General features: G+C 40.2%; 10 protein-coding genes and 1 long non-coding RNA gene across 17 annotated transcripts; 6 read left to right on the top strand and 5 right to left on the bottom strand.

The window, feature by feature from the left end:
* Nucleotides 1–1,227: 1,227 nt before the first annotated feature.
* htr2cl2 (5-hydroxytryptamine (serotonin) receptor 2C, G protein-coupled-like 2) lies at nucleotides 1,228–5,872 on the bottom strand. The gene is made up of 4 exons (XM_027018014.2): nucleotides 5,861–5,872; nucleotides 5,202–5,517; nucleotides 2,956–3,156; nucleotides 1,228–2,120 (listed from the first exon to the last, which is right to left on the bottom strand). The coding sequence occupies exons 1-4, from the start codon at nucleotides 5,870–5,872 to the stop codon at nucleotides 1,228–1,230; spliced, it is 1,422 nt and encodes a 473-aa protein (XP_026873815.1).
* An 8,379-nt stretch (nucleotides 5,873–14,251) lies between these two features.
* On the bottom strand, nucleotides 14,252–19,494 carry LOC113582857 (G2/mitotic-specific cyclin-B3-like). 2 transcript variants are annotated; one of them, XM_027018875.2, is made up of 11 exons: nucleotides 19,044–19,494; nucleotides 18,743–18,811; nucleotides 18,469–18,566; nucleotides 18,205–18,349; nucleotides 17,097–17,195; nucleotides 16,788–16,880; nucleotides 16,542–16,679; nucleotides 15,913–16,068; nucleotides 15,052–15,201; nucleotides 14,831–14,961; nucleotides 14,252–14,739 (listed from the first exon to the last, which is right to left on the bottom strand). In XM_027018875.2, exons 1-11 carry the CDS (start codon nucleotides 19,113–19,115, stop codon nucleotides 14,655–14,657), a joined length of 1,236 nt encoding a protein of 411 aa, XP_026874676.2. In that variant the 5' UTR covers nucleotides 19,116–19,494; the 3' UTR covers nucleotides 14,252–14,654. The 2 variants fall into 2 exon arrangements, with proteins under 2 accessions (XP_026874676.2, XP_081575648.1); XM_081719522.1 differs by having other exon boundaries at nucleotides 14,831–15,201.
* Nucleotides 19,495–23,954: 4,460 nt separating this feature from the next.
* rnf121 (ring finger protein 121) lies at nucleotides 23,955–35,273 on the top strand. The gene is made up of 9 exons (XM_027018812.3): nucleotides 23,955–24,083; nucleotides 24,765–24,802; nucleotides 24,939–25,080; nucleotides 27,111–27,265; nucleotides 27,578–27,685; nucleotides 28,938–29,058; nucleotides 29,202–29,335; nucleotides 32,801–32,902; nucleotides 34,353–35,273. Exons 1-9 carry the CDS (start codon nucleotides 24,006–24,008, stop codon nucleotides 34,471–34,473), a joined length of 999 nt encoding a protein of 332 aa, XP_026874613.2. The 5' UTR covers nucleotides 23,955–24,005; the 3' UTR covers nucleotides 34,474–35,273.
* Nucleotides 35,274–35,404: 131 nt separating this feature from the next.
* Nucleotides 35,405–38,153, top strand: LOC145658984 (uncharacterized). The gene is made up of 5 exons (XM_081719310.1): nucleotides 35,405–35,774; nucleotides 35,968–36,045; nucleotides 36,587–36,640; nucleotides 36,958–37,081; nucleotides 37,413–38,153. The coding sequence occupies exons 1-5, from the start codon at nucleotides 35,750–35,752 to the stop codon at nucleotides 37,678–37,680; spliced, it is 549 nt and encodes a 182-aa protein (XP_081575436.1). The 5' UTR covers nucleotides 35,405–35,749; the 3' UTR covers nucleotides 37,681–38,153.
* kif4 (kinesin family member 4) lies at nucleotides 37,421–58,546 on the top strand. The gene is made up of 32 exons (XM_035527395.2): nucleotides 37,421–37,554; nucleotides 42,469–42,565; nucleotides 42,996–43,119; nucleotides 43,221–43,335; nucleotides 43,460–43,650; nucleotides 43,777–43,866; nucleotides 44,059–44,225; nucleotides 44,596–44,690; nucleotides 44,782–44,901; nucleotides 45,076–45,251; nucleotides 45,419–45,480; nucleotides 45,640–45,772; nucleotides 46,273–46,331; nucleotides 46,500–46,605; nucleotides 46,720–46,848; nucleotides 46,946–47,131; nucleotides 47,656–47,759; nucleotides 47,854–47,998; nucleotides 48,317–48,427; nucleotides 48,594–48,677; nucleotides 49,275–49,388; nucleotides 49,557–49,712; nucleotides 50,304–50,401; nucleotides 50,554–50,683; nucleotides 52,800–52,970; nucleotides 53,433–53,546; nucleotides 53,689–53,766; nucleotides 53,863–53,955; nucleotides 54,542–54,706; nucleotides 55,215–55,337; nucleotides 55,426–55,548; nucleotides 55,789–58,546. Exons 3-32 carry the CDS (start codon nucleotides 42,997–42,999, stop codon nucleotides 55,981–55,983), a joined length of 3,756 nt encoding a protein of 1,251 aa, XP_035383288.1. The 5' UTR covers nucleotides 37,421–37,554; nucleotides 42,469–42,565; nucleotide 42,996; the 3' UTR covers nucleotides 55,984–58,546.
* LOC145658985 (uncharacterized) lies at nucleotides 58,546–59,485 on the bottom strand. The gene is made up of 3 exons (XR_014124906.1): nucleotides 59,400–59,485; nucleotides 59,189–59,323; nucleotides 58,546–58,827 (listed from the first exon to the last, which is right to left on the bottom strand). It is a non-coding gene; the product is annotated as an uncharacterized LOC145658985 (long non-coding RNA).
* Nucleotides 59,308–98,668, top strand: ammecr1 (AMMECR nuclear protein 1). Of its 2 annotated transcripts, XM_035527396.2 has the most exons (7): nucleotides 59,308–59,505; nucleotides 62,921–64,586; nucleotides 74,565–74,675; nucleotides 87,639–87,753; nucleotides 90,156–90,246; nucleotides 90,762–90,858; nucleotides 92,962–98,668. In XM_035527396.2, exons 2-7 carry the CDS (start codon nucleotides 64,144–64,146, stop codon nucleotides 93,074–93,076), a joined length of 972 nt encoding a protein of 323 aa, XP_035383289.1. In that variant the 5' UTR covers nucleotides 59,308–59,505; nucleotides 62,921–64,143; the 3' UTR covers nucleotides 93,077–98,668. The 2 variants fall into 2 exon arrangements, with proteins under 2 accessions (XP_035383289.1, XP_081575434.1); XM_081719308.1 differs by lacking the exon at nucleotides 59,308–59,505 and having other exon boundaries at nucleotides 62,804–64,586.
* Nucleotides 98,669–98,898: 230 nt separating this feature from the next.
* On the bottom strand, nucleotides 98,899–119,966 carry tmem164 (transmembrane protein 164). 2 transcript variants are annotated; one of them, XR_014124905.1, is made up of 7 exons: nucleotides 118,244–119,966; nucleotides 111,373–111,422; nucleotides 107,751–107,817; nucleotides 102,624–102,702; nucleotides 101,133–101,233; nucleotides 100,175–100,608; nucleotides 98,899–100,064 (listed from the first exon to the last, which is right to left on the bottom strand). XR_014124905.1 is itself a non-coding variant. In XM_027018516.3 (6 exons), exons 1-6 carry the CDS (start codon nucleotides 118,679–118,681, stop codon nucleotides 100,402–100,404), a joined length of 942 nt encoding a protein of 313 aa, XP_026874317.2. In that variant the 5' UTR covers nucleotides 118,682–119,966; the 3' UTR covers nucleotides 98,899–100,401. The 2 variants fall into 2 exon arrangements, 1 of the variants encoding a protein (XP_026874317.2); XM_027018516.3 differs by having other exon boundaries at nucleotides 98,899–100,608.
* An 8,325-nt stretch (nucleotides 119,967–128,291) lies between these two features.
* fundc2 (fun14 domain containing 2) lies at nucleotides 128,292–132,989 on the top strand. Of its 4 annotated transcripts, none has more exons than XM_027019372.3 (6): nucleotides 128,292–128,449; nucleotides 128,795–128,869; nucleotides 131,521–131,662; nucleotides 131,765–131,840; nucleotides 131,951–132,079; nucleotides 132,434–132,989. In XM_027019372.3, the coding sequence occupies exons 3-6, from the start codon at nucleotides 131,538–131,540 to the stop codon at nucleotides 132,509–132,511; spliced, it is 408 nt and encodes a 135-aa protein (XP_026875173.1). In that variant the 5' UTR covers nucleotides 128,292–128,449; nucleotides 128,795–128,869; nucleotides 131,521–131,537; the 3' UTR covers nucleotides 132,512–132,989. The 4 variants fall into 4 exon arrangements, with proteins under 4 accessions (XP_026875173.1, XP_081575931.1, XP_026875164.1 ...); XM_081719805.1 differs by having other exon boundaries at nucleotides 128,304–128,474; XM_027019363.3 differs by lacking the exons at nucleotides 128,292–128,449; nucleotides 128,795–128,869 and adding an exon at nucleotides 130,000–130,152.
* A 459-nt stretch (nucleotides 132,990–133,448) lies between these two features.
* On the bottom strand, nucleotides 133,449–134,167 carry cmc4 (C-x(9)-C motif containing 4 homolog (S. cerevisiae)). The gene is made up of 2 exons (XM_027019386.3): nucleotides 133,975–134,167; nucleotides 133,449–133,888 (listed from the first exon to the last, which is right to left on the bottom strand). The coding sequence occupies exons 1-2, from the start codon at nucleotides 134,030–134,032 to the stop codon at nucleotides 133,752–133,754; spliced, it is 195 nt and encodes a 64-aa protein (XP_026875187.1). The 5' UTR covers nucleotides 134,033–134,167; the 3' UTR covers nucleotides 133,449–133,751.
* A 182-nt stretch (nucleotides 134,168–134,349) lies between these two features.
* brcc3 (BRCA1/BRCA2-containing complex, subunit 3) lies at nucleotides 134,350–137,654 on the top strand. Its single transcript, XM_081719803.1, has 8 exons — nucleotides 134,350–134,550; nucleotides 134,685–134,805; nucleotides 134,969–135,055; nucleotides 135,565–135,653; nucleotides 135,838–135,893; nucleotides 136,146–136,277; nucleotides 136,480–136,523; nucleotides 136,694–137,654. The coding sequence occupies exons 1-8, from the start codon at nucleotides 134,446–134,448 to the stop codon at nucleotides 136,840–136,842; spliced, it is 783 nt and encodes a 260-aa protein (XP_081575929.1). The 5' UTR covers nucleotides 134,350–134,445; the 3' UTR covers nucleotides 136,843–137,654.
* The last annotated feature ends 3,995 nt before the right edge of the window (nucleotides 137,655–141,649 follow it).

The following is a 141,649-nucleotide window of genomic DNA, read 5'->3' as shown; positions in this document are numbered from 1 at the left end:
GGTTCACCACAGAAACCCATTCAAGTGGAAAAACAGCTCTGTTCACAGTTTTAGGAGACAGGATCATACAGAAGCTTCTCACACTCCTCTTCACTGCTTCCTCTCACTGTACTGATATGTTTACCAAATAAATTCGCCATTTAAAAAGGTCTGTCTGTCCAAATAACCCCCCCCCCACACACACACACCAGATTACATATATGTAAGTCCAAGAATAGTGTGTAGTTTGTTTCCTTCAATGAAAAAAGTCCCATTTGCCCATTTTGTGATTCATTTTCCATGGGAATGCAGCACATGTGCATGAGAAGGACTAAAGTTTTCTGCTATGTTTTTCCTCATTTTTACTTTTTACGTCACCTCGGGTCCATCTTGTTGAAATAGTACATTATATCAGGATTGTGCACATGCATGCCATGTTCACGTTAACATAACCAGATAAGAAAGCAAAAGGATGTCCTTCCCACCCACATTTAGAATTGTTAATAAACAAATTAACAAAAATACTGCATACCAGTAAATATTTCAAAATACACGTGCAAAGGTTTGAAATACCAAAACAAGAACATAAATAAGAATCAAGATCATGACAAAACAGGTTGAAACAAGACATGTGTCACAACTACAAAAATTGAAATACTGAAAATTCAAGAGTACAGTTTCCCATGTTAGCCCAAAGATTCTGATGAACAGATCATTTTGGATAAGAGCAGTGCCAAATGCTGAAAATATAATGTAAATATAGTCTTATGTCCACTTGGTGGTACTGTGACTTTGCTCTTTACTGTTGAGTTTCAGGATTCAAATTTTCCCACAAAGCCATAAAAGTGCCAGGCTGCGCAAGCTGACTCAGGTGTATGAAATGTTTGAAAATATGGAGGGTTGTCATATTTCTTGTTCCTGAACACTGTCAAGTTCTGAAAACCTTTACAATTGGTTGCCTGTTATTGTCATGTGTTTCACATTCAAATAATATATGAAGCAAGTTAATGGAGTATTACCTAGTTTAAAACATTACTGACATTAAATACTGAGGTTTATAAACAGTAATGCTATGTGAACATAGTCATCATTAGCACCTCTAATTCTGCTAATAAGATTCTGCTAATAAGATCCGCTGGCAAATGGAACTATCTTTAGTTCCTGAAACTTATTAAAGAAACCTCATGCACCTGAACAAAGACTAAGAATTAGACTAGTAAAAGAAGCCTTCTCCTTGGTCTTCTACAGTCAGACACAGCTGACATGCTCTGTGGGGCCAGCAAAGTTATTCATACCCTCTTTGGGCATCTGATCTGGTTGTTTATGTATCAGGTGTGAGCTGTGTAAGCCCCTGTTCCCATTGGTGTCGGTGTAGCTTCGCCCCCCCAGGACAGGGGTGGGTGTGACAGAGTAAACCTGGCAGGGTGAGCTGCTTGGCAAAGCCTTCGTCTGCCTGTGGTACCTGCAGCGCAGGTAGCGGGCAAAGGCGTGGCGGTAGGTCTTGTTGAAAAGAGTGTAGACCAGTGGGTTGACCCCTGAGGAGATGTAGCCCACCCACACAAAGAGGTTCATCATTTCAGACAGGTGCTCACCACAGTCGCTCTGGCACACGGCGAGCAGCACGTTGGTGATGAAGAATGGACACCACATAACCAGGAAGAGGAAGAAAACAGCGCCAAGGACCTTGGAGGCCCGCCGCTCATTCTTGACGGCCTGTACCATGCCCCGCCTCCTCAGGCCTTGAGGAGTCCCACCCTCGGGACCCCTCGATGGGGCAGCTAGGTACCCAGTGACTGCTCTGCTGCGCGGCGTCATGTGCCCACCGTCAGAGGGTGCCTCGTCATTCAGGAGGCTGGCGTCACTTATGCTGAGCTGCGGCGAGGGTTGCCGAGGTGAGGGTTGCCGGGACGAGGGTCGCTGGGGATCGGTGTGCAGGGCATGACTGCGCGATATGGTCTCGGCGTGCTGCTGGAGGACCCGCGTGGTCAGGCAGTAGCAGACCACCATGATGAGGAGGGGCATGAAGAAGGCCACGAAGGAACCCGCCAGCACGAAGCGTGGCTCGTTGAGTGCACAGCTGCAGTTCAGGAACACCTTCCCCTCATCCTGAAGGCCAATAGCCGGGATTGGGGAGGAGACCACTGGAATAAAAAAATCACAGAGAAGTAGGGAGGAAAAGGGTGCAGGAGAGAATCAAAAATGTTACACAGAGTGTTACACAGCAGGCTTCACTGAGGTGATCTCAGTCTGGATGAATGAGGAAGCTATGGCAAAAGATCACTGGCACATTACTACAAATGTCCTTCATTTCAGGCAGAGATTCACATTGATCCTCCTCTTACTCTAAATACCTACAAAACTACAACAAAAGCAATATGTCAGAAAAGTCCCAGCATGCACTGAGCTCCTTATTTCTTGTCATCTTCCTATTAGCTAAAATGCTGACTACAAAGCTGCCTTACCCCATTAGCTAAAACACTGACATTTTACAAAAATGACAAAACCATGGTAGCCATATTGTGTGTGAGAATGTGAGGGATACAAGAATAGTGGTCTGAGGTTATTTCAAACATGTAGTGAATGATTGCCTATTTTGAGAACAGGTTATGTGTCAGCTTGTACAAATCAAACATTTCCTTAAAGGTGTTCAGAAAATAGTTTTGTTTGGGATTTTTTTTGTTTCTTATTTTTGGGGGCTTTCAAATTGATGTTGCCATAATGGGCTGAAAGCACTCTTTGGTTTGTTCCAAAAGGAACATGGATTATACATTCAAACACTTATTTTAAATGAATTATTTTGAACACAAAGACTGGTTCATTTAATATTTAGCTCCAAAAATGTCTTCACTGTACTTTTAACTCTCAATCACTTTAAGGAGAAGCTAACTGAAATTTTTCAAGCCTGCCCTGAGTCAAGGTTAAACAACTCCTCAATAGTTCCACTGCACAAGATTCTGTTATATGTATCTTACTGACCCACAGAAATGGTCCAGACTACTACAATCTTGCCCATGGCCCTGCAGGGGGAGTTGTTGAGACTGTATTGGATGGGACTGCGGATTCCAATGTAGCGGTCCAGCGAGATGGCACACAGGTGCATGATGGAGGCAGTGGAGAAAAGCACATCAAGGAAGAGCCACATGGGGCACAGAACCCGGGGCAGAGGCCATGTGTAATCTGGGGACAGGTACATTAAAATATGAGTGAAATCTCCACAGTTTCCTGATCTAGGATTCATTTTTAAGACCTTTTAGGCTTAGAAGGTTACAGTCACATGTGTTGGCAGGAGGTGCACATTTGTAGAAAAGAAACAAACAAAAACAGTTAGTCTGTGTTCTGTGGGCTTAGTTTCTTAGCAACCTTCTTGGTTTTTGGTTTTGATGTAGATGAGGGTTCTGGTGGAACTAATCAAAGTATAGTAGAGTAGTATATTATAAAGCATTTAGTACAGAACATTACAAATGTTGGATATGATTGCCAACAGTCAACAATGTTTGCACACCAACTAAGGCATGACAGGAGTTGGGAATAAGCATGTTTGGACCTGGCACTATAGGAAATCTGCATACATTAAAAAGAATGTGGATGAAAGATTGTAAAGGATATTGACATAATTAGCAGCACCACAAACTGTAAAGCACACTATGTAAAGAAAAGACTGTAGATGGTAGGAATAGGTAAACATCAAAATGATAATAGCCCAGAACTCCTATAGAGAGAGCTGTCTGATAGAGCAGTAAGAAGTACACAAAAGGGTATTGATAGGCTTTCTAATATTTCATGTTTTCAGTGTGTATGAATAGAGAAGTGCTGGACAGTGCCTACAGTAAAAACAGATTCATATCAGTATGTTCAATTAGTGTCCATGGAGATTAAACGTGCAGTGGCGTCCACCACGTGCCACTATCGACAGTTGATTTTTACCTGTAGCCCACAGCTGAGCCACCGTGGCAACGGTGGAATCTTGCTGAGAAGGGAGAGCCTCAAAACGCAGATTGAGTTCATTGCTGAGAGTCAGATACATTTCCTGTTCAAATATGGCAGGAATGGCCAAAAGGGGCACTTTACTCTCAAGACTGGCCCAACACTGAAATGACCACTTTCCCTACTGACCTATTGTTTAAAGAACATGTACCATGCTGAGTGGACCCACAAATCTTATCCTGGGGTACACATGATCTCATATTTAAAAAGAAAAATTCAACATAGCTGCACAGGTAAAAACACTAAGTCACATTATTCTGTTTGTACTTAGTGACATATAACGTTTAGCTACATGTTTCTGATGCATTACTGGCCTTCAAGTACAGGCTCAGGAACTACCAAAACTCAGACAGGTTATTATGAAATGTAGGCCACTGGATGCCAAATTTATAGAATATTAACTTAGCAAATTAGTGAGGTGTCCTAGGGCCACATTTTTGTCCCTTATGGAATTTCATGCAATTCTGACAACACTATTGGAGCATGAGGTTTGTGTTTTGTGAGGTTTTCTCATATACATTAGGTAAGGATGGCTCTAGTTATAGCTCACTGCATGTAGCCTACAGCTAAATAGGTTGTTTACCTGTAAAATAATATAACTGTTAGTAGTTACAACAGCCATACTGTACCATAACTGATATTAAATGCATTGTTCCACAAACCCCTGTAATCTCTTTCTATTCCCAATATGCTGGTGGAGTCAGGCGAGGATCAGGCGCTGAGCTAAAATGTTATCTTCAAGGTTCTTACCTGAATTACATTTACAAAAAATACCAACACTTGTGTTACCTCATGTAAATGGATCCCCCATTCTGCTGCACCAATCCTGCTACTCTTACACAATGTAAGGTGTGCAGGGTATGGAATTTCAAGTTTCAGGATATACATTTCAAGGTCAGGTCTGGAATGACTTCTCAAATCCTTCCCTTAGAGTAGGAATAATTGAATGTAATATCATTGTTTTAAAACTGAAAAACAAGCATTCAAAAATTCATCTGAAAAAGTGTTAAAATATTTCCGTTAAAATTGACTTTAAGTATCCAATGTAAAGATAAAATTTATATATATAAAATCTAAATTGCTTGGCAGAAACAGTGTAATCTGGTTGGTTGGTTTATCAACTGCATTTCATTGTATTAAATTATTTTAATGACTGGTGGTTTTCTTTAAATTCACTCTGATTTAAACTACAAGTTGCATAAGGTTACTGATTATTGAAGTGTATAGGCAGTACTCACTATACAGGATACTGATTAGTGAAGCTGGCATGACCAGGATGCCCACGAGCAGGTCCGCCACAGCCAGAGAGCGCAGGAAGAAGTTGGTGGCGTTGTGTAGCTTCTTCTCCAGGGAGACTGCCAGGATGACCAAGATATTCCCGCCAACAGTGAAGAAGATTATGACCAGAATGATCAAGGCAGGCCAGTTCTTCCCATTCTCTGTACAGTTGTTCGTCAGTTTGGATTCAGAAGAGTTGGATCCAAAATGGCTCTGCATTGTACATTGCAGTGAAGCCATAGCAAAACCAAAATGGAGCTTGCCAGGGTCGACCAGCTTAGTTTAACTAATAGATTTCAGCAATTGCCAGTGCTTTGGGACTCCATGTGTGAGTTCGTCTGGCTGTTCTCTCTGCCCCAGCTGCTTGCTTGAGTGTGTACGAGTCATATCTAAACAAAGAGCAATAGAGACTGGGTTAGGGATCACTGTAAAAGACCCAATCACAAATACATATGCACACATAGGGGATTATAGAGCAGTCAGGAGAAATGGCCCAAAGAATTAAAACCTGCAGGGAATCATGACATGTAACTCATGAACAACCAAGTGGGGAATGACCAAATGGGAAATCAGGCATTCTTGCACACATTTGCTGACTCAGTTTGTCTGTGTCACATACTGGTTTCTCCATAAAGACACATATCAGCACTTGACATAATATAGAAATGAGTAGTATACAAAGCATGATGTAGGTAGATTTTTAAATTAAAATAAAGTGAAATGATGTTTTAATCTTAATAAATTTACACCCAGTGCATATGATAAAGGCTCTTTGCCTTTCATAACTGAACAAAATTAGCAGAATCTGCTTATTTAAGGCTAAAATGTAGTACAGGGAGATAACAGATGTTGGTTTTAATAATTGATTCACAAAGTAACTTATGAAGTGAGTCAAGCTTTAGTTTTTGCATCAGTGGGGGTAAAGTCAGGCACAACTACTCACATTGAAATATAATATACTACTTTAATGTGATGCAGTGAAATGGAAACCTCTAAACCACAGAAGAGGCCCAAAATATTTGTGGGATGAGGTAGATTTAGTCTCCCAATCACAGAATGTCTTACTGTCACGTCTTCAGCCTCCAGTGCGCCTCCGTAGGACTACATTCCCCATAATCCTCCTTTGCGTTCCCAATCCCCAGTCTATTGATTTCACCTGTGTCTTGTTGTCCTTAATGTATCTGAGTATTTATCCCCTCAGTCTTGCTCTGCCCAACAGCTAATAAGGAATAGATGTTAAGGGAGAATGCCTTAATATGACTTTAACATCCTTGCTGGGCTAACAACCTTTCTGTATTATTAGCTATGCCAGCATGTTTATTTGTATTCTGATCCTATTTACAACACCTTTGTGATTTAGAATTACGAATCCTTAGAGAGTATTTTCAACAGCTTATATACTTGTGAGCTGGTCAAAGTGCAAAGAAACAAAAAAGTGTAGCTTTATAGTAAAATGAGTTGGCTCTTGCACTAAAGGCCCTGAAAGGTATGCCATTTTGTTTTTTCATGGTCCTTTCTTCAGACATGCATGCTAAAAGGCCTTCAGTCCTGCTAAACCTCTCCTGAAACAAGCACTGCAGCAGTGTACAGAAATACGCCTGTGATCCAGAAGAACATTTAAAAAATCCCAAGGAATAAAGCTGTGGAGAGTTGAAAGTTCGCTTCTAATTTATGATGTGCCTAAAACACTCCCGTTCATACTTATCACATCATGGACAGATTACTAATCTGAGATCAGGCCAATGTTGGCCACATAATTGTTTTTACTAGGATACATCAGGCAAAAACTGAGTCTAGATTGGTCTATAAATATCACAAAAAACTGAAATTCTCCATGGTCTCAGGAACTCTTACAGTGCAATATGAGCTGTGTGGGTTTTCTACATGACAGAAACATTCATCTTTGAGAGAAATTTCAACATACCCTACTACAATTATTCACTTCGACAGGGCCATTTGGAACATGCACCTTCTGAACCCCAGCTCAGTTCTGTTACTGTCTGAAAATGTCAGCAGGTGTCAAAAAGATGGAACTGACTGTGGCAGGGCCCCAGGAAAGAGGACACACCAGGAGAGATTGTGTATCTACATACCCTAGAGAGAATGAAGGAAAGCCCCAGGGAATGTGACCTTTAATAACAACAGACACGTGTAGCAACCTTGACAGGTGAGTCCAATATACTTGACTTACTATGACCAACTGACCGTTAAAGAAGCTGACATCATCAGCTGGAAAGTGGCTGACTGTGATACCTGGAGACAGACAATGTTACAATTAGTCTGCTGTTTGGGGTAGGCTTCTGCCTAGTGCACATGAATACCATTGATTGTTAAACATATAGGTGACTGCTCATTATATTAATTAGGCAAGACACAATTATTCCCTCCATTTCATAATCTGTCTTTGGATGTCATTAACATTCTCTCTGCATTTATTGCAATATACAGTAAATGTCCTCTGATACAGTACAAGAACAACACATGAAACCAAGAACTGAAAATAGGTAGACAGTTGTAATGTCCTCGACTGAAGAATATTTTGCTTAGGATCTTTCTGACAAAAAATATCTCTTCACGTAATAACTGTGCTTATTCGCTGTGACAAATCCTGACACATCCAAGTGTCAATTCTTTTTCCTGCAGCAGACCGTCTAACACTTTCTCTCTGAAAAGAGCGAACAAAAGAATTTTAATGACGGCAAGTTGAATAGCTCACCACTGAGCTTAGCTTCAAGTGCCTTAGGCAAATAAGAATGCCGCGGTCATTGTGTGCTGCATGGTGACAAGAAGTGGTCTAAGTCACCAATTAGATGCACTCGACTCATTTCAACAAGGTAATATTGCACAGAGTTGGCTGTTGCATTGAACGCCCTGAAAGATGTAGCCTTTCTTCTACTGAATGTTTCTTACTTTAGATGTAACATGTTTAGATGAGTCATGTTTAGATGTGTCATGTTTAGATATGTCATGTTGACATGTGTCAAGGTTAGATGTCTCTGTGTCAAGGTTAGATGTCTCTGTGGCATGGCCCTGATGGAAAGGACACTTTTGTGCAGAGGGACACTTGGACAGTGTCACGCACAGGGGCACTCCCTGGAAGTGAAGGCAGTATGACGAAGACCTTCAACCTCCGAAGGAGATGATGGTGTGACGGAGACCGTCACTTCGGAAGGTTAAATGGGTGCTCTGGCTGCTAACTCAGAGAGCTGGCTCTTTGGTCCAGTGGTCAGAGTTCACGTTTATCTCCTGTCAGACCTGAGTTTGAGCTCAAGAGCTCACACGTGTTTAGATGTCTCTTGTTTACATGTATCATATTTAGATGTATTATGCTTAAATGTTTCAGATATTTACAGCTTAGATGTCTTAGATATTTACAGCAAGCCTCCTCCACATATAATTAAACACACACAGATATGCAGGAAAATATAGGCTTGCTATATATTGGTATTTTTCAGAATAAAATAGCCAATACAATCAGGTTGACCAAAACAACAAAAAGCACTGGTGCTTGCTGGTATGCAATCAGAGGATGTCTGACATTTAGGCCGACATTCATTTTCTTTTGACATTCAAAATTATCATAAACATTGGAACAGTGGTACAGATATGGACTAAGTTGTGCATTTAACTGAGATGCTGATTGAGAGCTATTGCCATTCATACTTGACAGCCTGCTGCTCATGTTGTGCTATAGGTTGTCTGTGCTACCAAGTGCTATTCTGTGCTTAGTCCTGGGGAGGAGTATGGCCTCACAAGACCATGATCCATCCCTCTTTCATTTTTTGGATATTTCATGTTTAGAAATGTCATGATTAGATATGGCATGTTTAGATGTGTCATATTTAGATATTTCATGCTTTGATGTGTCATGTTTAGATATTTCATGTTTAAATGTGTCATGTTTACATATGTCATGTTTACATATGTCATGTCATGGGTTTTCTGACATCACCTTCATCTCAGCATTACCTTCATATGAATTTAACTCACCTCAACACAGTGAAATTCTAATCAATGTTATCTGCTGAAGTATCAAGCATAGTTGTCTCAAGCAAATGTTTTCCCCTCAGGAAGCATCTAGCAAAGCCTAAAAAAAAAGGGATCAGTGTCATAAGTGTGTTGAAACACATGATACTAGCATCCATGGGTACCATTTGATGAAAGAACAACTTTATTTAATAATTGATATCCAAACATGTACCATCAAGCCCGATAACAATCAAAATGTGAAAATTAGAACTAGTCTGTAAATTAACGTTCAGTACAAGCAATGATTTTTTAAATTAAAAAACTTAATTTTGTAATCATATCAGATAAAATCTGTAAAATAATTTCTAAAAAAAAAAAAAAGCCTTTTATGGTGCCTATTTTTCTCTCTGCAATTGTCATTAGAATACAACTAATTTGTGTACTAGAAGCAGCAACACAATGAGCAGACTGAACATTAATGAACCCACTAGCCATCCTCCACAGTAACTTGAACTGTACCTTGAATTTCATATAAGTTGTTATTTTTACTCTCACTAAAACACTTCTGTGTCTTATAGATAAAAATCACGTTAAAGCTCATTATAGTATGCGCTGGTCTACATATCTCTCGAAACTAACAACAGATGGATTTCACCATTTCTGGACTTGTCAAATTATTATTCATGACCATCCCGTGAAATCTAACAGCTACTGATGATGATGCTCACATATTCAAAACAATGAGTTGAATAGCGCATTTATGATTCGACGACTTTCACTGTGTTGTGCTCAGCACCTGCAATCCTTTCTTACAGATCCCACGAGCCCCGCACGCACTAAACATATGTTTATTCAGCACTACTTTTGCACCACTCTGTTCTCACAGTTCAGCTCCCCCCGCTGTACGGTAACAGCAGCATCGGCTGTGCAACTACCATTTTTACGTTTCGCTTGTCAACATTCACAGGTTTTGCTTGTCACCGGTGATGTCAGATTACATCGTGGACATACAAGTCTGAACCCAAAGGGGACGGAATGTATAGTAAAACACTGATAGAAGCCCTGCTCACAGTCATTTCACTCGGAAAGACAAAAAAGTGATGCACCGTAAACATGTCTTTATAACAAGACAGTAAATATATACTACTGTCTATAGCACAGTGTGCTCTTGTTTTAGACAATAGCGTTTGGTTCCAGTGAGATGACTAGTGCCAGGAGTGAATGTAACTGGCAGATGCGGATTTAAATACAGCAGCCAGACGCGCGCATTCACACACTCGTTTGGTTTTGAGAATTTCCCGGTAATGTGGTCAAATATCTGTTATATGCACTTAACTAATAATGTAACTACAATGTATAAATACATATTTATTTTCAGCTTTAAACAATTCAATTTAGCTTTTTATAGTACATTATCTTGCTAGGTCCTTTCTGTTGGTCCTACCAAGATAGGTAACCAATATTTTACAATCGTCCTACACAGTCAGGACATCCTGAAAATTCACAAACACGCACACACAAACTACATGTTGGTTTTTGTGACTTTTCAGGACATGAGGAAATACATATGTCAAATACAACTCACCACAAAGGAACAGAAACAATGTTTGCTATTTGGGAACGTAATAATCAGTTACTGGGGAAATGATTACAGCCGCTTCCCACAATTAACTCGCTGTTGCACCGGATATTACACATCCAATCGCTTATATACGGTTTACATTTCCATAGTTTTATGTATCCGAATTACTTTAGATAAAATAAACAAGGAGGCAACGAGTCTTATGATTAATAAGTGAGACAAATTATGTAACTGATTCTTTAATGCAATAGTTATCGTACCTAATTCAAAGACAGTGGAAGACTTTAAGATATATGCGCTCCCAAAAGAAATATCAAACAAATCCATTCTTACTAAATGTATCTGTAAAATAAAATGGTAGCCTCACACTTACTCGTTTAGTGGTCGATCGTAATCTGGTTTTATATCGTGCTATTTCTTCAAAGTCTGCTAAAGAAGTTCTGCTGCTAAACCGAAGTCAGTCGTGCCAGATGCGTTAAACAACGACTTGATTTGCACCTCAGCTCTGCGCGAACGCTGGTGCTGCTTGGTCACTCGTATCACTAAAAATGTCGTAGGTTAGCGCCGCTTCTACGGTAGGAAGTCAGTGATGATCACCTTTATTCAAAAAGGTCATGAACGAAATAATCTGTTAAAAGATGGTGCTGAAGTATTAGCTGTCCGACAGACACCCGTCCTTCGTTCATCAAACGTTATGAGGTTGCCTACATAATGTGTGAGCGTGAAGTGAAGAAAGGACACGAGTGGGTGAGAGAACATTCAACGCTGAATCTTTGAAAACTCCTTCACCGAGTGCAGAATTGTTAGCAAAATATATAAACCTCCCACGTAATGATAGCTGGTTGACAAAGATGAAATGGGCCCGTTGGATCAAAACTGTAAAAAAATCAAATAAATAAAATAGAAAAATAAATAAATAAATAACTGAATCATTTAAGGTCATTGTTCAGGAAAGGTTTGCTTGAATAGGACTAACCTGAGATGTGAGTAGTGGAGGCCTGTTACAAAGAGGTTATATTTTTGAAGCATCAGGCCCCCCCATCTAATTTATGATGCCCAGCTTCACTCACACACACACACACACACACACACACACACACACACACACACACACACACACATTGTAGATGCAGAGTTATACATATTCATATTCAGTGAGAGTCAAAATATCCTGACCATAGCATTCATGACTAAGTCACTCTCTGCAGCACTTCACTGCTCCTATTTCATACATCCACATAAGCACCATGTCACAGCACTTCAGATTTTTTAAGGAACTCCTCTGTGATCAAAATGTTTCAGAAAATGGCATTTAGTTCAGACAGCTTTCTGAAAGACGCATTAATTGGACGCATTAATATGTCATAACATATAAAGATCTTGATGGCGCTGTTCCTCAGCACATCACCAATTTATCACATGACCTCACCCCTGCCTGTACACGCAAGACTTATATAGCTCATCTACTGTTAAAGTTAAACTCAAAATCAAATTTATTTATATAGTGTTTTTTACAACACACGTTGTCACAAAGGAGCTTTATGAATGTGTGGGTCCAAATCCCTAATAACAAGTCAGAGGTGACAGTGGTAAGGAAAACCCCCCTGGCAGAATTAAGGAAGAAACCTTGGAAAGACAAAGACTCAAGGAAGGACCATCCTCCATTGGGCAGCCCAGCTAGTAACCAGTCCATGATTTGTTATGTTGTGTTCAGTCCAAGTAGTTGAGTATAGATGTGGAAGCCTCAGTTACTGCAGTGGGCCTAGGGTGGGCACACTGTTCCTGGCACATGGCCGTATTTCATCTACTGGCAGCATCAGTTCATTTACAGGCAGGACTGCGACATGTTTTAGATGCGTTGTCACTGAAGAACAGGTCTAGACAAGTGTTGGCATCATTTCCACAGTAATATGCCAATAAAACAGAAAGATGTAGGTTAGATTTGTAAAGATGAACAACCCATGAATGCAGCATGTAGTACAGCAGGTTCATCTGTAGCAACATGAGTAAAAGGAAGTGCCGAAGACTGACCACCATCCTGGGGGCTCTCTAAGACACTGTATTCCACCCCCCCTCAGGTTTCATTGTCACAAATATGAGTGAAAGCACAAAGTGGCAAGATGACAGTGTCAACATCTCAGATTATCAGAAAACGCTACAATCAGGGACCCCAGGCTCTGCACCTTTATATACAGGAGGATAACCAAGCACTTGAGTAAATAAATAAGTCTTTAGCCTAGATTTAAAAATTGCAAGTGTGTCTTGAGTTTTTAATAGGAGAGAGCTCTACCTCTGGCTGTAATCTTAACTAAATCTAGGAACCAAGAGAAACCCTATATTTTGAGAGTAATTAGGTATTTATAGTATACAATGTAGGTAATGTAGTATATAATATATAGTATATAGTATATACTGTAGGTAATTATAGTATAGAATGTATACAAAGTGGATTATAGTATACAATAAGATCATTCAGATACTGTGGGGCTGGAATATTTAGTGCATTAAAACATGGACCAATTTCTCTGCATCTGATGAGGAAAGTATATGTCTCAGTTTAGCAATATTACGCAAATTTAAAAAAAAGGCAATTTTAGTAACATTACATATGTGTCACTTTAGAGATTAGAGCCAATAGTAACACCTATGTTCTTCTTACAGCAGTTTTGGGTGTTACTGAAAAGCCATCAAGATTTAGTAGAATATTAAACAATTTGCCCCTAGCATCTTTGAGTCCAAGCAATAGCACCTCAGTCTTACCAGCATTTAGAAGGTTAGATGCTATGCAATTTTTTTTATTTCCTTTATACAGTGCTCAATTTTGTTAATTGTATTGTACTATCAGTGCTCCAGATAAGGCTCTTGTTCCTAGTGCCAGGTTGTACAGTGTGATGGCCCCAAAACTCTGGATCTAACTTCCCCAACTCACTTTTCCTAGTTTCATCCATCTATTAGTGTCTTACTCAGCCAGTGTATTTACAGAATTCACTTATGAATTTGTTCTGTGCCTTCTGTAAAGCAAAATTAGCTATACATCCAAAGATTAAGATGAGAATTGCTCCACACAGACAACCTATTTAGCACATTATTATAATTTGTCAAACAATTCTTGCACTGGTTCCTTAATGAGAATGAGACACTCACTGTCATTTAGATTGCACTCTGCTACAAAATATATCAGATTTATGCACTTTTTCAGAATTTAGTGATCACTTGACTTTTTTCCATATTGCTTTTTTTGCTTGCTTCTAACAATATGCTCAAAATGGTAATTTATGAATCTCTCAACATTAGTTTGAGACAAGAAACTAATGCAGTCTATGCATGCTGCCCACTTGTGGCGGCAAGGACGTATTTCCGCAAATGCCTCTGAAAGTAACGAAGTGTTTGGAGAGTGTGAACCTTTCAGTCAGATTGTTGTACTTCTGTAAAACTAGACTGAAAAAAGACACATGGGATCATTTTTATTTTTCAGAAGAAAGCCATTAAAAAGTACTGCCTATATAATAACAGAATCATGATAAAGAGGTGTAAAATGATATACAAGTATATAAAAGAACGTAAAACTACACAGAAATACAACTCTAACAAAGATTAAACATTACAACAGAACATTTTAAAAGATAACATTACGTTTTCGTTAAACTGTACATTCAAATCCACATTTTCTTGATGTACCCTAAACATACGGTCAATTTCTGCTTAATTATTTAATCAACTATGAACTACACATAAAATGAATATTTGAATTTTTAAATATAGTACAAAACTACGAAACATTTAAATACATACAAAATATAATAAATAACATTTGAGTGGAACAAAAAAACATTTATAATCCTCTGGGACGGAATCTCCTGATTTACTGATGAATATCTTCTTCAGACAGAGCCTCCTCTAGTGTCTCAATATGGACCAAGGGAATTTTTGCCACTTCAAAAAAGACCCTGCAAAACACACAAAAAGACAAACCGGAGAATCAGACGGAACAGCAGTCGCACGTGTGTGATTTTAGTACAGCGCATCTGCTTTACCCACTTATGAGAATACTTGTTTTCCACAGCTTTGAGCTGCTCGTCCGACGGGCTGGCCAGCATCGCGTAGAGTTTCCTCACCAGAGAAGCCAGGTCCCTCAAGGCGTAGCCACTGTGGCGCTGAAGTGCCCCTGTCTGCGGCGAGAGAAAACGCCTCATTACCGACAGCTGCGGCGCACCGACGGGCACGCGCCAGACACCGCGCGTTCGCGTGCGCTTCCTCACCCATCCTCCCAGGCCTTTGGTGACGAGAGCGAGGAGCAGACAGGCGGAAGCCAGGCGCGAGGCCCTCTCCGCCACCAGCTCCAGCTCCAGCAAGCTCAGCTCGCACACGTAGCGCGCGAGCGTTAGCGTCTCCATACTCGCACGAGCCACCTGTGGCGGGGCCCGGCCCAAGTAAAACGGAAAAATGCAATCAGAGAGGGACGCAAGCCCAAGTTAGCCAGAGTCAGGCACACTCGGAATTTAGCTTATATATGAGCTCCAGACATTCCCCGCCGGGTTCTGTAGTCTTGGCTCATTTCAGAAGTTTGTCAAGGGTCATTTATTATTTTAGTCCTAAGCAATTCTTTGGTACAGCAGTTTTTTACAGCCATTATCCTACAGCATAATAAAGTGCACAATGAAGCATTTAGCTGCACCTGAATGGATATGATTAACCCCCCAATTAACTTAAAAGCCCGGCTCCAGAATAACAGCAAATGGACGAGCTAGACCAAAAACAACAACAAACAAGATACACTCATGGCAACTGCCATGATATAGTCTAAAATAAGGAATTTTGATTTTAAAAAGCTTCAGTGTTTTTCTATGCATTTATTTGAATAAAATAACTATTAAATTAGAGAAGGTGGCTTGCACTGGATTGGGTATTTCTAAATCTATTTTACAGATTGGCTAATTAGGTTTGGGCCACTGGGCTGCTTTCTAAGCTAAATTCTAAGAGTTCACTACAAAAGCAGACTTACAAAGGTTACAGAGGCAGAAGACATACAGACTGACCATGTAAACTATAGATGGAAGTAAATACAAATAAATGAAAAATCAAAAAGTAGTATAAAAAAACCAAAAAAACCCACAACTTACCCTTGCATACCGCCTGAGAAATCTATAAGGAACAGGGATGTTTATATCGAACTTAAGTCCTTGTAATATGTTTCTTTCCATGGCAATGAATTCCTGCCTTTTGTAGGCATCATCGCAAATGTAGAGGAAGTCATCAAGACTGGGAGGGCACTGCTCCTATTCCAAGATTGAAGTATTTTACGGAAAAGTACAGTCAACCATTTGTTCTGATTGAGGGTGTAAAGGGCCACTTCATAAAATGCAAACATTGCTCATTATGCATGTCATTAATATTAGCTAAAGGAGGTCATCTCACTGATGCTTACTTTCATTATAGACATGCTAGCGACTGTAGGTGAAGTACAACCATCATGTACACTGTACAGCTATACCACACATTTATATCATCAACACTAGTCAGTTAACCACTAAGTACTTTTAAGTTATATTTATGAATATGAGCTTATGGGAGCCATGCATGAAACAAACAGTGCTCAGCTAACTCTCTCCTTTTGCTATTGCTCTAGGCAAATTGCAATGTAAAGATCATCTCAAACGAGAGAGAGTGTGTTCAGTGTGATACTTGCGCTAGCAGTGAATGATAACCTTTTTTATGATGCTTTTGGGAAAGACTCTCTTTATGTACTTACTTCAAATTTGGCAGCAATGAGCATTGCTGTGGAACCAATCAGCTGCAGGGACTCCCTCATTGCCACAGTGACAGAGAGGTAGTGGTCTATGAGCTTCACTGCCAGATACAGTGTCTCATGATTCAGCTCAAAGTTCTCCTGTACAGAGAAGCCAGAGAGACAGGCAAAGCAGAAACTTGTCAAGGTTCCCAAGTGAAGGAAATGTCGCTAAACGGCAAAGCACAACACAGCAACTGGGAGGCATACCTGGACCTCCACCATCCAGTCGACGAGGATGCCCCGCATGTCTTCGTTCAGGTCTGGCTGAGTGTGCATGTAATCTGTCAAAACAAATTTCTCCTGGAAAGAAGCAAATGAACAAATGAACAAATGCACACAAACATTTATACCAAGGGCATCCATTTTCAAAAGAAGATTATATATTATCATGAATATTTTTAATGAACAAACATATCAGAAGGAGCTGAAAATTGGGGCCAAACACAACATACTAACAAACATAAATGCATCCAAACAAAAACAGCAAAAAATAATTTTAAATAAATCAAATGCTACCTCTCTATGCTTGAGGTAGTCAAAAATATCTTTGGCATACTCCGGACTCATCAAGTAGTCACCAGCCTGATCTTTATCAATGTCAAAAGCTTCTGCTATCTGAGGAGGATAAGCAACAAGAAAGGAACACCATTAAAGACTTGGACATAGATAAGAGATACCTGCAGTTAGATACCTGTAGTAAAATACCTGGAGTAGTATATTCAGGACGAGTTAGATATGACTGTAACAGGATGGCATTGAAATATTTGGTGCTTGATCTTTGTTGATGTATGATTACATAGCTGTAACACACATGACTCATTGTATTCCCTCTCTTTGACATAATGTGGCAATAGGTTGGGAGCAATTATTTATACTTAATTTTCCACATGAAATTATTGTGAACTGTTGTCAAGACAGGCCCCAGTGCCACATGGATGTTCACCAATGTCTTCATACACGTTCAATGTGTTACTTTTAAAAGAACAGGGCCCTACTACCATGGAAATTAAATCGCCATGCAGATATATTAGATTAGCAGGAGGGTCATTAAGCTAACACATAATTAGGTTTGACCAAACTTGTTAATATGCATCAATGCCAACAGTGATTAGATGGGTCTGTTAGATGCCTCAAGCAGCAAAATGGATCTCTCCGTGACTAAGGGAACACATTTGGCAAGAGTCCAATTTTAGGTAGCATTCACAATCCCTGAGGGAACTCTCCCGTGTAAATTTACTTCCCCTCTTTTTTCCTATTTTTCCTCAGTTTGTCAACTGATTATAATTTAAGCTTAATTTTAAAAATGTCCTGTTGGATGAGTTTTCTAAATAAATGTTTGTGACCAAAAATTTCTTACAATTTAAGCACATTTTTGCAGAGACAGTGAACACTATCCTTTTTAATGCACGATGACATACCTCTTTTGTTCATGAACATGTTTTTATGATCTTTAATGCAGACATTTATCTCAGATGTCAATGGGATGCATGCATTTTTATGAAGGTGCAACCCCAAATTCCATATAAATGCATCTCTTATTAAAAATGCCAAAACTGATGGTAAAATGACTGATGATACAAGGACTCACTCTGACATATATGATAAACAGTTCCTCAAGTCTGACCTTTTGCTCTTGACCATCAGATTCCAGACGTTGCGGGACCGGGGACTGCTCCTCAGGATGTGCTTCGCTGGAATCTGCTAATAAAGCCTTCTCCACTGGACCTTCAGCCTCACTGCAGTGCTTCTCATGTGGGACACTTTTTGACCTGGAGTGAAAACTGTTTAAGCAATTTTTGAAAGAAAATACAGAGCTGCCTGTTCTTGTGCCAATGTCAAGATAACAATGGTTTTTGAGAGCAATGGTCTGAAGGTTAGCAATCATTACCCTTTAAGACAGACTGTAGTCTTAACCATTTTGCTTGTTGGTGCCCTTTTGCCCTGCTTGCCATTCTTTGCTGGGTCACCATTCTGGGATTTGTTGGTCTGTTTGGAAAAGGACAATGCTTATCTTCCATTCTATTTTAAATTATTTCCAAGAGAAATACTGTCTGATATGTAAAAAACAAAGACCCTCTGCATAAGTGAAAGTGTAAATTATATCAAATCACACCAAGCAAGCTTTATTTTTTATTTAAATATATAGCAATCCTTTTGCTTACATTTGTAAGATCAGTAAAAGCAGATCTTTTCTTGGGTCCACCCTGAGGGGAGGATGAGGTTCTTTTGACCTGATAAACATAATGTTGCAACAAAGGAAAACAAATAAACCATCATACGTTGTTTGTGTTGCTGTTTACCAACGCCGTACGGTTCACAATTAATCTGAAGAGTAATATATGCAAAAATAATTATTAGCTATATAACCTACTGATACAAATAAATCTTAAATGCGACATGAAATCTGCTAGATTGACAGGTAGATAGCTAACGTAAATCAACACAAAACGTCAGTGTTCTCACCTGCTTGTCAAGACCATTCACTTTACCCTTAGGTTTAGAGACCGTGCAGTGTTTACCCCGCTTGAACGGCATGGTTTATTACAATCTGGCTGTAAAAACACCTCTCCTGCCGTCTTGGTGAAGTTTAAGATAACTCGATAGCGAGCTAATATGCAATGTAGTAGTAAAATCAAGAGCAACACATTTAACACTGCATGTTTGCGCTGTCTGGTTAGCAGTTCATGTAAATTAATCCCAGTTAAAGATGAATAAAGGTAAACGCGCTCTCTGATCGCCTACAGATTTTCGTATTCAACAACGACTTCACTCACGATTTACGATTTTAAAGACATAAATCGCACATAATTTTTGCGCTTTCGTTTTAAAGTTATCGATCTATTTTTAAATTTTAAAAAATTTGAAATCGCAGTATCTGTAAAGGTGCATCCTTATTGGACCTTTATCAATATACGTCAACCACATCAGCCAGAAGTCCGTTTAAAACTATCAGCCAATCGCCTTCGCGTATATTTTTTTATTAGCCAATCAGGGAACAGAAATGAGCCCGTTGGAATTTCTTCTTTGTTTTTCTATTTACCAGTATGGTAAGATTGGCGTGACGTAACACGCGTATCGCCACCTACTGTGGTGGATACTAGCACAACAGACTACTACAGGAGTCAGTAAGTAAACACAAGTCACACGCCTTTATGAATACACCTTATTGGTCATTCAGGCTGTTCAACCTTTTTAATTTATTTCCTCTGTCCTCTTTTATACTATACCATATTTTTCTTTATATTTTCACTTTTACCCTTAAATCACGGCTCTCCTTTTAAAACTTGTGTTAATGTTCTCTTATTAAACATTAACACTGTTACTTGATATTAATATTTAACTACCGACCCAAAACACAATACAGCTCTTCATTTTGACAGCACGCTTTCATCTCGGCTTTCTGGGTTTTTTTTTTTATCGTTCTATCTAATCCTATCATTTCTGTTATGATTCCATCCATACTTAAAAGGATTTTGTTCCTTTATGAACTTTAAAACCATATACATTAAATTTGGCGTGAATGTTCAGTGGATACGATTCTACAACTTGAGGAGAAAATGTTGTTTTGGATAACGTAGTTATGACACTGATCCACTAGATGGCAGTAAATCATAGTAGTGGTGTAACTATACTTACTATACTTACTACTCTCCCTCATCCCAAAGGCGTCTGATACGTTGGTGTCAGAAAGACCATTGAAGTGTTGGAGATTTTAGATAAACTGAATCTATACCTGTTTATTAAAACATTTATCTGTTTATTTAAATGGGTTTTTTTGCTTTTCAAATGAATAGGAATAATAAATCATTATAATTCTTATATTTTTCTAGAATTAATTCATGTAAAATTGTTAGCATGCACTGTGTGCACAATGATTAGGCAAGAAAGTATTTTGACAATATCATAATTTGTATGCATGTTTTACAACTCCAAGCTGTATAACTTGAATGCTTATTGGATTTAAGCATATCGGGTGATGTGTATTTGTGTAATGAGGAAGGGTGTGGCTGAAGGAGATCAACACCCTATATCAAGGTGTGCATAAGTATTAGGCAGCTTCTTTGCCTCAGGTAAAATTGGCCAAAAAAGAAGTGTTTTAACTGACTCTGAAAAGTCAAAAATTGTAAAAAGTCTTTCAGAGGGATGTGGCACTCTGTAAATTGCTAAGATATTGGTGCATGATCACAGAACCATCAAACATTTTATTGCAAATAGTCAGCGCGTTGAGAAGAAAAGATGCAAATTAAATGCCGAAGATTTGCGAAGAATCAAACGTGAAGTGACCAGGAACCTGTTATCTTCCAATACTGTCATATTCCAGAAATGCAACCTACCTGGATTGCCCAGAAGTGCAAGGTGTTGAATACTCAGGGACATGGCCAAGGTAAGGTAGGCTGCAACCCAACCACCACTGAACAAGACACATAAGGTGAAACATCAATACGGGGCCAGAAATATCTGAAGACCGATCTTTCAAAGGTTTTGTTAACTGATGAGACAAGCGTGACTCTTGATGGACCAGATGCCTTCGACTGAGATGCCAGCAAAGTGGAGGTGGGATACTGCCATGGGCTGGTATTATTAAAGATTAGCTACTGCCTGTTTTAGAAGACACTTTCTTCAAGCAGTGGTACAGGAAAAAAATTGCATCTTTCAAGATGATCATGATTTTCATGCAGGACAATGCTCCATTGCATGCATCGCGGTAGTCCACTGCGAGGCTAGCCAGTAAAGGCCTTAAGGATGAAAGAATAATGACATGGGGCCCCCTTCCTCACCTGACCTAAACCCTGTTGAGAACTTGTGGGCCCTTCTTAAAACAGAAGACTTACAGTGAAGGAAAGCTGCGCTGTGTGTCTGAGAGGCTGAGATCAATAGATTAAAAATCTGACACTCTGAATGGAAGGCTTATGACTTATTGAAGAGTGGCTATATTGCTCACTTTTTTATTTTGTTTTATTTATTTATATTTTTTATTTATATATATTTTTTTAGAAAAACGTGAAATGTTTATTTTTGCTTTAACAGATGAAAAATGAAACAAGTGAGCTCTGAAAACTTCTGTTTTTCATTTAGTCACATAATTCTGCACACTAATAGTTGCCCAATAATTATGCAGACAGATATTCTCCTAAGAAAGCCATAACTTCATTTAGTTTCTTATATATTCAGATTTGAGGTTTATTAACATTTTTGGACTGAGAGCACTGTAGTTGTTCCATAATAAAATGAATCCTCAAATTGTGAACACAATGTACAAGCTCAGATCAAATGTTTTGTACATCTTTCAAGAGAATCTGGTTTGATTATTTTGTTGTACATTTATTTATATAAGATTTGAAATCCTAGATGAACTCTGGAACTTCTGCAGATGCTTATCCAAAAAGCAAAACTATAATAACAAAAGAATACTGAATTCCTATGGTTTTCCGCCTCATTGTTTTGTCCTTTATCTCTCCATTCCATTTGTTTCCAATTGTTTAATGATGCATTTATGACATTTTAGCTGATTTTTTTTTTTTTTTTTTTTTTTTTTTTTTTTTTTTTTTTTAAATTATCCAAAGTGATTTACAAAATTGTGACTGAACACAATTTGAGCAATTGAGGTTTAAGGGTCTTGCTCAGGGACCCAGCAGTGGGGTTTTCATTGGCAACCTTCATTAGTAGTCAAGTATCTTAACCACTGAGCTCTCACTGCCCATTTTACACACTCACTCTCTCTCTCTCTCTCACTCTACTGCTCTTCAAATTTTGTGGTAGAGAATTTATGGCATGCTTAATGAGTTCCAAAAATAGGGAATTTAAACTCCTTTGATACAGAAGGCGAGAAAAGACCACCCCTCCTGCCATTAAGTGCTATATCTGACCATAGCTGATGTGAGGAAAACTGTGCAGAGTTAACCCACGCATGGCTGCTGGACCAGACAACATTCCTGGCTGTTCTGTCACTGGATTCCCTGCAGTTCATGGTATCAGCGCAACTGTTCAGCAAACGATGCCATTGCCACCACCCTTCTTCTGTCTCTTACTCATCTAGACTAAAAGGACACATGCTGTTCATAAACTTCGGTTCAGTTTTAAGCACTGTAATTCCTCAACATCTGATCGAAAAGCTGAGACTGCTGGGCCTGATCACTTCCCGCTGTAACTGGGGCCTGGACTTCCTGACTGAGGTACCCCAGCCCCCTGGATCAGCCCCAACACACTGAGCACTGGGGGTTCCCCAGGGCTGTGTGCTCAGTCCATGGTTGTTCACACTACAGACCCCTGACTGTGCAGCAATGCACAGCTCAAACCACATCAAGTTTGCATGGTGGAGAACCTAACCTGGATGTTTGACACCAGCTCCATCACCATCTATCAATCTACAGAGGGACTATAGAGAACATTCTGAGTAGCTACCTGTTTTGGAGATTGGACTTGGACTCTGTATTATGGATTTTCATTAATTTAATGGGTTTTGTTTATTTCTTTTTGGGAAAAAAAAAGGAAAGATTTTTAATGGCTGTACATCTATAAAAAGATTTGGACATATTCTAATAAATGTTTGTTTATAATAAAGGACAAAAGTACATTTGTATATTTATATTATCTCTATCAATGTAATGTTACTGAACAAATGAATGTTTGTGAACTGTTCTGTCTGCTTAGATCAACAAGTCTTTGTAACATTTTATTCTTCAAATGGGATTTTGCTTCACGTTTAGGGAGAGAGATTACTTTTTTTTTTTTAACCTTTTAACATTCTCATTGATATGAATGTCGTCATGGTGTTGCTTTTATTTTGTAATACAGCCAGTAACATTTGGATGATGCTGTAAAATTATTATAACTATTATATTACATTCATAAATGTCAAGTGATGAAATAAGCACTAAATAGATTTTGCACATAGTGACTTGGAAAGCTTGAGAACAGAAAAACTACTAGAATTCTATCCACCATCTTATCTGCTGATTTGATATGCCCTTCGTGTTTTTGTTTTACTTGTTCCTTTATTATTCGACTATTTTTAAATATATACCTCCCTTCCTTCAAATACTTAAGATTTGTCATGGTAGGAAAGTCAAAAACAAATCAAACTCACAGCCACACACACAGAACTGTCTAAGTGGTCAAAGCTTAAATGATAGGGTACTTCTTTTTTTATAGAGCAGTGGTACAAAGTTGATTTTTACAGTTACATGTCTCCTCTATTCATTATTTGCATTGTAAAAGGCAGACAACTTAATCCTGAAAACATACTGGAAAGAAATTGTTCTTTACTGATTGTTGTTCTCTTGGTAACGTTTATGTAAATTATGTAATTAAAAAAACCTACATGTTGGCAAATGGAACAAGAACAGGTGTGGTGGAGTGCGATTGGCTCGCGAATCTCCTAACCCGGAAGGTAATGGAAAAGTCCGGTTGTCGGTGCTACCGAAGATGGCGGGGGTGTTTGAGGTGGAAGTTGACGGTATAGAGCACGACCATGGGCATGGACACCAAGATGAGGCTTCTCGGGTATGGCAACTGAAGGCTTTACCACTGTAGATTCAAAGATAGCGTATTCCTTTAAAATTATTCTGTACGATGTATCCTCGACTTTTTTTACGGGATGCTTCGTGAAGAGCTAGCCGCTAGCCGCTAGCCGCTAGCAGTGTTCTCGGTTGATTCGACAGAGTAGCTATCCCAGATAGCCAGCCAGCTAGCGTTGTGTACTTAATCTTTGCTTTTGTCAGCTATAATTGAAATTAAAATCAGGCATTTGTCTCAGAGTTTACGTCCATTTTCACGCAAGATAATGTTCAGTGTCCTTCCTTTAGAAGAAGTTATGATATTTGGTTAGCATGATATTTCATGACGTTCACTAACAGCCCTGTTTACTAGAATAGTTTACAAGACTGGATCAGAATGTTTTTTCTTTCGTGATCTGAAAGGTGTGATCAAGCAAACTGAGCTAAAACCTTAATCCAGCCAGACTCTACTACTTAAAATATATGCTTATTAGTTCAACATGGAAATGTTTTGGGCATTTTAAATTTCATTGTTTTGTTTTTTTTTAAGTGTATATTATCCAGTTACTTTAACATTACAGGTTTCACTATTAGCATTGGTAAAAAAATGTCTAGCATAACCCAGTGACACAAAAGGTATGGCAAAAAGAAAATGCAGTAATAGCCTTGATTGTAATTTTCTCAACAGATTGACCTGTCCCAGCTCTCACCAGAGGAAAAATGGAGGTTTGTGTTGTGTCGTACATGAAAGGGCAAGACCATTTCACCTTTCATCATTTAGCCTAGAAGTCCACTCCTGAAGATGATGGTTTGTAAAATGTGGTATTTTGTGGGGGGATGTCTGTGTGTCTACATCTATCAGACTGGAACATGCGAGAATGCATGCCAAACACAAAGGGCATGAGGCCATGCATGCGGAGATGGTTCTTATCCTCATCGTCACTCTCGTCATAGCGCAGCTGGTCCTTGTTCAGTGGAAGCAGCGGCACCCTAAATCCTACAATGTAAGTATGTCCCTACATGCTGCTACATGGAACATACACTAATCTCTGGCGATAAAAATTGCATTGTAGCTTGTGCTCATCCTAAGGCAAATATGACCTATATTTTACAGTTTTTCTATCACAGTCTGACCTACATTTTAGTTACATACTGTGATGTAATTGTGGGGTAATTACTGCAAAATACATGAAGACATAAATACATTCTAACTTAATAGTAGTATTGTTGGAGCACATACAGCCCAGCACCTTACATTTAACGGGAAACATTAGTGTGAAATTAGAGATAAGAATTTTAATCATCTATATGAATTTAATATATATATTATTTAATAATAGAATTTAATGTATTACTTAGTCAGTTAGTGGCATTCTGTTTATGTAGTGTATTATTTAAGCACGATTACCTAACCTGAACCATAGATTGAATTGCTAAAATAACTTGTGAATCAAGGTGAGCGCTAATGTTTTTTTGGAAAGAATGAAGTTATATTTATATAGCACATTTCATGGAACCCAATGTTCCTTTACAATTAACACACACAGTTTTGACCTGTTTCATGCCTGACCACTAGGTGAGGTCTGAGCTGTTTTATGCCTGACAACTAGGTGGTAAGCTTGTTTTTTGGCTTGATTGCTTTGACATTAGTGCAGTCAATGTTTTGTCTATATTGGACACATTTCTTTCATGTTGAGTCATTCTCGGTTGTTACGTTGTTACTTTACACTTAGTCCTTGTGCTTAGGCCTGGTTTCACAGTATTATCACAGCAAATATTTGCACTGTAGTTGTTTTGATGTGAATGATCTACGGATGGTCACTTTGTGTATGTGTAAAGCTGACTGTTCAAGCATGTTTCCCCCTGTTTTCCAAAGTACTTTAAAATCACAACTGGAAGCCTTTGCCTGAAACACCTGAGCCTCAGAGTTTAGAGGAAGGCTTCACCTTGAATTATTAGCATACTTCTGAATTAGTAGGAGGAGTAACCAGTACAGTTTATATCTGCAAAAGAACTGATCTACACTCTTGGAACTTTAGAAACGTATGGAATGAATGTAATGATTTATACATAAACTTTTTCATATATAAACTGGTTCCTCCTCCTACTGATTCAGAAGCACTTTGTGTGTGTGTGTATATAAACACACACACACAGGGTTTTAATATGTTAACTTTCTATCAGTGTAAACATCCTGGATAGGTACTGAATGTTTTGGGGTCAATGAGAACAAAGTTTGTACCTCTTATGTGATAGATCATGGACTCATCTCTTTAGAAATTTTGCAGAAGAGGGTACCTTTTTTAGGAATTGCATCGCATTCCATTGAGAGGGGGGCAGAACCAGATTGTAATCTGGGTTCTTCACATTCACTGCATTATAACTAGACTGAAAGCAGGATCTTATCATCTAATAATGATTGGGGGATATAACATAAGAAATGATACCTCACATTGACAGCTTGAATTAAACAAAAAGAAAATTATTTTCAAGATCATTTTACTCAACATGGAAAATAAAATCCATATCCACAAACAATAAGTATTGTTGACATTGGAAAAAAAAAGTTTGTTCACTTGATTTAAACCATTTTTAAAAAGCAAAACAAACATACTGTAGCAAAAGTCACCTTTCTTCTGCATCATCATTGAGTAACTCCATTACATGTATTCAGTTACCAGCTAACTCTGTTCACTGGATGCCTACGCAGATTTTGGGCAGTCAGGTGCTTCCAGTTCCTAAACAGATCAATGAAAGGTCTCAGATTAGCGTTAGTAGAGGTGTCTTTTAAGACATCACTTGCTTTAAGTAGCAAACCTATGGAATAGGTTGCCTATTACTCTTAATATTATGTCTTGAATGATTATTAGATTGTAATTTTTTTGTTGTTGTTGGTTGTTGCTGTGCTGTTCTTTGTATTTGGCTATAAACAACTGATATTGTTTAACAAAAAAGTGAGCAAGCCCTTCCAGCACTCTTGTTTTGTCCTCATTTGTCCAGGTAATGTTCAGGTACTCTCTTTTTTTCTCTTCAGCTGGTGACGCTCTTTCAGATGTGGGTGGTCCCTCTCTACTTCACCACCAAGCTGCATTGGTGGCGGTTCCTTGTGACATGGTTCATCTTCTCTGTGGTCACCGCCTTCATCACGTTCCGCGCCACCCGCAAACCCCTGCAGTGCACCACGCCAAGGTAACACCACGCTGCTTCGCTAGCGCCATCTAATTTTCAAGTGGCACAGCCTGAATATTGCATACAGAAGTGTGGGGTTATGGCACCGAGTGTTACCTAAGGTCGTTTATCCTCTGTAGCACAAAAATGTAATTAGGGTAAATGTTTGCTCTGTCAGTGACAGTGATTCCAGTCACGGGTTGTTTATTTGTCAGTGCTGCTGTTGAATCATACATTGGACATGTTTTCGTCTTCCTAGTCAGTGTCTGCTGATGTCCTTGCTCATTGATGTCAACAAAAATTTGTTGATGTGTGTTCGTTCTCTCTCTATAGGCTGGTGTACAAATGGTTTCTTCTCCTGTATAAGCTGAGCTATACCACAGGAATTGTGGGATATGCTGTTGTCATGTTCACTCTCTTTGGTATCAATCTGATATTCAGGTGAGTGGTGCTGTCTGTTCCAGGTTTATGCTCCAGTCTCTAAACTCTCGAGAACTTTAATTGTATGCTCAGAAGTGACAGTGACACCCATGCATACCCCCTTTGTTATAGTAGAATGAAACCATTGGTAAATTCAAAGAAATCTGACGGTTATGTGGCGCAGTTTAGATTTAGATTAGATAGGCTGCGATGCGTGTCACAGTGATTGTGCATGGCTTCGAGTCTGTGGGACTGCGTGTGGTCCCACTCATATTGGGTGGCAAAGAGTTCCTCTCCTTTAGTCACACAATGGGTCACGTACACCCAGCGGCACACACAGATGCTTGTGATCGTCTCCAAGCCTTTTCTGATGTAGTCTGTGGCAGCAGAGGTACGTGTTAGCCCTCACCTGTCCAAAGTTGGTAGGGGGAATTGCAGAAGGAAACTGGCAGATGAACACTGCAGAGAAAAGGAGCTTTAAATAGGCCTATATAATTTAACTTCCTGTTTTTTATTTATTAGCAGTTCATCACATACATTACTCTTCTTGTAAGACTATTTTGCATAGTTCACTGATGATGTTTCCAAGTAATGTGTGGTCAGATGAGGAACTGGTCGTTAGGTGGCTTAATTTCACAGAAAGCCTGATTTTGGGACCTATTCTTTCAAGACCTTTGTTCCTCTTTGTTGACTGGGGTTCAATTCCCCATCCGGGAAGTGCACCATGCTATACCAATAAAAGTCCTTGGGCAATTCTCCTAACACTACACTACACTATCTCGGTCACATGATTGAAATTGTAATTCGCATCTGCCAAATGCATAAATGTATGTAGTGTAAATTAAAACATGAAAAAGCCCTTAATGTCAGCAGTAAGGAAGTGAAAAGACCAAAGAGGAATTGACCATGTGAACAGTATGACCTTTCACAGTACACACTAAAGCATAGTCATTCCAAATTCTTCCAGCATCACTTGTGATCTGTGAGTATGTGGACAAAGAAAGTTAAGTGTAATATTTACCCCCATAAGAGTAATAAATGAAGTTTGTGATTTTTGAGAGATATCTCAGTGATGTGCTGACTCATTAATTAGCCGTTGTTTCGGATTGGCCCCTGTACCTGTGACTGGTTTGATTTTCTGTTTGATTTGAATCCATTTTGTGCTTAAATGTAGACTGGGGGGGGGGGACATGAGTCAGCAGCTATATTAATAAGTCATGGACCAAATGAGTTGAACCATCACGTGACCCACATCTCCACCCTCTCCGCTCAGAATAAAGCCAGAAGACTCCATGGATTTTGGGGTCTCCCTGCTCTTTTACGGCCTGTACTACGGCGTTCTGGGCAGGGACTTTGCTGAGATGTGTGCAGACTTCATGGCCTCCACAGTAGGGGTGAGTGGTGTTTTGTGGTTTCCTCTGTTACCTTCACACTTTCAGCTGTGTCTTGAACGTTTTCTGAATGGTCAGCGAGTCGCTGCGAGCTAACTCAGTGTGCTGTTCTGTGCTTTCTCCACCCCCCCACGATCTCACGTCAGTATTACAGTGCGTCGGGGATGCCCACCAAGCACCTGTCAGACAGCATCTGTGCTGTGTGCGGCCAGGCCATTCTGGTGGACGTGGACGAGGAGGGCATCATGGAGAACACCTACCGCCTCTCCTGCAACCATGTGTATCCTTAAATCATGGCAGATAAAAATGAGTAATTTGGTACCTCATACTTGGGCTCATGGGTGCAGGTTTGGGTGGTTGTTTCAGAAATGTGGAAAGGTGTCTTAGCTGGCTGTTTCTGTTTGCCCTTCCCCCAGAGTCAGCAAAGAAAAATATTGTCAGTAAAGTACAAAATAATATATATATAGGTGCATCTCAATAAATTGGAATATCATCGAAAAGTTAAATTATGTCAGTAATTTAATTTAAAAAGTGAAACTTGTATATTATATAGATTCATTACACACAAAGTGATCTATTTCAAGCATTTATTTCTTTTATTGTTGATAATTATGGCCTATAGCCAATGAAAACCCAGTCATTATCTCAGAAAATTAGAATATTGTGAAAAAGTAAAAGTAAATTTTGCATTTCATTTGGAAATCAAGGTCCCAGAGTCTGGAGGAAGAGTGGAGAGGCACACAATCCAAGCTGCTTAAGGTCTAGTGTGACGTTTTCACAATCAGTGATGGTTTGGGGAGCCATGTCATCTGCTGGTGTTGGTCCACTGTGTTATATCAAATCCAAAGTCAGCGCAGCCATCTACCAGGACATTTTAGAGCACTTCATGCTTCCGTCTGCTGACAAACTTTATGGAGATGCAGATTTCATTTTCCAGCAGGACTTGGTACCTGCCCACACTGCCAAAAGTACCAGTACCTGGTTTAATAACCACAGTATGACTGTGTTTGATTGGCCAGCAAACTCACCTGACTTAAACCCCATAGAGAATCTATGGGATATTGTCAAAAGGAAGATGAGAGACACCAGACCCAACAATGCAGACGAGCTGAAGGCCGCTATCGAAGCAACCTGGGCTTCCATAACACCTCAACAGTGCTACAGGCTGATCGCCTCCATGATATGCCGCACTGATTCAGTAATTCATGGAAAAAGAACCCCGACCAAGTATTGAGTGCATATACTGTACATACTTTTCAGTAGGCCAACATTTATGTATTAAAAATAATTTATTGAATTGGGACCTTGATTTCCAAATGAAATGCAAAATTTACTTTCATCTGAAAACAGGACTTTGGACCACTGAGCTACAGTCCAGTCCTTTTCTCCTTGGCCCAGGTAAGAGGCTTCTGACGTTGTCTCTGGGTCATGAGTGGTTTGACACAAGGAATGCGACAGTCGTAGGCCATGCTCTGGATACATCTGTGTGTGGTGGATCTTGAAGCACTGCAGCAGCAGTCCACTCCTTGTGGCTCTCCCCCAAATTCTTGAATCGCCTTTTCTTGACGATCCTTTCAAGGCTGTGGTGTTGCTTGTGCACGTTTTTCTACCACACTTTTTCCTTCCACTCAACTTTGCATTTATATGCTTGGATACAGCACTCAGTGAACAGCCAGCTTCTTTAGCAATGACCTTTTGTGGCTTACCCTCCTTGTGGAGGGATTCAATGACTGCCTTCTGGACAACTGTCAAGTCAGCAGTCTTCCTCATGATTGTGTACCCTACTGAACCAGACTGAGGGACCATTTAAAGGCTTAGGAAACCTTTGCATGTGTTTTGTGTTGATTAGCTGATTAGAGTGTGACACCATGAGTCTACAATATTGAACTTTTTCACAATATTCTAATTTTCTGAGATAATGACGTTGGGTTTTCATTGGCTGTAGGCCATAATCAACAACATTAAAAGAAATAAACACTTGAAATGGATCACTCTGTGTGTAATGAATCTATATAATATGAGTTTCACTTTTTAAATTGAATTACTGAGATTAACTTTTCAATGGTATTCTAATTTACTGAGATGCACCTGTATCTTGTTACAATGGTAACAGTATGGCATGTTGTGTGTTTTTTGTGGGGGTTTTTTTCTTATTTTATTATTATTATTATTATTATTATTATAACAAAAAGAGGAATCTGCTTTCTCACTTCCTTGCCCAGTGAAATGTTTGTATGTCTTATTGTGGTCATAACATGCATTTCTTTGTGTGTCATAGTTTGCATGAGTTCATGAGTTCATGCGTCAGACGTCTGTATTAGCAATGATGTTTAATATTTCCATGACAACAGATAATTTAATCTGCTAATTTTCATTGACATTGGTTGACTGAAATGAGAATGAAAGAGAATGAATCACTGGAATGAGATGCATGCTTTAGTTTTAGTTCAGCTATGACATGTTCCTCTGTAAATGCACTGCTCTTTTTGGAAATATTCCACTTGTCTAGACATGACCTTATTTCTATTTATGATGAACCTAATTGCATAAAAGAATACAAAAAGCCAAAAAAGCAGAAATTCTGATGTTTTCCTCATGCAGCAGCCATTATCCAATGCCTAAAATTACTTGCCCCATTTAACTGCTGCTTGACAAATTTAATTTATTTATTTATGAAATACATTCTGAGTAAATGAGAAATGCACTTTCGTAAGTCACTCTGGATAAGAGTGTCTGCCAAATGCTGTAAATGTAAAATGAAACTATAGTTTGCAAAGATGTGATCATTAATTATTTTCATTTTGGACAAATGTGACCAAATATATAAGCAGGTTATTTATGACTTTCTGCAGCAAATCATATAATGCCATATCCTTTAACTCAGATGTCCCTGTTAACTAGTTTACCTGGTTAGTAGCATGAACTGCATCCAGGTGCGTTCTGGAGGCTTCTCTGTGGATCCTTGTTCCAGGTGTCTTCAGGCTTACTGAAGTACATTTTATCAAGTAAACAGCCAATGGTTGAGTTCGTTGTTGTGACCACTGGTAGTCTTATCAGCTGAAACAAGAAAGGAACAACCAGCGTCTGGTCTAGGGAGTATTAGCCATTGTGGCAGTTTGAGGCCAATTTTCTTGACTGCCAATCAAAGTTTCCAAACGGACCATGGAAATGATTTCTTAAATTGGTTTATTAGAGATGTACTACCTTTTACTTCCCATCAGATGTATTTTTTGTTTTTGTTTTTTTTCTCTCAGATTGTCCCTTATTTACTGGTTACAAAACTAAAAGCAAATATGCAGCAAGTCAGACAAAATACTTTTGTTCTCAAATAATATGGGTATCTCTGCCGAATGTTTGATAGTAATTTCTTAAGCCTTATAAGCTACTCTTAAGTTTTATAACAAATTCAAGTTAAAAGCAAAAGCAGGATTATTCCTTGTGTTATTAGTTCATCATCCAATGTCAATCAGAAGAGGAAGGATTCCCCCACTGAGCCTTGGTTCCTCTCAAGGTTTCTTCCTCATCACTCAGGGAGTTTTTGTTGTCACTATTGGTTTTGTTCATTAGTGACAAGGAACTGGATTCTATGTATATGATTTCTGTAGTTAAAACTGCTATTACGGATACAGCTCTATTACAGTTTGTCTACTAATGTCTCAATCTGTACAGGAAAAATATAACACTGCATATTTCTTTATTTTTCAATTAAGCTACAGTGTTCCATCCTTAACACCTTTTCTCCCAGATTTCATGAGTTTTGCATACGAGGGTGGTGCATTGTGGGTAAGAAGCAGACGTGTCCATATTGCAAAGAAAAAGTGGACCTAAAACGGATGTTCAGTAACCCGTATCCTTTATACTTGTTGGGTGGGTGGGTGTGTGCATTTGCGTGTGTGTGCATGTCAGTCACCTCTAAATAGCAGTCAGGTGTCACCAAACAGTTGTAAATTATTTAATTAACCATTAGTGATTAAAACGTTTGAGGTCCATAATTGGAATTGGACATTCTTTCTAATTTGTATGAAATTCCTCGATGACATTCGCTATTGAGGAAATCTCAGAATGATTCAGAAATTATTAGCAGTAGCATTGGACTGACTTAGGATAGGTGGTCCTTTCAGTTTTGTTTTTAGTTCCTAAAACAAATATTTTGGACATTACAGCGCAGTACGGTGGTAGTCTCTTTAGTTTCTTTTTCCTGGTAGCATTGGTAAATTCCTGCCCTTCCACTCCCTTTTTTGTTTTCAAGACCACATGTTGACTTCCAGCCTATGCCAAGGTTTTGGGAACTGTGTTGCTTTGTTACGTAATTGTTCAGTTCAAATACAGTTTTGTTACTGTGTACATTGTGGTCAGAGAAATGGCTATTTAAAGTTGGTCAGTTTGGAAAAGGTGAGAATTCAAGACTTAAACAGTTGAGTATGATTTATGGTTATATCAGAAGCCACATGCTGAACCACTGCTTAGCTTATGTAATGCCGACTCATAAACTTTCCTATAGTTGTTTCTGGTATCCTGAATAAATATTAGTTTTACCTATGTTCAGCGCAGGACATTTAGTCCTGACTGATATTAGGTTGACTCACTTGGCAATCACTCAATGGTAAATAGTTAAGAAATAAAGGGATTTCATATTACTGGACTGTATTTATTTATCTCTGGTGAGTAAGATCACTGATGCTCCCCAAGAGGATAGTCATGTGAACTTTTATCACTCCAAAGTTTTATTTCACTTTACTTAATATAATGCCTTTTATTTTAAAGGCTTCACAGTGTCAAATATTCCTTTCTTCCAGTACCCCTTGTTCAAATCATCAGGTGCTGTTCTTATTATTAAGTCCTTCATGAGTTGGATGTACAGTGCTAGAACAGTGAAAACTTGACACTGGTCAGGGCATTGGGGCTCTGTGATTGCAGTTTAAAGCCCCTGACTCAAAGGCATCATATCACACTTTTGTCTTTTAGTTGTGATTATTCTGGTGCTTCCCAAACAGTGCTTTCCTTATAAAAAGTATTCTGAAAGATCTTATGAAAATACCTGGTAAGAGGGAAATTTCAAGTTGTAATTATTGGCATTAGGATGCTCAGATTTCCATTGGAATTGATGGTCATGTGTCTCACTGTTGGGAATAATGAGTGTTTCCTGGCTGTACTGGGCATAGTCTGGAAAGTCGTTATTATAAGGCCAGTTCCAAAAATTGGCCTCTAATTGTTGCCTAAAGTCTGAGGCTTTAAAAGCTCTTGATTCCTGGTCTGAATGTATTGTAAAAAGAGTCTCCTTAACCGCGTGTCCTCAGATGGGAGAGGCCTCATGTCATGTACGGCCAGCTGCTCGACTGGCTCCGCTATCTCGTAGCCTGGCAGCCGGTGATAATCGGACTCGTTCAGGGCATCAACTACGTCCTGGGCCTGGAGTGATGGCTGAGCCTGACAGACGCATGCATAGGGCACATGCTGCCATGGCAGGAGGGGACGTGTGTTTGGCTCCACGGACAATGGGATTGGGACTTTAATCTCCACTGTGTAATGTACTGTATATAAGCACACCTGGTGCTAATGTGTATTTAAAGGGGAAAAAAAATTTATTCTACTAGCAGTCTCACATTGGATGTGTCTCTGTATAAATTGAAGTGGGGGACTCTTTTGGAATTAAATGGTTTCTCATTTTAGGCCTACTTCCCCAAAACATTTCTCATCAGTTCATAAGTCTTAATATTTTTAATCATAATTTGTATCCTTTTGAGTCTTTTGTTAACACACATGTATTTAATAGAGTGTCATTGCATGTATCATATGCCCCTTGTCCTCTCCAGTGAAACACTCTCTCCTACGGATACCATCAGCAGTAATCCATTGTTTCATCTCCCATCATGACTATCATCTTGTGATGGTTAAATGAAGGACTTCTATACAGTACATTAATATAAATAGCCCACAGACCATCATCTCTTTAGCTCTAGGACACGTGAAGTGATTTATAGTCTTAGGGCACGTCTCTGGGTCAGGAACAGACTACATGCACGACTCTGCCCCTGAGGGCAGTGGGGTGTGGGGTACCCCATAAAGGTGAGTCTGCTAGTGGCCAGTTTCTTTTGAAGTCCTGCGTCATTGTGCGTTTACCTTGTGATGTATGTGTGGAGTCCCCAAGGGCTCCTAAGAAATGGTACTTTGGATGACCGTATGTTTCATAACTTGAATAACATTTTGTCAAAGCATTATGAATAGCTCTTTTATTGTCAATGAAATTCACATCTTACTAGTGCTTTATACAGTGAGGGATTCCATTTGAATCAGAATGGTCTTAGAAAAAGTTTTCAAAGCATGCTAGAGGGAATTTCATACATGTTTTGAGTTTTAAACTTGTGATTTTATTTGTTTATAATTTTCATTAATATTTGTCATCTTAATCCTTTCCAAACCCATACACTATTTCACAGGAACCTGGTTTATTTGACAAGTTCATTGGATCAGCGCGTTAATCTATAGGAAAACAAATAAGTTTCCGGTACACTCAATTGTTTGCACTGTCGTTGTCAGTTGACTTCCTTTGCATAATAACGACTGTTTGTGTGTGTGAAAAAGGGGGCAGGGGTGACGACGGTAGTTGTGGTATTAACCACTGACGTAAAATAGGGAAACAAACTATAAATAGGCAAATCGCGCTTCTGTTCCTCAGACATTCAACAGAACAACCATGACCTTTGCACATACTCTTAAAGGTAAATTAAAAACTTAAGCGGATACTTCACAGTATTAATTTCCTCGGGATGTAATTTTAATATATATTTTTTAATGCTTTTAACTACCGGGTGCTCGTTATTTAAAGTTTTGGTAAAATGCTAAGATGCAATGATTGAGGTGCGCTGAATGAGTCTCCAGAATGAAATCTACAATGTGATGTTCTCTTTGTAGGGTGTCTTTGTGTCTACATTTTATCCATTAGGCTGTTCCTGTGTTATCCATCACCTGTTTCTACTTTCTCTGATTATGGTACGATGAATCGGCTACGGTCTCATTTCTAAACTGGATCGTATATCCTATATGGCTTTATGTTATGCATTTAAATGGGCTCGTAAGCTTTGTATGCCAATTTAATCTGTTCTAACTGTCAGAGTACTTATTGTCTACTGGCTAATTGTAGCCACCATTATAGGTATTTATATTTAGGACGGTTATAAGGGCCCGTGACTGACAGTGGCCCTAAAAATGATTCGATTAGGAGGTGGTGGAGCCCAATCTGATATCTGTTCATGGGGTCCAAAATCGCTGGCGACACCCTTGTATATTTATGGGAGAGAGATATCCACTCACAATTATCGCAGGCTTCTGCTGCCAACAGTGTTTTCCTTTTAATATTAGGAGCTTGTCCATCTTCTCTATATAGCACCTTTGATAATAAATGGCCCGTTGCACATTTAACATACACATCTATACACACACACACCATAGTCGCACACAATTCATGTCCGAGCAAAACTTATAGTTTGCTTTATAAGGTTAAAAAAACATGGACAAATATTTTGTTTTATAGATTCTGGGGATATTGAAGGTCCTAAGATCACCGCACTGATTCACATAGAACAAGGTAAGAACTATATGTATTTAATAATCCTCTTTTACGCTCTCTTTTTTTTTTTTTCCTTTTTTTTTACTGAGTTGTGTGTCGACAAGGGTGTTGATAATTATCTATACAGAATGAACCTGGAATGAATTCAAAATGTAGGCTACTCCGAGATTATTCGCAGTAGTGGTACGGTACTGTTCAGATCAATGGCGTGTTGTACGTTCTATTGTATAGCAGAAGACAAATTCTTTTTTTAAAAATTATTTTTTTTTTATGTTGGTGTTTGAGACTATAACTACAATCAGCGTCCTAACTCAAGTATATGTGGTGTTTCGTAGAGAAAAGCTACACCATCACCTGCGAAGTGAAACCTGGATTGTTTAATGATGAGACTATTGTTTACTGGTTGGCTAATGGCAGCTTTATAGAGGACGATCACAGGATGATAACAAGGGAGAATCGGTAAGAAAAGACATCTGTGAGTCAAACGACATTTTGCGTCAAACGACTAAGAGAAATGATGAACACGGGTCCCATTTGTAAACGGATAGAATGCAACGGTGGACTAAATATAAACTACATTTCAAAATAAAATTGATCGGAAACTAGTAATCGAGGAACAGAGGCGTGGTGTTGACAGCGTTTTTAGAACTTTATATTAACAGCGTTAGCCAACGTGCTTAAATCTATGAACTGAACATCGCGGAACATTAGAAACTCCAATGCACTGAAAAAATCAGTGGTCAGCATGTATGTTGAAGGAGCTTGCTATGTTTCGACACGATCTCCTTAGAATTCACAGTTCTGCTGATGGCTCAGAATGCATCCTGACTGACTTGGTGGTCTACGAGCCTCGCAAGGAAGACTGTTTAATAAAGCTTACCTGTGTAGCGTTGAACTCTGCGGGGAATGACATGAAATCTACTACACTGAGCGTGAGTGTCGTCTCTCACTCTCTGCCTGCTGGTGCCTCTCGCCCACTCTCTGTGCCTCCTGTTTTCTTTGGACCCCTCTTGCTTTTTCTGTTGTTAAAAGTCCCTCACCCACTCTGCTTTCATTAGGGATTTGCGCTAAAGTTCTACAGTTGTAATGCAAAGCCTGTTTTGGACTTATTCGGTATTAGTGCATTAATGCTCTTTAACTCACTAAGCGATTCAATAATTTCTGTAGAAACGTTTTATTGGTAGTAATTTTTTTTTCCATCTAGGGACGTTCAATTGTACATCCGATAAGATAACTGAAACCATTCTGACCTAGGAGGTCTTGGTGCACTTTCAAGGTAACTCTGAAGTATGAACACAGTATGGACCAAAGACACCAAATGCACCAAACACAGGATGTGATGTCAAGAGATGCTGAGGACTTCCTAGCACTGTTCTGACTACTACATACATTTTATGGTCTCTTTGTGAATTTTCAACTTGGAAAAAATACCACCAGACATATAAACACAGGGTTGGGAGAGCTACTTTAAAAATTTATAAAAAGATGTGTCTTCATACAAAGGACTATTATTAAAGTAACATAAACTTTCCATTACATTTGGATTACTTACTTTATACTTACCCCATTATGTGATGGTGTTCCAGAACACTGGTCCCCTACAGCATGGAATACATTCTCGGTCTGAAAATGAAGCTAATAAATAAGACACCATCTAGTACCATCAGATAATTATAATGTTAATATACCAAAGTACGTTCATAAAAAACATGCACCTTATACCTTCATAACAGTAATAAATTAAAAATTAATGAAATACAGAATAACATACTTGGGAAAAGGGCTCCACTTGAATATAAAATAAAGCTTTACTTACTTGAACAGAGGAGAATTGTACGACTTCATGCTTTGGTACCCCTATTTACAGTATGTGCACTGTTGGTCTGCCACACCCACACCACTTATTTACATTTACATCATTTAGCCAACACTTTTATCCAAAGCAACTTACAATTATGTCTGAATACAGCTTGAACAATTGAGGGTTAAAGGCCTTGCTCAGGGGCCCGATAGTGGCAACTTGGCAGTGGAGAGGCTTGAACTGGCAACCTTCTGATTACAAATTAAGCACCTTCACCACTTTAAACATTTCTGAGGGGGTGCACTGAAAATCAGACAGTAAATCAGGTGACCTGTCTCCCTTTCAGAGCATCACTGTAAGCAAAAGCTTATCTAACGACTACGAGCAAAAATTGTTGTCAGTAACTTCTTTCTCTGATTTATCTTTAAATAAATAGAAACAAAGTTAGTCAATAACATTTAGTTGACATGAATGTCATACGAAAGAAACGTCAATATTCCTTTCTTCCAGTACCCCTTGTTTAGATCATCAGGTGCTGTTCTTATTATTAAGTCCTTCATGAGTTGGATGGACAGTGGTCTGGACATTGGGGCCCTGTGACTGTAGTTTGAAGCCCCTGACTCAGCACAGTACGGTGGTAGTCTCTTTGGTTTCTTTTTCCTGGTAACGTTGATATTAAATTCCTGCTCTTCCACTCCCTTTTGTGTTATCAGGACCAAATGTTTTCTAGACATGTTGGCTTCCTACCTATGCCAAGGTTTTGGGAACTGTGTTGCTTTGTTACATAATTGTTCAATTCAAATACAGTTTTGTTACTGTGTACATTGTGGTCAGAGAAATGGCTATTTAAAGCTGGTCAGTTTGGAAAAGGTGAGAATTCGAGACTTAAACAGTTGAGTATGATTTATATTTATATCAGAAGCCACATGCTGAACCACTTCTCATCTTATGTAATGCTGACTCATAAACTTTCCTTTAGTTGTTTCTGCTATCTGGAATAAATATTAGGTTTTTTTATGTTCAGTGCAGGAAATTTAGTCCTGACTGATATTAGCTTGACTCACTTGGCAATCACTCAATGGTAAATAGTTAAGAAATACAGGGATTTCATATTACTGGACTGTATTTATTTATCTCTGGTGAGTAAGATCACTGATGCTCCCCAAGAGGATAGTCATGTGAACTTTTATCACTCCAAAGTTTTTCACTTTACTTAATATAATGCCTTTTATTTTAAAGGCTTCACAGTGTCAAATATTCCTTTCTTCCAGTACCCCTTGTTCAAATCATCAGGTGCTGTTCTTATTAAGTCCTTCATGAGTTGGATGTACAGTGCTAGAACAGTGAAAACTTGACACTGGTCAGGGCATTGGGGCTCTGTGATTGCAGTTTAAAGCCCCTGACTCAAAGGCATCATATCACACTTTTGTCTTTTAGTTGTGATTATTCTGGTGCTTCCCAAACAGTGCTTTCCTTATACAAAGTATTCTGAAAGATCTCATGAAAATACCTGGTAAGAGGGAAATTTCAAGTTGTAATTATTGGCATTAGGATGCTCAGATTTCCATTGGAATTGATGGTCATGTGTCTCACTGTTGGGAATAATGAGTGTTTCCTGGTTGTACTGGGCATAGTCTGGAAAGTCGTTATTATAAGGCCAGTTCCAAAAATTGGCCTCTAATTGTTGCCTAAAGTCTGAGGCTTTAAAAGCTCTGATTCCTGGTCTGAATGTATTGTAAAAAGAGTCTCCTTAACCGCGTGTCCTCAGATGGGAGAGGCCTCATGTCATGTACGGCCAGCTGCTCGACTGGCTCCGCTATATCGTAGCCTGGCAGTCGGTGATAATCGGACTCGTTCAGGGCATCAACTACGTCCTGGGCCTGGAGTGATGGCTGAGCCTGACAAAGACGCATGCATAGGGCACATGCTGCCATGGCAGGAGGGGACGTGTGTTTGGCACCACGGACAATGGGATTGGGACTTTAATCTCCACTGTGTAATGTACTGTATATAGGCACACCTGGTGCTAATGTGTATTTAAAGGGGGGAAAATTAATTCTACTAGCAGTCTCACATTGAATGTGTCTGTATAAACTGAAGTGGGCACTCTTATTTTGGAATTAAATTGTTTATTCCTTAATCTCTCATTTACCCTTAAATAATAACAAACGAAATTAATCAATAACATTTATCTGACATGAATGTCATACGAAAGAAACGTATCTCCTAAAACCAAATCTCGTGTTTTTCATGAACAAAGCCAGTTCACTGTGTTATACCATTTTTAAAAATTGGATGAAAGAACAAAGAAGTGCTAAGATGTGATTTAATCACCGTATTTTTAAATGTACCAGTAATACAATTTCTGTAAGTGTAACGGATCGTAGTTACATTTTTGTATCCTGATTACGTAACCTGTTCTCCGTTAGTTAATTTGGGATGGTTGTCAAATATAGCTATGCTCGCTAACGCTAATGTTAGCTAACTAGCCAGATAGCGTTAGATTAGCTAGCTAACAATGCTACTTGGTACAAGGCTCAAATATTATGCATCAACTCTATCATCAATTGATTAGTAAAGATTTAATGTCATTTCATTTTAGATTAGTGTGTAAATAGGTTATCACAGAATATATGTATTTGTGTTGGCTTTTGTTCCGTAAGATGCGAACCTGGACTAAAATGCAAGCATGCATCATCTTACGCTTTGGTCTGGAACAAGCGAACGACAAATATAAACGCAGCCCAATCTGTCCTACATTCTCAAAGTCAAGTGTAACCAAAATCAAAGTTACTGCCAAAGTCACATGTGAACTCAAATGAGGCTGTACCAATGGAACATTTTAAAGTTATTTTCTTTCCCATTTCTGGTGATTAAAAAATAATAATGCTGACTGTATGATGTAATTTTATACACGAAATGTCATTTGCACTTGAACAATATGCTGAATTTTATGTTTAAATATTGTGATTAACAGCAAGCTGTAGAAATGCAGAACCCATTTCCAAGTAGGTTTTGTACTCCGGAAATATATGAACAAGACTATTCCTTACGTATATGTTAGTGTTCGTTTTTTAACGAGTTGTACAATATACCCAAAGGAATTATAACTGCAACATTCAGAACTTTCAGACATGTTAAATCACAGGGTTGGCTCTGTATAGCTTTATAAATATACTGTGGACATAACAGTGAGAAAAATGAATATTAGTAATTATTTTTCTTTCTTGGAAATGGAATCAAACTATGCAATGTCTTTTTAGAGCAAAACCTCTTTGCCTCTGTCTGGAGGAATACACCAATAAAGCAGTAGGACAGGGATCCAATGCTTTCCCATGGCTGATGGACAACAAAATAGAAGTTTGCAGTAGTTGACCACACACTCCTGACCTAAAGTCTAAAAAAAAAAAAAATAATTGAGTAAAAACTGCTTGGAATGAGATGGGGTCCACAATTGAGGCATCTTGAGATATTCTTGATTCTAAAATGAGGAATAGTCTTAGCTTCCTTGCTATTTGTTTGATGTATCATTAAAAAGATGGTGATTATTTTTGTGATGATGTTAATTTGAGTCACTAAATAATAGCATCACTGTAGGTTTAGTGACTTTCTCTGCTTATGTGAAGATAAGGACCATAGACCCTTCTACAAGATCCTAAAATCCAAGAATCGTTACAGTTAAACTCATTTCTCGAGTGTTCGTTATACATTTTAATGCTTTCCGTAGATAATTCATGCAGGAGTTGTAGTATTCCTTTGGATAAACAAGATGCCGGTAAAATGTTTGGGGATGGATAGTTTTCCTATTTCACCAGCAGAGGGCAATAACTTAAAATGACCTTCACAATGTATAATTTTTCGACGTGTGACGTTGGAGGTGGAGCTGATTATTTGAAAGTGGCGGGTACACTAGGAGGTAACCGCTACAGCGAGAAAATCGTGCCAGTGTTTAGTTTACTTGCTTAGGATAGCTGTATTTTGTGACAGCAGTTCAGAATATAATCTTATTGTTTTGTTTGAGTACATTGTGTTTTTCTTCTCGCAGAAAGTCGGTTTATGCATTGCTGAATCCACAAAGTCAACAAATATTTCCTCTTTCGGGGATAACAGTCCAGTCAACCAGCTAGGTAGCGTCAAGTCACGTAAGTAGCTATGCTACTAGCTCGGCATTTTTATTGCTTGCAAGCTGGCTGACGAGGTGCTCTGCTAGTTTCTTGCTGATTGTGTTAAATAATATTTAGCCTTGATGCATGGAATAAATATTTACCACTCACTTTAAGTGTCTTGGCAACGTTATCAGGCAGTTAACACTTGGCTAACTAGCAATATGGACATCGTTTGACTGGTTGTGAACTGTGTGTGTGTGTGTGTGTGTGTGTGTGTGTGTGTGTGTGTGACTTTTATCAAGTCATCTTTGGTTGTTTGCCCAGCTAGATTAACGTGATGAACTAAACTTTTTTTTTGTGCCGTGTCGAGCTAGCTAGCTATATTTGTAAAGCAACTGAATAGCAGTGTTGTGTGCATCGTAGACTGCACCAACGGTTTTCCATTTTACTGTTCCCACTAATTTAGCATGACAAAAGAGGACGACAAAGTGATCCCAGTCAGAGTTGCGCTTCGGTGTCGGCCACTGATTCCCAAGGAAGTTAGCGAGGGATGTCAGCGCTGCCTCACATTTGTGCCCGGGGAGCCTCAGGTCAGATTTAACTCCACCACGTTTTATTTACTTCGAAATTGCATTAGATAAAGCATTCTTTATAATGTTTTAAAAAAAAATTGTTTTTGTTGTTGTTTTAGGTGGTGGTTGGCAACGATAAAGCGTTCACTTATGACTATGTATTTGATCCAACGACGGAACAAGAGGAGGTGTTTAACACTGCTGTTTCGCCTTTAATGGGTGGACTCTTCAAAGGTTTGAATAAACATGTCGTGCCGAGATGATAACACAAGAGTGTGTCAGATTTTGCTTTGCTGAATTGTTGCTGAAGCTCAGAACTGAAGTGGAAGAAGAATTCTCTCATATGTTCCATTTTCAGGTTATAATGCCACTGTGCTAGCCTACGGCCAGACAGGCTCAGGGAAGACTTTCTCTATGGGTGGCACGTATACATCAGACCAAGAGAATGAGCCTACTGTTGGGGTTATCCCTCGAGTTGTCAGGAAGATATATCAGGAGAAAGCTAAGAGGACAGACACTGAATTCTTCATTTCTGTCTCTTATCTTGAGGTAAATAATGCCTCTTAAAGTAGTTGTTCTTTGCTTTTGTAGCCAGTTTCATTTGTAATTTCTATGATCTATGAAATGCTGCATAGTGATGGATAAAAATATTTTGGTGCCTGCTTTCCCTTTCAGATTTACAATGAAGAGATATTGGACCTGTTGTGTATCTCAAAGGAAAAACCAGTTATTAGTATCAGGGAAGACCCAAAGGATGGCATCAAAGTAAGAGAATTTTGCTAGAAGTTTCCAGAACTGATTTACTGCATAACCAATGCTTAAACAAGGTTTCAAAAGCTTAAGGCAAATTAAACCAATCAACCAGCTGCCGTTTTCTGTCCCAGTAAGCGGAACCGTTTAACTGCCGTTATTACCTTAACGTGGTGACGGATTAAGATTCCTGTTCTGGTGCTGCAGATTGTAGGCCTAATGGAGAAGGACGTGTCCAATGCCATGGAGATGGTGGGCTGTCTGGAGCTGGGCAACTGCGCGCGCACTGTGGCCTCCACGGCCATGAACGCTGCCTCGTCGCGCTCGCACGCCATCTTCACCGTCATCCTGGAGCAGCGGCGTGGGGCTGACAAGTGAGCTGCGGGCAGGGCAGGCGAGCCTGTGGTGCCACTTGCTGTTTTCGCCCGTCCCGCTCGGGTGGACTCTGTGTGGCTGCTTTCACCTCTACATTGGATGCTGTGCTATGTGGCTGTAGCTAGGTACCATTAGAGGTCCTGTAGATGGATAAGGATTTTATTGATCCTGAAGTTCATTTGCAGGGTTATAGCAGCGAATGGAAGAGCTTTGTGTAATAGAATGCAGAATTCACTGCCAGTTCACACAGGCACTAGCAATAATGTGAGGATGGCTGTGCGGAAATAATTTGTGTGTAGCTTGAATGAGTAAGCAGAGGGTGATGGTGACACACTTCTGGATCAGCATTGGGGGGGTTGTGCTTTACAGGAGTGACACGGTGATCTCCAAACTGCACCTGGTAGACCTTGCCGGGTCTGAGAGGCAGAAGAAAACCAAGGCAGAGGGCGATCGACTCAAGGAGGGTGAGCTTGAACACGTGCCAGGTTCTTCTGCAGAGATATATGTATACGCACCAGGGTACCCCCCTGCCAACATAGCTGCTCTGTTGTCCAGGCATCAGCATCAACAAAGGCCTGCTGTCTTTGGGCAATGTAATCAGTGCCCTCGGTGATGAGAGCAAGAAGGGCACCTTTGTGCCTTACAGAGACTCCAAGCTGACACGTCTACTTCAGGGTGAGCGTCTTAGTACCTTATCGGTGCTCTGTAAAATTCAGTTTTGTTCGATATCAGCTCAGCCAGCATGTTTTGGGTTTCGTGTTATCGCTGGGATCATTGGGTCAGAGGAAGCCCATCCGAAAAAGGCTAATTTTTTGATGGCAACTCTTTCCCTCTCTGGCTCTTCCGCAGACTCCCTGGGTGGGAACAGCCACACACTAATGATCGCGTGCGTTAGTCCTGCCGACTCCAACATCGAGGAGACGATCAACACACTGCGCTATGCGGACCGCGCCCGTAAGATCAAGAACAAGCCCATCCTCAATGTGGACCCGCGTGCCGCTGAACTGAAGCGGCTCAAACAGCAGGTTTGGAGCGGCTGCACTAGCCATGGCTGTTGAGAAGTTCTTGTGTTGTGGGTGTTTGAGGAGGGGGGATGGGTTGCAGAATTGTTTGGTCTTAAGGTGTGTTTTTTCCTGGTGTGGGATTAGAAACGTGGACCCGTGCCTCACAAACAGTCCACTTTACCCCACAGGTGCAAGAGCTTCAGGTGATGCTGCTGCATGCTCGGGGAGGAGTCGCTCCTGTCCTCTCAGGGTAGGATCCAAATCGGGAGACGTGTACTGGGGGGCAGGAAATGGCATTGTTTGCAGCCTGGATTGGCAATGGAGGGGATGGTGATAGAAGCGCCCTGCCTCCAGCTCGAACCTAGTGCTCAGCAGCTCTCCCTGACTCTGCTGTCACTCTGGGCCGTAGGTCTGAGCCGGCCGAGAACGTGGCCAAGATCTTGGAGCACAACCGCAGTCTGAAGGAGGAGAACAGCAAGCTGAGCCGTGAGCTCAGCGAGGCTGTGGGCCAGACTGCCCTCATGTGTGAGAGGGTCATCGTGGTAGGTCATTTCATGGACATCTGGGCAAAGCTACAGCGTGGTTCGGTGTGGTGCGGTTTGGACGCCGTCTTGTTGAGGCGTACTACTTCAGCACAATAGATTTGAAATGCACACTAATGTAGTTCTATAATGCATAACTGTTTTCTTCTGCAAAGCCGGACTGTTATATAAAATGCATCAGTTTTCATTTGATCGCCTACTGGTGCTTTGCATTCTTGAGAACACTAAACTATATTAGATGTATTATTAGAATTCATTCCAAATTTATATTAATTGGATATATTCTTTTTGTCTAGGTTAATATTTAAGTGCAATAACAACCATAAATATAGATTAGAATGCAAACGTCTTGGGTCAAATCTTCTGTTGGTTCATTGACCCTTGGTCAGTGATAGCAGGCAGCCTGTCCTTGGTTGCAGTCATGCTAAGATGACCTGGATGTCTTAAAGGACGTCAGTCTATTTGCCCTTTGATATCTCTGGTTTTCTGCTACTTCTTAGACAGAACAAGCCAACGAGAAACTGCAGAGCAAGCTGGAGGAGCTGAAGCAGCACTCTGCGTAAGTCAGGAGTGTTTTTTTTTTTTTTTGGTTTGTTTTTGTTTTTTTCCCTTTTGGTGTGAGGAGGCATGTCACAAATAACTCGTAACAATAACAACAAAACCTCCAGTGTTAGGAGACTGACATGGCTGCGCTGAATGCTGTCTGCATTCCATGTCTTTGGTGCAGGTGCAAAGTGGACCTTCAGAAGGTGGTGGAGACCCTGGAAGACCAGGAGCTGAAGGAGAACGTGGAGGTCATCCGGACTCTCCAGCACCTCATCCTGGAGCTGCAAGTGAGAGCCGCCAGCACGGGTCCGCTTTACACACTAATCGTTCCCAGCAGGGGCGTGTGTGACTTTGACCTTTTGAGACTGTCTTACGTGCCAGTTGCATGCTCTTCTCCACAGAGCGAGAGCGCAGGGATCGCAGCCACCATAGACGCCATGACCTCGGGTAATTCCCTGACCGCGGAGGCAGAGACGGAAGGCACCACCACAGGCTCAGAGACCGGCAGCCCAGCCAGCGGCTCACCTATGGTACTCTTCACATGCAGACTTGCACAATGCGGCTATCCTTACCGCATACAAAACGCCTGTTGCCATAGTCCTTCTGGGACCTCCCGTTCTCTTTCAGGCCAACGGCAGTGACGCACAAACCAAAGACTCCCCTGAGGCCTTCACTACCCAGCATGCTCTCCGGCAGGCTCAACTGTCCAAGGAGCTGATTGAACTCAATAAGGTCCTTGCATTGAAGGAAGCCTTTGTCAAGAAAATGTGCCAGAATGACAGTCACTTGGAGCCCATACAAACAGAACATCAGGTAGATGGACTGGTTCCTTCTGTAGTTCTTTTGCTTTGTTTTTAATTTAGTTTTGTTTTCCTCACAGAGGAATTTTATTTTACCAGAGGACAGTGGAGCCATTCCATATTAAGGTTAGATGCTATATATTGAGAGTTTGAATCTTGAATGAGGCAAGTTGATTTTTTTTTTTTTTTTTTTTTTTTTTTTGCATTTTAAAAAAGCAAAAAAAAGCAACATTGTATTCTAAGCCCAAATTGGGTACACCCAAACCTCAGGTTGAATAATTGCTCGAGGAACTTCAGTAGAGAGATTTTTATTGCCATATGTCGAACCAGTTACTTAAGATGAGTTAATTGTGAGAAATTAATATTGAGAATTTAATTGAAATACTTGTTTGCAGTCTGAATATTTATTTTATTGTGTTGATGTTACCTGGTGTCAAAATCTTGCAGCTAGTATTGGCAGTGTGTGGCCAGCTGAGTCCACAAGTCTGTTACTGGTGCCATTATGAGCACAGCCCGTAAGCTGTCAACCCCCCCTAGGAGAACATCAGGAGCCTGCAGGCTGAGGTGGGGACCCTACAGAAGGAGAAGGAGGATCTGATTCTGACCCTGCACACGGCTAAGAAAGACGTCAATCAGGCAAAGTGAGACTCTGCCTCCAACACTTGTGCTGCCTTCATTTTACATAAACTTACCTAATGAGGATTCCCTCTGCTTGGAAACCCCCCCACCATGCAGGCTAAGTGAACAGCGCAGGAAGCGGCTCCAGGAGCTGGAGGGTCAGATGTCCGAGCTGAAAAAGAAGCTTCAGGAACAGTCCAAACTGCTCAAGCTCAAAGAGTCATCGGTGCGCAGCGTAGCCAAGCTCAACCAGGAGATCCAGGTGTGTGTGGGGCACCCAGCATGCCAACACAGGCCCTGCCACCTTGCCTAGAGGAGAGGGTTAACAAGCTCATGCAGCGTCTTTCTTCAGTTGGTTAAGTGTTCCGGGCACTGTTGTGTGTTTGCTTGAGTGATGTAGTCACCACTGAGGTGTAAATTCTTTTTTCCTTTTTCTTTCTTTAAGTGTTTGTTACTTGTAGTGTTTTTGCGTGAGCTTTCTCGTTTTGTGATAAACTGATCTGGCTTGTTAGTACATCGTGTGTGCGTGTGTGCGTGTGTGCGTGTGTGTGTGTGTGTGTGTGCGCACGCGCGCGCGCAGGCTATGAAGGCCCAGCGGGTGCAGCTGATGAGACAGATGAAGGAGGACTCTGAGAAGTTCCGCCTCTGGAAGCAGAAGAAGGATAAAGAAGTTTTGCAGCTCAAAGAGAAGGTGCAGATTTTCCTAATGCCGCAGAAATTCGTCTGCAGCAGAATGTTACCCGTGGGCTCCTTCTGGCAGACCTAAACTTCTGTGTAGATTATTGTGTGTGTGTGTGTTTCATTCCATTGTGTATTGAACAGGCATCCTGAACCTAACTTTTTTTGTGTTGATGTAGGATCGTAAACGGCAGTATGAGATGCTGAAGCTTGAAAGAGATTTCCAGAAACAGGCCAACGTGCTGCGCCGCAAGACAGAGGAGGTAACTGACGGGGACTCTAAAACACACTCATGAACCACCTTTCTCAAAGTGCAGAGGTGTGCAAGTTCAAGTTTAAATCATGACACAGGACTTTGTACTTTTTAAAGTAATAAACTGCACCTGCTGGTGAATGAAAAATCGTGGGGACAAATTTCTGAACCTGAACTTTCCATATCAACATGACTAAGAGATGGCAATAGCAACACACACAGGGGCTGTGCTCATGAATGCATGAAGCAGGGAAAAGGATTTGAGATTGGCTAATGTTAGATGTGTTGGCATTATTTCAGCCTTGGACAGTAGGTCTGTAGAGCTACAAATGTGTTTCAAGTTTTCCTTTATTTACATCCTGTGTTTACTTCATCTTTGCTTGCGTTGCAAGTTTGGCCATTGGAAGGACTGAGTTGTTGCGGTATATACAGTTAGATTTTGTCCAGAGTCTGAGTAAAGGTGAAATGTGTCAAGCACTTTGACAGCCTTGACACTAAACTGGGAAACGAGCACTTGGAGCCTGTGAGAACAGAACAGAAGTAAGCTGTGCCTTGTTTTGGGGAAGCCGTGCTTATGTCAGCAGCTCACTGAAACTCTTGATCTCAGGCTGCTGCGGCCAACAAGCGCTTGAAGGACGCCCTTCAGAAGAGGAGCGAGGTGGCCGAGAAGCGGAAGGACGTGCAGCACAGAGGCATGGAGGGGGTGGCCAGCCGGGTCAAGGTATGTGCCGCTTCCTTACGCCCGCTGTGTTTAGCTCTGGAGCACGCCGGCCGCCGTTAGTTGCAGGAGTCAATGCTTCACTTGCAACAGACAACACGCATGGACGTCAAATGAATGCACTCTGACACTGCAACTCGTTTCATCCTCCTCCGCCCCACCCGGGTTTAGGCGTGGCTGCTGAATGAGGTGGAAGTGCTGGTGAGCACGGAGGAGGCCCGCCGGCACCTGCAGGACCTGCTGGAGGACAGGAAGATCCTGGCTGAGGAGATCTCACAGCTCCGGCAGCAGATGGAGTCCGGGGAGAGACCTGCAGCTAAAGTCCGGGTGAGCACTTCTACCAGCCCTGCTTCGCTTCAGCGCAGCCTTGTAGTTTGGAGTATTTATGTGCATTAGGGTAAAGGGGACTTGTATACAGTGCAGTTCCGTACACAGTATACAGTATAATATCTTGCAGCATGTTTGAGTTGGGGTGAGTTTAGCATTTGTGAATATATTAAAATTGCATGAAATGGTTTTAAAAGGAAGTGCGAGGCAACTGAAAGAAATTCAGTCCAGAAACAGAAATTCCGTCCAGTGCGTATATTGTGATATGCAATGCTATTTGTTAATTTGTGTTTTAGTCTGAGAAATTAATTTGTGGGAACTCAACCTGTTTTTCTGTTGCGATGGGTAGAGTTATTGCTGTACACTTATTTCATACGTGGAATATAGTCAGTTGTGTGCAAAGTTGAAGCTTTCCTTATTATCTTGGTTAATAGCATGTCAAAGGAAAGAGTATGCCTTCCTGAGCACATGATCATGTTGGATCTTCCTGTTTGTCTGCTTCTTTATCACTGTTTGAACCCACCTGATCTTATCCATCACATTTTAACGTACGAATGTGTCTGACCGGTGTGTTACACCTGCTCTCCGCAGCGTCGCACTCTGACCATCTCTGAGCTGGAGGGCAAGGCTGACTTGGAGGCCTCCATCAGCAAACAGGTGGAGAACTTGGAGACTGAGATGGACCTCAGGTCAGCCACATGCAGAAACTAGCATCCATTAAACTAAACCCAGCAGACGCAGTAGTGCACTGTCATTTTCCTATATGTCTGTGTTGAGTGTATTTTACACATCAGCTCTTTGGATTTCGTCTGTTTTCTTACATGCATGCATGCACACACAGGAGTGCTCAAATAGCTGACCTGCAGCAGAAGGTTCTGGATGCTGACAATGAGGGACGTGTGAAACAGCGCTGGGACTCCATCACCACACTTGTGGAGGCCAAGAGTGCCTTGAAAATCCTCATGACTGAGGTGAGTGTCAATTCTGACTTTATAGGGCCATCCGCATGCTGTCCTTTTAGTACATATGGCTTTAAAATGTCTACATGTACAGTGGACTCACGTGAACAATCAGAATCGTAATCAGAAGGTTGCTGGTTCAAGCCCACTGCTAAGTTACCACTGTTGGGCCCCTGAGCCCCTCAATTGCTCAAGTTGTACTCAGTCATAATTGTAAGTTGCTTTGGATAAAAGCGCCAGCTAAATGTAAATATAAAGTATAAAAAAAATTAATGGTTTCCTCAGTCACTGCCTTGGCCAGCTGGGTCACTGGGCACCATGCAGCATGTCCCCTCTAGTGCTCCGTTATACCATTCACATGAAATGAGCAGGGCAGAATATCAAGGAAACATGGTGCGTTACGATTGCTAGACTTCCTTGCGTCCTGACTGAGAATTTGTTTAACCAACTTGCTCCACCAGTACCGATTTGCATCTAAAAGCAGCACATGACAAAAATGTGCCCTAATTTTTATGCACGTTTATCACATGACAAAGTAAGTAGTCGAAAGAACACTAGTTGCTTATCTTTCTCTGAGGTTAACACCAAGTACAGAAGGAACACTGGGTCAGTTGGTATTGGTTGAGACTCACGGTAATTATTGGTATTGGGTCAGTGGCCAAGAAATGATATCCATGGAGCCCTATTGAACATTATGTGGAAATTTAACTTCGGTGTACAGCCATTTCTTGTGGTGTTGAGTGCAAACCAGACATGCAGATCAGGCATGATCACGTGAGCACGTGTATTTCCTGTGAGTTTGAAGCTGGTTGAATGCATTTGTAATTAATTGCACTGAAATGTAAAAGAAAGTGGTTTTATATTTTACTAGTTTTTGAATATGATTTATTGAAAATGAAGTCTATTTTGACAGTTTATTCTGTTTAAAACAATAGTGATTTATTTTAAAAACACCCAAGCTAAATTGTATTTGCATTCTGATGGATATCGCTAAAAAATTTGCTCTGAGAAAGCAAATGTCTCTGACTTCCCTGGACTCTGTAATCAGCATCTTAAAATCTCAATGTGGTCTGGCTGTAACTAATCAGGAAACGTGTTGTATACAGGCAGGCGGGTCCTCTTTGCCTGACATGCATATACAGAATGGGCCAAGCACTAAATATGCATGTCTAAACAGGCATTTCCATCAGCAATTACATTTATGTAGCAAAGTTTAGTGTGAAACTAATAAATGATTGACCCCTGAGCCAGCATTATTGATAGTTACTGTTGTCAACCACATCAGCAAAAATTTTCAAAGCATTAAAAAAGGGTGGTGTTTTTTGCCTAAAATACTTTATCTGAAAACTTGCATTTCTTTATCATGCGTCACGTTTAGGAAAAGGTTTAGCGTTTTGTGGTTTTATACGGACGTATGATGCTACGAACATATCAGGAAACCTCCAAGCTTTTCCTCCTGCGATTATAGAACATTTTAAAACGTCCCCAGTGATGTGGAGCATCATCTTTAACAAACCTGAGAGCAGCTATATTTTCCTTAGGGAGCAGTAGTTTTTTCCATGATGACCACTGATTGAATCCCACTCTTTCAGACTCCAGAATGCTGACTGTTATCAAGTGTAATGTGTGTGTCTCTTGTTTGACAGTGCTGCAGCATGCGTGAATTCAGTTCTGAGTCTTCCATCTGCCAACTATCTGCCTGACTGTCAGCTGATGTGGGGCCCAATCAGTTCCAGCCTCATTGCATTTAGTAGCTTTTCTAAGGTTGATTAAAATGACAGATTTGGAACTCATTTTAATTCCCCTTTCAGTATTTTTTCCCCCCTAAATCTACATTAAATTGACAGGACAACCTCACCACAAACTCCCTATGTAAATTTCAAACTGTTTCTTGCAGCTGTACTATTTTGGTGACCATGATACTAGAGGATGTGTAACAAATTGTCTTGCTCATTTTGATCCCTTCTGTATTAAAAAACATTTCTTTGCTTATTTTAAAAGATGCTTTCTAGTCTTTACAAATCAGTCTTAAATAACCAACGGCTACACAAGCTTTGACCCATTATGCTAAGTTCATTCTGAAACCCACGACTCCTGAGCACCGACTGACATAAGACATGTGATGCAGGTCATAACTTCCAAGACGGCAAATGCCAAGCTGGAGAGTGAGCTGAAGCAAGAGCGCGCCAACCACATGGACCTGCAGAAGGTGCTGTGTGACGAGCGGAAGCTCATGTCCACCATGGACATGGAGCACCAGAGCCACCTGGTGGAGCTGGAACAGAGGCACCAGGAGAAGGTATGGCAGCCACCAATGGCTTTTTTTTTTTTTTTTAACATATTTTTTTTTATTTGTTTATTTATTTTCTTTTAAATGTAACAAGGTAAAGTTTCTAGTGACCAGATTGCGCTGTACCTCTCCATCTTTGCACCAACCGATAACAAGGTCCCTGCATCCATCTCCCAGGGACAGCCACTCCCTCTCTGTTGTGTAATGCTGGTGAAAAAATCTGACGCAAGTTTGAATTATTAATGTGTTTGAAATTATACAATATTTCATTGTCTAAGTTTGTTGCTCAGTGATGGAGAGCCTGAAGAATTCAATTGGTAATGACTGCTTTCAGTGCTAATGCTAAAGGTTTCTTTCTACTTTTACAGATTTGCTGTCCCTTCATCCCGTGTCTTTTATTGCATATGTGTATTCATGTGTTTGTGCTCATGTTTATGTTCTTTAACAGTTCCTCCTGCCTTGGCCCTTTAGGTGCTCTATCTCCTCAGCCAGCTCCAGAGCAAGCCTGCGGGAGAGGAGCAGGACCAGGACAAGAATGAGCTGTCCAAGAGGGAGCGGGAGCTGCGGCAGCGCCTGAAGTTCCAGGTACAATCTGATCTCCTGCCGCCTCCTTCATATTCAGCAGCCTGGCCGTTTTTCCTTGGATAATGTGCCATGTCGTGGAGTGTTAGTTCCAACAACTACCGAACAGTCAAATTCACATTCAAGATATGAAATTCTTTGACAGGAGGAAGAGATTAAGAAGATGCAAGAGCTTGCTGAGCAAAACCAGAAACTCTCAGAAGAAAATGAACAGTACAAACAGGTAGATCTGATGATGCCTGTACAAGTGGACAGCATGCGTTTGTTTTGTTTTAATGATTCACAGATGTTATGTAATGGGCACATTTGTTATCAACAGAAATTACTTCTGGCTCAGCTGACCATCTCAAAGAAAGCAAATTCGGCTCCCGCTGTTTCCCGAGACACATCGTTTGAATATGTCCCTCCGAAGGTAAGTCATCAGTTTCTATTTCAATTTCCCCTCTAAGGCTACAGCTGTGTTTGTGAACTTCTCCATACACTGCAGGAAGTTCAGGGCTGTCAGCACTGTTCCTTGCAGTTCAACAGTCCAGTGTTTATCGTCACCTGGTCTCTTGCAATGTTCAGAGTGGCGATGCATTTACTGTCTTACCCATAGTGCTGACAGTATTTGGAAACCAGTTACACCTCATGTTGAAGTAAAATACTAGTATACTATTGTGTGTGTGTGTGTGTGTGTGTGTGTGTGTGTTTAAGCTAAAAACCTGATTTTTTTTGTAGTTTACAGTTTCAGGCAGTGAACTGTGTAAAGCTACTGAGCCTTTAAGAGGTTTGACAAGCTTAAAACATTTGTAATGTAAAGCTAAAACATTGGTTTGCACGTCACTGTTATTAATTACACCTACTACTTCACTTTAGTTATTTGAACTGAAATGAAATAACAAAAAGACTAATTGTAGGTTAATGTCAGGTTAAATCTTAAGGAATCTCATAGTGGTATACAGAATTCCAACATGTATATACTGTTAATTCCCACCGTATGGCACCTCTTCCTTCAGCCCAAAGCCAAAAGATTCTCCACAGCACGAGTCCCTCTGCAGGACCCCACCATTGACCTGGATGAACTGGTATCCTCATCGGAGTCCGAGAAGGAGGAGGACGAGTGGCGTCCAGACAAGAATAGGAAAAGCCGTCGAGGCTCCAAGAAATCCAAACTGACTGGGGTGAGAGCACTTGACCGATGCTTTAAGAGACCAGAGTAAGGAAAGACAATGACCGCTTCCAAACTCAAAAACCTTAGCTAAACTGTATCTAAACCTCAATCTCTGTGACCTATCCTGGGCGCTCAAATAATAAGTAAATAAAATACATTACAACATTGCATGGCTGTATTGACCAATCAGGAAACATTATTGAAAAGGAACCGAGCAGTCCTTGCTTTTCAGTTGTCGTTATACAGTATGTATAAAGGTAGGCTTAAGGGTGCATGTCTCTGAAGGATTAGGTTATGGACAGAGGTTTGAGTGGAGGGTGTGAATTGATTGACTCCTTCTGTGGCTTAATCCAGCAGCGAGACATCAATCACATCTTAAAGCTGATCTGGTAGTACATGATGTTGCTGAAAGGGGGGGGAATCCCAATTGCCGCACTTTTTACTTTAATTTTAGTTGGTTCCTTTAGAACTTTTTTCTCTTTGGCACCAAGTGTTTCATGGTTGTTTGTGCCCCACAGTGTGCATGTAAGGGGCGCTGCATCAATAAACTGTGCAGCTGTCGGAAGGGGAAGATGACCTGCGGAGAGAACTGTCTTTGTGACCATGATAAGTGTCGCAATATGGAGAGCCCTGGCAGTGTGGTAAGAATGAGGTCACATTCCTATCTGGAGGTGCAACAGTTCTTCATGCAAGCTTTTGCTTCATTTGTTGCATTTTTAATCTTATTAGCTTCAGGATGTCACTGAAGTAAATGTATCTGGAGATTCGGTTCCTATTCCTGAAGACCCCACTGCTGTAAGCCCTCGAGATGCCACCTTCTTCAGGCCACCTTGTGTTCCACCAACTAAAAAGGTAAGGCTTTTTATCACTTTGGCAAGACTGTTAATCTAGTATTGTATGTGGATCAACAACACTACAGAATTATTTTAAATAAGATTGTGGTGGTGGTGTCAGAAAAATTATAGTGCGTCAACACCAAACCAGGCAGCATGCTGGTGTGCTGCTGCTTGGAAAAGATCTACGGAAGCAGCTTCATTTTTAAAGTTTTTTAAAAACATTTATTTATTTTTCTCCCTTTCCTGTAACTGTCAGGAGATTGGCGATATGAGCCACCTGTCATCAGTTTTGAAGCTCGAGAAGAAACCAGTCCCGGCTGACACTGATAGCGACAGTGAGGAGTGTGAAGAGCCAAGCATGCCCAGTTTCCTGAGGAAGAACAAACGAGGACTCAATAATTTCAAGAACAGCTTCTTCTCCGGCTGTACTCCTGTCCGTGAGGAGTCCTGAGGCTAAGGCAGGTACATCTGCCTGATGGCTGCGTTCTTTTAACTTTTTATGCGTTTGTTTTGTCTTTTTTTATGTGTATTTTTCTTTGTACAACTTCTGTCAAATAAAGTGTCAAAGTCTTATTTCAGCATAGCTCCTTTAGGTTTTGGGTATATGAAATCTCTGTCAGTATCGTTCTGAAGCATAATGCTTTCTAATGCACTGCCACTGCTTTGATTAATTAGAATGATCCGAGGCGTTTAACTGTGTGGAAGTAGAAAGAATTCTGTGAATTCTTTATTATGAATTTTAGACCTAAAAGTAGGTCGGTAGAAGATCCTTGAATACCCTGTAATTGCATTTAGGGATGTATCCTCTTTGTCTCTCAAAATAAATAAATAAATTTTAAACTATGAACAGTGTGCCAACTTGAACCAACACTAACTCAGTTGATTCAAAAACAGCATGTCTCTTTATGTAACTGAGTGCTGTAGGCAGGAATAAAGCCCAGCTTGGTATCTTGTTACAACATGAAGCCCTGTTCCTCATCCATAGAGCAAACCTGTTTTAATACGATGGTACAAAACCAAGCCGACCACTTCCCTTGAGACACCAGCAGAATGAAAACTATTCAGACATTGAAAATATTGGTCACCCAAAAAAAAAACAAACCCCAAAACAAAACACCCTATCCCCTTGGACATCACTAAATTCTTAACTTTTTTCCCTACCCTTTACCCATCAGACACAATTCATGATGTTTCCTTAAGATGCCTTTGTGCAAGACCTTAATCTACCTAAACTATCTATAAAGGAGGGGGTACTGGGCCACATATCACTTTAGAGGGACTGAAGTAAGCATTACTTAACATGAAAAATTCACTTGGCTGGGGCAGGAATCCCTGTGGAGTTTTATCTGCCATTCTATGACAGATCAGACCCCTACATGTTGGCCATAATTCAGAGTTTTGTATAACATCAAATTAGCTTTGCTTGTTATTTTTACTTGCACATTTTTAAGATGAATAAAGACCCAATACTGGGTCTACCAATTTGAGCAACAAGATTAACATAAGTTTTTATTACTAACCTGGGTGTGGTTATTATAGGAACTACTGCTCTAAAAGTGAATGTACTTGCACTAATTTTATGAATCAATGAAGTGATCTCTGTCCTTACAAACACTGGGGCAGCATGCCCTCCTTAGTTACAAGGTTTTTATGAAATTTTAGCTTTACTTCTGTGTCTTTGTAATGAGACTGGTTTCAACGTTGTTAAACCCAAATGCTTCAGTCTCATGAATACACCTCGGTGTATTCAGTATATCGGAATATTTGCAGTGCCCCAAGGTAGTAAAGCTCCATAAATGTATATATAAATTGCTATTTGAGGGGACTGACCTTTTTACCTTGGATATTTCACAGCTACGCTGTTACTCAACAATGATTCATCTTTCCCTTTAGCTGCAGATCAAAAGCACACTTGGTTTGCTAAAAAGATGTTAGTGTTACCATGGCAGCCACCTCTTTATTGCGTAAATCTCAATGGTTACATTCCTTTCTAGCCAGTTTACTTAGAATCGTCAACAGCAAGGATTCACAGTTCAAACCAAGAAACTGTGACTTGGTCATCTGGAGCATCTATGGTCAGCCTGCCTCTGAACTCAATGAGGAATAATGAAAATTAAACATGATACTGACATTACTGATGTAGTACTATTCTACATACTCTAACATTTGTTAGCCCCCTTTGTTTTGATTATTTATTGTGTAGCACTCTCCTGAACTATTACAAAGAAATGACCAAAATTTTTACAAATGGAAATGGACCATCTAGAATACTTCAAGGTATGTGTTTTTAGATGTAATTTGTGAATTATGTAATTCATTTGGATAAAGCTGGGTGTGTCTCATAATTGTCTGAGAGTATGGAACCATAAATTCCAAAATTGCAATTTCTCTATAGTGGCTGATATTTGACTGCTATGCCAAATGTGGTACAAAAGTAATACTTTAATTCCTATACAAATGTTTTAGAAATGCAGTCAGACTTTAATCTTAAGAGCCCTCAGGGAAATGGTCAATGGGAGTAAGGATTCAAAATGAACTAAAGGTTAGGTTTTAGATGCAAAGCACCTTATGCAATTGGATTGTATCTCACTCATGGTTAGTGAGCAGGACATTCTCTACAGGGTGGCGCTACTGGCACGCTAGTAATTTTTACGTGTTGGGACCATAGACTGCAGGGACTAGTGGAATATCACAGTGGTGCTTTGCATCAATGACATTGTGTGTGTGTGTCTGGTTTTGTTTGTTTAGTCATAGTACCATAACTGGAGAACAGGAGTGGAGACTCCTTAGAAATGGTAACTGTGTTTAATATTAATTTGAGTAGTGTCGAGTCTTTTTCTATTGAATAAATTCATGGCAATGAGCCATTAAGTAAACTGATTTATAGGGTAAAACTTTAAACGAGAGCCTACTGATTATGGGATCGATCTGAATTTGCATGTCTAATATACCAAATTGTCACATGAAGCATTGTATGTGGGGTGGGGGTGATTACCAATAAATAAAAAGTGTGGGAAGTACCAGAGTTGTATTTGATTTCATCCAGCTTCTGCATTAATACAGTTAGTGTGTACAATTCCAGCAGTGTTTGCGTGTAAAACACTACACAACACAATCACCAGTACAATAAAATATTAATGCACACAAATAGTTTTTGGAAGGTGGTGCTGGATGCTAAGTATTTCCGCCTGCCGCACCTGCACTGACTTCGGACACTGACACCAGACATCTGTCCACATGTAGAATGGGTAGGACAGCAGCTCACCTTAACATATCTGATGGGTGTGCGGGATCACTTCGACAGGGAAAAGCACAAAAAAGAAGTTGGGAAGAAATGACCATTTTACTACCCTTTTAAAACAGATGAATACTACTCTCATAAATGGCTTTTAAAGGATTTTAAATGCCCAAGACTTTTAATTAGTAAAGTACTTGACAGTAATAATTGTTTCTCCAGCCCATTATTATTTGGTTTTTGATGCCTAGTCTTTTTGGCCTGTGTGATGGTATATACAGTACAAGATAAATTATTTATTCAGCTTCCTTCACACTGTCTTTTCCGTTTCAATTTGAGCATGACGCTCTAGTGAAGAGTCGAGATGCGGCGTGAATGTGCACATCCTCTGAAAATTAACACGTGAAATTTGTACACTCACTGGCGGATGTGCTTCAGTCCTCGCGTATACCCTTAAAACTCTGTCCCTCTCCGATTGCATCGAGCGGCCCTGTGCCAGTGCTATATTCGAGAACATGCGACCTCTATTGCAGTATCGACGACACGCTGCGAAAATCTAAAATTAGGATGAAATGGCGTTTATAATCTGGTCCCGTCAATGTCGGTTACATCTGTAGTGGTCATACATTTACCCATGCGTGCGTGGCTGATGTATCTCACCGGTGCAGCCCCTCGGACGGTCTCTTTCAAAGCGATTGAGAAGGCTGGTCTAACGCGGACGCCACGGACTGTTGCACGGTAAGGACGTAGGGACTTGTGGACGATATCCGTTAAAGCTACCATCGAAACGATTGACCATTTATTGTACTACCGTTATGGTATACATCTAGGAATTATTCCAGGTGGCACTTTAGCTGTCTTGTGAGATATACTGTTATTTCCTATAATTTTACAACTTTAGTTTGACACTTAGCCTGCGTTGAATTTCAAACAACATTGCTATGAACTACATGATGAAGAATTAATGCGATGTACCAAAGGCACGGTTTAAATGCAGATACACCCGTGTTCAAATAATTTCTCTCAGTAGGCCTACTGGTGAAAATACTCCGTATTTGTTCAAAGTGTTGCTTTGTGGAGGGTTATTCCGGGGTGGTAACCTGTGCTTCGTTGTACAGATCATTAAAATTAAACGACAGCTTAGTCTACAATGTTTAAAAGGGAAAATACTTTTATTTTTTAAATGAGGTGTGCACATCATAAATAAATCGAACAAATTGCCATGGTCCAGTATTTTTGGAGTGAGACTGTTCCATGCTTACAACACATCAGCCCGCTACTACAAAGGCCATTTTCCTAAATTGTCAAGTGAACCAGCCGCTGACGGCCTGCAGTCCGAATGACATCCTACTTCTACTAACTGAACCACTAAACTTTGTATAGACTGTAGATCTTTTAAATATAAAATCACTAGATAACAAATACATTATGTATTAGCATTACACCGAGTGAGAGTAAGTCTTGTTTCCAACAATCTGAGATACATATTCTTTCATAGTTAACTCATGTCTTGAATGAACTGTTTTTACCAGTAGTGTTAAAGATGAAATACACATCTTTCGTGTCTCAAACTCAACCTGCAAAGTTCATTCACTCTACAGTGACACATGAAACTATGATGTATTGCTACAGCAAGGTCTGCTCCAGAGTTCATGTGCTAAAGCACATCAGTCCCCTCACTTTCTTACCGGTTAGTGCAGTTATGCATTTCATAGATTTAAATCATGAAAATTATATACACACTATGGCATTGGACATGGGTATAGGTGTTATATATAGCTATACATTTCTAACCTACATTCAAAAAATGAAATCTATCAAACTGTTACTGAACATTATCATCTACGGTTTGAATAGGTTATTCAATCTGTAAAAGTTAGTGAAACATTTGTGAACAATACATTACTCAGTATGTTCATGTGAAGTCATTATTGTGAATTTGCTCATCATTTGTAATTATACCCCATCCCATTTCCTTATATTTAGCTAGTGATATTAATATGCAATCTCATTACATTGTAGTGTCAATTCATGTCATAGCTCAAGGAACTTGGATGTAGCCCAAAGAATGTGTGTTTGAATCCTGGAGACCACCCTTTTTTCAGAAAGCAGGATTGTTCAGAATAACTGGACACCTATAGCATTTTGGGTTTGCAAGAACTTCTGTTATCTCATGGGCAAAGATTGCAGAGGAAAAGTTTTTCATTTTCATGTTATGTTAAACATGTGTAGAGCCACTCAGAGTACTGCAAAAAAAAAAGTTCTTGGTAAGATTATTTTTTTCTGTGTAGGCTTTTTAAATTAGTAAATGCATTAATTTTTGACACATTCAAGTAGATTGGAGCCTGGGTCCCTTAAAACATGGTAAACAGTATTTCATATTTGACCTATATTCTACACTATACTTATAATGTTCAGTCCTTCATGTTCGTTAGCCCCCTGGTCTAAATACAGCCTTTCTTCAAATAAGTGTCTTGTGACAACATCATGCATATGCTACATTGTAGAGGTTTGTAGTTAAACAATACCAGCATTATCCTTCATCCTTTATCCTAAACGTGTCCGTATGACTGCTGGCAATTCAAGACAACAAAAATAATGGTAAGAAGCATATCCTGTATGACAGTGATTGCCAATACATTTTCTGACCTGATCCAGATCAGCCAATGAGACCCCAGGATGAGATCATAAGGCAAACCTGACATGTAGATGCAGAAAAGGGCTGTTTGATAAGGCTTAATTAGATGAAGTCAGCTGCCTTTATGTAACTTTCAGTCTGTAATGGTTTAAAACAAGAAGGGATCTGTCAGTGGGTTTGAGCCCTACAGGAATATAAACCTATATTTCTATAAATATTTGCAACTTCATCGAATCCCAGAGGAAACTGAGCAAGGAAAATATTGCTTTAAAATGAGAGATTTTGGTTTAGGCCTGTCATTTGATAATCCACTGCAGGTCTTATGATTATGTTGAAATATTGTGGTCTATGGCAGTATCTTTGCAGCTTTCACTTACTCTGTGTTCCTTAATAATGAAAGTGTCTGTCTATCAACCTAAGATTAATCTAATGCCTTATGCTATTCTTATGCTGTTGTATTTCACTCAGCTCTATGTAAAAAATAAAGTACTGTATTAATCAAGATATGCTTACAGTGCTACTTGTGCTTGAATTCATGTCCACCCTTAATTTACAGATTTACCATGTATCCCTCTTGGCCTTATGAATTTGCTACCTCCAGCAAACATTCACCTGCACGCCAGAAAGTAATAGGTTACAAGGTGAAACATCACTTTTATGAAAGGGCTGAAAGTGGTATGAACATTCTCAGCTGGTTAGGAGGCTGCCGCTCTGTTTTCTGTTTCTAATTGTCACCCACAATCTGCTTAACTAACCTCACCTTGGAGAACGACTAGTCATCCATGTAAAGCACTGACTCAGACAATGGGAACTTGTCATGGAAATGGTATAAATGAAACTTTAAAACTTTTTTTTGAAGGTGTGACCCTGCTGTCGGCACATCCAGAGAATGGCTTAGGTGTAGTATCTACATATAGTTGTTTAACAACGAACTGCTTTGATATAACAGCAGCGCCCAATTCCAGAGATTATACATTCATGTAATTTTAAAATGTTTTTCAGTCTTTACATACTGCTTAATATTTTATCAAAAGATGCACTACAGCGTTAATAATCTGTTTGATCAAGAAAGGAGAATTAGTACATATTGAGAAGAAGAACTAAAGGAAAGCTTACTTCTTAAATTTTGTCTCTCATGTGTAGGTGAATCTTAAGTCTCCCCCCCCCCCCCCCCCCCGCCGCCCCTTTAAAAAATGTTCTTGTAAGAAAATTCACATTTAAAAGCAAAACATATTTTTAGGAGACACTTCCGTACATCATTTGAGAAAGAACACTCTTTTTTTTTCTGGTAAGCATGACGAATGATGACATCTGTAAAAAATGACATTATGCTACTTTGCTTAGTTCAATGAATAGAGAATACGCTAGGACATCCTCCCTGTTCAGTCGCTGGTGCTGAGAGCACAGATTTCGGTGCTCCCGGGTAGGCTAAGTGCTAGCACTAGGCGGTACGAAGTAGTCAGGGCTAAAATGTGCCTTTTCTGACTACTTATGGATCTGTCCTTTTTCCACTAGGATGAAGAGGGTGGTCGAGAATATACCACAAATGGATTTATACAATTCATTTTTGGAGATACGAGATATGTTCTTCAACGAAGAAACGGCTCCGTGAGAAGATTCAGACCACATACCAAATTTTTCACGTAGCCGAGATTGAAGAATACAGATTTGACAACCCATGAGAGTACGCACGATACGTAGGAATTGATCGTAAAATACGTCCAGGATTCTATTTTGGCGTGGAAGAAGTGTACACGGGTCTGGCGGCTGTGGATGATCGCATAGCAGGACCTTTTTAATTGCACCCAGGCTAATGTCAGTTGCTGTGAATGGAATACTGAACACCGCTGGGAGAATCCGGTGACTTCTGATGGACGGAATGGTGTGCAGTTCAGAAATGTGCCCTAATAAACGGGTGACAGCATTAATGCCAATCGACAGAAAACTTTCATGTTTGCTTTTCACAGGGGGGTTGCAGTAAAAGCCGTAGGTAACGGGTTACTGCGCACTGGAGAACGGCCGGTGTTCACCGATGTGCTGTGGTTGTTAACATGACTCGCATCTCACTGACGCTGTCAGAAAACCCAAACTGCAGTGCCTAAAAGCCATTCTAACTGCGTGGACTTGATATTCGGAGTTCGACCTGTGGGGAGCTGGTTGTCTCTTTATAACTAAGGTCGGATACAAGTAAACAACTGACAGATATTATCGGGGCGTAGTGTCTTGTTCATGAGACGTATGGGTCCTGCGTACTCAAGCCCCGGACTCCCACACAGGAAGAGCTGAATCTGCTGTTAGGGTGCAGTGCAGTGGCTGGCGTCGGCTGCTCGGTTCACATCTGCCTAACTCTTGCGCTTGTATATTTGGATGTCTGCATGTTTTGACGGAGAGCCGTATGAATTCATGCAGCTGGCATCTGAACGAGGGCCTGTAACTCTGATAAATACCTTGGATCCATCGAACCATTTGATTTGCAGAGGTTCACAGCTGGCTGTCTCGTTAAGAACATTGCGTAAGGCTGCAGCGTACGATACGTCTTTTTGAAGGCACAGCTCGGGTGACATTGCAGTCTCTTCTCTGTATTCCCACCCCCGAGGTTGGAGTTTACAACGTAAGCTACTCTGGGTATTACGTTTGTCAAAAGAGGGAAGGTGGAGCATTGTCCGTCGTACGTCCTGACGCAGTGGGATTTTTACGTCTGGTCGGCGTTTCCCCCCGCCCTTCCCGCGGTGACGGTGATGGGTCGGAAGCGGTGTGTCGGTGCAGATTGTTCGAAGATGGCGGCCGGGTGCTGCGGGGTGAAGAAGCAGAAGTTGTCGGGATCCCCTGGTTCGGGGGGTCCCGGCGGGGCGGGGAGCGGGGTAGCCGGGACCGGACATTGTGGATCGGACTTGGGAATAGGATCCTCATCGACTGTAGTGGCCGGGAACGTGAATCGAGTGAACGGCCTGGGGGGTCCTGGGGGTAGTAGCAGCAGCAATACCAGTGCTCTGTCCCCAACTCCAGGAGGCTACAACTCAACTGGCCTCTCCCCGAATCTCAGTCCAGGACCTGGCTCGGGAAGTGGGGCCAGAAAGATGGTAGTTTCGGCGGAGATGTGTTGCTTCTGTTTCGACGTGCTTTATTGCCATCTATATGGATACCAGCCTCCCCGAACACCCAGGTTTACAAACGACCCCTAGTAAGTAGCAAGATGGTTAGCTAGTTAGCAGGCTAACAAGCTAGCTAGTGATGCCCCTCTTTGTCAGATAAGGGATATAATAACCCTGTCACTCGGATAGCTGGGATAACTAGTTTTACATTATTGACAAGAGGTTGACTGTTCTCTTTTCATAAACATTGAGAGTGGTGCAAATTATAAATTTGATTCGATCATCAAATGATTTAAGGCATTTTTTCGCGGAAACTTTATACTTTTGTATTCGGATATACCTACCTGGCTACTGTAAATAATATCCGCTAGCCTGTTAGATATCTAACTTTACTGAAGAAATTGGCCAAGCTCCCTATTCCGGAAAAGAGGAAAAGTTTTTTTTATTTGATAAAACTACTGTCATCTTATCAGACCAGATATGTTGTTAGCTAGCTAGCCTGCTGGCAGGCTGAATAGTTAACCTAGCCACTTTAGCTAGCTATTAGCACCCTTAAATGTTTTAGCTAGCTATCTAGGTTAACTTGGTCCAATCTTTTAATTGATATACCATAACCCATGTTGCTTTTATTATGAATGACCAGAATGGACTTTAAATAAGTTAATATTGTCAGTTAGAGTAGTTAACTGGACATGATTAGAGATGTCAAGAGCTCCACATATTATTAGCTAATAGGTGGCTCTGTATTCAAGATAAGTGTCTTTGTTGTATTCCCGACCATGTTTACTAGCTATGTTTTGCACCGAGTTGACATTTTAACGCCTTGGGTAGCTTGGCTAACCTAACTACAGAAGCAGTCTAATTCGCTAGCTAGCCTCACACATATATCTTGTCAGCTACTTCAGACAACCTCGCGGTTGCTAGAAACTATCTAGCTAACCTAGCTAACTTGTTTGCTGTCATTAAGTAGCTGTTTCGGTCATACTGTAAGACAGCTGCAAACTTTAACCAGTTAGCTAGCTAGGTTAGCCAGCCACTTACTTTTTCTTTTTTTTTTACATTTACACATTCAATGTTAGTTTGCTCGGGATGGGTAGCTAGATAGCCAATACGGCTACACTCAACATCCATTTCTAACAAGCTTCCCGGTTCCCATTCATTCATACTAGCTAGTAGTAACCACATCTACGTTAAGAACTCGCTAACAAAGCGAACGTCGTTTACGGCGCCTTTAACAGGAAGATACATACTTTAAAGGCGATTGTCCGGTAAATATGCCTGACCTGAATGTATTCAGACACTTTCTGTGGCTGTCATTTCTTTACTTCCCTCAGAGTTAACGTTACACCCACCTGACATAAACCTAATTATGGGGTTATCGATAAGGTAGCTATCGTTTGTCACTCCACGCGTAAGTGTATCTTATGTCACTCGGTTACACCTCTGTGCCTTAGTTACTGATTTTTTCGTTAGAAATTAAGTAGATCTGTGTCTGTACGGTTCAATTAGTTAACCAACTCGAGTACTTTTAGCCTGTTTATAAGTTATTCAGCATATATAATTTTTCTGTACAGTTGAGATGGTTTATACTATGTTCTTCGACCTGGTACAGTTCCTGACTGCTATTCTTCGGAATGCAGCGTGATTGTGATCCGCCTTGTAATTTTATTGTCTGAGAGACAATAATTTTTTCTAGTGTTTACTAATGTAGTGTTTGCTAGAATTAATGTTAACAAATTGCAACTGTGTAATCATTACACTGAGGGAAAGGTGTTAACTTTGTTGTTTCTTTATGTGCTTTTAAAACAAACAATTGGGCCAAGTTATGCCAAGGCCTTGTAAAAATATTTGAAAAAAAAGAGTAACTGAAAGTCCTCTTGTGTTCATTTTGAGCTCAAAGTGACATTTGGTTGAAGACAAAATACTCCAAACTGTTTCAGAATAGGAGTTTGTTCAGTTTGTTTATTCTCTTTAATGCCAGTGGTGTACATTCTCATCCAGTTCAATGGTCTTGTTCTCATTGGTTCTTCTTGCTTGTAGAATTGAACCTAGGCTTCTAAAATAATCCGCCATTAGAATGTGGAAATAATTAGGAGGGGTAATAAAGATTATTTTGGTTTTCGTCCCAGTTGGAGTGTAGGTTGTGGACGATGCTTCTCGATCTGTCTCCAGGACTCCAGTGACCTTAGTCAGAGAACTGTTATTTCAAGCTCATCTCAATGAAAACATCACACTATTTTCCATCTGCGTCAGCAATTTAGATTGTGACATGTTTTAGTCCTGTATTCTGGTAAGAAAAATTACAAGTTCGAAAAAATTCTTGCACACTTTTCTATTTTTATTATTTACATTTTATTTTATGATTTGTATTTTTATATTATTATTTTTATTCAGTTTTACTTTTATTGCACAATTTTCTTGCCTTTACCCAATTAATGTTAGCTGTGTTGACATAATTATGTTTCAGAAGGGTGTCATTGTCTCTGATGATCAGTGTAAATTATAAACTGTATAAACTGGTGTAGACCAGATTGTAGGTGAAATGCTGTTGCTCTCCTTTATACACATACATATGCACATGTAGGGTCACACACAAACTCGTTTTTAGTGCCATAGGAGAGAGGAAGTAGGAAGCCATTGGCTGTGAGCAAGTCATGTGAGCCTCATGTCTCAGTTTACACGCACAGGGATTTCTTGAATTAGCTCTCTATTTATAGTCTACTAAATGGATGCTGGTAGCTGCAGGTCTGCGAAAGGTAGTTTTCTCTCAATTCCCATAGTTCACTTTTTACTAGGTTTGTTATACTAACTGAACTTTGCCAGTGTGGCATGTATTCTGCAGTAGCCTGCTCTGTTACCAGATGCTGTAGGGTTGTTAGGACTAATGGGAGATGTACTGGGGCTCTGCTCTCTGCCTCCATAAACTGGCTCATTTTTTCGAGCTTCGTGAGGCAGAGTGCATAAAATGAGGCATTTGTACATGGAAAGTTTTAGTTTTTTCCGCAGGCACCAGACTCCTAACTGGGCACAAAAGGAAGAAAAAGTGAAACCTCCCCAGATTGTGTTAATTAAAAGATTTGAGTGAGAAAATGTCAGCAGAAAAGCATTTTTGGAAGAGCTGTCATCCTCATGGGTGTGGACATACTGTCCTGTTGGCTGCAATTTATGCACACCAAAGGTGCTCATTGGTTTACAGAGCTGTAGTGAAGACCTTTACATTTGGGAGTCAAGGCAGGACCCTTTGAACCAGGACCCTCAAGATGCTGCCAGACTTGTCAAAGGCCCATATGACACAGATCAAACAGTTAAAAAGGGTTGGAAAATTGAGAGAAAATGTCTTAATATAAAATTGATGGGCATTGTGATGCCATCATGGCAAACCTGTAGCCTTTCCTCATAAGATAATGCTCAGATTTAGAGCCAAAGTAGTTGCATCATATAATGCAAAATCAAAGTTTGTGGTTTCCTAAGCTTTCATGTTGGTTAGTTCTAAATTGATTGAGCCTTTTACAGCATTTACAGCAATAAGGCATTTAGCTCAATTAGTTTGTTGTGGCCATTAATTAAATGATCCACTTTACTTAAAGGGTGGCATGAAAACTAAGCATAGTTACACTACAACAAAAGTAAGTTTGAAACTGTTGAGCGAGTGCTTAACCGGTTGGGTTGGGTTGGGGTATAGGTGTGGGTGGGGCTCAGCCCCTGAAAACATTGCAAGTGCAGGATGGCATTTTGCTGTTTAACATTTGGAAGTTTACGGACTGTGGATGCCTTAGGGCAGGAATCTAAAATTCAAAACCAGACTTTAACTTGATTTGCAGAGATGTTGAGACTGAAATTTCCAAGTCACTACTCCACTTGTGATCAAAGCTAAGCATATAGATTAGAATTTTAAGACCTTTATACTAGTGTAGAGCATGATTAAAGAATTGGTGAAAAATTGGTAGTCTGGGTCTACAGGGGATGGGGTTTCATATCATTTGGGTTTTCTGTAGTAATTCAGTGGTCTGAAGAAGGATTATACCATCATGAGTTTTCTGTGATTTATCAGCACAGTCCCCCAGTGCCTCTGCTTGTCCATCACTTTAAAGAACTTACTTATTAGAACTTATGTTACAGGTGTCCTAGAGCAAGTGATGTCCAGAAAGACTGGGTTGAATGACCATCATTTGTTCTGTTTGATGTGTCTGCTGAATTTAAAGGTCAGGAGAAATGACCAAAACTGGAAAAAAGACTGAAAATTTAAATGTAGATATGCAGAGGGGAGCAACTTGGTAGGCTTGGATTCATGCTCATGTGATGATGTTATTTTTTGACTTGATGGCAAAGACAGCTTGAAGGACACAAGATTATTGACTGCTTGGTTAAAGATTCTTATACACACGTATTTTTAAAGGGGAAAGGTCATGACCCATATATAGATTTTTGTATGACATTTCCATATGGTTATATGGTTTAGAAAAAGGGGGTATGTTTAAGCGTAGTGCTTTGGATTTTTTGGTTTTAACCATAGTAATTGTTTGGATTTGGTTTTAACTATAGTTTACAAAATCTCAAACTGAGAAAACTAAAATACTTTGCATTTGTTCATCAGATATAGCTAGTAGACCTTTTAGGATATACTGAGAGCCAGTATTGACAATACTGTAGCTGAATGAATAAAAGAGATGATGTGTAGTCGTACCTGAGGTGTAATTTGTGTTCACAATGCCAGTGAAAGGTGGCAGTTGACAGCTTTGCAATAGTTAGAACAGGAACATGAGACTTCTTTCTTCTAACTTCTTCCCCAAGTCATGTAGAATAGTTGTTTTGTTCATTTGCTTTCTATCTGAGAATCCACACCCAAGGCTTTTTTAACTTATCTGGTATTGTCCTTATCTGTTAAGCCATGCTTGGAGCTTTCTTTCTTGGTAAGAGTTGAATGACATTCTGCTATGGGATACGTGTTGCAATACCTCGTTTTCAAACAGTCTAATTCAAAACATTGTTTAAAATTTAATGCATAAAACATACTTCTTTCTAATTTTCAAATAAAGTTAACATTTCAGCTCTACATCTTTGAACAGATGTCAGTTGTCTGTACCTGCTGTCCAGGTAACAGACTGTCTTTTGAAACCATCTCTTTGTATGTACAAAATCATTGATGTATAACAGCCAATTAAAATGCTGTGCTTGGCTTACTATACCTTAAGTGGTGTGATTCATGCACCATGACAGATTTCCTGCTGGCCTTACAAACTTAATTTGATCAGTAGAAATTGGAGAGGCTTATTCAGAGCCACGCATTCAGAGGTGAAAACCAGAATGGCTATGATTGCTTTGTCCCAGGCACAGTACTTTTCTTTGGACTTAACATTCCTGTGACTCATATTTCAGATTGTCTCCAAATGCACTCCTATTCCTTAAACTAAAAGCATTTCACCCTTATTTATCAGTAGGTTTATAGGGACCTCGAGTGTTCCTAGTGAACGAGGCGATTTATTTGCTTCTCCCATTTGACTGATTCCAGGTCAGCATATAATGTATACTCTTTGTGGATATGTATCACATTTATGACATTTAATTGATGCTTTCATCCAAAGCGACTTAGTCTTACAACTTATAACTGAATACAGTTCAAGTAACTGAGGCTTAAGGATCTTGTTCAGTGGCAACTTGGTGGGGCTTGAACTGACAACCTTCTGATTTACTAGTCAAGTACCTTAATCACTATATAAGTTATAGGTTAAGTCACATTGTCATTGGATGCTTTTGCTCTTTACCAGTTGATAAAACGTATTTTGACAAGCTGTTATTACTGTAATACAATCAATGCTCATAACAGAACAATTACAATGAGTAGGATAAACCCAGTTTTTGTTACATGGGTACTGACATCTTAACAATGGATGAAATAGAAGTTAAAACCTTCAATATGTTTGGCCAAAATAATTTCCTAAGCTTGTAAAGCTGTGAGATACAGAGTGCAGCACACATAGGGCCAAGCCCCTCCTACCAGACCCCCTCAGTTCTGAAGACTGAAGAAAGTGTAGATAAATCCTTAATGTTTACATAAGGTCAAAGAGTGCCGACAACTCGCTGCTTGTTGTCTGTGATTGTTTTTTTGACTGGACGTCTGACCTAGAGGTGCAAAGAGTTGGGGCTTCTGGGTTGAACATTTACATCTGTGCTGATGCTGAGGATACTTGAATTTTGGAGTAAATATGGATCCATATTCACCAGTTTAACTATGGAAATACAGTGTCCTACTGAAATGTCTTCATATTTTAATAGTGGGGATAATGCGTGCCATCTGCTACCACATATGCTGATATGGAACATAATCTAATTAATACATCATATCTATACTACATATTTATAAGATGCTAATATCAAGGCAGTATGATGGCAAGTGAAATTATGTATCCATGATCTGAACGACAGGTTGAGAGTAGACATAAAGACATAATTAGCTTTTGTGCTGGAGCTGTTTACTATGTCTTGGTGATTTTCTTAATTGCTGAAAAATCTGGAGGTCACTGGATGATTTTACTTAGTGGCTATTGAAACTGAAAACAAGCACCACTCTGCCCAGGTGTGGTTTACACGCAAGGCAAATACGAAATACATTGGGCTTGTTTGATCCGTATCTGGGCCCGAACTGTCAGCTTGGAGTCTTTTCACCTCCACCTCCCACACTATGTGTTGGCGAGTGCATCTCAGAAGTGCTCTGAGTTTAGTGTAAAAGCTTTTCAGTATGCTTCTAGACACTAGTAAACAAAGGAAGGATAAGGAGAAACCTCTGTGTTTGTGTGGGAGTATGCATGTCTGTGTGTCTGTCTGTTCGTGTGTGTGAGGGGTGGGGCTGTTTGGGCTTATCGTAAATGTGCAGTGATCTTAGAATAGTTTCGAGTTTCAGTTGGATTTTCGGATTTGGGTGTGTGCTCTTAACGGCGCTGTTGGTGGAGGAGCACAGTAAAGAGAATTAGGCAGTTTCTATTGATTCTCTGAAAACAAACCTTTTTACTCAGTCATTTTACAGTTTGTGTATTTCTTTTTAAAGGCTTAATTAAATGCACTTGACGGCTGTCAGCAAAAGACACATCCTGCAGTATTGTAGTTTTGCCTCCTGTCTTGTCTGGATCACATTGAAATGGGTGAGGGTTATTATACATGTTCTCAAAAAGGCAGTGATAAATGGCTTTTTTGTTTTTACCACAGGTTGTAATTCTAATAAGTCTGTGGTATTTGAGTATCTCTCAGTGGTCAGCATAGAATGCAAGAAAGGCACGGTCTAGGAAGCAGCAGGTTCCGAAACATGGCGAGCTGCCTCTGGGGTCGCAATACGGCATGCACTCCTGAACGGGGTTCCCGGCAGCAGAGACTGAGGGCTGGTGGGAAAGATGGAAAGGTTTGCAGAAGCGGTCCCCGCCAAGACTTTACACAGAATCCTCCACCGCGATTGGCCAACGCTCCTCCCCCTGGCTGCGGTGTGCTCTGCCTCTGCTTGGGTAATCTCCGTGGCACCCTGCAGAAGAGTGCGCTCACTGCAGGGCAGGCCTCTGGGAGCAATTACCGTCGCACCAAGGCAGCGCAGCGTCTTAAGGTCACATGGTGCATGCTCCAAAGTGGAACTGAATTACAGATACTGAGGTTGGGTTCCCCGCCTTTTTTTCCCTCTATGACCTTTTGTCTTTCACCTGGTGAAAAGGTTGGACTGTTAGAAAAGAAACACAAATGAAACACAAATGCTCATGTGTCATGCTGGCTGCAGCTAATGGGAAGCGCCCACACTCTACCTTAGTGACGTTTCAGCGGTGGTCGGACCTTTGCTAGAATTACAAGTCTTTCGGCGCATTTCTCCCTGTCTTTTCTCAGACGACTGCGCACACGAATGTTTACACAGAACCGGAACACAAATGCGCTCAGCGATTCATTAAGAAAAATCAATCACGCCCTGTGGAGCGTCAGCTCAGCTGAAATAACAGACCCACTGACCTCTCCCACAATTTCTTCCTCCCTTTTCTCAAACGTTGCCTCCTGGTGGAGTTCGCGCTACCTCGCGACAAATTGTGCTCTACAGCTGAAATTTCAGGAGCTTCGTGGAAGGGTCGCTGGGTTGTTAGCAATAAATACCTCAGAGCCTTTTGCTGTTTGGGTGTAAGTTTTACAGGCATGCCTTTGCTCTTGTTCCAAAATAAATTTATGGCCTTGCTGCTTCTAATGGTCCCTGAAGTTGTTGTTCCTCTTAGCTGCCAAGGGCTCACTGCAAGAGATTAGGAGCCATTAATCTTAAAGAAGCCTCCCTGGGCCCCTTACCCATTTGCTCCAGTTAGAATGGGTTCTGTGGGGGTTGGGGCTGGATGGAGCATTGTGCCAGGGGACCACAATCCTGAAGGAAACCCTCCGCCCGGTTTTACATGGAAACAGCTGCCACTTGGGAGAACCCCTTTCCCACCGTTGAGTCGGAAGCTCCCAGATAGGCCTCTGTCCTGTGAGGCCAGGCGGTAGCATTTGTAGACAGCCATCGGTGGACTTTGTGGTCGACCCCCAAGCAGTTGCGACTCAAGCCCTGCAGGATTCGTGTGATGAAAACCGACAGAGGCCATAAAATGTAATGTGTATTCCCTCTCTGGACTCATCCGCACTCCATTAAATATTTATGAACCACATGACAAGGGCAAGACACAGATGCAGCTGCTAAGAATAGATGTTTGCTTTCTTTGAATTCTTTAACATGTCTGCTATCGGAAGCAAAAGTTAAAAGATGCCAGTTTATCTTTTGGTGAAATTTCATGAGACAGGTTGATTTGTGGCATATTACATGGCCTGGTTACTAGTCTGTTACTAATTTCTCTCGTTAGACCTCTAGTTAGGAATCAGTGGATGTTAGGTTATCAGCAGCATCATGGTTGTCTCATCACTTTATTGTGACTGTGTAATGTGTGTGTGAGAAGGAGACTGATAAATAATGCCAGTGTTCTGCGCTGAGTGTGTGAAGGGTCTTTTGCCATATGTCATGCTCTGTTATTTCTCAGACGAACCCATGTCTCTTGAATGTCAACATTTATTGTCTAGTTTTCCATCTACAGCTTTCTGTGTGTTCATGGTGTGTTTGGAGTCAGATCCATTTCAGTTCATTTTGTTTGTTGAGGGGGTTTGCATGTGCACGTAAGGGGCTGGTTCATGTGTCAGTCCATGTGTCCATCTCACCCATTATATCTACTTCAGGTTAACAACGTGACTTCTCTAATACATCTCCTGAATCATCTAAACAGAGCAAGACTGTTTTGCTAGGGCTTGGTTTTCTCCCCGTTTAACCTCGCATGTTATCCCTTTGGCCCTTGTCTCGTGTGTAGTTTGGCTTTTAGATATTGGATTGGACTGACTAACCTCTGTGACAGATCTGTACAGTGTTCTCTGCCTATGGACATGAAGCATATGACGCTTGCTCTCATAATGTCCGCCTTCAGCTCCACTTACTGCAGTATGCATTAACTCCTCACTGTTCTCTGCAGCTGGGGGGATAAGCCCTCCACCTGAGAGCTGAGCAGTTTTGCATTTTGTGCCGTGCCTGCATGCGTGCACGCGCGCACCTGTTTTTTGGGTGCCACTGCGTGGCATCAAACCTGAGTACATGCTGTACTCCACAGACCAGCTGCCCTCACTACTTGGGTTGAGTTGAGCTCCATTCGTTGAAGCTCAAAATGTGTAGTGAGTCCCACTGCTGTTGAACTAGAAGCTGTAGTGTGATGAGGTCCTTTGCTCGAAAAAAATGGTTCTCTTGTGTAGTACATTGCAATTTTTTTCTACCGATACCATCTTTAACCACAGTACACTGCAACTGCACCCTAGTATGAATAAATAAATATCACTGTAATAAGGAAATGAAAGGAATGATGTATCAGTGTTATTACAGAAATAATGTTGAACATAATATAAATGGCATCAAGTTAGTTCTTGAGGATAGAAATGTAAGTAGTAACTCAGATGTGAACATGGTATCCTTTCCAGTAACCTAATAATAACCTTTTTCTTTCTTTCTTTTTTTGTTTTTTAAAAAAAACCTCTCTCTCCCTTTTCAACAGCCCACTGTTTGTCACTTGGAAAATAGGCCGGGACAAGCGGTTGAGGGGTTGTATAGGTACGTTTTCTGCCATGAACCTGCACTCAGGACTCAGGGAGTACACCCTTACCAGGTAAGCAGCCTCTCTGCTTAAACTCTGCAGCATTGTGCCTTGTCTCACTGCTAGCAAGTTGATCGATAAGATTTGGTTTCCTCTGAATAGAAACACATGGGCAAATAAAGCCCCATATTTTCTAACTACCATGTAATGTTAAAACTACAATTCAGTTGTGAACTTGTTGGATAAGTACCTTTCAGATTAAACTAAGTAGACCACTTTAAGGATGCAAGCAGATTTCTTTCCATTTTCTCAAAATGTGTTCACAGCCATGATTTAGTGTAGTGTGTGTGTGTCTGTGTGAGTGTGAGAGCGCGCGAGAGAGAGAGAGAATGTGATGATGCCTCTTGCCTCCACTGATTTTTATAAAGTCTGACACTGCATCTTTTTAAACCGGTAGCCATGCAGTATACTGGAAAGCTTCCACACACTCAGAGGGAAGTGCTCCAGTTTTTGGCATGACTGCATAGACGCCTCCTATCCCCCAAAGTGTCTGCTTGCTTCTTTACAAATACTCCATGTGCAGGCACTCAAATCAATAGACCTACTTAGGTTGCAAGTTTTTTGTGCATTTGCCTAACTAGCATTGGTTTCTAAAGCTTAACGAATATACTCTGAACATGTTGAGAAGGTTTTTCTTTTCCCAACTTTTTTTTGTACATAGTGGGTGGTGCAAGGTTGGTTGGGTGTGGGGCTGGTTGGGGGAGGTACTTCCACCACAGAGACCTGGGCTTGGCGCTCACTGCCAGGCTCCTGCTTCCCGTCCATTGCATTAACTTGGAAGCAATCTATAGCCTTCATAATGGTGTCATTGACCTTCGAGACACTCCATTCAGCTTATGAATTGAACTTAATATTCCGGCTGTATGTCAGCTCTGTTCTCTTGTGTTGGTGAAGAGACTGTAGCACGCTGCCAGGGAAAGCGGTCTTTAGAGGACCTGGACGAATAATTTGAGTGTTGTTTCGTTCATAGGGGCTGTATTGTATATTTTTCATCCCTTTAATACTAGACTTTTGGCAAAAGCAGTGCTGTTTGGAATTGATTGTTCAGAACAATGTTATTTATCCAGGTGCAACTTTTTAGGTTTTTTTTCTCCTGTTCCCCCCCCCCCTCCCCAGTTTGTGATGATCTGTATATATAATACTCAGGCCACTTTATAGGTGTGTTTAATGAGCTGTGCAGTTACAGACTGTACTGAGTATAAAAACTGGAGTATTTTTACAGCATGCTCTACATTGTTGAAGGATTTGTGTTTTTTTTCTGCACATTGAATTTATAAACTAGGCTGAAAAGAGTGTTGGATGCTTGGCTACCTTTATAGTTATTTGTTTAAGTCGTTAAAGCATTCTGCAGTCTGCTGCAAAGCTGAACTGCTGGATGAAACTGGAATCATCACACAAAGTTTAGACACACGGCTGAGCAAGATGGTTCAGCTAACCCCAAAAACTAGGCCAGAACAGATCCGAAGGACAAATAGATAAGGACTGCAGTGATCTGTCCATTTAATATCAACCAGGGATTTTAGCCCAGAAACGGAGCTGCGGATGTTTTATAGCCAACAGCTGAATTTATGCATTTACCAGTAGTTTTGGCTCATTAAAATGTGTGCGTAAGCACGTGCGATTTAGTGAGAGAAATACGACTAGCTGTGTGAATATGGTTAGATTCTTCCTGAGGTAGTGTGTTTAAGTAGGTTAAAGATGGTAAGGAAAGTGTAACTCAGATAGCATTGATGCAGCGGAAAAGGACTGTCAGAAATGTTCTTCGTCAAGAACCACTAAGCATGAGTCAGCTCAAGATAAAAATGAAAGCTATTTCAAATTATAAACGAACAACTGAACATTTTCAAGGGTCTTTTAATGTGAAATTATTTTTGATGAGTGATTTTTCTTTTATAGGAATTTTATAAACAGTAAACTGGGCTACAGCTGGGACTACAGGATTAACGATAGGTTGTCCTGGGCATCCAGACTGATTTTATGCGTCCCCACCTGTGACCCATCTGTAACTCTGCACAGTTTGTCAGCCACTCTGCCCTGTTCATTACTGGGCAGGTTCTGACCACAGGGCAGCTGCCGACTGAGCATGACTTGGGTGGTGAACCACTCTGCACCAGCAGTAACGTTGACACGGTAGTGGGGTTGTGGTAGGGGTGTGACTGCATCAGTCACTGCGGTGTTTCAGGAGTTTTTTCCACGTCATTGCTTTGCTGAGAGTGGTCAGCCAGCCAAAAAGCTCAAACGGTCCTGTGATGAGAAACGGACTACTGGTGAAGAGTTGGAAGATGGCTAACACAAATTGTGCAGATGGCCTATAGTCTCTAAGGAGAGTTGTAAAGATGCACATCTTTTCAGGTTTGAGGGGAGTTTTGATTCTGAGGTCATACTTCATTTAATTTCTTTTGTGTATTGTCGTTACAGCCTAATTTTTAGCTGCACGCATAAGGTGTTTTTAGTGGCTAAATGCTTCTAATAAAGTGGCAGGCTACTGATAACCTGAAAGGGCAGGTGTCTCTAATGATGGAAATTAGACCCATGACCCCAGAGAGGAGAGTGAAAGGAGATCCCCTGGACGTAAACAACTCGTCGAAGAAAGGGGTCAGAGGACGATGTCAAGAATCGTTCTGCTGAACAGGCGGTGCACTGTCAAGCAAATTACAGCCGAATACAACATTAGTGCTCTAACTATGTCTGAATGTACAACTTGTTGTTTGTTAGCACAGATGGACTGTAACAGAAGACCACAAGGGGTGGTATAGTTATGGACTGGTTCTGGGAACATGGCAAGTCATACTTCCCTGCAGAATTGCTGCAGTTCTAAAGGCCAAAGGTGGTCCAGCGTGCTACTAGATGGGTGCATCTAATAAAATGGCTGTTCAGTATGTATTTGTGTGCATGAAGGACCTCTGTCTTGTTTGTACAAATCTGAATATATATCTACCTATCTATCACATTTATATTTTTATTTATATATATATCTATATACACATTTTCTAGATAAATCCTGGTTTGAAGCAACACATTGAGACTGTAATGTTATCCATGATTGGTTGTCACAGTCTTCTGGAGTATTGCCCAGTTAGGCTGTTATTTTGTGCTTAAGCGCCTCAGTGTCATCAAAATGATATTAATTTCTGTGCTCTATCACAACAGAACCACATCCGCAGTATACTGTTGTCATTGGTAGTTTAACATACACTTCATTCCCCAGATGATCTACTTAAAATGGAAGAACATCATTTAAAATGAACAAAGTTTTAGTATCTCTGACATTTTACTGTCGGCAATTGAAAAGCCACAATCCAATCATTTGGAATGTTTTAAAACGAGCTTTAAAAGTATGTTAAATGTGTCTACCTTCCCTATTTTTGTTAATTCAGTGTTAAACAGGCAAATTTTAGTAGACCTTGCAGGTTCTGTTTTATCTGGGTGCGTGTATGGAGGTGAGATGTGACCAAATCATCATATCCATATTTAATTATACATATTTGATTATTTTTCTTTTACACACACAAGATGCACACAAAATATAAAATATTATATAAAGTATTAAAAGGTAATTAATTAATACTCTTTTTAATATGCTTTAAAAAAAAACTGAAAGAGTATCATTAAAAACGGGCTGAGTAAAAAACGAAATGTAAAGATGTAACACTTTCTTGTCCACAACAAAATAAACCATAGAGCCTAATATGAAATGATATACGTTCTTCTGTGATCACATGCTCTACGTCACATGCTCTATATCGTCATATCTCACATCCCTAGCTGTATCAAATCTGTGCTTGCGAGGTCAGAACAAAAGTGAATCTCTCCTCACTCTGAAAAGTTTGATAACACCTCTGATGGCTCTCTGATAATTTAGGAAGCCATTTCGTTTTCTTTTTGTGCCCTTGTCTAAGAACAGGGTGTGATTATACATGTTACATGACCTAAGGAATTCCTGTTCCTTGCTCATTCGTTTGCACATGATGCCATCAGGCCAGCGTAAGCACATCCATGTCTCGGTGGTGGCTGCCAGGAAAGGAGTGCCATGATAAGTCTGCATCCAATGCGCTCAGCACACAGGCAAAGAGAGAAGCCAAGTGACAGCAGGAGTGCCTTATCTGTTGTCTGTTTGGCCTGCCCAGGCTCCATCAGAGCCTGGCACATCATTTTATCTAGCGTGCAAAGGCAAACATGAAAAGGGGGAGAACGAAAATTGCAGGAGGGAGAAGAGACTGACTCCATGCTCTGAGCCCTGCGGTCAGCCCCACAAACATTGCAGTGGATTCCTTTAAGATCAGCTGTTTTTGCTTTGATGACTGACTTTGGGGACTTTGGTGTTGATTTTGTACGTTTTTTGCCCTGTTCGAATACCCACCAATGCTCTTCAATGTTATTAGTGATATGAGGAAGTGGCCCAAAACATCTCATCTGAGGGGAGTAGTTAGCCACATTTAATGGAGGGGGGAGAGTTTGTGAAGCTGAGCTGCTGCTCAAGCACAGACATCTGGAATACTGTTTTTCATTGGTTGCAAGTTTAAGCACTTGTAAGTCTCTTATTGGCTGTTGCTGTTGCTAGGATGATTCCACTTCAGGCCCTATAGGGTAGGTCATGTACTAAAACAGTAAAGCTCAGTTCATGAAGGTCATTATGTTTATAAAAGGTTAGTTTGATGTATTGGTTAATTTAAAGCAATAAGATGATCTGACAATGTTTAAATGATTTTTGTTGTCACTGTTATCAATTTGTCAATTTAAAATAAATAATAAAATTCTCTTTTTGGGAGTCATAGCCCTGAAAGAATTTTTGATTTTTGTTTTGTGGAATTTTTCAGTGTTTTATTTTCAGTGAAACAGTTTGTATTGTTTTTCTAGAAGTGTTATCTCTTGGTGTATAAATTAATTGAATGTAAAATGGTCACTAAATTTAAATGAATTTTAATCTGAAACCATTTTAAAAATCCCACAGTCCTTCACATTTAATGGTGAAAACCTTTAGCTAGCTATTAAAAGCTTTGGTGGATCAATTAAATTCTATTTTCTTAGTAAATCTTTAATTTCTCACTGTCACATGCAAGAAGATTAACAGGAAGAGACGTCTCTTTTATAGAAGCCTGTCTGGCTTTTCTAGGGGACATATGCCTACATTTTCCACTGACATCATATTTTTTCAGCTTTGATGTTTTAAGCATCTAGGGTCCTTTATGGCTCAGTGTAGCCATTGTAATACATTTCTTGTCATGTTATTACCCATCTGAATATTAAACAAGAGAGGGGCTGTTCCAGCACTTTGGCTGAGGTTAACACCACCTCCTCGCATTTTATTTATTTAAGAATTATTTGTATTTCTGTCCGTACATATGTGTGGTGCAGGTGGTTAGTATGCTTGAAGCTTCCCTTGCATTTTCCAGTACAGGATTTGTAGATCATTTGAGTTGTCCCATTCGCTGCTGACATAACCGGATGCTTTAGCCTCAGTTAAATGTAGTTCTATCACCTGCATGTTTACATGTTATCGCCAAGCTGCTGCTTGGGTCGCAACTTAATACACCATGTCCTGAAAAGGTAGCTGTTTGGAATGCATGTTCTTCCAGCTACTCAGTCTGATTTTTAAGTGAGGTCGTATATTTAGAAATGAATGCTCACTCATTAAAACTGAACCTAATTCTGCTGTTTTTTTGTTTGTTTTTTTTTAAAGCAATTTATTACCAAAATTATCACATTATGTAGGTAATCTTGCCTGACTACAGTCTTTTCATTGGTTGTGGTAATGTGGTACTGATTCTTAAGCTTTAGGGGCAATATGGGGGGGGGGGGGGGGGCACTGTTCTAACTTCCTTTTGGTGTATAACTGTATGGGGACTGTAGAGTTTTGTGGACGCTGATGGCCAGTTCTTAACAGTGTTAGTTAATAGAGCAGGATTTGGTAATTCCCACTAGCATGTGAATGTCCTTTTTGCCAGTAGCATCCATCTCCACATTGGCACTGAGGTTTTCCACATCACCACCTTTGTTTTATTGCCCTGCTCCAGTGGGCAGTATGCATACCAGTTGGGTAACAGTGAAACTTTAATCTGCTAAATTGCTTCCAAGAGGGAAAATGAGACAATAGTGGAAAGTGAAGGGGGGCGGTGGGTGTAAAAAGTCTAATTAAAGGAGAACTGTCTTTCCAAATTCTGTCGACATTCAAAATGTAATTTATGGGATGAGTATCATCACAGTTGATACCAGACCTTGTGCTGAGTCTTGACATACTTTCATTAGGCTCAATTTTGACATTTCTTGGCCTCATGTGCTCTTGTGTTCAAATCAGGTGTTCAAAGAACCCTTAATTCCGCCCCCCCCCCCCCCCCCCATACAGCTCTGTCTGTGATTTACAGCTCGATGTAGAACCACTCAACAGAAAGGATTTTGTGCCGAAGTGAACATCTAAAGAAAATTGTCAGTGTTCTCCTTCAAATCTTTAAATCACCCATTATAGGCAAGAAAAGAAGCATCTGTCCATCATCTCCATCATCTGTGGATGGTGTGTGAATGCTTTAGCTCTATTAATATGCCTCTGAGGAAGCTTTTGTCAACGTTCATGTTGGCAGCAGACACATCAGCCCCGCTTTCATTTTCACTGCTACAGTAGACAGCCCTCTGTCCTCTAAATCGTTTAGCTGTTCTCACTGTGACAACTTTGTTCCTAAGAAATATTTCTGATGCTCTTCTAGGCTCCACGCTTAAGTGAGGAAAGGGTCCACAGCCTTTATTTTCGGTGCAAGGATTGTTCAATTCAGCTGTGCCAGGTTTGGTTGCAGCCACTTCAGTCCATTTTGTGAAAGCTAAAGTGTCTGCCAAATTTAGTCCCCTCTTGATTTCCCACCATGGTTGTTTTATACACAGGGGAGCATTAGAATACCAGACAACTCATAATGGCATCTTCCTGACTGGAAGTGAAATGACTTCCTGACTCGACCACTGCCCTCCTTGGTGATGTCACAGTCCTTGACCCCTGGTTTCATTGTAGAAAAGAGTTAATCAAAAATACCCTCATGTGGGGATTGCAGCAGGCTTCTCCTCTGTAATGGACGTCCTGTTCTCCATGCTCTTCTCCATTTGCAGTATCACCTGGTATCACACGACTGCCGGCTTTTTTGCACGTAGGCGCTCGGATGCTTTGCGATGTTGAGCATCTTGTATTAGTCAGCCTGCTGAGTCTGGAGGGGTGTCCTGAGTGGAGGCTGCCTTCTCTCCTTCAGATGTACATGGTTTGGGCTTGGACTTCCAGTCATGATTGGGTGTATCTCTAACTTCTCATTTAAACGATGCTTAGGACTTAAAATGAATTCAACTGCTTACTTCAGCGGCCTTTGGTTGATGGTTAATGTGCTGCTTGACCTGCTGCTGCCTTTTGAGGAAATGTTGGCCATTTCTGGGTGATAAAATTAATTCAAACGTGGAGAGAAAAAATGCTGACATTTTCTGTACTCCATGCTAAACGTATATCGTACATTATTTTTATTTGTGGCAATAATCCTTTTTTTTTGGGGGGGGGGGGTTAACTAACTGAAACAGCTGACAAATAAATAGCTTGGGATAAAAATAGTCCTTCAGTCATCACATTGGATTAAATGCTGTGGGCTGTTAAATTGTTGAGCTTTTATGCTCTCATACAAAAAAATTTGTTTTTCTATTACTATTTCAATATTGATATTAATTAAAGGTACTGCAGAGCTGTACGATTTCAAATGCTTCCGAGCCAACTTCAACATGAATACAAGCTCTCTGTCACATTTCTGCTCTGCTAAGTTAAGAACTATAAAGATTATAACAAGCTGCTCTTTATTTATGTATGGCGGTTTCCATATTTAATGCTCCTTCAGATCAGCTGCTCCTTGTGTAATTTGAAAAATACCATGTTTAATTTTGTGTGCACGGGCCAAATTACAAATTTGGCGGATAATGCTGGCTGATGTGGAGTTTTTTTTCGTGCAACATATTTTTAGTTTCAAGGAGCTGCACAGAGACAAATGAGAACCTTGCACCACTCCATTATATTCTTCCAGCATCTATTGCAAATTGATGGAGGGTGCAGAAATTGAAACAGCTGCTGTGCTGATGTCTAAAGAAACATGTTGACTCAGTAAATGTTTTGTTGGTGCACTGGTGAATGTCAGACATGTGTAAGCTGTGTTTACCTGGCGCTTACATCTAGCCCTTATGTTGGTACTTGTTAAAAATGTATCTTTTTATGCATGTTTTTCCTCTGAAATTCCATGGATAGAGATCATATTTTTACCAGTGGCAGACTGCCTGAAACATCTGGCATATCATCCTCAGGCGCATACACACGTTGCATTCAGAGGTTTGCCACAGACAGGATAATGTTTTGATTGGCTTGGCTCTGAGAACTTGGGTCTGCTTGTGGAATCCCGACTCATTGTCCATCATCCACCACAAGGGTGTTCACTATATGTACACATGTAGTGCTTGTGAGCAACATTTGTTCACTGCTCCGGTTCCTGTTGTGTCTTGAAACCCAAACCTCCCAAACAGATGCAATGTAATGTGACTACATTACTCATTATTTGTAGGCTTGTTGTTTCATTGACATTCTGGTGCAGAACCATGTGTTTCCGAGTTGGTGCCCTTTATAGTCTGCTTGGTCTTGTTTGAGCACACCCTTTTTCTGAACTTAGACTTTCTGAGGCTTGGACTTTGTTTGGCTCAAGTGTTTAAATGTCACTCCCGGGACCTTATGAAATTCACTGCTTAGCTCTCTCTTGCAGCCCAGATACAAGCCATTGAGCAAGCTTAGTTACCTTTGACCAAGCCATGCTTGACATGACCTTTTCCTGAACTGCAAAGCAGGTGGTCACGAGGAATGGAGTCAGTTTGCCTTTGTCCTGCTGTATCAAATACTCACCCCTGAAAACCACCAGCAGTTGTACTCTTTGTTCTTGCCCATCTATGAAGCAGCTAAGCGTTAAATAGGCCTGGGTTCCAGAACGCCTCGTCTTTTCCCCAGTAATGAGCCTGGATGCAGTAACTTATCAGGAGTCTTTGAGAGTGACTGACCTCCTGCTGCTCTGTGGCGTGCTGAGTAGGAATCCTGGCCGTGATGATTTGGTCACATCAGAATCGATGAGCTCTTCCCCCCCCTTTCCATGCAGTCCTCCTATAAGCCCACTCGTTCATGCTCCACTGTGAGACCAACCAAGCCGAACTGAGACATGGCTTCTACCTGAAGCACATTTCGCCCCCTCTGTCTGTCTCGGTCGCTCACTCTCTCTCTCACCTAAACCCTTCTCCATAGATGGTACCTCCTCTACAGTGAGGGCGGGCTCATTCGGCGGGTGCTGTAAGCCGCAGATTCAGTGCTCCCGCATGCTTCATGACTCCATCGTTCATCTAGCCTCACCTCACTGGAGCAAAAGAATCCACTTTTTCTGCAGTTTGCTGAATGACATGTATAGAACATTGGCTATTTAAAAGTAAGAAACCTTGACATGGATAGGGTTTCCCCAACAGGTCTGTTAGGTCATATCTGGATGCAATTTGATTTACGCTTACTTGGGTAATGTTAAAATACATTGGTCTTAACTTGCATGCCTGACCACTATTTAATTAATACGACCAAAACAGCTCAAAGATTATATATGAGCGACTATGATCAAGTTTCTTTTGAATCAGACAGTTCCCTGAGATGATGACTTAAATTGGTTTTATTAAACCATTTTTAAAATGCGTTGCATGGGCCGCCTAATAAAGAAAAAAAGGAATTGACTGATGTTGTAGCTGCTTGTTTTCTGCCCAAACTAACCAATCGAATATGTTCTTCCTCCTTTGATGCGTCAGATGCATGATTTATTATGCACAGCCAAAATGTAATGCTGTATCCATTTTCAAAGACATAAGTATGCTGTCAAAGATGTGATATGCCTAAACCTGTTTATTTAGCATTACCTGACATTACCCACGTTAGCAAGCTGTTTGCTAATTGGTCATTTTAAAAACAGTAATCAGCACCCCAGTATAGAAGTTAGAAGTTAAATCTGTCCTATTGAACGTTGTGACCTTAGATACCTTCAATATGGTTGTTTATTATTAAGCAGTTCCTCACAAGCAACTAATAAATGAGATTTGATGTGGTGATTTGGTGTTTTCCTACTGGGAAAGCAGGGAAAACTGCCCATGTGCTAATGCATAACACGTTAACGTACAAGTCATCAGCTGTTATTATTGTCTGATGTCAATGTAAAATGTAGAGGGATCTGCATGACTAAAGGCAGAGTGCACACAGGTGTAGAGTAAAAAGGTCTAGCGTGGTTGACAGAAGCAAGCTGCAGTGCTTAGTTAACCTTCTAACTTCCCTAAGCTTTTCATCTTTAGTCGGTAAAACACTGTGGAGTGGCTATCTGTAGCACTGGTTTATTAGAAAAAGGTTACCAAAATTAAAGCCAGAAAATGTTCTTTTTTTTATTTCTGGTCAGCAATGCCTTATTGTCCATACGTTTGATATAGTTGGCCATTATGTGTGATGATCTAATGAATATTATTTAAACCTCTCCACAGCACTGGCGTAGGTAGAGATTCTCTGCTACTTCTGAACTGATAGGTGTCGGTACAGAATGCAAAGAGCACTGATCTTGGTGTTTTTATAAGGCGACGAAGAACCTTTGGAGAAAATTGCTTATTGCTCCTTTAAATTATTTAGTTGTTTTATATGCTTGTTACTGTCAATAGCAGAGTTAATACCCATACTCTAATGAGCACCCTCCTTTTGAGCTATGTCCTCAGCGAACTGAAATAAAGTTTAGCGGTCAGGCACTGACAGCATGCCACCTCTATGACTAATTTGTCGTCTTTAAGCAAATGAACTTCTGACTTCCTAGATAAAAATGTCACTTTATTTCTTCTCTTCACATTTGTGAGTCAACTCCCAACTGTAATCATTGTTTAGGTCTTACTTTCATTTTGATTTGTATTTGCTCTGTGTGGTATATTGTTTTTCCATGCCTGTGCAATGTCTGTGTATGTGTGGATGGGATCCCTGTCTGTAGTCTTCTGAATTTCTGAGAGTTTTTTGATTCATCTTTACTTCAGTGCCACATGTACGGTGTTGCTATCTTAAGTGAACTCTATAAGCGTATACTTCTGTAGCTAATTCGTTCTTGTACTGCACTCTGTGGGAGTGCAGCTGTCTCTGCGGGGTGTCAGTGACCTAGGCTCGCACGGTGCTGGCAGGCACCGTGCGAGCCGAGCCTGCCTGTGATTGAGCGCCATGTGAACCTGTGCCAGAGGGCCTCGTTTCCAAGGGCCGCCCCCATCCTCGGAGAACTGTCACTGACTTATTAAAGAGTGGTGATTTGAAGTGTAACTTGGAATCCTCACCCTGCTGTAGGGAGAGGCACGTGGAGATGTCAGATCAACAGGGTGTGGGTGTAGATAAAAGGCAAAAAAAATTTATACAAACCACAAGGAACTTTCTTATAAATACCACTTTACTGGAAACACTTTGCAGGTGAACAGGTGTTTTTTGGAAGACTTCCTCTGGCCTGTCAGAAGTTCTTTTGGTCGGTTTCCATCCCCAAGACTGCTGCAGCCCACTCTGAACCCAGCAGCAACACTGACACGTTAAAAACAGCAGCACTGATGTGCCTGAGTCAGATATCTGCTCGACACCCACCAGTGATGGACAGCATGGAGGGTAGTTGACCAATGTTTGAATGCCAACAACTGGCCTACTGTCTGTAACTACACACATATAAAATGCACCTTTTGAGATAAGTGGAGCCAGTGAATGTAAGGTGGGTGTTTCCATGAAATAAAAGTAGCTGGAAGCATTTTATGTTTGTGCATGTACTATAGCTGGAGAGGTGAAAGTGTGAGAGTATGTGTTTATCGAGCTAAAATAAGACCCACAAACCTCTTAAGATCCAATGAATACTAGCATATCCAGACTTCCTAGACTTTGATGGACTAACCCTCCTAAAGGCATTTTCAACTGGATGTGCAAATTAATTTAAATAGCATTTTACTGTTTTCTTAGCTTGTAGGGATTGGTTCTTGAACATGAACATAATAGTACAGAAAATACTGTTTACAAAAAACCAAACAAAACAAAAACATTTTCACGAACATGAAATCAAATACATTCCTCCTAGTGTAGTAATCCTCACAGCATAATTGTAAAGGTGGAAATCCAGAATGAAGCCCATATCAGGTTGTGATGATATTTAAAGTGTATGCCTTGGTGTCTTCTGCTGCAGAGCCAGGTTGCGGTCACTTTTCTGTGTTTTTTGGGGCTCTCTTTTTCTGCAAAATCCACTTTTGTGCTTCTAAAACTGTTCAACCACAAGCAGAAAGAGGAGACCTGTTTTCAGTGGTGATGCTGTTGCTGTATCAGAGGATCTGGCTCGTGCAACTCACTGTGCAAGAGCAAGCAGAACATTGAGTAACTTGGCCGATTAGCGATACATCGAATAACTTCACTGTTCACTGACATACCGAATGACTTGGCTGAATAATGGCACATCAAATTGCTTGGCCAGTTCGTGATGCATCAGATCACTTAGCTGACTAGCGACACAATGAAAAACTTGGCTGACTAGTGACACCTTGAATAACAGAGGGAAATAACTGATTAGTGATGCATCGATTAACTTTGCGAACAGCAACACAATGCACCATGAAGTTTCACATTACATTAATGCACCTAATGTGCCAAAAAATGCAATGCTGGAAACACGCCTTTGGGTTACTGAAAAACTTTCTCTTTAAAATGCTCATGTGGTGACCACTGTGAACAAACCAGCTAGACCAGTTACTCACACTCTGTCCTGTGGGCTCCAGGCTCAACAGGGTCTTACCCACTGTCCAACCAAGGGTCTTGGGCATAGAATTTGTTGAGAAAAAGCCGCCCTGGCTGCCATCTTCCCCTTCTCATGGCTCTGTCTCAAATGACCCTCCTCTTCCTCCTCCTCCCCTTCCCTGTTCCTTCCGCAGTGCCCTTAAAGACAGCCGCTTTCCCCCGATGACGAGGGACGAGCTGCCGCGCCTCTTCTGCTCAGTGTCTCTGCTCACCAACTTCGAGGACGTTGGTGATTACCTAGACTGGGAGGTAAGAACCAACTCCAGCATGTGCCCTTCACGCTGTTAACCTTCCTCTCACCTCAGCCACCAGAGTTTCCAGGTGTGTCTCAATCAGCTTGTTTACAGCATGCCTATATGAACTTGCTTTCCCCAGCAGTCTTTTGCTAACCCATAATGAGTGTGTGTCGTCCCCCCCCCCCGTAGATTCACATTTGAGGTTCATCTTTCTTTTGCGCGTTTGCATCCCAAGTAGCTGGTTGTGAGATGCATGGGAATTTTAAACGGCACCCGTCTGATCCATCGTAACAAAATTGCAAACTCTCTTACTCAGAAGCGCTCCTTTCTTCACTTTCTCCCCAGTTGTAAGCGGTAGACCTTGCAACATGCATTTAGCCTGAAGGCGTTATAGAAGCGCCATCGCGGGAGCAGCAGCACGAGCCGCCCTGTCTGCTGAACTGCCACCCACCTCCGCGGCGTTTAGGAGAGGCAGATGTTGAGGCTGCCCTCGGGCTGTCCTGCTGAGGAAGTACCTCCGCTCCCCTCCATCCCGCAGACATGCCCGCCACCCCTGCAGCTCAGCAGTCAGCGAGGAAGCTGTGCCGCCATCTGCGTTCCCGCACCATACCTGTAGTTTAGGTGGACGGCCGGTCTGAGGACGCAGTGCCACTGCTGAAGATGGGGAGTGATGCTGATGGCCAGTGTGCAGTCATCTTTTGCACGAACAGCATTAGCTGTTCATCGCTGATTAGCAGTATCTAGCTGAAAGCATAGCGGAAATGCCTAGATCATGCCCAAACTGCAGTCTGTGTGTCGTATAAGATCCAGCAGGCATTTTTAACCTACAAGAAAGCAAGATCGTACCTAATTGGAGATTCCTTGTTCTCAGGTCAAAGTAGTTTGTCTTTGTGCTCCTAAGCTGCCCAAGCAGAGGGACGTTGTTTTGATGTTTGCTGCAGCTTCCATCTGCGCTCACGCTCTCTTGCGCTCTCTCGCTTTCTCCTACATTCTGTGTGTGGAATTGGCTGCATTTGTGGAAAAGTGGAAAAGAACACGGTGGCCGTGCCACTTTAGCCGCTCGCACTGCGCCCTCAGCAGCCCCTAATGAAACATGCTGCCCCCACAGGCCAAGCCTGGCATCACACACACAGCGCCATTCATTCAGAGGTGGAAAAACGCACTCCAGAATACCATGCGCATGCAAGCGTCATCACTGGCTGTCCTCTGTGACCCACAGAAAACACACCGGCGGTGACGAGTGATGACGCATATTCCCGCACATAGTCTAGTCAAGAGGCACAAACGGAACAATCCCTGACCCCAGTTGCCCTCATTGTTACCCCCGGACCCACTACTGCGCTCACATCCTGTCTCTGCAGTCATGCCTCTGTGTTCATTCACTCTCTCATGTTTCCTCTTGCCAGCCAGTCAGAGCGCCGCACCACCTCAGAAAGGGCAGCTCGTCGCTTTGTATTTTGCCCATCTGCGATCAGCTAGTTTAATTTTTGCAGTTTTTTGTTCCCTTGCCAGTCGATGATGGCACCTGTCAGACTGTAAGGAACAGAAAAGATGGGTGTGCATTTTGTGGCGGTGTCCAACAGCACTACGGCTTTTGGACAGTTTGAGTGTTGTCCAGTTCTTCCCTGACCTTTGGCGCACTCGCGGGGAAGGTGCTGTGGATGTGGGGACGGTGACCAGTGCTCATTTTGTAGCGGTGGGATAAGACCACCAGGCCCATATTTTAATGATCATTCAGAGAGCTCCCTGGTTATTCTGATTTTGCTAATAAAAACACAACACCCGCATTTGTGTATGCATGCGCTCTTACACAATTTCACGAGTCACCTACTGGTCTGTGCGAATGACGCCATAGGCTGCATTACTAACCCCGCACAATGTCTTTGACAGGTGCTCACCAGATATTTGTTTTGCGTCAGATGCTTGTTTTCCTTCAGGTCTGAAAACAGAAATATCAATTGAATGCATCATTTTAGAGCACACTGTGTCAGAGTTTGTGCCAGACGACTTCGGCGTGTCAACTAGAGCTGGTGTTGTTTTTTTTTTTTTTTTCATCTGGTACTTTCAGCAGTGATGGAAAGGTTTTTTTTTTTTTTTTTTTTTTTTCCCCCCCCCCCCCCCCCACCTACTTGTCTAGTATGGTTGCAGTACCTTCCCGATGTAAACTCTTTCCTGTCACCAGCGCCGTTATGACAGGTCCATATCATGCAAGAAGACAAAGGCATTTATGTACCTCCACAGAGGTGAACATCTTAATCAGTATGCTTGGAATCTGTGGAAGATGCTTCGGAATGTGATGTTTGATATAATTGTCCACATTCCTAACATTGTTAGTGTCGGGATGGAGCGGTGGTTGTTATTTTGTTCAATACCTTCTCTCAACAACCCCCCCCCCCCCCGCCCCGCCCCCCACAGGTGGGTGTTCACGGCATTAGGATAGAATTTTTCAATGAAAAAGGATCAAAGCGCACCGCCACCTACCTGCCAGAGGTTGCAAAGGAGCAAGGTAAGAAGGCACCAGTTGGTACCAGCCACATGCATAGAGTGAGAGAGGCCCATCCATGGGCTGTCTCCAGCTTTGCTCGCTGAATGTTTATATACTACACTAGGCTTTATATACTACACTATACTTCACTAGTATTTTTATCTAAAAAGCCAGTGTGAATGGAATGGAAAAGAGCAAGTGTGTGTGTGTGTGTGTGTGTGTGTGTGTGTGTGTGTGTGTGTGTGTGTGTGTGCGCGCGTGCGTGCGTGCGCGTATTTTCATGTTGGTTATCGGCCAGGAACCACATGGCAACATAGTATGTGCTTTTGTTCCACTGAAACTATTCCCTTTTCAACTGAAATTCCTCCCTTTTAACCGAAACTCCATCTTCTGTGTTCAGTACTTGGTGTATTAAATCACATGTTACCTAGGTTACCTGGGCATTAGTGGGTCCTGGATATTCCAAAATGCATTCGGTTAGGGGAAAAACAAATTGCATTGCTTTTCTTTTCTCTCTCTCTCTTTTGGATATACAGGATGGGACCACATTCAGACCATAGATTCCTTACTTCGAAAAGGAGGTTACAAAGCCCCCATCACAAATGACTTCAGGAAGACCATCAAGTTGACCAGGTAAATTAAATATGCCCTCACTGATAACACTGAAAAGAAATAGTTTATAACAAATTGTCATAAATATTAGGCATCTGTAGAGATATAATTTCAGTGGGAGAGGGCAACAGTTGGCCAAGTTGCAAGGTGTTGGAGGTTAGAGTTGTTGAAAGTGGTGTGCAGTGGAAGGCTTTTAAAGTACAGGAGCAACTTACATTAAAGCCATCTAGGGAGATGGCTTTTAAAAGCTGGGTTTCCTTCAGTGCTACACCTGAAAAGGAATCACCTCCAAGATATCTGATGTTCTAAGCCACAAAACAACAATTTAAGACAAAATGTGGGGAAGCTCCTAAATTTGGATCGTTAAAGTGAGACCCAAGTGTCTTGTACCTTGAACCTTCCATGTTAACAATAATTTTCATGAAATATCTGCGGGTGTTTGTTTTGAAGGTCATGTTTTCTGTTTTCACATGAGTGAAAATGGTCTCATTGTCCCCAAAGCAGAATAATGCAATAGCAGGTAGAGGTAGGCAAACAGCTGTGCAAAGAGGTAATCGCCAGCTTTGCAGAGGAGCCAACACCAGCAACGCTACCATGATTGAAGACTTGTCAGGCCTTTACAGCTAAATGTGATTTATTGCATAAATAATCATGTTCTCTTAAGAAAGCCCAAGATGCCATTTGTGCACCATTGTTTTAAAAAAGCCCTCAAAGCATCTGCAGATTAATCAATATAAAAAAGAAAAGGAAAAGAAAGCTTGCAGCTCTGTTTTAAATGCATTTCTCGACTCACACTAGCTTGCCTGTCAAGGAGTTGCCAGGCTAATCCAGAGATGTCAAACTGTGCTCATGGAGAGGAAGGAATCCTGCACAGTTTAGTGATTTTGCCTGCTTCAATGCACCTACTCAACCTCAATTAACTGTTGAGTTGAGTCAGGTGTGTTTTGAGCAGGCAAATCACCAAAACTGTGCTGGAGGCCACCACCAGTTTGACACCTTTGTTTTAAACACATTGAATTGAATTAATGAAGACCGAATGGGTCAGTCAATTGGTACATGATGGAATATCATTAAACCCTGTAATCTCACTTCTGTCAGAAAACATATTGATCCTAGTAGTTATCATTTATGATGCCATAAAGACATGACTGGCATGATCACAGCAGGGCAGAACTCAGATCCTCCATATTGATATTGCTTCATATTTCCAAACTCGCCCGAGCTTGCTTATCGCATTGTGAGCTTGTGTGAACTTAAAAGTTAAGCTGAGAGTTGCAAAGCACAAAAGCACCTTTTCCAAACCTGAGACATGTCACTCCGTTTGAGAATCCTGGAACCCACAATTCCTGTACGTCCAAGGGAAGAGAACTAACACAGGCCACAAATCTGACTGCGAATAGGCTTTCTGACAAAGAAAGAGCTGTTTGGCTGTTGAATTGCTTGGTATTGTCCCCAAAAGCGCATCTCCAATTGCTTAATTTGTCAGGCTCGTGTGAGTCATCCATGGGGTTGTCCTTCTGTCTTGTTCTGTGCTGGCTCATCCTCGTGACTTGGAGCGCCTCGTGTTCATGTGAGACCACATGACCATTGAACTGTGTCAACGGCCCTTTCAAATCTCTCGGAGAGTCTTGATGAGCCAAATGGAGCATTTATCACCACTGATCCATTGCTCGCACCTGGACGCTTGTCCGGCCAGGACGGGCTGGCCGTACCTGCCGTGAGGGAAGCTCTCTGCTTGCTCTGGTTAGGACTGCCATGACGAGACCTCACTGCCATGTCCTAAACATGGACACGAATTTCCATGCCGACCTGTTTGGCTATGTGCGCTGTTCCGAATCAGTGGGGCTTTGCGGCACAGCTGAAACAGAAGAGAACTAGCACACACCCCAAACATGACTGATAATAGACTTTGAGACAAAGAAAAGGCTGTCTGGTTGTATGTGTGGGACCGATTGTTATAAGTAGTCTGAGCAGTGCTGAGTAGTCGTTTTATTTTGCTCTCCATCTTTGGTGCTGCGCTCACATTTTGCTAAAATTGCGCATAAAAACTTTCCTCAAGCCTTTGGTTCATACACTAAGCCCCACACATTGTGCCTTCCTTTCTTTCTTGTTCCTGCCTTTCAGGTACCGTAGCGAAAAGATGACCATGAGCTACGCGGAGTACATCGCCCATCGCCAGCACCACCACTACCAGAACGGCATCGGGCACCCTCTCCCCCCCTACAACCATTATTCCTGACAGCGAGCCGCATGACCAGTCACTGGACCTCTCCGCGGACCTCTTCCCGGGAGAGCCTGCCCCCTCGTGGTCTAGCTATCTCTACTACTGTACCATTTTATGATGATAGTTTCCGTTGCTATGCTAACAGTCTTCAAGATGGTGGCATGGCAGCGGGTGGTAAAGAAGCATCACGATTATGACGTGAAAAAAAAAATACAACTCCTTTATTTTCTCCTTTTTATCCTTTCTATTAATTTAGTTTTTGCAGCATATATATCGACCTATAACCCATTTTTAAATTCTTTTTTTAAATTAAAGCAAATAAAAAAGTAATACGTTTTTCCCCCCCTGCCAATTTTTTCCAACAATCCTAATCAGGTTTTTGAGTCTGTGGATGGAAATAAGTATTTAAGAGAGGCTTGTCTTGCTCTAGGATCTCGCTCTAAGTTTATGTACTTTGAGCTTTAAAACTGGCCGACACTACATGATTTCTGCCCTTGATACGATCACGTTGAGCTGGCAGTCGGCGGGGTTCTCCATACCTCGTCAGACACCGATGGCACAGATGCGCACAATGCTGGCTGCCCTTGCGGCAGGGGGAATCGGCAGCAGCGTGTGAGCTGGTGTAACTGGCACTGTTTTTCAACTCTGCATTGGCCATGAAAGCCAGAGCAGCAGCTGTTTTGGCTAAGCATTCGCTCAAATGCAGAATCCGTTTGACTCTCTCCCAGGCGGTCTTTCACACTAGGCCAGTTCATAAGCTAATGCTAGTAATCCATGAAAGGCCATTAGCTGAGTGTCCGTTAATTGCTCCCAGTTTTTGGCACAGCCAGGAAGGTCAGGTTCCTCCCAGTCTGAAAAAGTCAGGGGCAGAAGTCTTGCAGTGTTTGCTTGACCTTATTTTTCCAAGGCAGCTTTGTTTATTTATTTATTTTAAAAATCATTTCTCATTAGTTGCTTTTATGTCCGTAAATAATGTAGAAAACAGCAGAGTTTAAAGAATTTTCTCCTCTGTGAGTCCTCTGAAGGTTCCTCTTAACTGACTGTTGTGAGGGGTTATTTTTTGAAATTGTGTATTATTGTTGTGAGTTTAGGGTTGTCATACTGTGTGACTGAAGTTAGCCAAAGATGGACTAGCTTAAGACTGATTGCTTTTTCCCCTCTCTGTGTGGTGATAGATGTGCGTTGGTGTGTGTGCACAAAGTTGTCAGAAGAAACTGCTAGATAAAATTCTCTGGAAGCCACTGGAAAAGCCAAAATATTTTCCACAGTGCTAGGGAGAGCCACTCTTCACATTGGAGGTGTCGCATTTTTGTCATCACATTGAATTGAATTTAACAGTCCTTTTGTTTTGTTTTTTTTCTTTCTGTTGTATTTATGTTGTGTTGGGGGGGGGGGGGGGTCAGGGGCATGAAACAAATTGTGGAGTTGTTTGTTCCTGTTGGGAAGTGGATATTTCTCTTCATTTGATTGGTTCTGCAAGGGCTTACAAGTGTTGGTATGAGGTGCTTGAAGTTCTGACTTTTTGACTTCTTTGTCCAGTGTTTAAAGTTAAGTAGGGGGCAAATCCTCATCCTGCATCTGTAGAGACAACATGCGATGATTAGGCTGAATTGTCCATAGTGAAACCAGCAAAAAGATGGCATGCTTGAGGAGTTGGCATTTAGAGTTTGGGGCTAGTGGTCTGTCTGGTGCACACCTTCGATATTCCTTAACCTGTTTTGGGACACACAGAGTGGGAAACCTTTACAGGAGACTTAGTTCAAACAACAGGGACAAACTTAAAAATAGAAAAGAAAAAAAGCCATACTCTTTTTAATGCATGCTTTGTGAGGATGGTTACTTGGTTCCTTTTATTTTCCTTGTTCCTTTCCAAACCTGGGAACATGTTTAAATGGCAATCTTCACTCCTTGAGGCTGTTGTTGAGACTTGGGGACATGTGACTTAGTTGTGTGTTTTTATTATCCTGTGGAGGGAATCCGTTCCAGTGTTCACACTTGGGCCGTGTCCTGGTTGGTCTCTGCCACATTGTCCTCCTTGGCCTGAGCAATGTTTACATTCTGCATGCATCACAGGCTTGGCAGCGGTTGCCATGAAGAAGTCGGATTATAAATCCTCCCTTCGGGCACAAGTCCGCTGTTCTGGTGGCTGCATCATGACCACATGGTTACATGACCGTTTTGAATAATTGCATCTCCCAGCTCTGCCCTGAAGTGTTGGATGCGAGTTCCGTTTGAAACCATGTTTCCATAGTCTGGTCTCCATGTAGTATAGTTAGTGCGTCTTCTCATGTAGATTAGATAAAGATTAGATCTTTACTGAGAAAGTGGGTCAGAGGGCAAGGGGAGAGGTTTCTTCCACAAACATTTTTAGAACCGTTTCTTAAAAAAAATTGTTTGCTATAATCTATCCTAAAGATTTAGCCTGGGATGGTCTCGTTCCCTAAACAAGCACTCCTGATCTCAAAAGCAGCAGTGCAGGGCGAAGCTCTTGAGGGAAGTTTTGCCCACTGTCTCCTTTTTGGTATAGGGAAGGTTGACATGCTCTGACTCTATGAAGATTCTTTCTCTTCATTTTCATATGCAAAATGTTAAGGGCTTTCAGTGTTCCATCCACAGTCATCCTTGAAAGTTAAAGACAAAAACAACAAAAAATACCCACTTTCGTTTCAGTTGTGTTGCCTTAAAAATGGTTTGAAGTAGACGTGGACCAGCAAAACATTGCCCTGAACTTCTGAGCTGTCCGTGCTGTCATGGTGGAATCGGGACTGACATGTCTTCCTTCGTCTCACACCATCGCGTGACAATTTTTAAATTAATTATTTTTTGTTTTCTTGTCTGTCAGAGAGGCACTTGGCAGTTTACCTGACTTTTACCTGACTGTCAAGTTTAAGGCACCTCCTTTTTAGAGGCCCTTGTGTGGCCCAGCTGTGACTATTTCATGTATGATCGCTCACAATATGTTACGGAGGACACACAAAAAAACCCAAAACAACCCACCCTGACACCATGTTACAGCACTGACACGTGCAAATGTCCTAAACTGAGCGAGTTCTATACCGTGTATTGCAGAAGCTGCTCTTACTTACGTTCTGCCCTTTGGCTGAATGCTCAGGCCTCCGTTTTCTGGTCCACAGTCAGAAACAGCACAAACTGACTTTTTTTTTTTCTTTCTTCTTTCTTTCTGCTGCAAAACCAAGTCTTTTGCATACATGAAGGAACTAATGTATACACATCTGCAATACATTTGTTGCATGTATGTATAGAAGACCTCCTGTTGAACCATGGCATGCACGTTTCTCTAGAGACTACATACAAGAGGGGGGAAAAAAGACAATATAAAATGGTGCTACTGGACCTCATTGATGGGGGTGGTCGCAGTTAAATGTGACTGGTCATGCGGACTCATTGATCATATCAGACTTATTCTTATCCTTGATATATGCAGATCTGTTTTACAGGTGTTCGTTTTCGTTGTTCCTACCAGTGTAACAAATTGAAAATCTCCTGCAGGTTTGAAAGGACAAGGAGTCACAAGTCTAATCCCATCCTTCCCTCATGGCCTGGGGGAACCGGGCATACGCTTCTCACCCCAGCTGTTGTACAGTTGACAGCTAGGACAGAAGTGCACACTTGCTTTATATTTGGGCTGGGTGTCCCACCCTTGAGGCTCCCACTACTCCCCTTTACATCTGTTCTGTAACGCAGGTATTTATGGTTGTGGTTTCTGGCATTCTGTACTAGTGCTATCTTAATCAACCCCGTTAGTCGTCTCTTAAATGTGGCCAAAATGGAAAGGGAAAGAAAGAGCTTTTATTAGTGGTCTGTAAATGCCCAACACATTTTGGGTGTTTTGACAGATGCCACGTGTAACATGGGCAAACGGGCTCTCAACCACAGTGGAGTCGAGTTTTCACAAAAGCTTAGCCGAAGAAAACTCATTCCAGTATGGGTGTTGCCATAAAGTGAGCTCCACATGCTGCTGATCTCATAGTACTGTCAGGCCCAGCCAAACCTTTGCCACACTTCGTAGAGTCAGAAGTGCGCAGGGGCGTTCTCATAAATTCCTGCTCAAGTTGTGATATCTGTCTGTATATTGATATACTTGAAGGCTTGTCCGAGTGTCAGTCCACTTTAAAAATGCACTTTGGGGACATAGGTTAGCTTGTAAGATCCCTTCATTTGGAAAAAGATGAGTTGCAAGTATGCCGTTGGTGGCTGTCTCATTGTCCGCCACACATTCTGCCCCTATGCAGACTATATTCCCTCGTCTGTCTGTCACCGACACAACTGAGATCAAGTGTTGGGAATCAACAAGCAATTCAGTCCGAGCAGAGACTTTTGGTTTTAACACACATGCAAAGGTTTAGTTGCCACTGCGCTCTCATCCCGTACTTGTGTGGAAACATGTAGGCCCCTGTTACCTTTTGTGTGTTCGACTGAACCAAAGATGCCTCCAGCCATGTACAAATGCTGCTCTTCAGACCTGCCTCCCTGTCCTTCCAAAAAACACCCCTGCAAGAGAAATGTCTGTGTTCATTTTTTTTTTTTTTTTTTTTTTTAAAAACTGTTTCTAACTTTGTTTTGGGGTTTTAGCAACCTAAGTTCAATGAATTTTCATTGTAGCTGTCTGATACCTTATTAGGTGTCAATGACTGTAATACTAGGTTGCACCTTTTTGTTTTTTCATTATTTTATTATTATTATTTTGTGTTTAATGAAAACCCCATAGCGTGCCTCTTAGATTCATGGGTTTCTTAATGTGTTTTTTCCTAAGACCAGCAGTTCAGCAGTTATACTTTATATAAAGATGCGTTGATCCTTATTTTTAAATGCCATTTAAAAAAAGCCTCTTTTCTTTACTCTGGACCCAGTAGCAGCACTGGTATACAATCGCACTGATAGATAAAGAAAAAAAAAGTATAATAATAATAAATGACATGAATAAGAACTACAATAAACTTGTGTTTGAAACATTTTGTAAGAAAATACACTTAAAAGAAAAAAGTAAACAAAATGACTGTTTTTGTACATCAAAGTTGATTCTTTTCAAAAAAAAAATATTTTGGATCTAGTTTCTAAATTATTTTAGTGGTTTTCTATGTTCTGGAACTTTGAGCTGAGTTTTGGATGTGCAACACACTGATTGACCATTTGTGCAGCATCAGCACAGTGAGCTCCGGGGTTGCCTGGTGTAGCCCCTCACCCACCGTTTTCCTTTTGTTTCTATTTTGGGTTTGGATTCCTTATGCTTTAGTAACTTGAAATTGTTGAAATATAACGACCTTGGGAAAAAAAAGACCTCCCCCTGTAGAACTAGACCCTTCTTCCTATTGAATTTGCTGTTAAGTGTGATGAGACTTGAAATGGGCATTTATTAAGACTACAATAGTATGGCTCCAAAAAAAGAGAAACAAACCAACAAATAAATAAATAATTTAAAAAAACTAGAAAAATCACAAAATCAACAAAAAATGTGTGTGGGGGGATCTTATACATAGATGGGTTATCAGTGGGTATGTGAGCTATGGCTGTGGCGATGATAATGTAGTTTTAAACATTGTTATTACCTTTTAAATCATTTATCCAATAAAAATTCTGAAAGAACAGTGTTATGGTTCATTGTGGTGTATGTCAAACTAAATATGGATTTGAAGATTTTAATTGCTTTTAAAGTCTCTCCTTAGTGAATAATAATTAGAACATATCCATAAAATCATGCAGCATTTATAGACCATAAGTAATATTTACCACATTTACATCACATACAGAACTGGAGAATGTTTATCCAGCAGGATGTTTTCATGAATTATTACTTATTTGACACATCAAAGGAAATGTAAGGACAACTATGTGAAGAGCTTTATTTTAACATATACAGTACATACATAATCAAAGATATGTACAAAAATGCATTTCATAAAAGTCCCATTCAGTCAATTTCAGTATTTCATCTCAATATCCAGACAATTGTACACCTTGGGGACAAGACCATCTGGATTCTGCTAGTACCCATTGAGATTCAGTGCCTGGAATCAGCATGACTGTTTATCACACTCTATGCACCACAGATACACTGATCTGTCAGTTGGTGAAAACCTACATGGTACCTTTTTCCAAATAAATCCCCAAGCAGATGTAACCTGTTTGTAAATCAGGAAATGCCTCCTTTCCTTTACTGTGAAGATGACAACTTAGACACTTGACGGCTAGATAAAAAATAGCAGATATAAAGGAAATGAACGTTTTGGCTCTTTACATAGTTCTCTGAAAGATGACTGTTTTCACAGTTAAAAAAATCCATTACAATGAATCTATTTACTAAGTTACAATATGCAGGGTGTGACAACTGAATATTTCACCCAATTACTGTTCCTTCAATGTATGTGCACTGAGGGTGTTGCTTTAAAATTAGAAAAAGGAAATGACAACCTAGCTACACTATTACAAGAATACTATAATACTTACAATTACAGTGTGTGCCTGAAAGGTTGCCCCAGCATGACAAAAAACAAAAATGGAAAAACCCACTTTCTCCTAAAAATGTACATGGATCACAGCTACATCTGAAAAACCCTTGACTTAGAACATCAATTATAACACACACTTACCCATCTCACCAGTATAACTCCATTCTCTTATGTCAATAGAGGAAGTGTGAATCATGTGACTCATATGATTTAGTAGTAACAAAGAGGAGCTCTGCTCAGTCATCCTGAAAGCTGAGTATTTACATGCCAGGTAGACAGCAGAAGGTTTGACAGAACGCAAATCTCTGACACAAATTACAATATCATCGCATAGATGCTTTCTACATGTTAACCATGACAGCACAAACTGAACGTCTTTAAGTACGAACACGTAAAAATGGCAACATTCTCAGCTAATGGCCGAAAAGCAGGCCTCCAGAAGAATACAGTGTAGATGAGAATGTAGGAGCAGCTGTTCAGTTGGCGGGTAGGGTGTTCCAATTAACCATGAAATATCTTGGTTGGCCCCCACATTTCTGTTAAATGAATGTAACCAAAAAAGGCAACATGAGAAGAAAACAAATTAACTCGCACAGAAAGAATCAAGACAAGTTTCACACAGTTAATGACTCAACAAAAAACTGACCTGTTCTTGCAGTTCAATGTAACACTGACCTATAGCCCCTCCTAGAGTAAATGGGAGCCTTCACTGACACATTTGTCAGAACGACAAACACAGAAAAACAAATCATCAACAACAACAAAAGAAGAAAAAAAAACAAAAAACAAAAAACACAGGAGGTGCATGAGAAACAATGAGCTCAAAGTTCAGGACGTTGCCAGGGGAGAAGGTGCGTGTGTCCCCTGGGCTCGTCAGTCCACTTTCTTGCTGCGCAGGTGCGCTGCGTCCAGCAGGTGGCGCAGGGCAGGCACCATGTGGTGCGAGAGCACGGTCAGCGCTTTGCCGTGCACCAGTGTGAGCAGGGTCTGGTGACCTGTGGCCCACACCCGGTACCAGGGCCCGTAGAAGGGGTCTGACACGGCCGGGCACAGCATGTTGTTCAGATTTACTTCCGTCACCTGGGTGGGGCAAACGAACATGTGAGGACGCTGCCTGATGCCATGGCGACGACATGATATAATAGACTGTGTGTGGGATGGGCCATCTGCTACACTGGAATGTGTGAATATGCAGTGGCACGCAAATGAGACACTGGTTTGGAGAGCACATGAGTGTGATAAGAGATGCAGGCCAAATTACACACTACAGTACAATTACTTGTATATTGAATATTGAAATGTCAATATTCAGATAAAATATTTTTATCTTTGAGTTTTACCTTCAGGGCCAATTATATGAAACAAGACTTTATTGAAAATAAGTAGAAATGTACAAATCTCCAGAGAACAATTATATACATTTTGTAGGAAGGCAATCACATATATAGACAAGAATTGTCAGAAATATAGCTAACTCTAAACCCAAACACGGTGCCCAGCCCCCTGTATCCGCACATAAGAGGGAGAAACAGAGAGAGAGAGAGAGAGAGAGAGAGAGAGAGAGGAGTGTGGGTGTGTGTGTGTTTGTGCGCGTGGTGTGTTACCATTCCCAGGCCTTGCAGAAACACAAAATGGTAGAGGAAGAGGATGCCTGTAGATAACAATGCCCACCACATGTCACTCAATGGCTCTGGTTTGTACACACCTAAAAGCAGGTAAGAAAAATATTAATACACATCTCCCACCTATCTGTGCATATAAAATATAATAAGGATTCCTATGTAGCCAGAGATGATTGCAAAGAATGAAGCTGTGAATTCTTTCTGAACATAACACAACACCATTCAGGTAATGGGGAGTACAGCATTGCACTAATATAGCACTTCTAAACTCAACAAGAAGTGTGTATGCGCTAGCTGCTAACATTAGCCATTATTCTCTTTGCATAGACACCTGTAACAGGCAGAGGGCACTGCACTCTAGTCGAGTCAATTGACTTCATGACTGAGGCACTCAGCAGCACGTGTGTGTGTGTTCGCCCCACCGACAGAGCAATGAATGGACACATTGTGCACGTGTGCGTATCTGCATATGGACAAGTCGACTAAAAGCAGTTAACACTGCATTTATACACCAGGGCTCCTTGTCATGAGGAGCGCTCAATCTTCAGCCCCCCATATCTCTTCCTCACAGTGCACATCACCCCTCCCCTCTCTTTCTTTCTTTGTCTTTCCTTCCTTCCAACCCAACCACCCCCCTCCCCCCTTGCTGTTGCATGTCCAGGGCATTCCTCCTCAGGGACCTGGCGTGCACATCCCTGCATGCACACACAAGGCTGTGAGCAAAGTAGAGACTCCTGCCTCGTCTCAAAGCAGAACAAGCCACCCTGCTCATACAGGACCTCTGCTCATTTGACCCGTTTTAACTGTTGCCCATACATTTCTGACATACAACGACAGCATGATCTGATTGGTAATGCAGGACAATATAACAATTTGACTCACTGACCCTATATGACTAGAATGTCTGGGTCTATGTAAAGCCCCAGTTTCTAAAAATGCCTCAGACCATGTGCTTTCCAAGCTTAAGCAACTAACAGCTAGCTCACATGTCCGCCAAGCCTGTTGTAGCCAATGAACAGTAGCGAATCATCCCTTTCAGTGCATGCTCTCTTTCCCAATTCACCCCCCACCCCACCCCATGAAACCATGTTACCTATCATTTCGATCACACCATGCCACACTGAAGACTGGGCTTGGTCGTAATAGCCACAAACCAACACTAGATGGCAGGCTAGCATCATCCTGGTTTATGTCTTTTCCTTCCTTTTTTTGGTTTTACCTGAGCCCTCCCACTGAGCACGTCCTTGTGCTCAAACCATTTCCTTTAACATATATGTGTAAGCAACCTAGCACAGGAGTTGACTTGAATGGTTTTACTTGGCCTGTGAACAGAGGCCTTAACAGGGTTGCAAACAGGACAGTGTGGTATGTGTGCATGTGCAGGTGTTGGCTCCTGACTCCCTGACTCCCACCCAGCAGTTGGCTCCCACCCAGCAGTCACATGGACATGGGCAGTGTGTCGGTCCTGCTCACCTCCTTTTCGGAACAGGTAGACGGGCACCAGGTAGAGCATGGAGTGCTGGATGTAGTAGATCTCCTTCTCAAAGGGGAGCTGTGAATGACCAGACCCAACAGCTCTTCAATGGGCATTTGATTTGACAAGTACAGTTTTTACAAAGGCTGTTGCATGGGGACTTCAGTCCTTTTCAGCTCAACAACAGAAAATTTTGGCCCGGTTTCCCAAAAGCATTGCATTAAGATGATCTTGAGTGATCAAAGCAATACCATGATATTACTATTAAGAAAATAATAAAAATAACTACTATTGAGAAAATAATAAAATCTTACAATCCTATAACCTAAATCAAAATAACACTGCCATTAGACATTGCAATTGTTATGAACATATTACTCATTTTAGACATACTATTAATGTCTTTCATATTTGTTAGTATCACATCAGGATATATCAGATTGGTACTGCTAAATGTTAAGCTCTTCTCCCAAAAGCACCACCAAAAGCATACCAATCTGTGATCTGTGAAACAGGGAGGAGTGGGAGATAGGGGGTGGGTGGCGTGTTGCTTGTGTCTGTCTTCAAACCATGCCTGCACTGTGAAGATGAAGGCTTAAAACTAGAAGTGCCCATGAATAACACTCACAAAACACCCACCTACTAATATAAAAACACACACACACACACACACACACACACACACACACACACAGCTTTCACTACAAATTGAACATTTTTACAAATGGACTACATTGTTCATCTGTTCATACCCATACTTTACTGTGAGACACTAGAGGCAGTCCTCCCTACTCCCTGTGCTACCAAATATCCTCCATGGCTCTGCATGTACAGCAGAAGCTACAGTCTAGCCCTTTCAAGAAGATGAATCAAAGCTGGTCTTTTTTCAGTGCTCACATACATACATTTGAGTATCTGGAGTGTCTACCAGCCCACAAACAAACTTTATGTTTTGTTTTTGAGACATTAAGGGTTATTTACATTGGTTATGTCAATGGTGTGATGTGGTGCCAACTTCATATGTGAGATATAAGAACTAAAGCAGCACAAATTAAAAATTCAACTGCACGAACTACTGAGACCAGCTTGGTTTAAATCGAAGACATATGGGGTGCCAACTTAATTCAGAACATTACAAACATGACTTATTTTGCACATCACTATATGGTAATATCTGATAAAATGTATTTAAACCTTACAGCTTTAAACACACCTAGCCTATACTATTTATCCATTAGTTTCAATAGATTTAATCTCTGGCAGAACACCATCTAAAAACAGAATCAAAAAACTTCAGGCAGTTCAACACAGTTTTAGTAGCAAATTGAAATTGGCTTATAGTTGGTACGTTAAGAAAACGACAGAAAAGAAAAGTGTATTTACAGGGATTTTTGCCTGAAAAAAAGTCTCATTTAAATATCCTTAACACACTCAAAATTTTGGAAGTTCCAAATTTTAAGTCTGTTAAGGATATTTAAAAGAAACACTTTTTTCACTACTTGACTGCTATAGATTGTGCTGTTTGCTTCTGCACATCCATAGTCCATCCAAAAACCCCAAAAACCTTAATTTGAATGACCTCCAAAAGGAGGACACATCAGGTCTCCTGATGCAGAATATTTCAAATGACTGATGGCTGACTGATGATAGTCTATCAATGTCAGGTCATTGGGACAAGGGCTTAAAGGTCGCAGACAGAGGTTGGCATGAGTGCACTTTTACCTCAGAACGCTGGCCTGTTGAGATCACAGCCATGCATTGCTGATAGCTAAAAGCTCTTTCCACAAGCTCTCTTGGAAATAGTGGCCCATCTCTTGGTTGCCAGTGAGAGAGTAGATTAGTGAGTGCCTGTTCTCCTTCTCCCTTCAATACTCGGAAAGCTCATAAGATGGCTTAATAGTCTGCTGCCCGACAGGAAATTACCTATGAGTTTTGCTTCCCAAATAAGAATATACCATTTTCAGTGACGTAGAATGTCTGTGGTGTGTGCTATCGGAAACATAATGGCTAGTACCACAAGCAGATGTGAATGAAGTGTGAAGATATGCCTGCTGTCACTATGGCTGTGAGCATAGTATGGTGTCACCATCTAGCCCAGCGGCCCTGAGGCATGGCTAGTACACCCTCCATGTTCCACAGGTGGACATCTGTGATTAGGAGGTCTGCAAATAATCTATTATATAAGCCAAGGATTTATGTACATAAATGGATTCTTTTTCTCAACATTTACTGCTTACCATCAATGCTAACAAAGTGGTGGTGATGGGAGTGGGGTGGGAATGCTCTCCACCAAGCCCCCATTCCAGTAACAACTGCCATTTCACACCTCTGTGAATAAAGAGAAAATCTAAAATCCTAATCTACATTTAAATGTACTGCATAATCATGCTTGCACTTACTTGTTAGGCAAAGTAGTTAAATGACTGAGTAGTTTGTAAGTTTCAAATCCAAGGGCCTGTATATTTTGTATACAAAATGCTATAGGATGCTATAGGATACATTTCTATAGTGCACATATCTATCAAAGTCTCACATTATTTCAGCAAGGTCAGCTAATTCCATCTATATATCTTAGCAAAGCATACCTACAATAGTTTGTCTTACAGAAACTTTGTACATGACATTTTCCTTTCTGGATAACAGCTAGCCTGCACCACTTTTGTTTCAACTGTAGCTGCATTTTGAGGATTATGAAGAGGTGTGAACTGCAGAAGTGTTACTCACTTTTTGCACTGCACACCACTGGTAAAAATAAATAAATAAATAAATAAAATGGGTTTTTTGGGGTTTTTTTTAGAACCAACTGCGTTTCATCACTTAATGATGCCATATTGATCATTGTAATGCAGAATGTTCACACTCATATTCATGTTTTTTGTGTCAAAGAAGAAATAAAGTCAAAATCCAATTTAGGCAACTGCACCTATAACACAAACATTGTGGGCGAGGAAAAAAAAAAAGGGGGGGGGGGAAGCCTTGGGAAGACAAATGCAAGCAAGGTCATTGAAATCAGCAGCAGGCAGACAGGAAATCATTTGGGCATATTGCCACCCACAAATAGGCATGTCCATCCTCAGTTTTAATTAAGTGAGAGTGGAGGTGGACAGCCATGAAGATGAAGCCAGGACACTACAGCTCGTACTGAGCAGTTGTGTAAACTACGTGTGTAATATTTTGATTGCACAAACATTGTCTGTGACTCAATTAATCAAGCTCATTGTGCAACCATACCGGATTTGAATTTTCTATGCATCATGCAAAGCATGTTTCTTTCAGACCATTTCTATTTCTACTGTGTAGCAGCTCAACTGAGCAAAACATTTCTTGACAGTTCAAACAAAAATAAATAAATTAAACAAACAAACAAACAAAAAACAAAAACAAACAAACAAAACAAAAACAAACAAAACCTCCACACACACACACACAACCAACAAACCACGCCCCTATACTCACAGGAAGAAAGTCATTTAGAATGTGTATGTTATCTGACTGCAGCATAGTACTGATAATGGCCATAGATCAATCAGTAAGAGAAAACATCCACAGAACAGCTGTCCATCGCAGAGGAAATGGTTTTTCCTTCTTTCACTAACATGATGTTCCATTAGTGGATAAGAATGGGTTGACTGACTTCCTTTTGAGGCGTTTTTCTTCAAGTTTGTTCCTTGCTTAGATCTAGAGTAATACTTTATGCTCCCTTCCTAAGAACCAAATTCAGACTCAGATTTTTATAAAAGCCACCTTATCCTTCAATTTGACCAAGGAAGCAAGCCTGCAAAAGTTTCCTTGTAAATGTACAGTATTTACAATGTTAGAAATGTAAGATAACAGAGACCTGGGCCACCCTGCCACCACCCCAGGTGCAAAAGCCTTGAGGTGGGTCTATCTGCGAAAGCCTTCTTCCCTCTTCCTGTCCCAGTCCCATTGTGTATTGCCTTAGACCTGTATTCCGTTTCTTTTGGCTTTGTCTCTGAATGGACCATTCGTTTGGTCACAAAGAAGCAGGTGGTCCTCTATCCCAGCAGGCTTGATTGAGGGGCTAAACCAAAGAAAGTCCCCTTCCCCCATCTCCTCCAACATTTGTTTTTGTTTACCTCCTCTAGCTCAGGTAACAGCTCTACCTGGCTGCCGGCATTAGCGTCCAGGAAGAAACCTAAGTGCGAGTGATTGTAAGCTTCAGAAAGCACACAAAACAGAAAAAGCTCTGGCAAAAACAGGAAGGGGGTCTCTGGAGTGCCAAAATTAATCAATCAATCTCTATCAGTGCCCCAAGGACACCCTCCCCCCACCCCGCCTTTTTTAAAGAAACCTTGTTTGCAAATGCTACATTGAAGCAATTTAAATAGCACAGGCCAGGAAACTGACAGTCTCGACCAAGACTTCGGTGTAAATGAGTATGACTACAGGCATAGACCTGTTCTTTCGATGCACATTCCCTCCAGTAAATAAGGCCTTAGTACGAAATCACTGGCACAGTTTAATTGTTGGCTATGTGACAGAGCCCATCAAACAAACCTACATGTATCAGTGGCTGCTGTGCAATACATAGTAATTCCATAAATGTGCGCTAATAAATAGGGGGGGCGGGGGTTCTGTGAAGCCAAGCCAGCTGTGCGGCTAATTCAAACATACATTTGGACTCCTGGCAAGAATTTTGACTTTTCTACTGGCAGGAGAACAAAGCACATGTTTTAGGTCACATAGGTTTTCGAGTAAATATTGGTGCATTGGTCTCTGCCAGTGAACGATGGCCAGCTTTGCCAAATTAACTTCTGCAACATCCATGTTTGCAGTGTCCATACGAATGGGCGAGCCATTAGAGTGCTCTAACTCCAAAGTGGCAGCACTTCACTGAAACCTTAACGGATCTGATTGGGATACATAATGAACGGCCATTGGTATTACGCAGTCAACTGCTCCTAGAAGGAAGTTTGGAAGGATTCAGTTTAGGCTGAAAGAAGCCTGGGCAAAGCTTTTAAAGCAACTTTATAGTGGGATAGTGTATAATAATATAATATGAATTCTAATGTTTATGTATGTGCATGCATATGTGCTATTGATAAACCTATTTCAACATCTCATATCAGGCACCAAAAAATGTAAATAAATCTTTTAGCACTTACTAATCTTGTGTTAACCACTGGGAAGAGCAGGGCCAATAGAGCTCCATTCAGCATGTGGACCTGAAGCCTGAGAGAGAGAGGGAGATGGAGAGATAATACACAATTTTCAGTTTTACTGCCGCACTGGAAAGAGTAGCATTGCCACTAAACAAGCAACCTTGTTTTCATTGCAGTGTCTTCTGCAATGGTTTAGAATACATGCTAGACATTGTGAGATTAAATGCTTTGAATCTTTCTTGTTTTAGACATGCTATAATGCGAGGAGTTATAGAAGGATGCGGGGACGAGTCGCGTGGAACATAAAAATATGTTTTATCGCACATATCACATACACGTCATAACACAGACTAATGGGGTTAAACACCAACAACACAAACGCGTAAACGACAGACTTTTATATATGTATGATAATGACGCAATGAGGAGCAGGTGTGAGACACAGGGAAGGCGTGGCCACATTGACGAACACACACACACACACTCACGAGGAGATGTTCGTGGAGGGGCCATATCATGAGACATGCACTAATAAAAATAACTGGAAGGACATGACACAATTTGTTGAAGTGGCAGAGTATCTAGCACGTTCCAAAAGTCAAATTCTTCAAAATAAGAGCAATGCTGCTTTGGTTTCATTGTTATTTATGAACGCTTTGCAATGTGTATGTATGTATGTGTGTGTACATTATATATAGATAGAGAAACAGATGGAGATAGAAAGTTTTTGGACCGCAATACCGTTTCGAAACAATGCCAAGGCCTATTTTGGTCAACCATTGCCAAACAGAACCACAGTGCCTGGTGAAAATAGTGTCCAACACAAACGTCTGATGTCATCGTTTACAGTCCTTGCTCTGTAAACTGAGCCATTAGGCTGACATCACAAATGAGTAAGCATAGTTGAGGCATTACCATTGGCATATGATACTTGTGTTGAGCAACATCAATCTACCACTACTTATCTCTTACAGCTCCACTGGGAGGCCATACTGCTCCCAAACTGGAAATCTATTTGGCGTTAAATGTAGCTTATATATAAATTCCATTTCAGAGATCTCACCCAAACAACTAGCCAAACCAAATAGCATTACTACTACTTCCCTACAAGTTTCAACATACAACCAATACCAATACTTAGTTCAATTAAAATTTTTTGCCAGGAAAATTTTACTAAAATTAAGTTGCCCATGTGTTCTTGTATGTTTAATTCTTTGATTTAAAGCACAATCTGTTTTGAAAGTCCTGCATCGAAAGAAATTAACATGAATAGACATTTTTACACTCCCAGTTTTAGGCATAAAATTGTTACTTTTTTAAACCTCTCAATTACATTAGATTAGACAATGACAACACAAATTGTCATGGAAACAGTCCATTTGAACCTAAACCTTTTCATTTTTGCTCATGGAGCAAAATATCTCAAAATCTCTAGAGCTGGACCAACTCTTCTGTGTGAATCACCCATGAATTTGTCCACGTGGGTTTAGATCTGGCTTTCTGAGAGAGCCCACAAGGATGTAGCTGGCATTCAGCTCAGGCATATGCCAATGGTCCAGGTCCATGGCCACCTCTTGGAACGAGGGCCAGAAGTGAGCACAGGGGGTGAGCACCTTTGTGTGCAAAGGCGGCTGGGCTGTCACCGGGCAGGCAGCCTCCCCAGACAGCGGAGCCTGCCCACAGGCATCTGTTCAATCACAAGCCCCTGCTTCCCACGCAAGGCAGCAAGCTGGTTAATAGTTTGTTGAATGATCAAGTGTTGTAATGATCAAATTTATAACATTTTTCAATACTTTTGACACTGGTAGCAACTGCTATTTCTGTGATATGCCCAAGTTTACAGCTGTGTTAAATTTGCCATATGCCATCAAGCTCTTTTCATCAAACATTAGTCAGAAGAAGAGCACATGCCTCAGATTACAATGCTTACCTTGCCCCACCCCCCGTGAACACAAACTCAACAACAACAAACAGCAATCTGAACAGCTTTGACATGTGTGTCTACCTTTATTGCTCTAGTGGCAGCGCCTACTCCTTTAAAGCCTGATCTCAGATCAGCATCTTTGTGTTGAGCTCTGTCCTTAAATCACCTAGAGCCACACAGTGCTTACTGATTCTTGACCTGCTTCCTTTAGGGGAGTGCTCAGGGAACTCTGCTAGGCCTTGAGGCTACAGTGAAGTCAGTGGACTACAGGGGATTCAGCAAAGTCTCACACGAGGCAATACCACTCAGCATGGTCTCATGCCTATGACGCCTCACCCTCCCTAGAGGAATCTCTCGCTGCTGTGTCTCATGCCAAGCACAGCAAAGGAAAATTAACAGGGACTTAACAAGCTACCGCTTCTCTGCTGAGAATGTCCCAATACGTATCACATGGTTATGTTTTTAATTCAAATCACCAGAGGAAGTGCACAATGCAGCTTTTTTATAAGGTGTGACATTTCACATGGGTGTGCCAACTGTTCTTCATTATTTATTGTGCAATGTTTTTTTTTCAGGAAGCTTTGATCTAATTACACTGGGAAAGGAGATTTAAAAAAAACTACATTTACAAGAGGGAAACCCTCTTAAATATGGAATTAGTTGTGCCTTTAGAGAAGTAGCAAAATAGAATGAGAGAGAAAGAGCGAGAGAGTGAAAGACAAACAGAGAGCAAGATATTCTTAAGAGGGTAAAAGAACAAACAATCATCATAAACAACTTACATCTTTAGAGCTTCACTCAAATGACACTAATGATATTCCTGAGGGAACTGTGATGAAAACCATCGATTGCTTCTTTCAGCTCAGACTAAAAGTGCTTTGTAATGGAACTGCAAGTACACAAACACTTCCCATCACCATCAGACCAGGCCTGGTAAGCTAGCTCCATTTCCTTAGTGCCTGTGAACTGTTCCAGGCAGAACTAATGAAATGTGCATTCTCGCAAATAGCATGGAACTGTCTCAGACTGCCACCCACTGCTTCCCTGACAAGCAAGCGCACTTCTAGTTAAGGAGACTTAACCCCTAATCTATTTAACATGTGCCGCCAGTCCAATCTTAAATTAGTCTCAGTGGAACTCCCACATTAACTCCACCCAGAGGCTCTCTACCTTGGGTGATAACTCAGACAGGTGACTGGACATTTTGCTGTTTAGAGTTGTGCCAATCTTACAATCCTTCCACCTGATGAGTGGATGACAATGCTTTGTTTGTAGTTAATTTCTTGCTTTCTAAGGTAGTACATTTCAGCCATACCTATGCATCAGCAGGAGATGTGGTACAACAGGAACACCCTATACCATCGTAGTTGAGACCTACTCCTGAATCTATATACCAGAACCCTCATTTCATGAGAATCTGCTACAAAGCACCCTTGTATTAAAAGGGCTATTAAAAAAAAATCATTATTATTATATTATTCACATTTACAGCATTTTGAAGACACTCCTTTTCCAGAGCAACTTACACATTTAACAGTAGGACACTCTGTGTGCTCCCTAGGAATCAAACCGATTACCCCGGTCTAGCTGGGTGCCCTATTATGTGAGCTAACAGGCTGAGGGGCGGGCAGATGGGCAGGCAGACATTTACTTTGAGCTGGTAAATGCAAAATGAGTTTAAAATACTCAAAAAAGACTCACCTAAAGATGACCATGGCTGTTTTTCCAGGTGGACATGCCAGCAGGAAGATCTATTGTGTTGGACAAAACGAAGACAGAAAGGATTTACTTGACAATCCTGAATTCCAATAGAAGTATATTCAGTTTAATTTTGAGTGCATATACAGAAACAGAAAAATGGCAAGCAAAATAATATATAATAATGGAGCAAATACAAGTCTTCATGGAGGTCCACAACAGACAGGTCAGAATCTCTTTTCAAAAATGAGTTATGGTTTACTTCATAGTATCTAATGAAATCAATGCCTATCCAGTGCAAAAATAATGCAAGTAATCTAGGTATAGTACTACAACACAGAGCTGAAGTCACTTGGAACATCATATGCCAGCCCTATTTGAGAATCAGTGGGCAGTCAGTAAAACCATTTTTCTTGGCATTGAAATCACATAATTAGCCAGGTCACTCAAGCACATTGTCCCCTTGTAATTCATGCAGACGGAAAATGGGCGGAGCACCTAGAGAATGTTAAGTCAAAAGTGGATGACTTTGTTCTTGATTTGTCTGACAGCAGGTTAAGTGAAGGGGAAAATGTATATGAAAAATGCTGATACATTGTCAAAGACACTGAAGGTTACTCTCCATGATACGGTGCAAATACTGCACCAGGGAACTTGGCGGTTGCTGTGTCAACACACTGGTCCAGCAGCTAGTAATCTTTAGACAGTAATAGGCACTGACCTTCATGGGGGATTGTTTAATGGCAAACAACAATACAACCTCAAAGTTGCTTGCATCTTGTCAGTTAAAGGACTGTACATGTTAGGGGATACTGGTAAAAAAACAAAAAATAAAACCAACCACACACAAAAAACACCCAAACAACACAACAGCCAAAATCCCTACACACCCACACCCCAACTCACTTTTCTTCCATCTTTAAGAAAAAAAAAAACCCCTTGAAACTAGTATAACTGGATTTTCCAGTCCTACCCATTCAGTACTTGACTTGCTTCCCTGTAGGCTACATTTTCTGAGCCTCATTACTTGGAAATAGACAATGATGCACAGATATAAAGGCAGAGAGAGCAAAGCACTTGATTACATCAGTCTCATTTCCACTTCCACTTTACATTTCCACCAGATTATGAAAAAAGAAAAAGAGAAGAGAAAAAAAATCTAAAAACAGGATGACCAAAGTACCACGCCCTCTCAATGGGTCACTCTCTGGCCTGAGAGATTAAGATGATTGAAATTCACTGACAAGTGGCAGCGATTGGAACTAATGCTGGTAGTTTTGTGTTTAGTTTGTAATGATTTTTAGATATTTTTCAACAAGGGAGTCTCAAAAGCTCACCAGTGATATAAAATGATTTTCAAATGTTAAATGTTAATGTGATATGATCTGTACAGTCAGTTCTCAAAGTTATACACTCCCTTAGACTGAATGCACCAGGAAGGAAATGACAGCTAGCCTCTCAATGGAAGGGTTATGAAACGGTTGCTCTGCTGTGTTTGAAAAATGAAAGCTCTGCTTGATTCCAAGCAATATTGAGACAAATTTGTCTTTATAGCAACATTCCTTGGGACATGCCATGACATGCATGAATTTATGTAGGAAATCTGACTGGAGCACTCATTTATATGGCAACCATTTGATGTTTGCCCTTCATTATTTTCTTTTTGCCCGGAGTTACATTTGGATTGTACAAGTGACCTGAAACAAAACAAATCTATGAACTATGGTATGATATCAGGACAAAACATCACTTACACTATAGCTAACAGTATTTGCCACAAGGAAAGAAGATACAATGTCATTCCGTCTAGGATACACAATGCTATGGAGCTAGGATGTAAATGAGCAGTAATCTTTGAAGCAGAACATTTCTGGCTAGCGTTTGTGTTTGCTATTGAGTAGGGTATATTAGAAAACAAAAGCTTTAAGGCCAGGATGGTGTGACAACAGACTATAACATGAGAAGCGCCTGTCAATAATTAAAAGCAGTGCAGCTCTTAACACAAAAGTTTTTGAAAAGCAGTCTGTGTGAAGCAACAAAAAGATGAACCGTCATATACCAGAGTTGCAGTGCTCATAATGTTATTTTATTTATTATTTACTAGTGTGTGATGGTAAACTGTTTACTATGATTTGCTGATTACATGAAAGGCACTATATAAGTGTAACTTCATTTATTAATTCGCATAACCTCCATGATTAGCAAAGTTATGGAAGTAAAAATCCAATTCTGGAATTTTAAAATCAATCAATTACAATACTCAAGTGTACACACTCATTTTGTAGCCAAAATAAAATTCTCTGGCTGTTTTTCAATATAACAATCCATAAAAATGATGTCCTCAGTCTACTTCCAGCATGGGTCTGCTCATTGACAGAGCAGTGTGTAGCAAAGGTGAACAGATCTGTGACTTAGAGGAGCTAAGGTGGGAGGCACATTTATTATAGCTAATGTCAGCTGTGCAGCATCTAGAAGTGGCAGGATCTAAAAAAAAATTCATATCTAAATTGTGGTGAAATGGAAGACTTCACAGTTTACTGAATAAGGAATTGAATAACATTATTTTGATTTCAGTGAATTGCAACTGCTAACTGCATTTAGTAATGCAGTACAGCAAATGTGGCACTTATGTGACTTGTGTATGCAGTATTTTATTGTAAAAAGGTGAACATGTTGCTAAACACCTGAAATTTAAATTTATATGCCATCTTCTAGAGTAGGGTGAGGTTTTGTTGGGCAAAAATTAAAATTTTACATCTTGGCCAGACTGTAAGGTTTGTTTAGTATTCTACCAGCCCTCCACCCTAAAGCTTAAGTAAAATTTGGACTGCCCACAACTCACCTCAAGATCAAAACCCAGCTTGTTGAGGACTGGGAGCCAAGCAAACATCATGACTCTGGGAAGTCTGCCATTCATTCATGTACACATTATGAGGTACTCAAATATTCATCACTGTATCAAGATTTCAGTGCAGGTGCCATCACATAGGGCAAGAGTGTACATTCCAGTTCTCAAGGACCTGAGCCAATCCAGGTCTGTACCAGTTCCTCATATGTGCTAAATATTGGAGTGTGGCACAGCTCTTAATTACCTCAACAAGATGAAACAGAACAAATGCCCAGTCAGGGTAAGAGTCTTTGAGGAATGCACTGAGAACGTTTGACAGAGATACACCACAGGCATACCAAATTTGGTATGTAGTGAGGCTGATGCAACAAAAGATCAGTATAAAACTTCAGTATTATTACTACAGTAATTACACAGTGATAAGGCAAATGTCTTAATACATACTTGCTCCTCGCATGAGGGCAATTAAGGAAGACTCATGCCATAACAATTATGGTCAAATATAATCAAAACTCCTAATGACATCTGAACAAACTGTAGTCTCTATCTTCTACCCAGCAAAAATAACCAGGGATTGTTAAAGATCAAGAGCATGACAGAAAGTGAATGACTGAGTGGAAAGAGAAAGCAAGAGAGTGTGGGTGAGTGAGAGTGGGAGACAGGTAATGTAAATTAAACTCACATCAGTAATATTTATTTTTTAATTATTACATGTTCAGGATACCAGACATCATGCATCATCCACAGGATTCAGGCTCTGACATAGGTACTTTGTATTTACATGCAATACAAGAAATACTTGTCCAGTCAGGTATTTGAACTATGATTCAGCAAATTTAATAAATACCAGATGTAATGTGCCATGAAATATGAAAACAAATGTCACGCCAGTTTAATTTTAAGCGCCATTAGGAAAGCCAAGACAGAAGTTTCCCCAGATGCATGACACACAGTAGGTGTCTTTATATGCCACTGATGAAGAGTAGCGCCACATTTTCACCTGAACTGGTGAATGATGATGTACTTCTCTTGATATGGAAAAGCCCATAAACCTTGACCTTAAAAGGAACGGTTGATATATATCAGGAAATGCATATATGATATTGGCATGTTCAGTGGGCAAGTCATTCATATAGGCCATGTTTGGAAATGCTTCTATGCGCTTTCTCTCATTTATGAGGTGACTAAGCAGCAACAGAGCTCACATAGGAAAATGTTCTTTCAGCCAAGGACCATCGGTGTTCCCCCATCCCAAGGTGGCGCAGGGCCAATGCCACTCTGGAGTGAAACTGCACCTGTGTGCTGCGCATCCGCCTCTGGTACGCTGCCCCTGTACCACTGCAGACTGATGTCAAGATGGGGCACAAAACAAACCTGATTCTGAGGTAAACCACCAATGAAAAATGTAGGCGTTAACAGAAATGAGTGAAACGTGCTGGGAGTGCTGTGAAGCTTCACTCACTTTGCCACAATACAACCTATTAAGTGAATCATTATTGGCTACATTCAGCAATTGCAGGAATTGAATGCTTAAAAAAAAAAAAAAAAAAGAAGAAGAAGTTTAAATTAGCCTGTTCATTGTGATGAGCATTATGGGAAACCTCCCCATCCAATGGATTAACTTGGTATAGAGGCAACTGATTACAGCAGTGATTTAAATTCAGTTGATTGAAATTTATTTTCCTTTAGTTTGTATCAATAAACACCAAAATACATGCCTAACAAGTGCTTTGGCACAAGCTTATTCATTTACTTCTTATTATGTGGCATAAACATATGACCAATTTGCTGTCAGCTGATGTTCCAGTTTGTTTCATTTCCATATGCCCTAGCTTTCTTTTCAAAGATGAAAATCTACCAACTAACAGTCTTCCAACGTTATTCATATGTAGGCCATTTATTAGTCAGCAACATTCTGTTTATATGGCTTATTATATCTGTTCATGCACCCTAGCATGTGAAGAATCATTGCCTTGGCATGGAGGGAAAAAAAAAAAAAAAAAAAAAAAAGTCCTACTACAATTCATGAAATATAGATCCAGATTTGAACAGTTCCATGACAATTTTGATTACTGCCCCACTGATGAATGCTGTGTTTCTTTCCAGATAACACTACACAGTGTGTATTCAACAGTTGAGATGTTCTAACAGCAACAAACAAATGTTAAAATGGAAGAGAGAACTTGTAAGAAACTGCTATTAACGATGGTTATCTTTTGACATAGAACATGTTAGAGGTTTTTTTTTAATGCAGGTAGCTGTACAGTTTATGAACTTTGTAAATGATTACAAAAAAATTATGGTCAACTATTAACCTATACAGTCTAACCTAAACAAATAGAAAAACATTTTAAACCAAACATCACATAACTTGTAATAATTTGACTGTAGCCAAAGATTAGTGTGTATCCAGATGAGTATTCTGTCCATAGCTATTCAGAACTTGAATATTTAATGTCCTTATGGTAACATTTACATGACCATGCACAAAAATGTATTAATGCACGGGAAATGGTCACTCAGTGGCATACACAGAATGCTAGCCTATCAACTCATCTTGCTTGCTTGACTTTCAGAAGGCATGAAATTAATAGGCAATACTAAAAACAAAGTACATAAACTCTTGGCTGCATACTGTGTTTGAACAACTTAGATTTATCTCCCTTATCACTCACTTGGATCTTTACTGTATAAATATAATATTGACCTTCAGGGTGACATCAAAATCAGTCCTTTTGACAAAAAGTATAATATTAGAGTACAACCTTACACTTATAAACAAAGTGATAAGTGATGAGGCTGAACTGTTTCCCATTGCTGTGTATATATTTGTTTACAGACTGGACTACAGGCAAGCCTCTGTACCACACCATATGGAATGCAGAACTGTTTAGATACAACTCTTCACCGTCCTTGCTTTGAGATCATCATCATCATCTTTTTTTCTCTTTTTAAAAAAAAAATACATATAACATATTATTCAATACAAGATACAAATTTGGAGGCCAGAGCTTGACCCTTGTATAGGAGACAGCAGATATACAAAAGTACAATTGTTTTTGGCTGGTGCTGTACCTACACTAGAACAGTATTTAATCAGGATTTTGAAGCTTCTAGCACCACTGTTTGGAGGATAACTGATTAGGAAGATGCATGCATTCATATTTGTAGATCACAAACAGAAATCCTTTAAATGACAAATCTATTTCACATAGAACAGTAAAATGTTGACAAATAGACCATTTCCTCTTCTGTTTCTTTCAAGAGATGGCAGACATAGTTGTGCCACTCACAATTAATAATACTTCTCTAAAATAATACAACGCAATATAACTTACATTTCCACCTACATACTTGATGTAGTATTATGCATATTTTGCCTCACACCAACAGATAACCAAATTTAACTATGAATGTACAGATGTCTTTTTGTTCTTTGTCATCTTCAAATTAGAATGACAAGATCAGGTAAAATAAAAAAGGTACTTTTTTTTTTTTTTTAAATCACGCTAAGAGTGACCTTAGAAATATTTATTTCACTGAGATGTTCTTATGGAAGGATACTTCACAACTTTCAAAAGTTTCTTCATTTAATTTAACGCCGAGTTCCTGAGAAAGCTGCTGCAAGACATGTTATATTGCAAGCTATTGCAAGACATGTTATACAAAGAAAACTGGACTGAATTGTTCAACAAGTGGTATATTGGTACTTTTGAGCACTGATCTTACAACAAAAACAATGGCGATTTCATTTAGATAATTTGGAGTGTTTTGTTCACAAATACTCATACAAAATGTCAGGGGGGTGATTTGGGAATGGAACTCAAGTGTACCTAATAAGTCTTAGTTTTAAGCTCAGAACTGCCTGCCCTACAAGTGGTTCATGCCAGCTATGTTAAAATATGCAGTATTCTAGAGCTTTTTCTTAGAACACCCAGCTCAAATATTCATGAATTGTGTATTTTGTTACACGGACAGCCCCTTTTTAAAGGGAGAAATATTTTATTTTAAATATAGGACACCTACCTGTACCATGGTGACAACATGACAGGGATTCAGAAGGTAGATCACCGTCTTGGTAGCAAACTTGAACCCAACCTCGACGCCAAATGTCATGCACAGTGCCACAAGCAACAAGTTCTTCCCCATACTATCCTCTCTATGCCTCCGTCCAGCTTTCACCGCTTCCTTGCATTCTTTTGAAATGTTTATTTTCCTGAGTGCCAAGACAACCTCCACGATAGATATTAAAATAATGACGAACGTTTCACATATTCGTTGATGTGGAGTAATAAAGGCAGCACATTCGGGGCCTCCGTTGCCCTCAAACTTGGGGTCCACCCCGCCATACACCCAGTCCAGCAAACTGTAGATATTATATCGAGACATGTTCCTCTTCTCGTATTGGAAAAGGTAAGAACAAGACGGAATAAAGGACAATACACTGACTTCTTGTCGAAACATGAACTGCAATGTTTCGCCCTAACGAAAATGTCTTCAAAGCGAGTATACAAATATAACAGGTGATTAAAGAGTGCAAGCTAAATCTTTCGGCTTTAACAATTTTGAAAAGTAACGGTCAACTGAATTTAGCGAGCAATCTTAATAACGCCCTGATGGGATGTCCTTGCGCGTACAATTCCAAAATGATGTTGAGCAGCAGACGAGCCGAAATCATCGACATCCACTGATTTCTATCTCATCAGTTATTTAAGTGATGTAAGCACGAACTTCATTTATGATATACCAACATAAAGCGCCTTATCATTTCATCAATAAATATGAACAAGACAAACCAAAGACCGTATATCTTTAACTTAGGTAATAAAAATTAGAAGTGATAAAATAGCAGACAAATCACAACTAAAAACATTAGCTAGCTAGGTTGGATAACTAGATAAATCGCTAGATAGGTCCCTAAACGTTAGTTGTTGAGGAGAAAGATGTACACCAGCATCGAATCTTTACAGGTAAAAAAAAATAAATAAAAAATCTCAATCCAGTCCTTTAAAAATTTCTTACGGGCTGTTAGAACTACCCTTACAGATGCTAAGGTCCCCTTACTCTATTCAACAGCTACCCGGCTGAGGTACCTAGCCTTTGGAACATTTCTGGGCAAGCACCCAAAACCATGAAGAACAACACATAGCTATCTAACCTAGCGATCAAATGAAATACAAGAGACTTGCTGATTGAGCTGCAGCGTACCGTGCTAAAATTGTTAGCTAGCTAGGTACCTAGCGTCAGAAACCTGCCGAAATGTCTTAATACGTTCCCAAGTACATGTGCTCCGCAGCTTTTCACGTTGCCCAGTTCACCAGAGGCCCCTTCCCTCCGTCAAAATCTGCCCACCACAACACGATTTCGTTACGGTCAGTTCCCCCAAAATCCATTTTTATTTGTATACTGGTGTATACAACAGCTTCCTGGATTGGATGAGACGAGTGTAACGATTCCGCCCTTTCTGCAAGCATTAGCTGTTAACTCATTCATTGCTGTACGTCACGATGGACTTTGTTTAGAAAGAAAAAGGCTACCTTTAATTTAGACAAAATCATACTCTCTAACACCCTTGAACAGACTTCACTATTCGCGCGCAGAATAAGCAATGTAAAGTTATTTCTGGAATACAAAATTATTCTTTTAGCCTTCCAGGCAGCATTCTCACAAGACAAATCTTGGACATCAAAACAACATAAATATTTTTCATATCTTGACTGTTTCCTCCTTCCCTCAATACGCGGTTTGCTTAGGTGTTCCCTGGTATGTGCGCTAGAAAAAATAACGCGACCTCTTGTGGTGAATTGAATTTGCCTTTTACACGAGAAATAGGTGTGGCCAGAATTATTTTCCGTTTATTTGTTATTGTCTAGGCTTCCAAGTCACAGCTGCCATAATTCTACCAGCAATTTGATGTACAGAGTAAATATACTGGACCACGTTTATACTAACTTCCACTGTGCATACAAGACAGCACCCATATACAGACCAACCGCTTAAATGTGCAAAAATGGTTCTGAAGCATATAAGGGCCTGGCCTGACAGGCTACATCAGCAAGTGCATAGATGATGTCATCGCATGTCTGTGATGGAGATGCCTGACTCCTAGAGAAAAATATTTGTTTATTTATTGCATAATCTAAAGCACAGAATGGGTCTGCAAAGAAGACCCTACCACCTCCCACCAATTAAGATGTTAAGAAAACTCTAACTCCCAAAAGCCTGCTGATCATGACAGAATACCTGGTAAGGTGCTCTTCCTAACTCAGCGACCTCAGACTGTCAGGATCGGCAACATAATCTCCAGCAATTTTGTACTAAACACTAGTCCTCCCAGGGCTGCATGCTCAGTCCATTAATGTTGGCAATGCTGACCTGTTGCTCAGCTGCAAAGCACAGCTCAGTTCACATTATCAGGCTCGCTGATGACACTACAGTGGTGGGCATCATCTGCAACAATGAGTCAGCATACAGGGACATGGAACAGCTGTCCAGCTGTTGGTACAGAGACAACAATCTATCCCTTACTCTTGATCAAACTACAGAGGTAGTTTGGAGGACCTGGGGTGAGCAATCCCCACTACACATCAAAAGCACAGCTATGTAGAGAATCAAAAACTCCAAGTCTCTAATTTTGCACATCATGGAAGACTTCATACTGACCCTCAACACCATCTGCTTAGCCGACAAAGCCCAGCAGCACGTCAATTCCTGCATAGGATGAGGAAAATCAAACTCACCTTCTACCCGCACTACCTTCTATATGGGTACAATAGAGAGCATCTAGACCAGCTGTCTCACAGTCTGATATAGGAACCACACTCAGACCATATAATGGATTGTGAGAACAGCTGAAAAGATTGTGTTTTGGCCTCTTTACCCACCATCAACACCTTCTACCACAATGCTGGTGACCTTGTCTGTTTATAACCAGCATTGTAGAATCTCTCCCACCCCTCACAGTCTCTCCCACCCTTATCACAGTCCCTCCACACACCTGTCATTGAGCAAAAGCAGTGGTGTGCATACCACTTCTGCATAAGCCCCGCCCCCATTGCCAAAAATTACATATGTCCATAAATTATTGTTTGGATCCCTAATATACAGCTCAGCAGTCTTTAAAATACAGTGGCCAGAACAAAAGCGCTTCAAGCTAGTTGTTAGCCAGGCATACCTCTCATAGTTCATATCACAGAAAGTATGTACATACACTCTTCATTTTTGGTTATGATTTATACATGGAGTTGAATTAATGTGAGATTTTCATTGAAGGGTTGCCTTGAAAAGGCTCACTTATATAGTCACCATTCGAAGCTACCTGGCTAAGATAGAAGGGGCCCATAGGCATGGCCACAGCAGCAAGTCCCTGCATCCATGCTAATGAGCATGTTTGATTAGTTCCACTCTCAGATAGAAATGTAATCTATAGTACCAAAGGATGCACTGTAGCCTATATATTTATATAATTTTTTTCAATCCACTTTTTTGTTACCCCTGACAAAAGGTTCCGGAACATCCTACTCCACAACAGTTTCTTCCTGGGGCAGTCAGACACGCTGCTTCCCCTTACTCGCACCTGGACTAGTCAAGAGTTTTTACATCATAATTAGAAGCATAGAAATATCCCATCACTCAGCACACGTGAACATGCACCTTTCCTGCACACTATTACACACCCGCACTATAAATCAGAAAATCATCTGGTGGATTATTATGTCTTTAGAGGAAAGGTTTAGTATACTTCAAAAAACACTTACTTCCAACCAGCTGATGCTTTGAGGATGTTCCCCATATAGTCTATTCTTGACAATTTTTGTTCAGTTTTTCACAGTTTACAGACATTCACCAATGACAATTAAGCAGCTACTGTTATTATGTTACATCATTATGTTGCATTAATTATGTTGCATTATATTACATTATTATGTTGCCAGTGTACCTAGTGTGCTCTAGTCTATGCTACTGTCATTTATTGTATTTATTATAAATGTATTATTGTAAATAATAATAATACATTTATTGTGTTTCTTATTTTTTTCTGCATTTTACTCACACTGCTGTATTGAATGTTTACACTATGTAGTCCTGTGTACTCTCCTGTTGTACTGTTGTATTGTACATTCACAGCTACTATTATTACATTACATTATTATTTTACATTATTAAGTTGCCAGTTTACCCAGTGTGCTCTGGTCTATGTTACTATCATTTATTGTATTTACAATAAATTTATTATTGTAAATAATAATAATCCATGTATTGTATTTATTGTATTTCTTATTTTTTCTGTATTTGTCTTACACTGTGTTGAATGTTCACACTTTGTAGTCCTGTGTACTTTGCTGTTGTACTATTGCACTGTACATTCACACTTTGTAGTCCTGTGTACTCTGCTGTTGTACTGTTTTGTTGCGTTGTACATTCATACTTTGTAGTCCTGTGTACTCTGCTGTTGTACTGTTGTTATGTCACACCACTGGCTAGAATAAACGGCAAACAAGAACTTAATGTATGCAATGTATACAAATGTATATGAATGGCATATCTGATTTAAAGTGTATTTATATAACACATAACATTTATTTAATACATAACATAAACATTGTATAAAACCAAAGGTAACTTTACCATATAGCCAATGTATAAAAAAAACAAAAACAAAAACAAAAAACAAATAAGCAAATAATTAACCATCAAAAAGTGAATTAATTATTAGGTTGATTGAGGAAAAGGTTTTAATAAAGTTTTTTGTTGTGTTTTGAAGGAAGAAATATTTGGAGCTAAATCAAAGACACTACAGTCTGAATTTGAATGTTTCAAAGGAAAATGTGAAATTTGGTTATATTGAGCATTTCACTCTGAAATGTTAAAATTCATATATTGAAAATTCAAGTATCAATTTAAATCAATTTATATCAAGTGACATAAATTCAGGCAAAAGTGATGTATGATGTACATTATTGTGTATGCATGGAATACCAGAATGGGTCTCAGCAGAAAGCAACAAGAACAAGGATATATAATTATGGGGCACAGCTTTTAGTTTCATCAGCCACACTAATTATATATTTTAAACAACCTCAGCTGAAACATATAGGGGTTCAAATGCTACTGATGAATCAAATAAAATGCCAAGATTTCTAACCACTTGACATAGTTTAATAAACACATTATCTGCATGAATAGAAACGTTGGGGATTATGAATGCAATGAATTTAGGACGTACAAATAAAATCTCCTTGTTGTCTGTGTTTAATTTAAAAAAACAATGTTCAATCAGTGCTTTAGACCTTATGTCACTGTATATATGCTAGCATGTAGATATGTTTATGTATGTCTATGTATGTGGGTGTAAATTTGTATACAGCATGTCTTGTATACAGCTTGTATACAGCATGGAGATGCTTAAGGACACAGTCAGGCTATAACAGCTGTCATTCTACTCCCCAAGCTAGCAAATCAATAAGTAATAAATATAAATATTAAATAATAAATATTTAATAATTTAATAAATATTTTAATAATGACTTTTAAAAAACACTCGATAAATTGATGATTTGCTTTACTTTTCCTGCTCAATGAGACGATTTGCCAGAGACAATGAGTACTCTTCATATTTTTAAGCATGTATGTGTTGTGGTTTTGAGAGCAGAAAATGATTTCAGTTTCTTGCCTTTCTCAACACTGAATGATGCTTTCTTTTCTCCATCCTTAATAAGGAAGAATTTGTTACTTTAAATATTTACTGTAAGATTATACACTGAGGAGATTAATTATATTAAAATGGTAAATCACATTTATTGTTTGCTGGTTAAATACATAAATGATTACATCTGTTTGTTTATTTGTTGAATTTGTTGGAGTGCTGGAAGCTTCTTTCTGATGGAAAAGGTTTGTCAATAGCACAACTATAAAGGCCATGTAATTATAAAACTATAGCTTGATAGTCCTGCATAGTAACTTACCTTTTCCCAGGACTGCACTCTTCTGGATCGAGATCTCGGATGTTGTTCCTGGGATCTGTTGGAAACTTTCTCCCAGTGTGGCTCAGTGGGTTATACCACTAACTTTAGTATAGGAGTTTGGGTGAATCCTGACCAGGATGACTCCAGTGTGATCCCTTTATTAACGCTGCCTGCCTACCTCATTAACAATATGAGAGTTCTAAATAAGAGTCACACTACTTTGTATGTTGCCCAGATCAACAAGGTCTGTGTCACGTCAGGTCAACAAGCTCTACTTGAACGAAAAACTAGATGTGACATTGCAGCGAATATGTCAGCATATCTATCTATCTATCTATCTATCTATCTATCTATCAAAAAATGATACTTAAAAATCTGGTTAGGTTAAGGAGTTTGGCTTATATTACAGTGTAATATTGCCATCTCATGCAAAAAGAGCTCTTCCAGTTATGCTGTATGTTTAGAACTGGATAACTGGCATCATACAACTTATATTGCTATGATTCTTTCTGACCCAGTGATTTAAGATCAGTCTTGCCAAAAACCTCTTAGGTTAGCTTGGAAAGTTGGAGTAACTCACACAAGACAGCAGAGCAGTGTCATGGGCTATGAATGCAATGAGAAGAGCATATCTAATGACATATCTAATGAGCCAGTAGAATTGTTGCACCATCTCACTCACAAATACCTTCAGTCATTTCTTCTGTCTCTGAAGAGAACATACCAAAGTGAGATGTCACATAGCTGCAATGCAAAACAGTGCACAGGACTTTGCATTATAGTTCACATCATTGCTGGCAAAAGAAAAGTTCAAGCATTTATGAGCTGTCAATTTATCAGTGACTTAATTTAATCAAGTATCCACATCTGTGTTAAGTATCTTAGTACCACTACTCAGGGTAATATCTGTGGGAATCATATTATGCAAAGCAGATTATGGCTCAAGCATGCAGAGTTTTCTGCTCACTCTTTGTTTTGCCCTCCACCGTCAGTATGTTACAAGTTTTGCCCCATACCTGCATTTCCATTGCTCCCTGACATCAGGTGAACTAGAACAGGTGCAAGGTTTGAGGGTTTCATCTAAAAATAGGGACTGTCACTCATTGGCTCCTTTTGGCTCAGTTTCTTGTTTTTCAGCATTGCTTGGTTGTAAGGTAAGGAATGTTGCTCCTCTCACCAGAGGCTCTGCCTCTGGCATCATTAATATGTGCTATCAAAGACAGAAGCAGATACACCCCACCCACTATTTTAGTGCCCACTGATGATAAAGAGTAGGGGCATGCCAAATGTTAACTTGGCTGCTGAAATAACCCAACATTTCATGGCAGTGCTTGTTTATTACATAAAATTCAACTTCTTTATTATGAAAAAATACCCAGTGGTAGATTTTCATAAGAAGTCACACCACTGATCAACAACTTTATACATTTATATTTAATTTCATATATATTTATTGAAATTCTATTGTTCTCATTAAGGGATAACATTTCCTTAGCAATTTTAGGAAAAATAGCTTAATATGTTTTTGCAAGGAAGAACCTTTTTAGCCCATTGCTATTTTTTTTTGCCTATTACCCAAATGCTTCCCTTTCCTAGCCACAGATGCAAAACAGGAAAAACACAGCATAACAAATCAGAACAGTATCCCACTCTGATTGGCCTGATTTACCTTACCTAAAAGGTTAAAACTTGCATCCATCAGTGGGGCATCAAGAATCTGAAGAGATATTGAACTACAGTCAAGGCCCAGTAAGAGAAGTGCCTAATTTCTTGAATAAACCATCAGTTCAGTTTAGCCGCAATCATTGTCACTGCATTTACTGGCACACTATCAACATGGGTGGGGAGAATACATTGAGTAATTTCTCATAAGCCTGATAAGACCATGATTCTGATTTAAGATGGATTAAAAACAAAACTAAAGTAAATTTTATCATCATTTTTTTTGTTTTACTTTCTTTGCAGTTAAAATTCTTTTTATTGAATTTTAATATTCAAATTGATCTAACTCAATGAAATCTAGCAGTGACATTGCAGAGAATATGCCATCTTGTAGATCTACTCTAGCATTCTAGCATTACTGTGAATACTCTTAAATAACATATTTATTGCTCAGTGGGGAAATACAAGTTTTTTTTACAAGAAGTATTGAGATTGTACAACCATTAGATGAGTACAAATGTGTGAGGATGCAAAGAATGCAATTTCACTTCATTTAATGTGATCTGCTGTCAAGACAATTATCTGCAAACATTCAAATCGACTGAAACAATAATGTGTTGCAAGCGAATGTCACTGCTGACTTAACTGAAGAAGTACACATTGCCTAGGTAACATCAAAGACTATGCACAAGTAAACAAAAAAGCCCCGCCCACCAATGGGGATGATGGGTAGTCAAGTAATATGCGAACTTCCTGTACATGAAACTTTCCCTCTTTTAGATGAGAGGTTCCTACATGATTCATCAGAATTTTTATGCAAATGGTCCCAAAGTTCTTGATAGCATGAATATGACATCACCATTAAACCCACTTAAGGTCAACTGAGACACAAGAAAAAAATGAGATCATGTTCTTGGGGAAATGCAGGGAAAATATCTTCTACATTCAGTGTAAGAGAGCCTTTTCACTTGTCTTCCAAATCTGACTATAAACGTTCTGCTAAATAACCACACACACACACACACACACACACACACACACACACACACACACACACACACACACACACACATCATATTCATTAAAAGCCATTAAAATACTTTAGATGTGTCCTATTAAGGAAATATTCTTCATGCATAATTCACATTACTATAAACATTTAACTTTTTTCTAACAAGTATATACCATGCAGATTATTAGAGCAATAAAAAGCAAGAAGAATTTTGCAGTGTAATTCAAACAAGCATAGTAGAGTCAACATTTAATGAATGATACTTACATTAAAAATGCTCTTGGAAAGGTTTAGTATATAATGTATTAGAAATAGTAAGCAAATCAAATAAATACAAATCAATAAAGTATAATTAATAAACAAAATAATGAAAAAATATACAATACTTTTAGTAAATGTCTCCAATAATAATAAATAAATTATTTTACTTTCCATCATGATTTAGTAGATTTTTCAAAACCTTCAATGAAATTATGACATGGAAAACAATTTTGTATTGTAAATATCCAGAGGATAAGAATCATATCATGATCATAATGTTCCAATATATTTTATTAATCTCCTTCAAAATACATTATTAATTTTTAAAAGAACATTGTCTGACAGATCATTTGTCTGCAGCATCAGACATCTGACTATCAGACAGAATTTTAGAGTTTTTAAATTATATACTTCACGATTATCATTAATCATTAATCATTATCACCAAGTTATCATTTTTTGAGGTACATAACCTAATATGCTAAATATACAACATTTCTATATTTTAGAAAGATATTAGTTTCCAATGGAAAATATTTTGAACACTAGAGGATATGCTAAAAACAAACCAATGCCGCAGTTTTATTTAGATTTTTTAAAATTATACAACTGTGCTGGACGAATAAACAGTGAGAAGGTCAGCTAAACAGACTGACAGAATTTTGTGTTGTAAATGTCTTTTTAAATGACAAAATCAAATGTTCTAGTTATACCAATAAAAATATAAAGAAAATATAACCGTGTCAGTTTACTTCAGACCATTTGCTCAGACATATCAGATATGGACAATGTTTTTAAAACAAATTCTCTACTTTATTAACCCCTCTCTATAACTTCATAAGGTGCTCCTAAGGATAATTTAGCTGAGCTGGGTGATCTTCTTGATCTGTTCAAGGGACTGTCCCCTTACAAGGTGACTAACATACATAATTCCCAGACAGGTGAGGGGAGAGACCCAGGGGAAATTTAAAAAGGACCGTTGATAAAGCCGGAGCATGCAACTTGCCATCACACATTCAAAAAAAACATAGGCGCGCGAATTTCTACCATACCAGCAGAGCACTTCGGAGACTCTTTGGCAACCGAGGAAGTTGCTTTTTTCGGATTCTTAGAATTCAGGCTCGAGTAAAGCGGGAGGAAGGATGTGGAGCAATAGACAGTTTGCGTGAAATGCCGAGCGAGGAGTTCAGTGGAAAGGGGTTTGAACGGCGGGCATGTTTCCGAATCAACAAGCTGCTCTGTGAAAAAATGGCTTCGTTGGAGATGTGTACTGTTTTGGGAGCAAAGGACCTGAAACTACTTTAGAAACACTGAGCAGCCCAGAGACATACAGTAAGTGTTATCTGACGGGCATAAGGTAAATTATTTTAACCTGTCATTATTATAAATGATCTAACCTAGAGTTTTTCTATTTTATCTAAAATAAACTAATATATGACCTATTTTAATCCAATGTTTAAAAAGATAACAAAATGTGGATAGCCTATTATGTATAATGATACTACTAATAAAATCTACGAATCTTCCATTTAGCAAATTAAAATCCAAACCCTAACAGAACCCTTAATTTAATTAGGGTTTATGTTAACTTTAATTTGTAAGAAATACAAATTCACACGGAAACAAAGATTATATTTCCTGTAGGCTGTTAGAAAAATAAATACTGTTTTTCCTCAGCCCAGTTTCTCATTTTGAGCAACAAAGAGAAAGACACACCTTTGAAACTGAAGTCTGGACGCATTTTGAGTTCAGGTCAGTTCATAATCGGCAAGTGTGGACGTTTTTGGGAAATAACCGTTTAAAGCGCGTGCATAACAGGGCCATGGTATTCCCCCTAACAAACTCACAAGTGGTTTCACTTTTATTAGTCCTCTTTCGTATCAAGAGTGCACAAGTATGGCATCAACCATTGAGGACCATGTGGTAGACAGAATGTTTAACTGCTTTATTTATTTGTTTGTTTGTTTGTTTGTTTAGTAATTTACTTTTGCATATTTCTGTGAAATACTGATTGCAATTCTGAACACAATTAAAAGCAAAGGATGTAATGCAGAAAGGGGTGTAGTCATAAGAAAAAAGTAAATATGTTTTCAAAAAGCATGGTATGGTACATTTAAACAGAAGAACTGTGTGTGGTTCAGGTTAAGATTTAATGATGTATAAAGAGGAAAAAAAATCATTTGGACACTTTGTCGATGTAAGAAGAGACTTTTTACTATGGTTCTGGTGTCTGTTGCTTACCTGGTACTCAGTGTAGGGTCTGTTGATACCGAATACAGCTACATCTGATTACTGGGTCAGTGATGACATCATATTCATCACTTTTGAATTTTGTGTCTTTTTGAATGGTAGTTTCCCCATTCTGGCTAAATAAAATGTATTAAATGCCTTTTGATACTTTTGAACTCTTCTTTAACATATCCTAATAAGTAGGCAACTACATTCTTTTATTTTGCAGTTTCTGTTTCCTGCCATCTGTTTCAATACATGGATTAGAAAGAAAAAGCCTAAATAACGAAAATGAAGAGACCTGATTGGTTATGTTAAAGTATGATGTGTTAAAGAGGCTTCTATGCCACACAGAGAAATGTGATCAGACAAGCTATCTAGAAAGAAGATATCTTTACATATTCGTATTTTTGACATGGTCCTCCTTGTGTGTATCTTTCAATCCACATTTCTCCTATTATGTCAGGTGTATATATTATTGATATTATTACTAAAAAGAATAGCTGACTACAAACTTAAATATTTTTAATCATAACAGTAGCCTATCCCTACCCCGTAATAATCTTCAATAGATATGAACTGTCGGGTGAGGTTTATAAATGACCATATTAGATGACAAAAACAACAAAAACAATCATTATTATAAGAGGACTTTTACTTTGTGCTAACCTTGGATTAGAGCGTTTACGTAATTTAGCCGGGTTAAAAAACAAACAAACCTGACATATGTCACGTGATTCAAATAATGCGCCACTGATTACTGTCCGGGTAGAAAACCCAAATCAAGATGGCAGACACAAGGAAAGGTAAGATTTCGCTAGCTATCTTAGCTACTATCTTTTTCACTTTATACCAAGCAGGCATTGTAAGGCCAGTCCGAATTATTCCTCGTTAAATGCACTTAAATAGCTCATACCTGGGGATGTACATAACTGTACCATCTTATGCATTATACATTTCTCATTGTCCTTCAGAGTTGATGATGAGCCTTATTGAGCAAGAAAGTAGCTAGCTAGCTATTAGCGAAGTTGCTGATTACAAAATATAGCTGCTGATTACAAAAATATTTAACTAGGTAGCTAACACAGTCTGTGTGCCGCTGTAATAGTAAACATAACTTGATGCAGAAGATACAATGCCATTTTTTTTCTGTAGGACGTGAAGTTCAAAATAAATTTGTTACATTTATTGGTATTTCGCCGCATAGCTACTTAACTCGCTTTTGAGTTGACTGACACCGATGCAACGAATTAGATAGCATAGCTAAAGCTAGGTTAGCGCTCTTGTTTTGAGTTAATTTGTGTTTACTGAGTCCAGTAGGTATAACTTTGAATAAAGCTACTTTTCATTGTTTACTTGTTTTCCATTGTTTCCTTGCTTTGTGACTAAGCAAAATTTCATCTGACGATCATTTTCATTCATGTGTGCAATGCAGTACATGTATTTAGTAGATAAGGTTTTACTCAAGAGATGGGCAGTTGTCTACTCCTCCTGACATGCAAATTTATACACTATCGAGTACTGGTAAGGAGCAATGTTCGTCACGCAGGGATGATCGCCTGTGAAATGTGTTAAACGAAAAACATATACACTAATTCAGAATTACAAAAGGAAATCTATTTGTTATTTGTTCCATTGTATCTCACTGATTTAAGATCTTTAGATGGTTTTAATAATTAATCTGTAGGGTGGAAACTAATACCGACACCGTCTTTTGGCTACAGTTCTAGTACTATTTTGGGTGTGTGTGTGTGTAGATGTAGCCAATGACCAAAGCTGTTGCGGCCAAGGTCAACTTGGACACTTTCCCATTTAAGTCATAAATGTGCTTACAGTGTCAGGCTGGTTAAGGACAGACATAATTAATGGACTTTCAGAAGAATTTAATTAATATACAAGGTATTTAAAAAGTATCAGCATTGTTTTAATTCTTACCATGACAGGAAAGAAGTATTTGAATATGTAACCTTGAGTCTCAGTCTTCTCTGTGCTTTGAATTAATTATTATAGAAACTGTTCAGTCTCAAAATATGTGGGTGGAAAACATTGCATATAGTTTTACTTAATCATTATGCAAATAAAAAGGTATATTGCCAACATTTCTGACTGAATTTGGGCAAACAATTAGTCATGTTATCCACATATGTTTTTGATGATTACTTATGTTTTAACAGATGGTGAAGTCTTTGTTATGGACTTGGCAGAGCATGTCAAGAAACAGAGATGGTGGAACAAAATGTTTGGCAATAATTCTGGACCAGCTGCCGAGAAGTATTCAGTAGCCACACAGCTTGCAATTGGTGGGGTGACTGGCTGGTGAGTGATAAAATATGAAACCATAACACAAGAATCAGTATCATACTTGAGCTTTTACAGCCATGACAATAAAATCTGAATCTGTCGTGTATTCATCTTTAGGTGTGCGGGGTATTTGTTTCAGAAAGTTGGGAAACTAGCTGCATCAGCAGTTGGTGGTGGCTTCTTTTTGCTCCAGGTAATTTAGTGTAGCACTCTTAGTGTAGGCTCTTACCTAAACCTGCTTTGTCATAAGAACTGGTTTAGCCCTGTTTGCCTCATACATACAGTCTTGTTTCGCCCTCTTAGATTGCTAATCATACAGGGTACATCAAAATTGACTGGAAGAGAGTCGAGCAGGATGTGAACAAAGCCAAGAAGCAACTGAAGCTAAACACAGAGAAGCCGCCTAAAGAAGTGAGGACAAAGGTGGCTGAGGTATGTGACATGGCCATACTTGTTTTGTGTGTAGTACCAGCTCTTCAGTTGGTTGAAGAGTTAGTTGAATAGCCTATATTGCCCACCCCTGTAGTTTAGAGGAACAAACAACACTGAGTAAACAATAGCTGATCCTGCTCATCAGGATGAGGTGACAACTAGAGAAAACTGTGCTGTACTTTATACTTTGTTCTTTCTACTTCCTCTACTGCACTGCAATGTGCTATATTTTGTAGCATTTGTTGTATTGTCACCAAGTTCAAACATTACTAGCTTGTCAACAGTAAGCATCCAAGACCATAGTGTGTGCAGTTGTGTTTGTTGTTAACTACTGTCTTCCTGTCTTTTGTAAAGGTGCAAACATTTGTGAAGAAGAACATTGTCCTGACAGGCGGTTTTGCTGGGGGGTTCCTACTCGGACTGGCATCATAAAAAGCACCTCCTCGATTTTATATGTACTCTCAATTTAGAATAAAAAAGATGCCAACTTACTGCATGTAATGGAATTTGGCATTTAAATGACTGGCACTGCAGCTTTTATTCAGCTGAATACTCTGTTACAGACTTTTTTTTCTTTAGCAAACACAGCCAAGCTGTTCTTTTCGTCATATGTGTTGTTTTCATATTTTAAGTAACTTTCCCTTTTGATTTCTTCTTACAATGTTTAAACAATTTTGCAGTTTATTTTTGTGGTATGAATGATTAGACATATATACCTGAGTATGTATCGAAGTTTATATATACATATGGCACCCTGAAACTCTTAATTCTTGAAAACTGTATTTTTCCTCACATTAAAGCTCAAATTATGGATCTCCTTAGTTTAAAAGAGAGCAGCTACAAAGTAGATTTCATTGAAAATCTGTATTTTCTTATTTAAGTAAAAAGTTGAAGTAAATGGGTAAACATTTTTGTCAACTACTTCACTTATTTTTACCCAACGTTTGGATTTAGACTGGTTTGGCTAGCTTGGTTTTCTTTAGTGGAGAACAACACACTGAATTAAGCCCAGGAAACATTTATTTATAAGCCATCACAACCTAATTTTACAAGTTCCTCAATAGCCTATGGCAGGGGTGCCCAACTAGGGTCCAACCTAGTTTGATTTAGTGCTGTAACGCATACGCTAAATCTATCAATGAATTGACTCGGCTGTGTTTGTACTGGTACAAAATCAAACTGGGTTGGCCTGTAGGCCTCTACAACCAGAGTTGTATGACCTCGGCCTAGATGATATGCACATTTCATTTTAAGGGGTGCTGCTCATGCTCACGCTGTTCATATTCTAGAAGTCTCGGGGCCATGACCTTTCCACTCTGTGCTTCATGTAACATACTGTGATGCTGAAGTTCAAATGAAACAGGATGACTTGATTTTGGAGTTTGCTTTAATGGCATGCAACCACCAAACACTATTTGTCATCAGTGAATACTGTCAATAATATCAATGAAATGTATTAAAAACTTATGGTCGAGGTCAAGCAAGACAGTAAAAAGGTTAGAAGACTATGCTTTGCTTGATGTTCCTTTAATCCAAAGGAAAGTGCATTTTTAAAACAATAATTTAAATAGGTTCAGATGATGCTAGCTTCTTTGCAGCAGCTAAACGTCCTTAAATGGGAATCCGGACATATGTGCTCAGATAATAACCACCGTCGCTATTTTGAAGGTCGTCACGTTTTGTCCTCTGCTGTTTTGTGCCCTTTTAAAAAGCCGGAGCAGCATACAGATTTCATTTCAGCGTGGGCTCCACAACATTTGCGCATCGCACGAATTACTTCTTCACACCGACTTTCAACATACTTGTTGGCTGTTAAAAATAAAAGATAGAAATTGCTAACTGTTACTAATGATAAGAGTAACTGAGACTTTAGTGCGTTGTAAAACCTGTATTACCTTGTAAGCATTTCTGTATCGCACACGCTTGCTTCTGACAAGGATCCTTCTGAGACATCTTATGCAAAAACCTTACACCCCAACAACCAGCTACCACCTGTTCAGTTCCTGCAGAAGGGCTGCCGAGCCTTCCTCAATGCAGCAGAAAACTTAAATAAACTGACGTCACTGAGACCCAGTGCACTTCTCATTTTCTTCCGACCTGAAAATAAATTACCTTTCAGTGACGTTAAAGTTGAGGTAGACCATTCTCTTTGCAAACATATTACTAATACAGCACAAAATGCCTGTGTTTATTTAACAATAAACATTTCTATTAAATCAACGCACACAACTAATGAAAAATCGCGAGTTTAGAGTTGTCCACCGGAAGTATATGATAGCACACTTCTGATACGGAAATACTGCACACGGATGAAGATCCATTTATGCCAGAGACAGCTCTGATTTGGTGAATTAAGTCTCACCATTATGGCAGTAAGTGCGGTGCATTTAGAGTCAGATGCTTTTCTGGTGTGTATGAATCATGCCCTAAGCACAGAAAAAGAAGAGGTAATGGGGCTGTGTATTGGCGAGGTAAGAGGATCTTTTGCCTCTTCAGTTTTTGTGTTGTAGCTTAATAACCTACCTTCAGTGAAACAGTGACCCAACCTTCTGGACTTGGTTATTTATTTGTCTACTGATGGCTATTTAAATGATCATCACCCTAGGTTGACACAAATCGTATTGTCCACATTCACTCTGTCATTATTCTGCGTCGATCAGACAAGAGGAAGGATCGCGTCGAGATTTCTCCCGAGCAACTCTCTGCAGCCTCGACAGAAGCCGAGATATCCTTTTATTACTGTATTATGATATGGCAACGAAAACTGAGCTACAATGTGTTTTGTTTACCATCCTACAGTTTTCAGGTCTTAAAAGTAAATTTTCCTTTTAAAATGAAATATTCTACAGTTGAAAAATATTCTAGTTTTATTTCCTAACACAACGCACAGGTTGGCTGAAATGACCGGGCGTCCTGTGAGAGTGGTGGGGTGGTACCACTCACACCCACACATCACCGTGTGGCCGTCGCATGTTGGTTAGTCGTACTGTGGAATACTATCCTTGTTGTGGAACAAAACACTATATTGCAATTGGGGTTTCTAGTCTAATTACTGTGTATTGAACTATATTAATAACTGTGAAGTCTTGATATGATATAGTTAAAGATTGGCCTGATCAAAATTTGACCAAATTGTTTGGTAGGTTATGTTAATGCCATGATTCATCCAAACACCTCCAGTCCACTCAGTTGGAGTGCATCTGATTGCTTAGTGTACTCACAGCACACACACGCACACCTCATTAAAAGAAACAAAGAAGTGTTGATGCATGTTATTTTCATGTTGCAACCATCTATGCCTTGGTTCATGGTGTAATACATACAGGTCTTTAAACTGTTAGTTTTTGTTAATTTATTTAATTTGCAAAATAAAAAGGCACTCATAGATAATGACCATGCCAGCCGTTAATTAATGTCATTTCTTTATCCACACAGTTCTGCACATCTTAATTGTTAAGCTTTATTTTGCTTGTTACACTGTACAGATGTGAGGACTCAAGCGATGTACCAGATGATGGATCAGGGTTTTGTCGGACTTATCTTTTCTTGCTTTATAGAAGATAAGAACACAAAGGTAAGAGAAATGCAAGAGTTGCATATAAACAGTGTAAACATGATCTTTTAAAAAAACTAAATCTACTAGATTGCACTGTAAGGGCTTTATGTGTTACTGAATGAAAAGCGCACTCCTGTAACAATAGTAAATGTTTGCATTTTGATAGATTTGAATGACGTAATAGTGTATTGCTTTCTTTTAGACAGGCAGAGTTCTCTATACTTGCTTTCAGTCGGTTCAAGCCCAGAAAGGCTCAGAGTAAGTAAGGATCATATGCCATATGTTACTGGTTCTGAAAAGATCATGGTTTACTTAATAATCATCATTCTTTGTCCATCTGTTTTCACATGTAATACATTTTTATTTCCTTATAACTCAAATATGGCGAAAATTATTTGATTTATAAATTAGTTATTACTAAATGCTCCTTGAAAACCCAATAAATGCTGATGAATTTAAAGGCCTTATTGCTTGACAAGGCTAAATAATGCAGTCCCCATTTACAACCAGATATGAGAGAATTGAGATTCCGATCCATGTGGTTCCACACGAGGCCATCGGCAAAGTATGCTTGGAATCAGCGGTGGAACTACCGAGAATTCTCTGCCAAGAGGAACAGGATACATACAGAAGGATTCACAGGTGGAAAGCAGTTCTTTGTTTCCCTCCAGTTTGGAACAATTGAATGTAACTTGAAATCAGAAGGAGGGTTATGTTTACTCTTGCAGATTTAATTGCTCAGGATGCGATGCAAAGGGCAGTTTTGGAACTAGGTCTTTTCTTGAAATCTACTATGTGAAACTTAACAAAATAAAATAGTCTCCCTTCTTTTTTTCCCTTGCAGCTTAACTCATTTAGATCCAATTACAAAGATACACAATGGATCAGGTATGTGCACCATTTATTTTATGCTTGTTACAAACAGACAATAAAAGAAAAGAAAAAATACATGTTCATATACATGTAATATGTAATAGTTGCATGTAAGATAGAAATTGAAACTGGCTGAAGTTATTAAAAACTCTGTGTGTGTTTGTGCATGTGGGTGTGTTGCACAGTGTTCACTAAAAACCTGTGCAGCCAGATGTCAGCTGTAAGCGGGCCACTGTTACAGTGGCTGGAGGACCGGCTCGAGCAGAACAAACAGAGCATCATCGAGCTTGAGAAAGAGAAGGAGAGACTAACACAAGAGCTGGCTTCCTTATGAAAACAACAACAACAACAACATACAAAACTTAGAATGTCAGCTTTAGCTTCCCTGTTGTATTTTTGTTGTATTTCTTTTTAATTCTGAATTGTTTAATTGTTCTTGCACTGAAACAGTGGCCTTTCTTCCATAGCTGCCATTCAAAGATCAATAAATGAAAGAAAATGATTGGACAGAAAACCATAAGAAAAGGGAAAGAGAGGAGAGTTGCATGAGAGCGAAGGTCAGGAACAAATGCACAAATGTACTCAGCCTCAGTAGCAGTGATTTTATAATGTAAGACTACTCTCTCATCTCTGACTGCATCACATTTTTAAAGCGCTTGCAGTAGGCATTCTCTGAGCTATGTTCAGTCTTTTTTGTACTCTTGTGCCACAGTATGAACAGTAATGCCCAGCTTCAGATAGTGGGTTTTCACATTAAAGTCCCAATTAGAAACTGCTACAAGAAATTATGTTTGTGTTTGATATGGGGGGAGTGGGGTGTGGGCCTTTATAATGTGACAGCTTCTTCAGCAGTTTCTGACTGGGAATTTAAAAGCCATAAAAAAGAAAATAAGTGAAATGCACTTATGAGACAATGTTAAATGTCACAAAATTTGCATCATGTAGATGGTTTCTTTAAAAAAAATTGTTTAACAATAGTTCAGTATATTCATTTTTAAATCTTCACCACCTCGTAAATACAATCTAAGAATGGGATATACAGCAGTTTTTAACTGGTACTGCTTTTTTTGGACTGGGGGTGGGGTAAAAGTTTGAATGTACAGAAATGTCAGATAATGTGTTAAATAAAATTGAATTTAAACAGAACTCTGGTAATTATCTCAAATTATGCAATTTCAAAACTAATCTGTTAATGTGAATGTGCAAATGAAATCTGCTCCTCTATAAGCTGGAGGCCATTTAGTATTGTAGAGTACCTTCAGAAGGAAGAGCACTTTCACAGTGAACCTCCAAAGGTCTTCAGTAGTCAGCTGTGCTCTCAGGGATCCTTAGTCACTGCGAATTGCACAGCTAGGGTTTGAACCTAAGTCCCAAGGACTTTGAAGTTCCTTTACTCAAGAAGAAGTAAGTCAGCAACACAAAGTCAGCTGTCTGGAAGACAGGCTTGACCCCCATTTATGAGACAGTGACAATCTGATAGGAGTAACCATTCACCTAAATGGTTATTAGTTACTTTTGGTAAGTTTGCTTTCATTACTAGCTGTGATTGATACTGCTGGCAGACGCACAAGCTTCTGTTCAGGTAAAGGAGAATGAATGGAGAATGCTATTTCTTTGTCTATATAAAGAGAATGGAGTTGGAGGTACTAAAGTATAGTTGCAGGTAGAACCTAAAGAAGTTAGTTAATATAAGAAGGCACTTGGATTTGTTTACTTAAATAATCAGGACCTAGTAATATCTCATCTGAAATTTTACTGCATCCCAAGTTTATCAGAGGAAGTCTACGGTACACACAGTAGGCCGATGTTCAAGGTTACAGAGTTACAAGTTATAACGGCTAAATAAAATAGGTTAAAAATTCAAATGCCCCCTGGATGGCCACACACTAAATTTTAGTATCACAAGTTAACTTAACCAAATCTTGTCTGTTTTAACTTGTATCTACCCATCATATCGTCATATACAGGTCATATTCATATTGGTCCTGAGTGTATGTGATTCACTATGAGGCTCTTGACTATCCATGTATTTTAATACAAGCTCTGTGCATTGCATGAGCTGGGCAAAATACTTCTGTATTGATGTAATACGTTTCCAAGGCAGTTGGAGGGGCAATTATTCTTGGGAAAGGAGGCGGAGGTGGCAGGTTGATCACGGCAAAGTGCTGAGCCCGGGCTGCGGTGCTCTCGGTGCTAAACAGCGTAATTCACCCTGTCTTTCCCATTGCCCCAGTCAAGGTTATTCCTTTTGATAAACCTTTGTTTTGGTGACTTTGGCCTTGAATGAAATCTCTGCAATTGTCATAAGTTTTAATTTCTTCCCCATTACTTAAGGCAGTCTAAAAGTGATAATTAAATGCCTTTTGAGAGTACATTATATGTATGTATATATATTATAAATTATTGAATTTGACAGTATTTTTTCAGCAGTGAGTCTGGAATCTTTTGATATCTGATATAAGCTATGAATATCACACTTGGTAATATGTGTAAATTATCCAAAGCTTAAACGTTTTACACCAGTATCTTAAATGTAGAAGGCTTCTGTTGTTCAAAAATCGTGTACCTTCGCAGTGGCTTATGAATAATACTGAAAACAATACTGTTCGAGATACGGTACAAATTCAGAACCATTATGTTTCCCTTCCACAAGGGGGCAGTAAAAGCCCATATTGGGGCACTACGACTCATCGCTGTACTTTGTTCTGATGCGGGTAGGTCCTCCCGCCACACAAACAAAGTAAAACAAAAAATGATGAAAAAGTATTTTAAATGATTCAGGTAAGGGTCATGGGTACACCACAACAACCTCCCTGACCACCACCATCAAGTGCTTCTGTATTTCTCCTCTGGAAGAGAACACTGAATAAGCCATGTGGAAGTCTCCAGAGGACATCTTTAACAACAACAACAACAACAACAACAACAAAAAACCCCTAAAAGCTGGGCTGTTTTGTATCAAGGCAAGCTGTGTGGAGTGTAGGAGCAACCGATCCTCCTGTGCTGATTAACACACACACATCCTATGGATGTGAGCAAGCAGACAGGTTAATACTGTGAGGGCTTATAGAGGGGGAAGGAGAGAGAGAGGGAGAGGGAGAGGGAGAGAAATTTATTTTAGAGAGAGATGAGAGGTGTCTCCCTCCCGCACGTCAGCTTGCTGTTTATTACACCTGGCACAAGGCACCTTTTATTGAGTGCGAAGGGGAACGGAATAGAATGTGTTACTCTCTATAAATCTCTGTGTGTGGGTGTGTGTGTGTGACTGAATGTGAGTGTTTTTTCTTCTGTTGCCTGTGTTTACTGGGAAGCTAGGGAAGGAATGAGAGTGGGAGAATGAAGTGTGTATTTCTGTGTATAGAGGCTAGTGTGTATGTGTGTAATTGAAGGCTGTTGGGGTTCAATGGCTTGCTCCCTGGATGCATTTCTGGCAGGGGGCCTGACGACTTGACGAATGATGACGTCCCAAGGGCCGACAGTGTTTAATTACCACCTCGGAAATACACAGGAGGAAGTTTTAGGCTCAGACAATACACAAACACACACACACGTGCACATACACACACACACGCACACACGCACACGCGCACATGCACGCACGCACACACGCACACGCACACACTGTCTGTCCTTTCTCTAAATACCCATTGTGGATTGCAAGGGCGAATGAATGAGTCTGGATGCTGCACAAGAAAGAGAAAAGATGCATTCCTTTATCCTCAGCCCCCTTCTGAGGTATGTTCTGTTATCTTTGACCTATCTCAGAAAGTCACGTTTTTACTCTATACTAGACTAATAGTCTTGTCTTCTTTAGTTCAGTGTTCTGCTTCTGCATCAGTCACCTATAAGCAACTGACCAGATGTGAACAAAAGGTCACCACAAGCATCATGAAGGTTGATCTTAAAGTTTGGATGTCTGCAAAGTCTACAGAGAGCAGCTGTAGATCTTCGGGCTGTGCTTTAGGCTGTGCACATTTATTGTGTTTTTTGACACTGTACTCATGCAACTTTGTGGTTTGCAAGATTGGATTTATGGGACCATACATCAAGTTTCGTCTGGTTTCCATTTTTTTAAGAAATGGTTTTTCTGAATTATTGCCCCTAAAAAAGCACTGTAGTTTAAATATAGCCTTTCACCCACTTCTACAGGCCTCCACCCTTTGCAGCCTTCTGAAGTCACTCAATCAAAGCCGGTGGTGTCCTGCTTCCCCCAACCGCATCTTCGTTGCCGCGTTTTCAGGAGAATTTACGCCTTTGAATCCTCTCAAAGATTTATTCGCCCCATTACGACGAGGACTTCTCATTCTCTGCGAAGATCGTAACCGTTTCGCCGCTAACTCCAGGCAATCACCGATGGTGCCGGCATTCCTTCATTCCCCTCCTTTTTTATAGACTGAGATGCATTTGATAACGTCTACTGCCATTGCAAATCACAGCGTGTGTGAATACGAAAAAAGAAGAAGAAAAAAAAGATAAATGTGACAAGAGGTGGGTGCAGGTGGTATACCAGAATGGCAGCCGTGCAGGTGAGATGGGGAGGAGTGGTGCGGAATGCGAAAATCCACTGCAATGCCCTCTGGGACTAGTGACAGCAGCGTGGCCGATGCATCTGATGCTTCGGTGGCCCGTGTATCCTGAACACGGTCACCTGCCTGTTCAGAATGTGAATGCTGGTCTTTAGTCTCCTGCTTGGGTAAATGAGACCAGGATACCAACAGAGGTCTGCAGATCTTTGGTCTCCGTGGTGATGCGGTGCCGCCTTGTGTTCCTGACTGGAGAGAGGAGTGGGAGGCAGACTAGGGATGGGAACAGGTGGAGGCTGTAGATAGAACCCAGCATTGGAGGCCCTTCCTTAGGGTGGTGGAGCAGGATGTGGATGTGTGGGAGGAGTGGGGGCAGGTGGTAGAGAAGCATGGTGCCACCATGAAGCGCTCGGCAGAAGACCCCAGTCTGGCACTGGGGTCAGCTCTGTTCACCTGGCTCGGACTCCTGCCAGTTTGGCATACACTGGCTGTAAAGGACTCAACATAGAATTCAGTGGGGACTGAATGTGTCCACTTATGTAGGGCAATAGCTAATCTTAAAATAATACAGAAAACCCCAATAATCCCCCCCCCCCAACAAACAAACACAAAACTATT

Source organism: Electrophorus electricus, chromosome 8 (assembly GCF_041902795.1).
Source record: "Electrophorus electricus isolate QZ-2024a chromosome 8, ASM4190279v1, whole genome shotgun sequence".
NCBI lineage: Eukaryota > Metazoa > Chordata > Actinopteri > Gymnotiformes > Gymnotidae > Electrophorus > Electrophorus electricus.
This window is presented reverse-complemented; position numbering and strand designations above follow the sequence as displayed.

Excerpts from the sequence above, each read along its gene's own strand:
- tmem164 (XM_027018516.3), bottom strand. The coding sequence starts at position 118,681 with ATGTTTCGACAAGAAGTCAGTGTATTGTCCTTTATTCCGTCTTGTTCT. Across the intron at positions 111,423-118,243 it reads ATGTTGTCACCATGGTACAG|ATCTTCCTGCTGGCATGTCC; the intron begins GTAGGTGTCCTA and ends CCAACACAATAG. Across the intron at positions 100,609-101,132 it reads TTCTGCAAGGCCTGGGAATG|GTGACGGAAGTAAATCTGAA; the intron begins GTAACACACCAC and ends TGCCCCACCCAG.
- ammecr1 (XM_035527396.2), top strand. The coding sequence starts at position 64,144 with ATGGGTCGGAAGCGGTGTGTCGGTGCAGATTGTTCGAAGATGGCGGCC. Across the intron at positions 64,587-74,564 it reads AGGTTTACAAACGACCCCTA|CCCACTGTTTGTCACTTGGA; the intron begins GTAAGTAGCAAG and ends CCTTTTCAACAG. Across the intron at positions 74,676-87,638 it reads AGGGAGTACACCCTTACCAG|TGCCCTTAAAGACAGCCGCT; the intron begins GTAAGCAGCCTC and ends TTCCTTCCGCAG.
- LOC113582857 (XM_081719522.1), bottom strand. The coding sequence starts at position 19,115 with ATGCCGTTCAAGCGGGGTAAACACTGCACGGTCTCTAAACCTAAGGGT. Across the intron at positions 18,567-18,742 it reads CTTTTACTGATCTTACAAAT|ACCAACAAATCCCAGAATGG; the intron begins GTAAGCAAAAGG and ends TTTTCCAAACAG. Across the intron at positions 16,069-16,541 it reads TCATTGCTGCCAAATTTGAA|GAGCAGTGCCCTCCCAGTCT; the intron begins GTAAGTACATAA and ends ATCTTGGAATAG.
- LOC145658984 (XM_081719310.1), top strand. The coding sequence starts at position 35,750 with ATGACCTTTGCACATACTCTTAAAG. Across the intron at positions 36,046-36,586 it reads TTCTACTTTCTCTGATTATG|ATTCTGGGGATATTGAAGGT; the intron begins GTACGATGAATC and ends TTTGTTTTATAG. Across the intron at positions 36,641-36,957 it reads ACTGATTCACATAGAACAAG|AGAAAAGCTACACCATCACC; the intron begins GTAAGAACTATA and ends GGTGTTTCGTAG.
- fundc2 (XM_081719804.1), top strand. The coding sequence starts at position 131,212 with ATGGACTTTCAGAAGAATTTAATTAATATACAAG. Across the intron at positions 131,246-131,520 it reads GAATTTAATTAATATACAAG|ATGGTGAAGTCTTTGTTATG; the intron begins GTATTTAAAAAG and ends ATGTTTTAACAG. Across the intron at positions 131,663-131,764 it reads ATTGGTGGGGTGACTGGCTG|GTGTGCGGGGTATTTGTTTC; the intron begins GTGAGTGATAAA and ends ATTCATCTTTAG.
- cmc4 (XM_027019386.3), bottom strand. The coding sequence starts at position 134,032 with ATGTCTCAGAAGGATCCTTGTCAGAAGCAAGCGTGTGCGATACAGAAA. Across the intron at positions 133,889-133,974 it reads GATACAGAAATGCTTACAAG|CCAACAAGTATGTTGAAAGT; the intron begins GTAATACAGGTT and ends TATTTTTAACAG.
- kif4 (XM_035527395.2), top strand. The coding sequence starts at position 42,997 with ATGACAAAAGAGGACGACAAAGTGATCCCAGTCAGAGTTGCGCTTCGG. Across the intron at positions 53,956-54,541 it reads TTGAATATGTCCCTCCGAAG|CCCAAAGCCAAAAGATTCTC; the intron begins GTAAGTCATCAG and ends CTCTTCCTTCAG. Across the intron at positions 54,707-55,214 it reads AGAAATCCAAACTGACTGGG|TGTGCATGTAAGGGGCGCTG; the intron begins GTGAGAGCACTT and ends TGTGCCCCACAG.
- brcc3 (XM_081719803.1), top strand. The coding sequence starts at position 134,446 with ATGGCAGTAAGTGCGGTGCATTTAGAGTCAGATGCTTTTCTGGTGTGT. Across the intron at positions 136,278-136,479 it reads ACATACAGAAGGATTCACAG|CTTAACTCATTTAGATCCAA; the intron begins GTGGAAAGCAGT and ends TTTCCCTTGCAG. Across the intron at positions 136,524-136,693 it reads AAAGATACACAATGGATCAG|TGTTCACTAAAAACCTGTGC; the intron begins GTATGTGCACCA and ends TGTGTTGCACAG.
- rnf121 (XM_027018812.3), top strand. The coding sequence starts at position 24,006 with ATGGCGGGGGTGTTTGAGGTGGAAGTTGACGGTATAGAGCACGACCAT. Across the intron at positions 24,803-24,938 it reads TCACCAGAGGAAAAATGGAG|ACTGGAACATGCGAGAATGC; the intron begins GTTTGTGTTGTG and ends TACATCTATCAG. Across the intron at positions 25,081-27,110 it reads GGCACCCTAAATCCTACAAT|CTGGTGACGCTCTTTCAGAT; the intron begins GTAAGTATGTCC and ends TTTTCTCTTCAG.
- htr2cl2 (XM_027018014.2), bottom strand. Across the intron at positions 3,157-5,201 it reads ACTAATCAGTATCCTGTATA|ATTACACATGGCCTCTGCCC; the intron begins GTGAGTACTGCC and ends ACCTGTCCCCAG. Across the intron at positions 2,121-2,955 it reads AGTCTGGACCATTTCTGTGG|TGGTCTCCTCCCCAATCCCG; the intron begins GTCAGTAAGATA and ends TTTTTATTCCAG.